Raw genomic sequence first — 144,179 nt, 5'->3', positions numbered from 1 at the left:
AAATATATTTTCCTACACTACTTCCTAACCCTACCACCTAACTGTACCATCCCTCCCCTAATTGTAGTAAGTATCTTCGCAGCAAAATCTGCTGAGCTGGGAAGGTTGTATCCCCCTATATATATGTGATATAGAGACACTATATATAATCCCTTAGTGGTGATATAGAGACGCTATATATAATCCCTTAGTGGTGATATAGAGACACTACATACAGTCCAGATACACACATAAACATACACACACTCATGCATGTTGACCCTGCATGTACACAGTATATACTGTACACATCATAGAAACACACACACACACATCCAACCTCTACACATTCAGATGTAAAACAACAGGAATACCATGACAAACGACACACACATGTTTGTGTGGGTAAGAGCAGGTGAGTACGACAGGTGTTCGGCAATGGGGTGGGGGGGGGGGGGGGGGGGAGTTGAGACGAATACCTGAGGGACAGATTATTGGCTACCGGTACTACACAACTGATTGGTTATCAGTCCTTGCCCACAACAGGTAACCCTCATTGACTCTTGTTTTAATCGACATCGGCATTTGAGGCATAGGACTAATTGTTCAGTTCTAGTTCAATATTGTATCTATTCCAATTCAAGCCATTAAGGGGGTTTCCTGTTGTTTGTGTTGGAGACTCCCTCTGATCTATAAATAACAGAAGTTTAATTTTGAAAATGGATTTCTCATTGTAACTCTGGCTTTTCAAACCAACAGAGACATTCTGGTTATAACTGAGTATTGGCTAAAGAAGTCTACATTTGAAGTCGGAAGTTTACATACACCTTAGCCAAATACATTTAAACTCAGTTTTTCACAATTCCTGACATTTAATCCTAATAAAAATTCCCTGTCTTAGGTCAGTTAGGATCACCACTTTATTTTAAGGATGTGAAATGTCAGAATAATAGCAGAGAATATGATTTATTTCAGCTTTTATTTCTTTCATCACATTCTCAGTGGGTCCGAAGTTTACATACACTCAATTAGTATTTGGTAGCATTGCCTTTAAATAGTTTAATTTCGGTCAAACGTTTTGGGAGCCTTCCACAAGCTTCCCACAATAAATTGGGTGAATTTTGGCCCATTCCTTCTGACAGAGCATTTCACAATCTTAAAATAAAGTGGTGATCCTAACTGTGTATGTAAACTTCCTACTTCAAATGTATATATTCTTATTCCTTCCCTTTACTTAGATTTGTGTGTATTAGGTAGTTGTTGTGGAATTGTTAAATTGTTAAATTACTTGTTAGATACTGTCGGAACTAGAAGCACAAACATTTCGCTACACTCGCAATAATATCTGCTAACCATGTGTATGTGACCAATAAAATGTGATTTGATTTTGTCAGAAATTACAGGAAAGAAATGTAGACTGACTGAGTCTATGTCTGATTGGCAGTCCTTCAGACATTTGAGAAATAGATGTCTATCTCTGATTAGAAAAGCAAAATCAACATATTTCTTGAATTGTGAATCGGAGCGTAATCCAGGCAACTTCTGGAAAATGTTCTAATCTTTGAAACAAAACTTCACCCACTCTGCAAGTTTTGACAGCCTCTTGTCCCTAGACTTTTAGTCACCTCAGAACAGACAATGATGCTCTAACAGACTCACATACTTTATTATTTTAATTTCAACCATTTGATGTCTATGATGTATTAAGTGTCTTTGCTAAAGATCGTTGTAAAGAAATCCACAGGGGTTGTTCACTTGATCCCTTCTTACTACAGCTCTCTGCCCCACTCATTGTTGAACTTTTAACCTGGATTTTTTTTACTTAACAATTGCTACTGGTGTTGTCCCTAAGATTTGGAAAGAGGCACATGCCCCCTACATAAGGAAGGAGATCCTTCCGACTCAGATAATTACCGCCCAATCTTCAAGTTTTCAGGCAAGGTATTACACCGAACAAAACATATAAATGCAACATGCAACAATTTCTACGATTTTTACTGAGTTACAGTTCGAATAAGGAAATCAGTCAATTGAAATAAAAATCATTTTCAGCTTTTGTGTACAGATCTTTGCGTCGTGAGGCAGTGCATTACTGAAACATGAGGTGATGGTGGTGGATGAACGGCCCTCAGGATCTCGTCAAACGGGATCTCTGTGCATTCAAATTGCCATCGATAAAATGCAGTTGTGTTTGTTGTCTGTAGCTTATGCCTGCTGCTCATAACCCCCCCGCTCAACCCACACAACGCCATACACTCTGTCTGCCATCTACCCGGTACAGTTGAAACCGGGATTAATCCATGAAGAGCACACTTCTCCAGCGTGCCAGTGGCCATCGAAGGTCAGCATTTGCCCACTGAAGTCGGTTAAGATGCCAAACTGCAGTCAGGTCAAGATCCTGGTGATGATGACGATGATGGCTGGTTTCAATCCCACAGGTGAAGAAGCTGGATGGGGAGGTCCTGGACTGGCGTGGTTACACGTGATCTGTGGTTGCGACGCCAGTTGGACATACTGCCAAATTCTCTAAAATGATATTGGAGGCGGCTTATGGTAGAGAACTGAACATTAAATTCTCAGCAACAGCTCTGGTGGACATTCTTGCAGTCAGCATGCCAGTTGCGCGCTCCCTCAAAACTTGAGACCTCTGTGGCATTGTGTTGTGTGACAAAACTATTTACTTACTTAAATAATATCTATGTATTAAATCCCATCATATTTATATAAATAATATCTATGTATCAAATCCCATCATATTTACATAAATAATATCTATGTATTAAATCCCATCATATTTACATAAATAATATATATGTATTAAATCCCATCATATTTACATAAATAATATCTATGTATTAAATCCCATCCTATTTATCTCTATGCAATTGCACTGACTGTTGACCAAGCTATGTTAAATGCTGCGATCTGATTTTGTTACGTTACAGAATGCCCTTGTTGACTTAAAACTTGTACTTAATGCGGGCAAAACGTAATATGTTTTTTTGGGGAGGGGGGGGGGGGTATTTTATTAGGATCCCCATTAGCTGTTGCAAAAGCAGCAGCTAGTCTTCCTGGGGTTCCACACAAAACATGAAACATAATACAGAATGACATAATACAGAACAATAATAATCAAGAACAACTCAAGAACAAAACTATATAATTTTTTTTTAAAGACACACGCAGCCTACATATCAATAAATACACATAAACTATCTAGTTCAAATAGGGGAGAGGCGTTGTGCCGTGAGGTGTTCCTTTATCTGCCTTTTTAAACCAGGTTTGCTGTTCATTTTAGCAATATGAGAAAGAAGGAAGTTCCATGCAATAAGGGCTCTATATAATACTGTATCTTTTCTTGAATTTGTTCTGGATTTGGAGACTGTGAAAAGACCCCTGGTGGCATGTCTGGTGGGATAAGTGTGTGTCAGAGCTGTGTGTAAATTGACTATGCAAACAATTTGGGATTTTCAACACATTCATGTTTCTTATAAAAATAAGAATTGATGTAGTCAGTCTCTCCTCAACTCTCAGCCAAGAGAGACTGGCAGCATAGTATTAATATCAGCCCTCTGATTACAATGAAGAGCAAGACGTGTCGCTCTGTCCTGGACCAGCTGCAGCTTAACTAGGTCTTTCCTTGCAGCACTCGACCACACGACTGGCTAATAATCAAGATAAGACAAAACTAGAGACTGCAGAACTTGCTTTTTGGAGTGTGGTGTCAAAAAAGCAGAGCATATCTTTATTACGGCCCAGACCTCTCCCCATCTTTGCAACCATTGTATCTATATGTTTTGGCTATGACAGTTTACAATGTAAGGTAACGCCAAGTAATTTAGTCTCCTCAACTTGTTCAACAGCCACACCGTTCATTACCAGATTCAGCTGAGGTCTAGAACTTAGGGAATGATTTGTACCAAATACAATGCTCTTAGTTTTAGAGATGTTCAGGACCAGTTTATTACTGGCCACTCATTCCAAAACTGACTGCAACTCTCTGTTAAGGGTTTCAGTGACTTCATTAGCTGTGGTTGCTGATGTGTATCTGGTTGAATCATCACCATACATGGACACACATGCTTTGTTTAATGCCAGTGGCAGGTCATTGGTGAAAAATAGAAAAGAGTAGAGGGCCTAGAGAACTGCCCTGCGGTACACCGCACGTTACATGTTTGACATTAGCGAAGCTTCCATTAAAGAAACCCCTTTGAGTTCCATTAGATAGATAGCTCTGAATCCACTATAAGACAGAGGTTGAAAAGCCATAACGCATATGTTCTCAACAACAGGTCATGGTCAATAATATCAAAGGCTGCACTAAATTCTAACAGTACAGCTCCCACAATCCTTCTTATTATCAATTTCTTTCAACCAATCATCAGTCATTAGTGTCAGTGCTGTACATGTTGAGTGCCCTTCTCTATAAGCGTGCTGAAAGTCTGTTCATTCGTTTACAGAGAAATGGGATTGTATTTGATCAAACAACAATTTTTCCAACAGTTTGCTAAGAGCTGGCAGCAAGCTGATAGGTCTGCTGTTAGAACCAGTAAAGGCCGCTTTACCACTCTTGGGTAACGGAATTACTCTGGGTCCCCTCCAGGCCTGGAAGCCAAACAGACTTCTATTGATCAAAGCAAATCAAAGCAAATCAAATTGTGTTTTTCACATGCGCCGAACACAACAGGTTTAGACCTTAAAGTGAAATGCTTACGTACAAGCCCTTAACACAAATAAGTGTACAGTACACACAGTACACAGTACGCACAGTACACATAGTATATAGTACACACAGTACACAATACACACAGTACACAGTATGCACAGTACACAGTATGCACAGTACACACAGTATACAGTACACACAGTACACAATACACACAGTACACAGTATGCACAGTACACAGTACGCACAGTACACACAGTATACAGTACACACAGTACACAATACACACAGTACACAGTACGCACAGTACACAGTATACACAGTACACAATACACACAGTACACAGTATGCACAGTACTCAGTACACACAGTACACAGTACACACAGTACACAGTACATAGTACACAGTATGCACAGAATACAGTACACAGTACACACAGTACACAGTATGCACAGTACACAGTACACAGTATGCACAGCACACAGCTCACAGTACACAGTACACACAGTACGCATAATACACAGTACACACAGTATACAGTACACACAGTATACAGTACACACAGTACGCACAGAACACAGTATACAGTACACACAGTACACAGTACGCACAGTACACACAGTACACAGTACGCACAGTACACAGTACACACAGTACACAGCACAGTACACACCGCACACAGTACACACAGTACACACAGTACACAGCACACAGAACACACAGTACACACAGTACAAAGTACACACAGCACACAGTACACACAGTACACAGTGCACAGTACACACACACACTGTCTGTCTGTCTGTCTGTCTGTCTGTCTGTCTGTCTGTCTGTCTGTCTGTCTGTCTGTCTGTCTGTCTGTCTGTCCGTCCGTCCGTCCGTCCGTCCGTCCGTCCGTCCGTCCGTCCGTCTGTCTGTCTGTCAGTGAGTCTGTCTGTCTGTCTGTCTGTCTGTCTGTCTGTCTGTCTGTCTGTCTGTCTGTCTGTCTGTCTGTCTGTCTGTCTGTCTGTCTGTCTGTCTGTCAGTGAGTCTATCTGTGTGCCTGCCTGTGTAGGAGTTTATTGACCGTGTGAAATCTCCATATTGCAGAACAGATTAACCCCTCAGGCTTTGCTCATAGTCATAGGAGGAGTGTGTGTGTGTGCTACTTACAGCCTGGAAAACACCTGCTGCTGAAAGAGACAGAGAACCAAGGGTTAACACTCACTAATCTAGCTGTGTGTGCAGGATGTGTGTGTGTGTGTGTGCGAGATATGTATTTGTGTGTGTGGGATGTGTGTGTGTGTCTGATTGCTAGTGATAATCATGACTCTCCAGATATTGTCTTTCTTTAAAATACAGAGACAATACTCAGAAAGAAAAAGAAAGAGAGAGAGAGAGAGAGAGAGAGAAAGAGAGAGGGAAAGAGATATATATATATTGTATATTATCTACCTCACTTGCTTTGGCAATGTTAACATATGTTTTCCATGTCAATAAAGCCCCTTAAATTGAATTGAGAGAGAAAGAGAAGAAAGAGAAGAAAGAGAAAGAGAGAGAGAGAGAGAGAAGAAAGAGAAGAAAGAGAAAGAGGGAGAGAGAGAGAGAGAGAGAGAGAGAGAGAGAGAGAGAGAGAGAGAGAGAGAGAGAGAGAGAGAGAGAGAGAGAGAGAGAGAGAGAGAGGAAAGAGAAAGAGAGAGAGAGAAAGAGAAGAAAGAGAAAGAGAGAGAGAGAGAAAGAGAAGAAAGAAAGAGAGAGAAGAGAGAGAGAGAGAGAAGAAAGGGAGAGAGAGAGAGAGAGAGAAGAGAGAGAGAGAGAGAGAAGAAAGAGAGAGAGAGAAGAGAGAGAGAGAGAGAGAGAGAGAGAGAGAGAGAGAGAGAGAGAGAATATTTAAGAATATTTCCCATTTAGCTTAGTTTTGTTTTGTCTTTCGTACCAGGTCATGTGCCTTCTCAGTCATGTTGACACTGGTCTACTACTGTTGCTTTAATGTATTGTTGTTCTGATTAATATTGTTGTTGTAGCTGTTATTAATGGTAATCCCATGTCCACTACTACTATTATTATTGCTGTTAGTCCCACCATTTATTTATATATAAATATATATATATTTTGTGTATATATATACATATATATTTTATTGAAATTTTTCGATATGTATACTTTGACAATGTAAGTAATAATAACTTGCCATGTCAATAAAGTCAATTGAATTGAATTGAAATTGAAAGAGAGAGACAGAGAGAGAGAGGAGAAAGAGAGAGAGAGAGAAAGAAAGAGAGAGAGAGAGAGAGAGAGAGAGAGAGAGAGAGAGAGAGAGAGAGAGAGAGAGAGAGAGAGAGAGAGGGAAAGAGAGAGAGAGAGAAAGAAAGAGAGAGAGGAGAGAGAGAGAGAGAGAGAAAGAAAGAGAGAGAGGAGAGAGAGAGAGAGAGAGAAGAGAGAGAGAGAGAGAGAGAAGAGAGAGAGAGCGAGAAGAGAAAATTATGTCTGTCCACCTGTAACAACAATTAACAAGGTTCAAAATATTTGAATATGAAAACACGTAAGTTCTCCCGACTGACATGGAAGTGGTTAGAGTCTTCAGAGACGTAAGGATCATTGGGAGTCTGAGTGCCGTGTCTACTGGTGTAGAAAGGGCTGTATAAAAATATTTTATTTAATTTTTATTGAGTGTCTCTCTCAATTCAATTCACTTTGCTTTATTGGCATGTCGTAACAATGTACATATTGCCAAAGCTTACTTTGGAGTTTTACAATATTAACATAATGAATAGTAATAATGATCAATAATGTCAACAGGACAACAGTCACAACCAGTGGTTAGAGCATTGGGCCAGTAACCAAAAGGTTGCTAGATTGAATCCCTGAGCTGACAAGGTAAAAATCTGTTGTTCTGCCCCCTGAACAAGGCAGTTAACCCACTGTTCCCCGGTAGGCCGTCATTGTAAATGATAATTTGTTCTTAACTGACTGGCCTAGTTAAATAAAAACAAATCAAGGGTCAAAATATCTCTCTCTCTCTCAATTCAAGGGGCTTTATTGGCATGGGGAAAATATGTTTACATTGCCAAAGCATGTGGGGTAAATAATAAATAAACAATAACAAATGAACAGTAAACATTACACTGACAGGAGTTTCCAAAACAATAAAGACATTTGAGAAACAGAATGAGCTTCAAGAAATTAGAAATTAAAACTAAAACTAAAACTATCCTCCTCGGGTTTGTGTCTCAAAACAGTTCACACTAAAACTATCCTCCTTGGGTTTGTGTCTCAAAACAGTTCACACTAAAACTATCCTCCTTGGGTTTGTGTCTCAAAACAGTTCACACTAAAACTATCCTCCTTGGGTTTGTGTCTCAAAACAGTTCACACTAAAACTATCCTCCTTGGGTTTGTGTCTCAAAACAGTTCACACTAAAACTATCCTCCTTGGGTTTGTGTCTCAAAACAGTTCACACTAAAACTATCCTCCTTGGGTTTGTGTCTCAAAACAGTTCACACTAAAACTATCCTCCTTGGGTTTGTGTCTCAAAACAGTTCACACTAAAACTATCCTCCTTGGGTTTGTGTCTCAAAACAGTTCACACTAAAACTATCCTCCTTGGGTTTGTGTCTCAAAACAGTTCACACTAAAACTATCCTCCTTGGGTTTGTGTCTCAAAACAGTTCACACTAAAACTATCCTCCTTGGGGTTTGTGTCTCAAAACAGTTCACACTAAAACTATCCTCCTTGGGTTTGTGTCTCAAAACAGTTCACACTAAAACTATCCTCCTTGGGGTTTGTTTCCTCCTTGGGTTTGTTTCCTCCTCGGGTTTGTTTCCTCCTTGGGGTTTGTTTCCTCCTTGGGTTTGTTTCCTCCTCGGGTTTGTTTCCTCCTCGGGTTTGTTTCCTCCTTGGGGTTTGTTTCCTCCTTGGGGTTTGTTTCCTCCTTTGGGTTTGTTTCCTCCTTGGGGTTTGTTTCCTCCTTGGGGTTTGTTTCCTCCTCGGGTTTGTTTCCTCCTTGGGGTTTGTTTCCTCCTTGGGGTTTGTTTCCTCCTTGGGGTTTGTTTCCTCCTCGGGTTTGTTTCCTCCTCGGGTTTGTTTCCTCCTTGGGGTTTGTTTCCTCCTTGGGGTTTGTTTCCTCCTCGGGTTTGTTTCCTCCTTGGGGTTTGTTTCCTCCTTGGGGTTTGTTTCCTCCTCGGGTTTGTTTCCTCCTCGGGTTTGTTTCCTCCTTGGGGTTTGTTTCCTCCTTGGGGTTTGTTTCCTCCTTGGGGTTTGTTTCCTCCTCGGGTTTGTTTCCTCCTTGGGGTTTGTTTCCTCCTTGTGTTTGTTTCCTCCTCGGGTTTGTTTCCTCCTCGGGGTTTGTTTCCTCCTCGGGGTTTGTTTCCTCCTCGGGTTTGTTTCCTCCTTGGGGTTTGTTTCCTCCTCGGGTTTGTTTCCTCCTTGGGGTTTGTTTCCTCCTTGGGGTTTGTTTCCTCCTTGGGGTTTGTTTCCTCCTCGGGTTTGTTTCCTCCTTGGGGTTTGTTTCCTCCTTGTGTTTGTTTCCTCCTCGTGTTTGTTTCCTCCTCGGGGTTTGTTTCCTCCTCGGGGTTTGTTTCCTCCTCGGGTTTGTTTCCTCCTTGGGGTTTGTTTCCTCCTCGGGTTTGTTTCCTCCTTGGGGTTTGTTTCCTCCTTGGGGTTTGTTTCCTCCTTGGGGTTTGTTTCCTCCTCGGGTTTGTTTCCTCCTTGGGGTTTGTTTCCTCCTTGGGGTTTGTTTCCTCCTCGGGTTTGTTTCCTCCTTGGGGTTTGTTTCCTCCTCGGGTTTGTTTCCTCCTTGGGGTTTGTTTCCTCCTTGGGGTTTGTTTCCTCCTTGGGGTTTGTTTCCTCCTCGGGTTTGTTTCCTCCTTGGGGTTTGTTTCCTCCTTGTGTTTGTTTCCTCCTCGGGTTTGTTTCCTCCTCGGGTTTGTTTCCTCCTTGGGGTTTGTTTCCTCCTTGGGGTTTGTTTCCTCCTTGGGGTTTGTTTCCTCCTCGGGTTTGTTTCCTCCTTGGGGTTTGTTTCCTCCTTGGGGTTTGTTTCCTCCTCGTGTTTGTTTCCTCCTCGGGTTTGTTTCCTCCTCGGGTTTGTTTCCTCCTCGGGGTTTGTTTCCTCCTCGGGGTTTGTTTCCTCCTCGGGTTTGTTTCCTCCTTGGGGTTTGTTTCCTCCTCGGGTTTGTTTCCACCTTGGGGTTTGTTTCCTCCTTGGGGTTTGTTTCCTCCTTGGGGTTTGTTTCCTCCTCGGGTTTGTTTCCTCCTTGGGGTTTGTTTCCTCCTTGTGTTTGTTTCCTCCTCGGGTTTGTTTCCTCCTCGGGTTTGTTTCCTCCTTGTGTTTGTTTCCTCCTCGGGTTTGTTTCCTCCTCGGGGTTTGTTTCCTCCTCGGGGTTTGTTTCCTCCTTGTGTTTGTTTCCTCCTCGGGTTTGTTTCCTCCTCGGGTTTGTTTCCTCCTTGGGGTTTGTTTCCTCCTTGGGGTTTGTTTCCTCCTTGGGGTTTGTTTCCTCCTCGGGTTTGTTTCCTCCTTGGGGTTTGTTTCCTCCTCGGGTTTGTTTCCTCCTTGGGGTTTGTTTCCTCCTTGGGGTTTGTTTCCTCCTTGGGGTTTGTTTCCTCCTCGTGTTTGTTTCCTCCTTGGGGTTTGTTTCCTCCTCGGGTTTGTTTCCTCCTTGGGGTTTGTTTCCTCCTCGGGTTTGTTTCCTCCTTGGGGTTTGTTTCCTCCTCGGGTTTGTTTCCTCCTCGGGTTTGTTTCCTCCTCGGGTTTGTTTCCTCCTCGGGTTTGTTTCCTCCTTGGGGTTTGTTTCCTCCTCGGGTTTGTTTCCTCCTCGGGTTTGTTTCTTCCTCGGGTTTGTTTCCTCCTCGGGTTTGTTTCCTCCTTGTGTTTGTGTCTCAAAACAGTCCTTTCTCTAAATGATGGAGGGAAGACAAGATGTTTCTGAGGAGGAGTGGGGTGACAGGGGGGAGGGGGGGTTGACAATCATTTAGGGGGCTTTGTTTGGTGTGTCAATATTTACAGTTTGTGTGTGTGTGTGTGTGTGTGTGTGTGTGTGTGTGTGTGTGTGTGTGTGTGTGTGTGTGTGTGTGTGTGTGTGTGTGTGTGTGTGTGTGTGTGTGTGTGTGTGTGTGTGTGTGTTCATGCTCTGATGAGTAGATTACGTACTACATAAACCTGATCTTCAGACTTTTCACCTAGAGCGAATCACAAATCAGCTTACTGTCACCCAAAAAAATCATGTCAGACTGTTTGTGTTTGAACTCTTAAAGAAAAGAGGCCCAGGGAACACATGGAGGAGGACTGACTAAAGCTTTGAGATCCGGGAGGTTTTATCATAAAAAACACCAAAAAGTCCCGCCCTGGATGGCGTCCAAGGCATCTACAGATGGGCCTACCGTTGGTCCATTCTCCTCATCAGCTTCACAGGTTGGAGTGGATCAATGGTAGCAGGTTGACACTACTAGCTAACGGTCTGTCTGTCTGTCTGTCTGTCTGTCTGTCTGTCTGTCTGTCTGTCTGTCTGTCTGTCTGTCTGTCTGTCTGTCTGTCTGTCTGTCTGTCAACCATGGCCAGTCTGCCGTCAGTCACCCTGCTAGCAATATAACACCATATAACAGTAAGTCGCTGTTGGCTGGGGTCTCTGCTTGTGCCATCAAATCCCTGCAACTTATCCAGAACGCTGCAGCCTACCTGGTTTCCAACCTTCCCATGTTCTCTCATATCACCCCGTTCCTCCAGACACTCTGCTGGTTTTCAACCTTCCCATTCTCTCACACCCGTTCCTCCAGACACTCTGCTGGTTTCCAACCTTCCCAAGTTCTCTCATATCACCCCGTTCCTCCAGACACTCCACTGGTTTCCAACCTTCCCAAGTTCTCTCATATGACCCCGTTCCTCCAGACACTCCGCTGGTTTCCAACCTTCCCAAGTTCTCTCATATCACCCCGTTCCTACAGACACTCCACTGGTTTCCAACCTTCCCAAGTTCTCTCATATCACCCCGTTCCTCCAGACACTCTGCTGGTTTCCAACCTTCCCAAGTTCTCTCATATCACCCCGTTCCTACAGACACTCCACTGGTTTCCAACCTTCCCAAGTTCTCTCATATCACCCCGTTCCTCCAGACACTCTGCTGGTTTCCAACCTTCCCAAGTTCTCTCATATGACCCCGTTCCTCCAGACACTCTGCTGGTTTCCAACCTTCCCAAGTTCTCTCATATCACCCCGTTCCTACAGACACTCCACTGGTTTCCAACCTTCCCAAGTTCTCTCATATGACCCCGTTCCTCCAGACACTCCGCTGGTTTCCAACCTTCCCAAGTTCTCTCATATCACCCCGTTCCTCCAGACACTCTGCTGGCTTCCAGTTGAAGCTCCACTACAAGACCGTGGTGTTAACCTACGGAACAGCCAGAGGAACTGTCCCTCCCTACCTTCAGCCTAGGATCAAACACTACACCCCAACCTGAGCTCTCTGTTCCTCCACCTCGGGTCTCTTGGTCCGTCCACCTCTAAAGTCCAAGCTCTTCTCTGTCCCAGCACCCCAACCTGAGCTCTCTGTTCCTCCACCTCTGGTCTCTTGGCCCGCCCACCTCTAAAGTCCAAGCTCTTCTCTGTCCTAGCACCCCAACCTGAGCTCTCTGTTCCTCCACCTCTGGTCTCTTGGCCCGCCCACCTCTAAAGTCCAAGCTCTTCTCTGTCCTAGCACCCCAACCTGAGCTCTCTGTTCCTCCACCTCTGGTCTCTTGGCCCGCCCACCTCTAAAGTCCAAGCTCTTCTCTGTCCTGGCACCCCAACCTGAGCTCTCTGTTCCTCCACCTCTGGTCTCTTGGCCCGCCCACCTCTAAAGTCCAAGCTCTTCTCTGTCCTGGCACCCCAACCTGAGCTCTCTGTTCCTCCACCTCGGGTCTCTTGGCCCGCCCACCTCTAAAGTCCAAGCTCTTCTCTGTCCTGGCACCCCAACCTGAGCTCTCTGTTCCTCCACCTCGGGTCTCTTGGCCCGCCCACCTCTAAAGTCCAAGCTCTTCTCTGTCCTGGCACCCCAACCTGTTCCCTCCACCTCTGGTCTCTTGGCCCGTCCTCCTCTACAGGAGGGCAGCGCCCGCTCAGCCCAGTCCAAACTCTTCTCTGTCCTGGCACCCCGATGGTGGAACCATCTTCACCCAGGAAGCTAGGACAGCAGAGTCCCTGCCCATCTACTGAAAACATCAGAAACCCTACAGTATCTTCAACATCATCATCCTCACCTCAACCACTCCCCCCCCACCACCACCAAAACAGGGAATAGGGTGGTTATGGGCCCTGGTCTAAAGTAGTGCACTAGGTAGGGAATAGGGTGCCGTATGACACATTCTTGGCCTACATTAACCCCAGACAGCACCATGGGCAGTGAGTGAAAAGGTGAACAATGACGTTGTCAGGTGATCAGAGGACCAGCCAATCAGAAAGGAGAGATCCCCCACTGTCTACAGGTCAGAAAGCCTTGTTTGACTTGCAAATGACTGATTATCCAGCTCTGGAGAACAGGGAGTGTTAATACAGCAACTCCTCTACCTCTCCTCTCCTTCCTTCTGTCTCTCTCTCTCTCTCTCTCTCTCTCTCTCTCTCTCTCTCCCTCCCTCCCCTCACCCCACTCTCTCTCTCTCTCCCCTCACTCTCTCTCTCCCTCTCCTTCTCCCCCTCTCTCTCCCTCTCACCCCCTCTCTCTCTCCCCTCTCTCTCTCCCACTCTCTCTCCACCCCCTCCCCCTCCTCCTCTTCTCCTCTCCTCTCCACCCCACCCTCTCCCCCTCCCCCTCCCCCTCCTCCACTTCTCCACCCCACCCCTCCTCCACTTCTCCTCTCCACCCCACCCTCTCCCCCTCCTCCACTTCTCTTCTCCACCCCACCCCCTCCCCCTCCTCCTCTTCTCCTCTCCACCCCCCCTCCTCCTCTTCTCTTCTCCTCTCCACCCTCTCTCCCTCCACCTCTCTTCTCTTCTCCACCCCACCCCCTCCTCCTCTTCTCCTCTCCACCCCCTCCTCCTCTTCTCCTCTCCACCCCACCCTCTCCCCCTCCTCCACTTCTCTTCTCCTCTCCACCCCTCCCCCTCCTCCTCTTTATCTGATCAGGGTATAACCCCAGAGTAATGATTCAACCACACTGTTCCTACTCTGACAGGTTCATCATAATGTTTGTAATGTAAACTAGAAATCCATTAAAGCCCTGACTCCCTCTACTCCATTAACACCTGATACCAGCTTCTATCTGTCTACAGGCAACAGGAGAAGATGGACCGATAGGACAGGGTCAGGCCCTGTTAGAGAGAGAGAGAGAGAGAGCGAGAGAGAGAGAGAGAGAGAGAGAGAGAGGGAGAGAGAGAGAGATTGGGGGAGAGAGAGGGACAGATATCATGTTGCTGTGCTCATGGAGAGAGACAATTTATTTGTATGTGTATTGTTGTAACCCCAGAGTAGTACTAGAATACCCCATTACATCCTACCAAAACAGAGTAGTACTGGAATACCCCCATTACATCCTACCAAAACAGAGTAATACTGGAATACCCCATTACATCCTACCAAAACAGAGTAGTACTGTAATACCCCCATTACATCCTACCACACACACACACACACACACACACACACACACACACACACACACACACACACACACACACACACACACACACACACACACACACACACACACACACACACACACACACACACACACACACACACACACACACACACAGATAATAGAGCTGACATATACTGCAGCGAATGGGTCTTCCCTGATCCCAATGCAACACTACCACCATCTAGTGGTCACTGTGTGTCATAGTTCAGTCCTTTACCTCAGTACTACCTCTGCGTTTAACCCAACCCCTCTGAATCAGAGAGGTGTGGGGGGGGCTGTCTTAATTGACGGCCACGTCATTGGCGGCCGGGGAGCAGTTGTTATTCGGGGTTAACTGCCTTGCTCAAGGGCAGAAGGGCAGATTTTTCCAACTTGTCGGCTCGGGAATTCGAATCAGCGACCTTTCAGTTACTGTTCCAACGCTAGGCTACCTATTCATAATCAAACTGACTCCCTGACAATGTTCATTTCTCCAAAACAAACTTTGATTATCTTTCAGGTGAAGTTGTATTACAGTCGAACCCATCAAGTGAGCGTGTAAATACAGTGAGACACAGTTACCATCCAAGTTGTTCAAGGGACTGATAGAATCCCGCAGAATACTTCCTCGCTAAAAACACGGAGAAAGAAGAGAGAGATGGAGAGAGAAGGAGAAGGAAGAAGTGAAATATATATCTGCAGTAATTTCCATTTGTTTTGGACCCACACACACAAACAGGATAGGGTTCCACAGCCACAGGCAGAACAGCAGAAGCTGGGTCAGCAGCACGACCAGGTGGACTGGATCCCAGGTGGACTGGGGATGGGGAACAGGTGGACTGGGGACAGGGAACAGGTGGACTGGGGACGGGGAACAGGTGGACTGGGGACCAGGTGGACTGGGGATGGGGACCAGGTGGACTGGGGACGGGGGGCCAGGTGGACTGGGGACCAGGTGGACTGGGGACCAGGACCAGGTGGACTGGGGACCAGGTGGACTGGGGACGGGGAACAGGTGGACTGGGGACCAGGTGGACTGGGGATGGGGGATGGGGACCAGGTGGACTGGGGACGGGGGCCAGGTGGACTGGGGACCAGGTGGACTGGGGACGGGGAACAGGTGGACTGGGGACCAGGTGGACTGGGGACGGGGAACAGGTGGACTGGGGACCAGGTGGACTGGGGACGGGGACCAGGTGGACTGGGGACGGGGACCAGGTGGACTGGGGACCAGGTGGACTGGGGACGGGGAACAGGTGGACTGGGGACCAGGTGGACTGGGGGGGAACAGGTGGACTGGGGACCAGGTGGACTGGGGACGGGGAACAGGTGGACTGGGGACCAGGTGGACTGGGGACCAGGTGGACTGGGGACGGGGACCAGGTGGACTGGGGACCAGGTGGACTGGGGACCCAGGTGGACTGGGGACGGGGACCAGGTGGACTGGGGACGGGGACCAGGTGGACTGGGGACCAGGTGGACTGGGGACGGGGACCAGGTGGACTAGGGACCAGGTGAACTGGGGACCAGGTGGACTGGGGACCAGGTGGACTGGGAGCCAGGTGGACTGGGACCAGGTGGACTGGAGACGGCCAGGTGGACTGGGGACGGCCAGGTGGACTGGGGACGGGGACCAGGTGGACTGGGGACGGGGACCGGGTGGACTGGGGACGGGGACCAGGTGGACTGGGGACCAGGTGAACTGGGGACCTGGTGGACTGGGGACGGGGACCAGGTGGACTGGGGACCAGGTGAACTGGGGACCAGGTGGACTGGGGACCAGGTGGACTGGGGGCCAGGTGGACTGGGGACGGCCAGGTGGACTGGGGACGGGGACCAGGTGGACTGGGGTCCAGGTGGACTGGGGACCAGGTGGACTGGAGAGGGCCAGGTGGACTGGGGACCAGGTGGACTGGGGACCAGGTGGACTGGGGACGACCAGGTGGACTGGGGGCCAGATGGACTGGGGACGACCAGGTGGACTGGGGACGACCAGGTGGACTGGGGACGGGGACCAGGTGGACTGGGGACGACCAGGTGGACTGGGGACGACCAGGTGGACTGGGGACCAGGTGGACTGGGGATGGGGACCAGGTGGACTGGGGACGGGGACCAGGTGGACTGGGGATGGGGACAGCCAGGACTCGTCTTGCAAGGTAGTCCTGATGCATGGTCCTAGGGCTCAGGTACTCCAGGAGGGGAGAGAGAGAGTTGGGAGAATTAGAGGGAGCATACTTACAGTAAGTTCACACAGAACACCAGATAAGACAGGAGAATTACACCAGATACGACAGACTGACCCAAGCCCCCCGGCACATGGAGACTGAGACATTGGTGGGTTGGGGGACACTGTGGCCCCGTTCGACGATACCCCTGGACAGGGCCAAACAGGCAGGATATAACCCCACCCACTTTGCCAAAGCACAGCCCCCACACCACTAGAGGGATACCTTCAACCACCAACTTACTACTCTGAGACAAGGCCGAGTATAGCCCACGAAGATCTCCCCCATGGCACGAGGGGGGCGCCAACCCGGACAGGAAGATCACGTCAGTGACTCAACCCACTCGAGTCGAGTATAGCGAAATCAGCCTGACACGACGTGATGTACCCCTTCTACGAACAGCATGGAAGTAGAAGGCCAGTGAGCCAGTGACTCAACCCCCTTAATAGGGTTAGAGGCAGAGAATCCCAGTGGAGAGAGGGGAACCGGCCAGACAGCAAGGGTGGTTCATCACTCCAGTGCCTTTCGGTTCACCTTCGCTCGCCTGGGCCAGACTACACTCAATCATAGGACCTACTGAGGAGATAAGTCTTCAGTAAAGACTTAAAATTCTAGGAACATGTTGCTGATGTAAAGGATGTAACGTTGTGAGTGCCACTTTCTACCTATTCGGCCTATACCTGGCACAAACTCTCAACCTAGAACTAGCATCTCTATTTTGTCCCAGTTTAAAAGTTAAACATTTGCCGCCATCCACTTGCTTATGTCTGAAACACAGGCTTCCAGGTGATTTTGGAGCTTCACCATGTTTCATTGGAAATGTACAGCTGTGTGTCATCCACATTGCAGTTCATTTGGGCTCAGTGGAAACGCATTCTCTTCGCCATCTGGCAGTCACACAGATTCATCTGGGTTTGGCGGATGCCAGGAGAACACTACCTGCCCCAATGCATAGAGCCAAGTGTAAAGTTTGGTGGAGGAGGAATTATCGCCTGGGGCTGTTTTCCATGGTTTGGGCTAGGCCCCTTAGTTCTTTCAGCGAAGGGAAATCTTCACGCTACAGCATACAATGACAATCTAGACGATTATGTGCTTCCACCAGCTCACAGTCGCCGTTCCAATTCATCCCAAATGTGTTCGATGGGGTTGAGGTCAGGACTCTGTATAGGCCGGTCAAGTTCTTCCACGCCAATCTAGACAAACCATTTCTGTATGAACCTCACTTGGCACATGGACAACAGAGCCTTCACACCCTTTGACTTTTTCCATATTTTGTTTTTACAGCCTGAATTTAAAATTGAATAAATTGAGTTTTTTTTTTATCACAGGCCTACACACAATATCGTATAATGTCAAGGTGAAATTATGTTTTTCATTTTTTTAAACAAATTAATTAAAATATCAACCTGAAATATCTTGAGTCAATAAGTATTCTACCCCTTTCTTATGGCAAGCCTAAATACGTCTGCTTAATAAGTCACATAATAAGTTGCATGGACTTTTTGAATGACTACCTCATCTCATTACCCCACACATAGAATTATCTGTAAGGTCTCTCAGTCGAGCAGTGAATTTCAAACACAGATTCAATCACAAAGACCAGGGAGGTTTTCCAATGCCTCGCAAAGAAGGGCACCTATTGGCAGATGGCTAAAAATACAAAAAGGCATACATTGAATATCCCTTTGAGCATGGTGAAGTTATTAATTACACATTGAATGGTGTATCAATACACCCAGTCACTACAAAGATACAGGCGTCCTTCCTAACTCAGTTGCCAGAGAGGAAGGAAACCGTTCATGGATTTCACTATCAGGCTAATGTTGTCTTTAAAACAGTTACAGAGTTTAATGGCTGTGATAGGAGAAAACTGAGGATGGATCAACAACATTGTAGTTACTCCACAATTCTAACCTAAATGACAAAGTGAAAGAAGGAAGCTTTTACAGTAAAGAAATATTCTAAAACAGGCATCCTACAAAAATTTGGCAAAGCCATTAACTTTGAGTCCTGAATACAAAGTATTATGTTTGGGGCAAATCCAATACAACACATTACTGAGTACTACTCTCCATATTTTTAAACATAGTGGAGGCTGCATCATGTTATGGCTGCCTCATGTTATGGGTATGCTTGTAATCGTTAAGGACTGGGGAGGTTTTCAGGACAAAAATGAAATGGAATGAAGCTAAGCACAGGCAAAATACTATCGGAAAACCTGGTTCAGTCTGCTTTCCACCAGACACTGGGAAAGGAATTCACCTTTCAGCCAGTGACATGTATTCATGGATGACAAGGGAAGCTTCCCCCAAAAATGTACCAATAAAAAAATATATATATAATATCGGCGCCCCTCTGTCTCTGTATGTGTAGGTCATCTATCTGATGCTGTTTGATCAAAAATAGTATGACATTGTTGCTGCCCATAGCATTGAATGCAAGGGTTTGGCCTCCCCTGATTAAAAAAAAATTAAAATAATAATAATAGCCAATCAGCGTTGAGCTAAACTGACTGAGGTCAAATGTGAATGGTCCTGGTGCTCTAAAAAAGTGTCAAGGGAAGCCAGTTTGGATTTGGCTTCACACCAGTATCATCACATAGTAAGCAAAACGTCACAAACAGAAAAAAAACTTGAATTGTTGCATCTCGTTGTGTTGTTTTCGTCCGGTGGCTAGCTAGCTAGCTACAATTGTCCCTTTTGGACATGTAGTTTTACTTAATTCTCCGGACTGGCCAATGATTATAAAGGCGATTCTGATCCAATCATTAATTCATACATTGTGTCCCTGACCTGAGAGGATATAGAAGTTCAATATGTAGCTAGATGTAGAAGGCTAATGTTAACTAGCTGGCTCATCCTTACCCATGAAAGGAAGTTAGGCTAGCGAGCAAGCATTTTAGTCAGATAGCCAACACACACACACACACAGACGAATCAGAACCATGGACAAGCCACATCATATTTAGCTTACGTTGATTGGACCACATTGTTTTGGGGTATCTTTTAGTTGTCACTGTATTAAACTAAGCAGAGGTGATTTGATGATGTTGAAATGGTGCTGAAATAGTGGAGGCAGCTCCTGTTTTCTTTGTGACTTGCGGTAACTCTGCATGGCTCTAAACCAATAGAGAATGTCAGAAACATGAACTTGCTTGACCATGCTGTAGGTCATGTAACTGTAACATGCAATATGTTATGTAGACTTCACTGGACAGATGTTGCACTCTGGTTTTATGATGAAACAAAAGTTGAATTTATTCAGCCACCGTGTCTTCTTATTGTCTCGGTCTTATGCCTATATATCACAGTGTCAAGACATATGAACTATCAGGTTATAGGGCAAACAACACAGTTATCTGTCGCGTCTCTTCACGCTCACTCTCTCCAGCACTCCACTGCGCCGGTCTACTAACCACCGGCCTTGGCAACAATCATTACACACGCCTGGTCATCCTCATTACACACGCCTGGTCATCCTCATTACACACACCTGGTCATCATCATTACACACATCTGGTCATCATCATTACACACACCTGGTCATCATCATTACACACACCTGGTCATCATCGTTACACAAACATGGTAATTATCATTATACACACATGGTCATCATCGTTACACACACCTGGTCATCATCATTACACACACCTGGTCATCATCATTACACACACCGTGTCATCGTTACACACACCTGGTCATCATCATAACACACACCTGGTCATCATTATTACACACACCTGGTCATCATCATTACACACACCTGTTCATCATCATTACACACACCTAGTCATCATCATTACACACACCTGGTCATCATCGTTACACAAACATGGTAATTATCATTACACACACCTGGTCCATCATCATTACACACACCTGGTCCATCATCATTACACACACCTGGTCATCATCATTACACACACCTGGTCATCATCATTACACACACCTGGTCCTCATCATTACACACACCTGGTCATCATCGTTACACAAACATGGTAATTATCACTACACAAACCTGATCATCATCATTACACACGCCTGATCATTATCATTACACACACCTGGTCATCATCGTTACACACACCTGGTCATCATCATTACACACACCTGGTCATCATCGTTACACAAACATGGTAATTATCATTACACACACCTGGTCATCATCATTACACACACCTGGTCATCATCATTACACACACCTGGTCATCATCATTACACACACCTTGTCATCGTTACACACACCTGGTCATCATCATAACACACACCTGGTCATCATCATTACACACACCTGGTCATCATCATTACACACACCTGTTCATCATCATTACACACACCTAGTCATCATCATTACACACACCTGGTCATCATCGTTACACAAACATGGTAATTATCATTACACACACCTGGTCATCATCGTTACACACACCTGGTCATCATCATTACACACACCTGGTTATCATCATTTTCCCACCAAACCCTTTCTGACTGGCTGTCCCTCAGGTGTTGTATCTACAGCTCTAGTGGACTCCATGGCCGCAGGGATTTCATCGACCAGGCCCTCGCCTCCTCCCTGAACATTACTTCCTTTTACGCAACCATTGGGGTATGAATACTTTCTGAAGGCACTGTGCATCGATGACGTTGTCCCCACAGTGACCGTACCTTCATATCCCAACCAGAAGCCATGGATTACAGGCAACATCCGCACTGAGATAAAAGCTAGAGCTGCCGCTTTCAAAGAGAGGGACACTAATCCAGACACTTTTAAGAAATACCGCAAAGAACCATCAAACATACACACGTACAAACATGGATTTTGTGTTGTAGATATGTGGTAGTAGAGTAGGGGCCTGAGGGCACACAGTTCAGATGTTGTAAAATATTTTGTGAATGTATTGTATTTTTTTTAAATGGATAACTGCCTTAATTTTGCTGGACCCCAGGGAGAGTAGCTGCTGCCTTGGCAGGAACTAATGGGGATCCATAATAAACCCCAGGAAGAGTAGCTGCTGCCTTGGCAGGAACTAATGGGGATCCAAAATAAACCCCAGGAAGAGTAGCTGCTGCCTTGGCAGGAACTAATGGGGATCCATAATAAACCCCAGGAAGAGTAGCTGCTGCCTTGGCAGGAACTAATGGGGATCCATAATAAACCCCAGGAAGAGTAGCTGCTGCCTTGGCAGGAATTAATGGGGATTCATAATAAACCCCAGGAAGAGTAGCTGCTGCCTTGGCAGGAACTAATGGGGATCCATAATAAACCCCAGGAAGAGTAGCTGCTGCCTTGGCAGGAACTAATGGGGATCCATAATAAACCCCAGGAAGAGTAGCTGCTGCCTTGGCAGGAACTAATGGGGATCCATAATAAACCCCAGGAAGAGTAGCTGCTGCCTTGGCAGGAACTAATGGGGATCCATAATAAACCCCAGGAAGAGTAGCTGCTGCCTTGGCAGGAACTAATGGGGATCCAAAATAAACCCCAGGAAGAGTAGCTGCTGCCTTGGCAGGAACTAATGGGGATCCATAATAAACCCCAGGAAGAGTAGCTGCTGCCTTGGCAGGAACTAATGGGGATCCATAATAAACCCCAGGAAGAGTAGCTGCTGCCTTGGCAGGAACTAATGGGGATCCATAATAAACCCCAGGAAGAGTAGCTGCTGCCTTGGCAGAAACTAATGGGGATTCATAATAAATACAAATACAGAGACCTATTACATTATTAAATACAGATTATAAACTTTACCATATGCTAATAGAGTTATTAAAATGGGCCTGAACCACCTTATTAATGAAACCCAAACTGGTTTAATGAAAGGTCGCCACATCATAATAATAATAATAATATAATATAATAAGATAATGACATATTTAGGGGTGATGCGCCACATCAGCTGTGACATTAGGTTCATTTTAGACTTGATTGATTATGCTGATTCAGTTGAATCTAAGGCTATTAATTAATTCCTCCACTTTTGTAAAGCATTTGATACAATACAACACAAGATCCTAATACAATCGTTGTAGTGTACGCCAGGGTTGTCCTATTTCAGCTTTCAACCCTGAATAAAAAAGGTCTTTCAATATTTGGAAATTAAATAAAGATATCTCAGTTAACAGACGATACAGCTCTGTTTCTAAAATACAAGGATCAAGTTGCTATTGGACTTAATATGATCAAATCATTGTCTTCTGTTTCTGGTCTGGAACTCAAATAAATTAGAAATATTGTCCATATGTAACTCAAATTACCAATCTATTGAGAATATTCCAGTGAACGATAATGACATATTTAGGGGGTGCACATGGTGAAAAACCATATTGTCCGTCAACGTATCAATTTCGCTCCGAGATGAAAGTAATCAAAAAACCATCTGTAATAACTGGCTCCAGTGTGACCTCTCTATTATTGGACGGGTTTTACTGTCTGTCACGTTTTGTCTGCCCTGCTCTATCCCTATCTGTAGGCGATCAAACCAGCAAGGATATCAACACTTTCCTAGACTTTACATGGAAAAATATACAACACAAACTTAAGAAGTCTGTAATATCAAACCAAAAGAGCTGATGGTGGGATAGAAGTACTAGATTTCATTGATATCAACAATACCTTTCAAATAAACTGGATAGAAAGATGTATAACTCTGAATTAATATGGTACTTCATTCCCTGTCACATTTTTAGGAAATTGTGTGGTATTCTCCAGCAAAAATTACCCATCAAACTGTCCCAATTTCAAGAACAAGCCCTTTTAGCCTAGAAACTATGTTATGTCCATAACTTCTCCCCCACACAAAACACTTCTGTGGAACAACAAAGATATTGTTGTTAAAAACAAGTCTTTGTTCTTCACTAAGTGGTTTGAAATAAATATTATGTTTGTGATTCATTTATTTGATAAAGAAGAAAATCTATTATTTTAGAGAAAGTTCTTAGAAACATAACTTCCCAATACATTATAAAGAATTTGATACTATATCCAAAACAATACCTTCAGGACTTACTAAATTAATGATGTTTGAGAACATGTCAAGATAGGTGCACAATTTGTTAGAAGGTTGCCCCCTGTTGGATAAGAAATGTAATAACACATTCATAAAATAACTTTTTAACTCCAACAAGATCCCCCCCTAGAGGGAAATTCCTCTGGAATGCATATATTACTGAAATTGAATGGAAGAAAGCTTGGTTGCTCACTCACAAATTTTGTATATCAAATAAAGTAAAAGAAATTCACTTTAAAATCTTGCACAAAATATACTTTAATAAATCAAATAAAAAGGTTACGACTGAAGCATTGTGCAGGTTCGTTTTGCATGTCCCGGTGCCACGGGTGACGGAGTAAATAATTTTAGACCATTCCATTGGTCCTTAAGATAAATCGCCACTCACCTGGGGTACCGGCACATGCAAAACGAACTCGCCTATTGCAGTATTCTAAAACACTGGTTCATCAAAACACATTTATCAGATGGCGGTAGACTGATAAACTAGTTAGCTAGTATGGACTCAATATTGACAAATATTAGATGTATAAACTGTATATTATGACTAAAGATGATAATCTTCTCTTACCACATGGTTAATTTAGAAATTTGACCAAAATGTAGCAAAGAAATGTTGAAATAACATTCTCCAGGCGAACTGAAACAGCAAAACGTGCCGTGATTGGACATTTCAATTGGAATAAAATTATTCGCCAATCAGAAGGGCTCACCATGCAACGTGACAGAAGCTGTTCGACCAATGAGGCTCCCCCTCCACAAAATTCGTATTTTTTTGTCTGCACGAGCCGGTTTATCCGTGGTAAGACGTTTCAAATCTGTCGATTTAGTTACCAACTTTTAACCGAATTTGTGATATTTGGTCAAAGATATATTGAGGTAAAAAGAAAAGTTGCAAACTAGCTTACCATACTTTAAAAAAAATAGCTGGATATAAGTGAAGTTTGTTTTCAGCCAAGTAAGTTAGAAGCTAGCTAACGAACTTGTTTTGCTAACATGTATAACGTTGGGTATATGTTCATGACATTAACTACTCAACTTATTCAGTAAATTTTTTACGTTGTTAGGTTGCTAAACTAGCAAACGTTAGCTAGCTGGGTAGCAACAAACCCTAGATAACGTTAGCCAGCTCGCTCGCTAGCTCTGCATACACAGTATCGTTAGTGAGGCAAGCAAGGCAGTGACAGAGTGTGTTGTGAGCATCATCAACGTGCCCTTTCAATAGATCTACGGTGCTTAATTATACATCTTGTCTCACTACACCTTTCTGTGTCACACTGCCTGCAGAGACTCGGTAGTTAGTTAAATAAGATGATGGATGCTCTGTCTGTGGTGACCCAACTCCGGGACCTGGCGTCGGAGCCCCAGAACCGGGAGGCAATAGTCCAGGACCAGGGCTGTCTCCCCGGCCTGGTTCTCTTCCTGGACCACCAGGACCCGCAAGTGCTGTTCGCCACCCTGCAGGTCTGTTTAACCTGCTACTGGCCCCAGCTATGAGAATCAAACAAGCAAGAACAGAACAGACAAAAACTGAGATCCCATAAATCACTATATGACTAATAGGTTACAGCTGCAGAATGAGCTGTATTTGTTTACGTTATAATATAGCTAGTTGGAAACTAGAATTTTTCCACAAGAAGAAACAAACAAAAACACAACAGAACACAAGGCAGTTCCTTCTAATATAATTGTCTCCTGCCATCCTTCCAAATCTTGTCTCGTTGAGCAAAGGAATCCTGGATGACTGAGGCTAAATCTAACCAGACAACCAACAATACACATTCAAAAACAATGCCAACACGACAGTGACACTCAACATCCACCTGGAACTTGTGAACAGGATGTAGTAGTGGCTCTTAATGATTTGTAATCTCTCCTGTCAGACTATGCGCTACCTGGCAGAGTGGCCCCTGAACATCACTACTATGAAGAATGAACTGGGTATGATGGTCAGCCTGGTGACCCTGATGGAGAGGTCAGTCCACTCTCTCAGGTCCCTGTTTAACTGTGTGTGTGTGTAAAAAACTGTCTACCTGTGGCTTTGGCATCACAATTGTGAATTGCAACAATGTGCATCAAACAACTGGGCAAATTAATGTTTTCAATTAATCCTACTCCTCTTGGTCCTGTCTCTTTTTGTATTAACTCTCTGGCACTGACTCTACACACATCCACTGGACTGTACACACTCACACATACTTACACTGACAGCACACACACATTACATGTGCGCACTACATACGCTGCTGCTATTGTCTTATCTATCCTGTTGCCGAGTAACTTTACTCCTACCTATATGTACATAGCTACCTCAATTACCTCGTACCCCTGCACATCAGCTCGGTACTGGTACTCCCTGTATATAGCCATGTTATTATCTGGTACTCCCTGTCTATAACCAAGTTTTTGCCTGGTACTTCCTGTATATAGCCATGTTATTACCTGGTACTCCCTGTATATAACCTGGTACTTCCTGTATATAACCATGTTATTACTGGTACTTTCTGTATATAGCCATGTTATTACCTGGTACTTCCTGTATATAACCATGTTATTACCTGGTACTTCCTGTATATAACCATGTTATTACCTGGTACTTCCTGTATATAGCCATGATATTTTTACTCGTTATTGTTATTCAGGAAGTGTATTTATTCCTTATTGTTATTACATTTTTTAATTTCTGCATTGTTGGAAAAGGACCTGTAAGTAAGCAAAATACAATTTGATAAGTATTTGATTTGTAGGAGTGGGTCATCTGACATCCTGGTCCTGTCTCTTGTAGGAGTGGTTTGTGTGATGACATCAATGTCCTGTCGCGGGAGGTGTATGGAATCCTGAGTGCCCCGCCCACCCCAGCCCCCCCCAGCCCAGAGAGAGAGAGGAGGAGAAACAAACCCCAGTTCTTCCTCAACGCCTCCAAAGGGAAGAACAAGTCTGTCACTCTGCACATCCAAGGCCTGGACAGCACTGTGAGTGTATATACAGTACCAGTCAAAAGTTTGGACGCACCTACTCATTCAAGGGTTTTTCTTTATTTTTTTACTATTTTCTACATTGTATAATAATAGTGAAGACATCAAAACTATGAAATAACACATATGGAATCATGTAGTAACCAAAACAAGTGTTAAATAAATCTAAATATGTTTTTGATTCTTCAAAGTAGTCACCCTTTGCCTTGATGACAGTCTACTCTATATATACATACATACAGTTGAAGTTGGAAGTTTACATGCACTTAGGTTGGAGTCATTAAAATTCGTTTTTCAACCACTCCACAAATTTCTTGTTAACAAACTATAGTTTTGGCAAGTCGGTTAGGACATCTACTTTGTGCATAAGGCTAATTGACATAATTTGAGTCAATTGGACGTGTACCTGTGGATGTATTTCAAGGCCTACTTTCAAACTCAGTGCCTCTTTGCTTGACATCATGGAAAAATGAAAAAAAATCAGCCAAGACCTCAGAAAATAAATTGTAGACCTCCACAAGTCTGGTTCATCATTGGGAGCAACGCCTGAAGGTACCACGTTCATCTGTACAAACAGTAGTACGCAAGTATAAACACCATGGGACCATGCAGCCATCATACTGCTCAGGAAGGAGACGTGTTCTGTCTCCTAGAGATGAATGTACTTTGGTGCGAAAAGTGCAAATCAATCCCAAAACAACAGCAAAGGACCTTGTGAAGATGCTGGTGGAAATAGGCACAAAAGTATCTATATCCACAGTAAAACGAGTCCTATATCGACATAACCTGAAAGGCCGCTCAGCAAGGAAGAAGCCACTGCTCCAAAACCACCATGAAAAAGCCAGACTACGGTTTGCAACTGCACATGGGGACAAAGATCGTACTTTTTGGAGAAATGTCCTCTGGTCTGATGAAACAAAAATCGAACTGTTTGGTTATAATGACCATCGTTATGTTTGGAGGAAAAAGGGGGAGGCTTGCAAGCTGATGAACACCATCCCAACCGTAAAGCACGGGGGTGGCAGCATCATGTTGTGTGGGTGCTTTGCTGCAGGAGGGACTGGTGCACTTCACAAAATAGATGGCGTCATGAGGAAGGACAATTATGTGGATATATTGAAGCAACATCTCAAGACATCAGTCAGGATGTTAAAGCTTGGTCGCAAATGGGTCTTCCAAGTGGACAATGACCCCAAGCATACTTCCAAAGTTGTGGCAAAATGGCTTAAGAACAACAAAGTCAAGGTATTGGAGTGCCCATCACAAAGCCCTGACCTCCATCCTATAGAACATCTGTGGGCAGAACTGAAAAAGCGTGTGCGAGCAAGGAGGCCTACAAACCTGACTCAGTTACACCAGCTCTGTCAGGAGGAATGGGCCAAAATTCACCCAACTTATTGTGGGAAGCTTGTGGAAGGCTAACAGAAATGTTTGACCCAAGTTAAACAATTTAAAGGCAATGCTACCAAATACTAATTGAGTGTATGTAAACTTCTGACCCACTGGGAATATGATGAAAGAAATAAAAGCTGAAATAAATCAATCTCTACTATTATTCTGACATTTCACATTCTTAAAATAAAGTGGTGATCCTAACTGACCTAAGAGAGGGAATACTTTACTCTGAGTAAATGTCAGGAATTGTGAAAAACTGAGTTTTAAATGTATTTGGCTAAGGTGTATGTAAACTTTCGACTTCAACTGTATATATATACACACAGCTCACTACATACATATCCTCAGAAGTCAGGCTTAAGTCAGGAAAGCCTGGGGGAAGGCATAAATATGCTAAAAAGGGGTCGAGTGGTGGAGTCTAAATAGAAACGAGTGAAGCGTTGCTACTTAACAAACCAATCAAATGTTTTGGGTGAGTGGAGCTTCAAACAGGTGGTGTTTCTGTAAACATTTCTGGTTTGTGTCGTTCCATGTCATTTGTCCATGTCATTCCATGCCACCATCTCAGATTTTCCTTTAAACCATTTTTGTAGTTAGAAACAGATCAGATTAGCATTCCTGCAACACTATTATTTGTTTTAAATATCATTTAAATTTGACAGATAGGAATAGAGCAGGGCAGACAAAACGTGAGAAATCAGGCTAATTGATTGCACCCAAATTGGCCATTTTAATTCATAGAATTCATATAAATATCCAATAAATATAGTACCTAACATCCGGTTTGGACCAAACTTGTTTCTAACAATGAGTAAGACCCGAGGAATAGAACGAAATGGTCCAAAGCCAACCACCCCACGGACCCCCCCTGCCAATCCCACCCCACGGACCCCCCCTACCCACCCCACGCCAATCCCACACCACGGACCCCCCCCTACCCACCCCACGCCAATCCCACACCACGGACCCTACCCACCCCACGCCAATCCCACCCCACGGACCCCCCCCTACCCACCCCACGCCAATCCCACCCCACGGACCCCCCCCTACCCACCCCACACCAATCCCACCCCACGGACCCCCCACCCCAATCCCACCCCACGGACCCCCCCCCCCTACCCACCCCACACCAGCTTGATGCACATCAGCCTCATTACTTTGTCGTCAAGAAGGAGCGATCTTGAGGCCATCTGTTTTGTAGAAAGAATCCCCTCTCGGAGGGCTTCCTGGAAACGGGGATCATCAACAGTCTTCCAGTTGTGCCTAGTCCAATAGAAACACACACCCAACACTAATGTCCAAGCATCTTGAGATTTATTAACCTATGAGGGAAATTTGCCTTTGACATCGACGGGTATTTCCATCAATTTAAAAAATCATTATTTTGCAGTGGACTTTTTTTTTTCTTCTCCCAGACAATTTGTCCGGCAACAATTTTATTCATTGGATTTTAATTTAGTTTATCGGCTAAAATCCGGCGTTTACCGGCTTAGGGAAACCCTGCTGTATACTAACTAACTGTGTGTTGTCCAGGCCCAGCGAAGTGTGTGTGAGGAGGCTCTACTGAAGGTGAAAGGAGTGATCAGCTTCACCTTCCAGATGGCTTCCAAGAGATGTACCGTTCGCATCCGCTCTGACCTGCCCACTGAAGTAACTCCGTCTGTCTGTCTCTCTGTCTGTCTCTCTGTCTCTCTCCATCTGTCTCTACACCTCTCCATCTGTCTCTCTCGCTCTCCGTCTCTCTCCATCCGTCTCTCTCCATCCGTCTCTCTCCATCCGTCTCTCTCCATCCGTCTCTCTCCATCTGTCTCTCTCCATCTGTCTCTCTCCATCTGTCTCTCTCCATCTGTCTCTCTCCATCTGTCTCTCCATCTGTCTCTCTCCACCTCTCCATCTCTCTCCATCTCTCTCCACCTCTCTCCATCTGTCTCTCTCGCTCTCCGTCTGTCTCTCCGTCTGTCTCTCCATCGGTCTCTCCCGCTCTCCATCGGTCTCTCCATCAGTCTCTCCATCGGTCTCTCCCGCTCTCCATCGGTCTCTCCCGCTCTCCATCGGTCTCTCTCCATCTGTCTCTCTCCATCTGTCTCTCTCCATCTGTCTCTCTCCGTCTGTCTCTCTCCATCGGTCTCTCTCCCTCTCCATCTGTCTCTCCCGCTCCATCTGTCTCTCCATCGGTCTCTCCCGCTCTCCATCTGTCTCTCCATCGGTCTCTCCCGCTCTCCATCTGTCTCTCCATCGGTCTCTCCCGCTCTCCATCTGTCTCTCCATCGGTCTCTCCCGCTCTCCATCTGTCTCTCCATCGGTCTCTCCATCGGTCTCTCCCGCTCCATCTGTCTCTCCATCGGTCTCTCCATCGGTCTCTCCCGCTCCATCTGTCTCTCCATCTGTCTCTCCCGCTCCATCTGTCTCTCCATCGGTCTCTCCATCGGTCTCTCCATCTGTCTCTCCATCGGTCTCTCCATCGGTCTCTCCATCGGTCTCTCCCGCTCCATCTGTCTCTCCATCTGTCTCTCCCGCTCCATCTGTCTCTCCATCGGTCTCTCCATCGGTCTCTCCCGCTCTCCATCTGTCTCTCCATCGGTCTCTCCCGCTCTCCATCTGTCTCTCCATCGGTCTCTCCATCGGTCTCTCCCGCTCCATCTGTCTCTCCATCGGTCTCTCCATCGGTCTCTCCCGCTCCATCTGTCTCTCCATCTGTCTCTCCATCTGTCTCTCCATCGGTCTCTCCATCGGTCTCTCCCGCTCTCCATCTGTCTCTCCATCGGTCTCTCCATCGGTCTCTCCATCGGTCTCTCCCGCTCCATCTGTCTCTCCATCTGTCTCTCCATCTGTCTCTCCCGCTCCATCTGTCTCTCCATCGGTCTCTCCATCGGTCTCTCCCGCTCTCCATCGGTCTCTCCATCGGTCTCTCCATCGGTCTCTCCCGCTCTCCATCTGTCTCTCCCACTCCATCTGTCTCTCCATCTGTCTCTCCGTCTGTCTCTCTAGCTCTCCCACTGTCTCTCTTACACACACACACACACACACACACACACACACACACACACACACACACACACACCTGCCTACAGAGCTAGACACACAGATTAGCCCATTGGTTAAAGTGTTGTAATTTAATAGTGTCCATCTCTCCCTGTAGAGTCTGGCGTCGGCCATCGCTGCTACCAAGGTGCTGTCAGCCCAACAGGTGGTGAGGAATGAAGTTGGGGAGGAGGTGAGACACTTGGCTCAGGAAAGAATGAAAGAACAATGGACTGATCTTTCATGTTAATTTATGTGTCCCTCTTCTCCCGTCCCCTTCTCTCCTTCCTCCCATCCCATTCTCTCCTCCCTTCTCTCCTCCCCCCTCCCTCCCCTTCTCTCCTCCCCCCTCCCTCCCCTTCTCTCCTCCCCCCTTCTCTCCCCCCCTTCTCTCCTCTCTCCCCTTCTCTCCTCTCCCCTCCCTCCCCTTCTCTCCCCCCCTTCTCTCCTCCCTCTCATCTCTCCTCCTCCCTCCCTCCCCTCCCCCTTCTCTCCTCCCCTCCCCCTTCTCTCCTCCTCTTCTCTCTTCCCTTCTCTCCTCCCCCCAGGTCCTCCTCCCCCTCAGTGTGTGTGGTGGTAATGTGAGGGAGGAGAACGTATCAATACCAGACTACCTCCCAGAGGACGAGAGTCCTGAGAGCGAGACGGACCGCGCCGTGTCCCGTACCGCAGCCAAGGACAACACCTCTGGCAGCTGGCTCAGCTCAGCAGCCACTTTCCTCACCAGATCCTTCTACTGGTGAAACTGGGGCCGTCAGGAGCCGGCATGGCTGTTCTCACAGGGGACCCCTGAACTGAGAACACAGCAGAACTGCACCCGTATGGCTTCATCCCCAATCTCAACACATCTCCTGTAGTGTACACTCTCCGTCATGGATTTAAAAGCATTGGATTGGTGTAAGCATTGGCTGTAGGTGTGCAATAGGGGACAGAGAGAAACAGTATCAATACCAGACTACCTCCCAGAGGACGAGAGTCCCGAGAGCGAGACGGACCGCGATACCTTCATAGAAAATGACTCAAGTAAAAGTCAGACAGTAAAATACTACTGGAGTAAAAGTCTAAAAGTATTTGGTTTTAAATATACTTAAGTTCCAAAAGTATGAATTATTTCAATTTCCTTAAATCAAGCAAATCAGACGGCACCATTTGCTGTTTACATGTTTTATTGACGGATAAACAGGGTCGAACTCCAACACTCAGACATCATTTACAAACAAAGCATTTGTGTTTAGTGAGTCCTCCAGATCAGAGACAGTAGGGATGACCAGGGATGTTCTCTGTTTAGTGAGTCCTCCAGATCAGAGGCAGTAGATGACCAGGGATGTTCTCTGTTTAGTGAGTCCTCCAGATCAGAGGCAGTAGGGATGACCAGGGATGTTCTCTGTTTAGTGAGTCCTCCAGATCAGAGGCAGTAGGGATGACCAGGGATGTTCTCTGTTTAGTGAGTCCTCCAGATCAGAGGCAGTAGGGATGACCAGGGATGTTCTCTGTTTAGTGAGTCCTCCAGATCAGAGGCTGTAGGGATGACCAGGGATGTTCTCTGTTTAGTGAGTCCTCCAGATCAGAGGCTGTAGGGATGACCAGGGATGTTCTCTGTTTAGTGAGTCCTCCAGATCAGAGGCAGTAGGGATGACCAGGGATGTTCTCTGTTTAGTGAGTCCTCCAGATCAGAGGCAGTAGGGATGACCAGGGATGTTCTCTGTTTAGTGAGTCCTCCAGATCAGAGGCAGTAGGGATGACCAGGGATGTTCTCTGTTTAGTGAGTCCTCCAGATCAGAGGCAGTAGGGATGACCAGGGATGTTCTCTGTTTAGTGAGTCCTCCAGATCAGAGGCAGTAGGGATGACCAGGGATGTTCTCTGTTTAGTGAGTCCTCCAGATCAGAGGCAGTAGGGATGACCAGGGATGTTCTCTGTTTAGTGAGTCCTCCAGATCAGAGGCAGTAGGGATGACCAGGGATGTTCTCTGTTTAGTGAGTCCTCCAGATCAGTGGCAGTAGGGATGACCAGAGATGTTCTCTGTTTAGTGAGTCCTCCAGATCAGAGGCAGTAGGGATGACCAGGGATGTTCTCTGTTTAGTGAGTCCTCCAGATCAGAGGCTGTAGGGATGACCAGGGATGTTCTCTGTTTAGTGAGTCCTCCAGATCAGAGGCAGTAGGGATGACCAGGGATGTTCTCTGTTTAGTGTGTGATTTGGACCATTTTTCTGTCCTGCTAAAGATTCAAAATGTAAAGAGTGCTTTTGGGTGTCAGGGAAAATGTATGGAGTAAAAAGTACATTATTTTCTTTAGGAATGTACAGTTGAAGTTGGAAGTTTGCATACATACACCTTAGCCATATACATTTAAAAACTCAGTTTTTCACAATTCCTGACATTTAATCCTAGTAAAAAATTCCCTGTCTTAGGTCAGTTAGGATCACCACTTTATTTTAAGAATGTGAAATGTCAGAATAATAGTAGAGAGAATGATTTATTTCAGCTTTTATTTCTTTCATCACATTCCCAGTGGGTCAGAAGTTTACATACACTCAATTAGTATTTGGTAGCATTGCCTTTAAATTGTTTAACTTGGCTCAAACGTTTCGGGTAGCCTTTCACAAGCTTCCCACAATAAGTTGGGTGAATTTTGGCCCATTCCTCCTGACAGAGCTGGGTTAACTGAGTCAGGTTTGTAGGCCTCCTTGCTCGCACACGCGTTTTCAGTTCTGCCCAAACATTTCTATAGGATTGAGGTCAGGGCTTTGTGACGGCCACTCCAATACCTTGACTTTGTTGTCCTTAAGCCATTTTGTCACAACTTTGGAAGTATGCTTGGGGTCATTGTCCATTTGGAAGACCCATTTGTGACCAAGCTTTAACTTCCTGACTGATGTCTTGAGATGTTGCTTCATATCCACAATTTTCTACCTCATGATGCCATCTATTTTGTGAAGTGCACCAGTCCCTCCTGCAGCAAAGCACCCCCACAACATGATGCTGCCACCCCTGGGCTTCACGGTTGGGATGGTGTTCTTCGGCTTGCAAGCCTCCCCCTTTTTCCTCCAAACATAACGATGGTCATTATGGCCAAACAGTTCTATTTTTGTTTCATCAGACCAGAGGACATTTCTCCAAAAAGTACAATCTTTGTCCCCATGTGCAGTTGCAAACCGTAGTCTGGCTTTTTTATGGCGGTTTTGAAGCAGTGGCTTCTTCCTTGCTGAGTGGCCTTTCAGGTTATGTCGATATAGGACTCGTTTTACTGTGGATACAGATACTTTTGTACCTGTTTCCTCCAGCATCGTCACAAGGTCCTTTGCTGTTCTGGGATGGATTTGCACTTTTCGCACCAAGGTACGTTAATCTCTAGGAGACAGAACACGTCTCCTTCCTGAGCGGTATGATGGCTGCCTGGTCCCATGGTGTTTACTTAGTCAACTTAGTGTATGTAAACTTCTGACCCACTGGAATTGTGATACAGTGAATTAATAAGTGAAATAATCTGTCTTTTTTTTTTTGAAAATGTACTTGTTTCATGCACAAAGATGTCCTAACAGACTTGCCAAAACTATAGTTTATTAACAAGAAATTTGTGGAGTGGTTGAAAAACGAGTTTTAATGACTCCAACCTAAGTGTATGTAAACTTCCGACTTCAACTGTAGTTAAGTAAAAGTTGACAAAAATATGAATAGTAAGGTACAGATACCCCAAAAAATGACTTAAGTAAAAAGAAAACTTTAAAATACTGCTTAAGTACTTTACACCACTGCCCCTGACTAGGGTGACCACATTTAAAATACCCAAATGAGGGATAATGGGATGATTTTGCGGGACATTGTAATCTACATTTAATACATTTTTGGACAGAGGCATCCTCCTTTTTTTTGGTAAATTTGTTGTGTTTGAATTTGTGGTTAAAATGCAGGACATGATTGGTTGTGGGACAAAGGGACAAAATGTGGGACTGTCCTGCCCAATCCGGGACATGTGGTCACCCTACAAACAAATCATGTCTTATGAAGGGTGCAATAGGCTACTGCTGTTGCTAGAGAAAGGTCTTATCTGCTGATTTATTTTGCAGCCCTGCTCACGGCTTTCAGCTAATACATTGGGATGAATGTACATATTATCCAACACTTCAATCTCCTCTATTTATCCATGTTCACTGTGTTTGCTGTCTGTCTCTACGCCTGTTGGAATATTTGATTATTGTTTATGTTCTGAGGGGTTTACCACAAAGCAGGATCGGTGAGTTAGCTTGCCTAAATAGTAAATATTCTGAAATAACTTGTTTATTATTTGGAAAGATAAGCTTGAAATGGAAATTGTCTTACTCAACAACCAAAAAACAAATATCTAAGTTTTAGGCTTGTTAATGACAAAAGCTGAAGAACATACGCACATGCAGGGGCTGGAGTTGTAGGTGAATTCACGACAAAGGAAAACGCTGTTGCTCCCAGGTGATCTATATAGATGTCTGATGAAACGTTACAACACCTGGGAGCGTGAGCCAAGTGTTTTCTTAATAAACCAGGACATCTAGTTATTGATCTTGTTTAATGGTCCACAGTACCCCTCAGATATTTTATGTCTTTTTTTATTTTTTTACTCGTTGCCCCCTGAGGTGACTAAAACGCTTGTAAAAACTGCCTTCAATATGTTTCCTAATTCTGAAATAAACGATCCCAAAAGAAAATAATTTCAACAAACCACAATCACCAAAATAACTCAAATGAAACATTGCATAAATTAAATACACAAGAACTCAAACTCAGTTCATAGAGAATATTAGAAACGTTTGACAACTTTGTCTAAATACGTTCCAAATGATGTCTCATTTATCTATGTCGCAGTGAAATGATGCTAGTAAAACAGTCACCACTAACACCTACACCACATGGGTCTACTACAAAGCAGGGTCAATGAGTTAGCCAGCTTGCTTGCCAAAATATTCTGAAATTACTTTTTAATAAAGATACATTTGAAATGGGCATGATACCCTGATGAAGGCCGTGTTTAGCTATTAAAACGTAATAAATTGTTGCGTCTTAGTGCAGCCAATCCAATAACATGATCGTTATGATCATTATCCAGGTTTTACCAGTAGGTGGCACTATATTTACATATACTGTAGTCTATCCACGGTGTAGCGTGACGTTGTCCCTAGACGCTGATCTGGGCTCAGTTTAGCATTTCCCCTCACTAATGGTTAAGGTTAGGATTTGGGGAAGCTGATCCTAGATCTGTACCTTTTTAGGCGAGTTGTATCAACACTTCTCTGAATCATCTCTAGGTTAACGTTTCACATGAAGTGAACCCGCTATAAGTGTTACACAGTATTACACCTATAGACCTTACACCTATTACACTGCATTTCACTTCACCTGAGCTGCGGACACTCTGAACTTGTGCCTTGTTAAATACTGTCGTTGGTAAAAGCAAAGGAATGCAAACACATCGTCCAGAAACCCTCATTTATCAGTATAATTAGCCTATTCTTTGGGGGGAAATGGAACAGGTGCATGAACGGCGATCAAAGATGTGATTTAAAACATAGAAGTGTGTGTGTTGTCCCCCACCTGTCCGCCAGGGACCGGTTTCCCCGTACCATTCCGTTCGCTCCGTCTCCAGGCTAATCTCTCAGTAGACGTCAGGAATGGCCGACCAGGACAGCAGCAACGCATCTCCAGAGACACAAGGTGAGCTCCCATCGACGGGAAACTTGACAACTTCTCTCCGCGTTTAATGTGTCAATTAACTTGGTGTATCCGTGGACCGTACGGAGGGGTTTTTTGAACCCCCCTATTCTCTTGTCGACGAGAATATGTGATTGGAAGTAGCGAGAGCCGTCGGGTCACGGGGACCGGATTAACTATCAACCCATAGATCACTGAACCCGCCGGTTATTATGCAACTGTGTTTGTTTCAAACGGAAAACTACTTTTTAACGACCTGTTTGGGTCGTTCTCCAGACTAATTCGGGCACTAGTCTAGATACACCTGTTGTCTGTGGATGTTACACCGCGCAGTTTGTAAATGCCTGCTGCCGTAAAACTCCCGGTGTTCCCCGCTGAGTTGATATGACAGGTGTAGCCGGTGGGAACAGCCCCGGACTCTAACCTGCATATATCGTTAATTTTTAATCTCTATTACACAGTATCCCTGTCATGTTCGGCACACTTCTGACACGAATTGTTACAAACTAGACAAGGACACTAATGTTGCGCCCAGGCTATCAAGTGGGTGGCTATAGATTACATAAAGGGATTATGGCTTTGTTGCGTTGTCGTGCCTTGCCTGGAAGCCCGACGTTGCATTATATTCTACGTCAAATAGAAATTAGCGTTTGAATAAGGAAACTTTCCTCTCACGACCTCTACTATGATATTTAAAATATATATATATAATTGTATTAAACAGTCTGGCTTGTAGAGGTCTGGAGAGGAAAGCGTCCTGACGCAAACGCTCATTTCTGCCCGAGTTAAAATCCAGGCAGTGTAGTGACCAAATCCAAGCACTGCCTGCTGATAGGATGAAGAGGTTTAGCCTACTGTGGAAGAGATTTGGTTTCGGTGTTAGGCTATGTGTTTGCATCATGGCCTAGAATCTAGTTTTTGGCCATTGGATGTATTATGATGTTCCCAGGAATAAGGAATATAGGCCCAGTATGGTGGTTCTATGGGGCCCAGGCCCAGTATGGTGGTTCTATGGGGCCCAGGCCCAGTATGGTGGTTCTATGGGGCCCATGCCCAGTATGGTGGTTCTATGGGGCCCAGGCCCAGTATGGTGGTTCTATGGGGCCCAGGCCCAGTATGGTGGTTCTATGGTGCCCAGGCCCAGTATGGTGGTTCTATGGGGCCCAGTATGGTGGTTCTATGGGGCCCATGCCCAGTATGGTGGTTCTATGGGGCCCAGGCCCAGTATGGTGGTTCTATGGGGCCCAGGCCCAGTATGGTGGTTCTATGGGGCCCAGGCCTACTAACCTATACCTCCCCAGCCCTAATCAATATCAAATCGGTCTCTGCGTCTGGGGATGAAATAGTATGACATTTTTGTACCCCATTTTGAGATGGAACTGATGATCGTTTCCATTCGTTTATGTCGAAGCCTTACATTACCCATAAGCACTTTGTGTTGCGCCGGATGTCATTTATTTCAATGGGTACGCCCACAACGGCGTGGATTCACAGCGCCCCCTTGAGGTTGAAAGCTCCGTTGTGAGACGGACGCTGCATACATTGACGTTTTCCAAACTTTGGGTCGCGTTCATACGGAGCCAGATAGCTGCCAAAAAAGTTGAACGTATGTATTGTTAGAATCGTATGGAAATCCATACGTAAATTGTTACGATTGTAAGAAAAGCCATGTATGAAACGTAACCATTTTAAAATTAGATCTGTAAACGTAGAAACCCTGTGACTATGAATTAACATTACACTTTCAATTCTTACTTTGTCTCCCTTTACTCAGTAGTTACATATCTTCTCTATACGCACACACTTGAAGGACATGAAGCGAACGTAGCTAGTCAAAGTTAACTAATCAATCACTCAACTCCAGCCCAGACATGAGTTGCTTTGCAGCTTCTGGTTTCATTTCCAAAATAAAAGTCTAGAGCTTGTTTTAGAATGGCATTTGATAATGACGTTATACCAGTAGATGGCGTAGTATAGGCTTGGGGCCAACAGCAAATGACTTGTGTGAGAATGATACTATAAAGACAAAGAAGAGCCTTGTCTAGAAGAACCGCCTGGAGCTGTAAAATAGAAAGTAAATATGATTTAGGCCAGGCCTATTCCACTATCTAAATATGCCATGCTGTTGTTTAATGGCCATCTGGTTGCGTAATACATTTTTTATAGCCGTGTGGGGCTACTGTGGTGATGTAACCTAATGCACCACACCTTTTCTCCAGTATTTGGGAGCATGGACTGTAGGTCTAACAGGCTGACTACACCGCTCGCGTCGCAAAATAAATTTAGAAATGTATATTATTCAATTATTGCACCCACAATGCTCACACGCGCCAACAAGCGTCTGCGTTGCCAAGGGCTAAAATAGAAGTCAGTTCTATTTGTGACGCAGATCGCGCTGCAAGTCCTGCCTCTCCCATCTCCTCATTGGTTTATAGAAGCAGGTACCCACGTGCCATCTCCTCATTGGTTATACCCACGTGGGTGACTGAAAGACGAACGAGGCCAGTGGGGGTAATGCACCTAATTTATGAAAGTTGCCAATCGCAATATACAGTGAGGGAAAAAAGTATTTGATCCCCTGCTGATTTTGTACGTTTGCCCACTGACAAAGAAATGATCAGTCTATAATTTTAATGGTAGGTTTATTTGAACAGTGAGAGACAGAATATCAACAAAAAAATCCAGAAAAACGCATGTCAAAAATGTTATGAATTGATTTGCATTTTAATGAGGGAAATAAGTATTTGACCCCTCTGCAAAACATGACTTAGTACTTGGTGGCAAAACCCTTGTTGGCAATCACAGAGGTCAGACGTTTCTTGTAGTTGGCCACCAGGTTTGCACACATCTCAGGAGGGATTTTGTCCCACTCCACTTTGCAGATCTTCTTCAAGTCATTAAGGTTTCGAGGCTGACGTTTGGCAACTCGAACCTTCAGCTCCCTCCACAGATTTTCTATGGGATTAAGGTCTGGAGACTGGCTAGGCCACTCCAGGACCTTAATGTGCTTCTTCTTGAGCCACTCCTTTGTTGCCTTGGCCGTGTGTTTTGGGTCATTGTCATGCTGGAATACCCATCCACGACCCATTTTCAATACCCTGGCTGAGGGAAGGAGGTTTTCACCCAAGATTTGACGGTACATGGCTCCGTCCATCGTCCCTTTGATGCGGTGAAGTTGTCCTGTCCCTTTAGCAGAAAAACACCCCCAAAGCATAATGTTTCCACCTCCATGTTTGACGGTGGGGATGGTTTCTTGGGGTCATAGGCAGCATTCCTCCTCCTCCAAACACGGCAAGTTGGGTTGATGCCAAAGAACTCCATTTTGGTCTCATCTGACCACAACACGTTCACCCAGTTGTCCTCTGAATCATTCAGATGTTCATTGGCAAACTTCAGACGGGCATGTATATGTGCTTTCTTGAGCAGGGGGACCTTGCGGGCGCTGCAGGATTTCAGTCCTTCACGGCATAGTGTGTTACCAATTGTTTTCTTGATGACTATGGTCCCAGCTGCCTTGAGATCATTGACAAGATCCTCCTGTGTAGTTCTGGGCTGATTCCTCACCGTTCTCATGATCATTGCAACTCCACGAGGTGAGATCTTGCATGGAGCCCCAGGCTGAGGGAGATTGACAGTTCTTTTGTGTTTCTTCCATTTGCGAATAATCACAGAAACTGTTGTCACCTTCTCACCAAGCTGCTTGGCGATGGTCTTGTAGCCCATTCCAGCCTTGTGTAGGTCTACAATCTTGTCCCTGACATCCTTGGAGAGCTCTTTGGTCTTGGCCATGGTGGAGAGTTTGGAATCTGATTGATTGATTGCTTCTGTGGACAGGTATCTTTTATACAGGTAAGAAACTGAGATTAGGAGCACTCCCTTTAAGAGTGTGCTCCTAATCTCCGTTCGTTACCTGTATGAAAGACACCTGGGAGCCAGAAATCTTTTTGATTGAGAAGGGGTCAAATACTTATTTCCCTCATTAAAATGCAAATCAATTTATAAAATTTTTGACATGCATTTTTCTGGATATTTTTGTTGTTATTCTGTCTCTCACTGTTCAAATAAACCTACCATTAAAATTATAGACTGATAATTTCTTTGTCAGTGGGCAAACGTACAAAATCAGCAGGGGATCAAATACTTTTTTCCCTCACTGTAAAGTCCAGAGAAGAAAAATGTTTATATCCCAGGACAAATTAGCTAGCAACAGCAAGCTAGCTAAATAGGACAAATTAGTTAGCAAGTGCAAGCTAAATTGCCATAAATGTTTAATGCTTTTTGACCTGTTCCCAAATTAATGTAATTGGTTCAGAGTTTGTTTTGATATTTTAACCTGCGTGTCGTGATCACGTTTGGTGTGGGGGGGCAAAATAAATGTATACACGATGGCGCACGCACGCAGCCGGTTTGGGTTCCGTGTTGTATTAGGCATTATGACTGTTGTATAGGCATTATGACTGTTGTATTAGGCATTATGACTGTTGTATTAGGCATTATGACTGTTGTATTAGGCATTATGACTGTTGTATTAGGCATTATGACTGTTGTATTAGGCATTATGACTGTTGTATTAGGCATTATGACTGTTGTACTAGGCATTATGACTGTTGTACTAGGCATTATGACTGTTGTATTAGGCATTATGACTGTTGTATTAGGCATTATGACTGTTGTATTAGGCATTATGACTGTTGTACTAGGCATTATGACTGTTGTATTTGTGAATTCCACTCTGTATGGAGGCTTGTTATAGCCATTTGCGTTGCACAACCCCATCACACAGATGCTATATCCATGTCAATAAATGAGACAAAACCAAATATTGATTAAGTCTTGGCTATAACATGTCCTGATCGAAATAGCCAAGGGGTCCCAAATGGTCAAGACTATCTATAGCCTATTCTTAGTGCCAGATCTGTTTCCCTATCAGCCACTGCATGTGCTTCTAAAACTTTTTGGTTTAAAATGTATTTAGAAGCCTGTGAGCTAGGGCCTCTCTTTTAAAGGGAGGCCTATAATAATAAAAATAATTATAATAATTATAAAACACATAGCGTTCTAAAATTATTCCGCAAGACACCAATACCCAAGTATTATTTGAATAGGCTTAAATTAAACATTGAATTATTAAAGTGACGGGCTAAAGATTTAGATAGTTTTGAATACACATTGATTTCAATAAACAAATGGATAAGACTGTTCTATTGTCTTTGATTTAGTTCCTATTGCAACTCAGACAAATTACTGACTGAATGAAGGATGAATTAAATGTTCAAATATGTTGGAATGATGAGTTGCACGCATTATGCATGCTCTGCACTTTACTTGGCTAGTAGGCATATAGTCCTACATCAGGGTATATGGTTATGATTCATAATCAACTACAATACACTACAGTTGAGGAGCAATGGGAAAGTCATTCTGCTTAGAAAGTAAATAAACTTGTAACTTCACTTTTGCGAAAATGGCCTTTAAATGTTTTGGTACCTACTGGAGAGCTCTTCTTTGTCTACACCCATTCAGCATCGTTCACACCCTCTTAAGCTTTAGCCCCACCCATCTCTTTAAGTGTTGATCCAAGCGTTCTGTCCTAACAGCAGTCAAGCACCCAAGCTAACTGGCTAACGTTGGCTAGCTTGCTAGCTACTTCCAGACACGCATGAGAACAGCTCATGCTGACAATTTTACTCTCCCTAGCAAAGCTGGTTAGGCTGTTTTTATATTATCCATAGCGTTGGTGACTGCAACTGTGCTGCTGGCAACAATTTAATAACGCTTTTTTGCCAATGTTCACTGACACCGGCCATATTCAACGGGTGTAGAGCGATCATGGAGTCTTTTGTTAAGACGTAGCTAGCTAGCTTGTATACTTTAACAGTACACTTTAACTTAAAATTAAAACAACTTTCTGACAAAATGAGAAACGTATAATTTCTGAATGTAGCTAGCTAGACTATCTTACGTTATAAAAGCGTTATAAAATACATGGATGGACGCTTCTCTCCCTCTGGCACGGATGCCACGGTTGCCCTTAGTTTGAAGATGTAATCCGGAGACAGGTGTTTTCTCCATCTCTTTAGCTATCAGACTCTAATTCCACTGATTTCAAAACTCAGTTCTCCAGAAAGTGGAGAGCAACACTTACGCAGCTCTACTAAGAGATATATATTTAAAAAAGCCACGTTAGACAGGATTACCTACACATACTGACCAGCTCATGTTATAGACAGGATTACCTACACATAATGACCAGCTCATATAGACAGAAGTGTGCTACATGGCAGACCAATCCGAACTCATCTCTCGGCATGTCCAGCCCACTCATTATCTCAGCCAATCATGGCTAGTGGGAAGGTTACTGACTTTTTCTGTGGCTAAACCTACTAGGCTCTTAATTTAACATTTCATTTGTATTTACAGATGGCATACAAGTTTGTTATTAAGGCACATGAAAGTTAACACGTTCCAGAAGACGTTTCTGCCTCCCCAAAACAGTTTGCGTTCAAATGGCTCTCCTGTGCAGTAGTGACATAAGCCTAGTTTCCTGAAATGAGTCATGTGCATGACCCGATTCATGTAAATCATGTCTAATTCGTTTGAATTCATATTAACCCCTCCTACAGAATGTGCTTTGGCAAGATTCATATAATATCTTGTGGTCATACATGATTCAGCAAACATCTATTATTATTATGATTCATTATTCCTGGTAGATACTACTGGTTATGATTCATTATTCCTGGTAGATACTACTGGTTATGATTCATTATTCCTGGTAGATATTACTGGTTATGAGTCATTATTCCTGGTAGATACTACTGGTTATGAGTCATTATTCCTGGTAGATACTACTGGTTATGATTCATTATTCCTGGTAGATACTACTGGTTATGATTCATTATTCCTGGTAGATACTACTGGTTATGAGTCATTATTCCTGGTAGATACTACTGGTTATGAGTCATTATTCCTGGTAGATACTACTGGTTATGAGTCATTATTCCTGGTAGATACTACTGGTTATGAGTCATTAGTCCTGGTAGATACTACTGGTTATGAGTCATTATTCCTGGTAGATACTACTGGTTATGAGTCATTAGTCCTGGTAGATACTACTAGTTATGAGTCATTAGTCCTGGTAGATACTACTAGTTATGAGTCATTATTCCTGGTAGATACTACTGGTTATGAGTCATTATTCCTGGTAGATACCACTGGTTATGATTCATTATTCCTGGTAGATACTACTGGTTATGAATCATTATTCCTGGTAGATACTACTGGTTATGAGTCATTATTCCTGGTAGATACTACTGGTTATGAGTCATTATTCCTGGTAGATACTACTGGTTATGAGTCATTATTCCTGGTAGATACTACTGGTTATGAGTCATTATTCCTGGTAGATACTACTGGTTATGAGTCATTAGTCCTGGTAGATACTACTAGTTATGAGTCATTATTCCTGGTAGATACTACTGGTTATGAGTCATTATTCCTGGTAGATACTACTGGTTATGAGTCATTATTCCTGGTAGATACTACTGGTTATGAGTCATTATTCCTGGTAGATACTACTGGTTATGATTCATTATTCCTGGTAGATACTACTAGTTATGAGTCATTATTCCTGGTAGATACTACTAGTTATGAGTCATTATTCCTGGTAGATACTACTGGTTATGAGTCATTATTCCTGGTAGATACTACTGGTTATGATTCATTATTCCTGGTAGATACTACTAGTTATGAGTCATTATTCCTGGTAGATACTACTAGTTATGAGTCATTATTCCTGGTAGATACTACTGGTTATGAGTCATTATTCCTGGTAGATACTACTGGTTATGATTCATTATTCCTGGTAGATACTACTGGTTATGATTCATTATTCCTGGTAGATACTACTAGTTATGAGTCATTATTCCTGGTAGATACTACTAGTTATGAGTCATTATTCCTGGTAGATACTACTGGTTATGAGTCATTATTCCTGGTAGATACCACTGGTTATGATTCATTATTCCTGGTAGATACTACTAGTTATGAGTCATTATTCCTGGTAGATACTACTGGTTATGAGTCATTATTCCTGGTAGATACCACTGGTTATGATTCATTATTCCTGGTAGATACTACTAGTTATGAGTCATTATTCCTGGTAGATACTACTGGTTATGAGTCATTATTCCTGGTAGATACTACTGGTTATGATTCATTATTCCTGGTAGATACTACTGGTTATGAGTCATTATTCCTGGTAGATACCACTGGTTATGATTCATTATTCCTGGTAGATACTACTAGTTATGAGTCATTATTCCTGGTAGATACTACTAGTTATGAGTCATTATTCCTGGTAGATACTACTGGTTATGAGTCATTATTCCTGGTAGATACTACTAGTTATGATTCATTATTCCTGGTAGATACTACTAGTTATGATTCATTATTCCTGGTAGATACTACTAGTTATGAGTCATTATTCCTGGTAGATACTACTGGTATTCCTGGTAGATACTACTGGTTATGAGTCATTATTCCTGGTAGATACTACTGGTTATGAGTCATTATTCCTGGTAGATACTACTAGTTATGATTCATTATTCCTGGTAGATACTACTGGTTATGAGTCATTATTCCTGGTAGATACTACTAGTTATGATTCATTATTCCTGGTAGATACTACTAGTTATGAGTCATTATTCCTGGTAGATACTACTAGTTATGATTCATTATTCCTGGTAGATACTACTAGTTATGATTCATTATTCCTGGTAGATACTACTGGTTATGAGTCATTATTCCTGGTAGATACTACTGGTTATGAGTCATTATTCCTGGTAGATACTACTGGTTATGAGTCATTATTCCTGGTAGATACTACTGGTTATGTTTCATTATTCCTGGTAGATACTACTGGTTATGATTGCAGACAGAGCCCAGAGAATGGGATGGTGCAATATGGAATGAGTCATATTTTTTGATAAGGTGCATGAATGGCGATGTCCACGTCACCCAGAGATATACCCATACTGTAGAGATACACCTAGCAGACTGAAACTTCACTGTTGTAGACATACTACAGCTAGTGCGATGTAGACTTTGGCTGGCAAACAAATCCATTACCTTAGTTACCTAAATGTGAAGGTAACTCAACTGAAGAGTAATAGAAAATGGAGACTTTTAACTTGAGAACGTGCAGGTCACCTCTTTCCTGTTTCCCTGACTTCTGTTTTTTTTATACTGTGTTTATGCTTGTTAGTGTTAGCACTCCTCACAGGCCATTTTGTGTACTTTTTTTTATTTTTTTGTTGGTGAGATGAAACTGGCAAAACTCTGAACGGTATTATTGTACGTCGGAATTGCAACAAGCCTAAAATGTTAGACCTTAATTGTAACACGTTTGTATGTTTACAGATTAAATTTCACATTTACGTTTAACGTATGGATTTTCTCACGATACGTACCTTCAACCTTTCTGCAGCTATCTGGCTCCATACGTTCAGTCTAGAGAGAGTCCATCAAAGAATAGGATGTTACCAAACCACGGAAAATGAAAATGTGGTGACAGTTTAATGTAAATGTTTATATTGGTCATGTTAAATAATACATTTGCTGTTAAGCTAATTATAATATGACTGTTGCCTCCCATTTTATGTTGGTAATGAATTATTAGGTGTCGGTAGCTAGCTACAGTGGCATTTTCAACCTAGCCTAGCTTTTAGCTAGCTGCAGTGGTATTTTCAACCTAACCTTAAGCTAGCTGCAGTGGCATTTTCAACCTAGCCTAGCTTTAAGCTAGCTGCAGTTGCATTTTCAACCTAGCCTAGCTTTAAGCTAGCTGCAGTGGCATCTTCAACCTAGCCTAGCTTTAAGCTAGCTGCAGTGGCATCTTCAACCTAGCCTAGCTTTAAGCTAGCTGCAGTGGCATTTTCAACCTAGCCTAGCTTTAAGCTAGCTGCAGTGGCATTTTCAACCTAGCCTAGCTTTAAGCTAGCTGCAGTGGCATTTTCAACCTAGCCTAGCTTTAAGCTAGCTGCAGTGGCATTTTCCACCTAGCCTAGCTTTAAGCTAGCTGCAGTGGCATCTTCAGCCTAGCTTTAAGTTAGCTGCAGTGGCATCTTCAACCTAGCTTTAAGCTAGCTGCAGTGGCATCTTCAACCTAGCCTAGCTTTAAGTTAGCTGCAGTGGCATCTTCAACCTAGCTTTAAGCTAGCTGCAGTGGCATTTTCAACCTAGCCTAGCTTTAAGCTAGCTGCAGTGGCATTTTCAACCTAGCCTAGTTTTAAGCTAGCTGCAGTGGCATCTTCAACCTAGCTTTAAGCTAGCTGCAGTGGCATTTTCAACCTAGCCTAGCTTTAAGCTAGCTGCAGTGGCATTTTCAACCTAGCCTAGTTTTAAGCTAGCTGCAGTGGCATCTTCAACCTAGCCTAGCTTTAAGCTAGCTGCAGTGGCATTTTCAACCTAGCCTAGCTTTAAGCTAGCTGCAGTGGCATCTTCAACCTAGCCTAGCTTTAAGCTAGCTAGCTGTTCTGCAGTAATTTGACCTGCTATAAAGTTAGAGAAACAAGTTGAGGGAAAAAGTATCTAAACAAAACATGTTTTATTATCACCTGAAACAATATATTTATCCTGTCTTGAACGAAAAGGTCATTCTGCGATCTCCCAAAATAAATCAGATCTCTGAAGAGAGACCGGCTCTCCTCTATCTTGCGTTACGAACCATTCAGTAGTGGGGCAACACTCCGTGAAGATGGCATACGATGTAATGAAATACCGTCACAATGTTTACGAGGCGTTAGATGCACGTCTCAGACAGCACTGGCCCGGTTTTAACGGAACTTGGTTGCCATAGAGATGCGGCATGTACTAAATGACACTGATTGGCCCAAGACGGGAGCTATGGTTAATGAACTGAAACGTCTGAGTTTACGCCAGAGAAGAAGAGGTGAAGCGAGAGGGATAACTGGGCCCTAAATATGTCTTCTCTAGCAGGTGGTGTTTCTTCTTTGGCAGATGGCATGGAGTACAGAGAGTGGATTAGCTAAAGGCTAACTGCCTTCCATTTTCTAGTCAATATAATGGATAATCTGTGGACACACACAATAACTGAAATCCTGTGTGACTAACAAATATCCCAAATGGCCCGGGGGTGTTGTAGTATCATTTGTGGGGATGACATGTTTACTGTTGCCTTGTTGGATTTTTAAATCACCCAATATTTTTCTGTGTATGAGCATGGTGTGTGTTGGCATTTAAGGAGGCATTCTGAATTATCCCAAGGGTTCTCAGCTATAGGTATCCTAGTGGTTAGAGTGCTGGGCCAGTAACTGAAAGGTGGCAAGGTAAAAATGTGTCGTTCTGCGCCTGAGCAAGGCAAGGTTATCCCACTGTTCCCCTGAGCAAGGTAGTTAACCCACTGTTCCCCTGAGCAAGGTAGTTAACCCACTGTTCCCCTGAGCAAGGTAGTTAACCCACTGTTCCCCTGAACAAGGCAGTTAACCCACTGTTCCCCGGGCACCGAAGACGTGCATGTCGATTATGGCAGCCTCTCTGATTCAGAGGGGTTAAATGTGGAAGACACATTTTCAGTTGAATGCATTCAGTTGTACAACTGACTAGGTGTCCCACTTTCCCCTATAAGCAGCGGCTTACCGGTGGGGACATGGAAACTACAATCCAGACGTCCCGTTTTAACGTTTAGAACCTTCAATAATCAACGCTTGCGAAGCGGTTTTCAAAACATATTGCATTTATTTCATATCAGTAATATCAGTTTCATGCAAATATTCTAAAATCTGCCTCAAAACAAAAGGAGCATTTTCCCCCCAGAGATGTTTCCTACTGTTGTGGATAAAGGACTATGGGTGATGACGTAGTGACCGTACAGGACTATGGGTGATGACGTAGTGACCGTACAGGACTATGGGTGATGACGTAGTGACCGTACAGGACTATGGGTGATGACGTAGTGACCGTACAGGACTATGGGTGATGACGTAGTGACCGTACAGGACTATGGGTGATGACGTAGTGACCGTACAGGACTATGGGTGATGACGTAGTGACCGTACAGGACTATGGGTGATGACGTAGTGACCGTACAGGACTATGGGTGATGACGTAGTGACCGTACAGGACTATGGGTGATGACGTAGTGACCGTACAGGACTATGGGTGATGACGTAGTGACCGTACAGGACTATGGGTGATGACGTAGTGACCGTACAGGACTATGGGTGATGACGTAGTGACCGTACAGGACTATGGGTGATGACGTAGTGACCGTACAGGACTATGGGTGATGACGTAGTGACCGTACAGGACTATGGGTGATGACGTAGTGACCGTACAGGACTATGGGATGGGTGATGACGTAGTGACCGTACAGGACTATGGGTGATGACGTAGTGACCGTACAGGACTATGGGTGATGACGTAGTGACCGTACAGGACTATGGGTGATGACGTAGTGACCGTACAGGACTATGGGTGATGACGTAGTGACCGTACAGGACTATGGGTGATGACGTAGTGACCGTACAGGACTATGGGTGATGACGTAGTGACCGTACAGGACTATGGGTGATGACGTAGTGACCGTACAGGACTATGGGTGATGACGTAGTGACCGTACAGGACTATGGGTGATGACGTAGTGACCGTACAGGACTATGGGTGATGACGTAGTGACCGTACAGGACTATGGGTGATGACGTAGTGACCGTACAGGACTATGGGTGATGACGTAGTGACCGTACAGGACTATGGGTGATGACGTAGTGACCGTACAGGACTATGGGTGATGACGTAGTGACCGTACAGGACTATGGGTGATGACGTAGTGACCGTACAGGACTATGGGTGATGACGTAGTGACCGTACAGGACTATGGGTGATGACGTAGTGACCGTACAGGACTATGGGTGATGACGTAGTGACCGTACAGGACTATGGGTGATGACGTAGTGACCGTACAGGACTATGGGTGATGACGTAGTGACCGTACAGGACTATGGGTGATGACGTAGTGACCGTACAGGACTATGGGTGATGACGTAGTGACCGTACAGGACTATGGGTGATGACGTAGTGACCGTAACCATATCTTCTGTGGTTAAATTCCCATTATACCCAATTCAAAATAATAGTTACCCATCAGTTGAAAATGTGACAGAAACATATTTCTGTCACAATACTCTGGTATGTGCTCTCTAGCCAACAGCTGGCAGATACAGTGTGGGGGTAGATTAGATTATTGTGGATCAGAGAGTGAGGTTATTATGGAACAAAGAGTGAGGTTATTATGGAACAAAGAGTGAGGTTATTATGGAACGAAGAGTGAGGTTATTATGGAACACAGAGTGAGGTTATTATGGAACGAAGAGTGAGGTTATTATGGAACGAAGAGTGAGGTTATTATGGAACACAGAGTGAGGTTATTATGGAACGAAGAGTGAGGTTATTATGGAACGAAGAGTGAGGTTATTATGGAACGAAGAGTGAGGTTATTGTGGAACGAAGAGTGAGGCTATTATGGAACACAGAGTGAGGTTATTATGGAACGAAGAGTGAGGTTATTATGGAACGAAGAGTGAGGTTATTATGGAACACAGAGTGAGGTTATTATGGAACGAAGAGTGAGGTTATTATGGAACGAAGAGTGAGGTTATTATGGAACACAGAGTGAGGTTATTATGGAACGAAGAGTGAGGTTATTATGGAACGAAGAGTGAGGTTATTATGGAACGAAGAGTGAGGTTATTGTGGAACGAAGAGTGAGGCTATTGTGGTACGAAGAGTGAGGTTATCATGGAACGAAGAGTGAGGTTATCATGGAACGAAGAGTGAGGTTATCATGGAACGAAGAGTGAGGTTATCATGGAACGAAGAGTGAGGTTATCATGGAACGAAGAGTGAGGTTATCATGGAACGAAGAGTGAGGTTATTATGGAACGAAGAGTGAGGTTATCATGGAACGAAGAGTGAGGTTATCATGGAACGAAGAGTGAGGTTATCATGGAACGAAGAGTGAGGTTATCATGGAACGAAGAGTGAGGTTATCATGGAACACAGAGTGAGGTTATCATGGAACACAGAGTGAGGTTATCATGGAACACAGAGTGAGGTTATCATGGAACACAGAGTGAGGTTATCATGGAACACAGAGTGAGGTTATCATGGAACACAGAGTGAGGTTATCATGGAACACAGAGTGAGGTTATCATGGAACACAGAGTGAGATTATTTTAACTTGTCAAACGGCAGCCAAGCATCGATGATCATGTCACCAGAATAAGACCCTTGATATTCATCACCGTGGACTTTCACCACCCTGTGAAGTTCATCATTAATTTATTTAATCTGTAGCCTAATAAAACTGAACGCTTTCCTGAGTCATAGTGGGAGGAACACATGTCATCACATGACTCCCAAGTTCACTTCATAGGATGGTTATTATATTAATATTTCCCTCATAAAGGTTTCCAGCGCCATTTCTCTCATTCATTTTACTGACACAAACAGATCCCACCTTGTCTAGCCTATACCCCAACCCCCCCCCCCCCTCCCCCCCACCTGATTTACCTGGAGCACCTATTGAGATGTGCCCTTCATGGTAATCAGGTGTTAAATCAGGTGCCACGTTGTTATTATGAAAATGATTTCTCACTTCTATGAAAGATACGTTCCATATGCTTCCAGAACCGCGTTAATGTTCAGAAAGAGCGCTGGGGCTCTTAACAAAGGTCCCTTGGCCAGAAGATCACTTCCTGAATAGAAGCTGTCTGTCGTCTGAATGAGCCTGGTGTGTGATCAGTGTTGACGTGTCCGTACAGGGTTACATTATTACTGCGTGGGGACAAAGATCAGATTGAACTGTGTGTGGGACTGGGGCCTTGTGGGTGAGGTGAGAGTTGAATGGGAGAGACACAGTAACAGGGGTGTGCACAGGACAGGTTTAGAAGCAGGGTTAAAACTCCTCTACAAAACAACCTGCTCTGCTCTGCTCTGCTCTATCCTATCCTGCTCTGCTCTGCTCTATCATATCCTGCTCTGCTCTATCATATCCTGCTCTGCTTTGCTCTATCCTGCTCTGCTCTATCCTATCCTGCTCTGCTCTATCCTGCTCTGCTCTGCTCTATCCTATCCTGCTCTGCTCTATCCTGCTCTGCTCTGCTCTATCCTATCCTGCTCTGCTCTATCCTGCTCTGCTCTATCCTATCCTGCTCTGCTCTATCCTATCCTGCTCTATCCTATCCTGCTCTGCTCTGCTCTATCCTATCCTGCTCTGCTCTATCCTATCCTGCTCTGCTCTATCCTATCCTGCTCTGCTCTGCTCTATCCTATCCTGCTCTGCTCTATCCTATCCTGCTCTGCTCTGTTCTATCCTGCTCTGCTCTATCTTGTTCTGCTCTATCTTGCTCTGTTCTGCTCTATCTTGCTCTGTTCTGCTCTATCTTGCTCTGTTCTGCTCTATCCTGCTCTGCTCTATCCTGCTCTGCTCTATCCTATCCTGCTCTGCTCTATCTTGCTCTGTTCTGCTCTGCTTTATCCTGTTCTGTTCTATCCTGCTCTGTTCTATCCTATCCTGCTCTGCTCTGTTTTATCCTATCCTGCTCTGCTCTGCTCTATCCTATCCTGCTCTATCCTATCCTGCTCTGCTCTATCTTATCCTGCTCTGCTCTATCCTATCCTGCTCTGCTCTGCTCTATCCTATCCTGCTCTGCTCTATCCTATCCTGCTCTGTTCTATCCTGCTCTGCTCTGCTCTATCCTGCTCTGCTCTATCCTATCCTGCTCTGCTCTATCCTATCCTGCTCTGCTCTATCCTATCCCGCTCTACTCTACCCCGCTCTACTCTACCCCGCTCTCTCTACTCTACCCCGCTCTGCTCTACTCTACCCCGCTCTGCTCTACTCTACCCCGCTCTGCTCTACTCTACCCCGCTCTGCTCTACTCTACCCCGCTCTGCTCTACTCTACCCCACTCTACTCTACCCCACTCTACCCCGCTCTACTCTATCCTGCTCTGCTCTACTCTACCCCGCTCTGCTCTACTCTACCCCGCTCCACTCTACCCCGCTCTACTCTTACTCTACCCCGCTCTACTCTTACTCTACCCCGCTCTACTCTACCCCGCTCTACTCTACCCCGCTCTGCTCTACCCCGCTCTGCTCTACTCTACCCCGCTCTACTCTGACTCTACCCCGCTCTGCTCTACCCCGCTCTACTCTACCCCGCTCTACTCTACCCCGCTCTGCTCCGCTCTACCCCGCTCCGCTCCACTCTACCCCGCTCCGCTCTACTCTACCCCGCTCCGCTCTACTCTACCCCGCTCTACTCTACTCTACCCCGCTCTACTCTACCCCGCTCTACTCTACCCCGCTCTACTCTACCCCGCTCCACTCTACTCTACCCCGCTCCGCTCTACTCTACCCCGCTCCGCTCTACTCTACCCCGCTCCGCTCTACTCTACCCCGCTCCGCTCTACTCTACCCCGCTCCGCTCTACTCTACCCCGGTCTACTCTACTCTACCCCGCTCTACTACTCTACCCCGCTCTACTCTACCCCGCTCCGCTCTACTCTACCCCGCTCTGCTCTACTCTACCCCGCTCTACTCTACCCCGCTCCACTCTACTCTACCCCGCTCTACTCTACCCCGCTCTACTCTACCCCGCTCTACTCTACTCTACCCCGCTCTACTCTACCCCGCTCTACTCTACCCCGCTCTACTCTACCCCGCTCCGCTCTACTCTACCCCGCTCCACTCTACTCTCCACTCTAATGATGCCTATCTATTCCTGATTTAACAGCAGGGTTGGTCCTGGTCAGTCCCTGGATGGGAGACCAGATGCTGCTGGAAGTGGTGTGGAAGGCCAGTAGGAGGCACTCTCTTTCCTCTGGTTAAAAAATAAATATCTGTGTGTGTGTATATATATATATATAGCAGGGTATATAAGCGGGGTATATATATATATATATATACTGCTCAAAAAAATAAAGGGAACACTAAAATAACACATCCTAGATCTGAATGAATGAAATATTCTTATTAAATACTTTTTTCTTTACATAGTTGAATGTGCTGACAACAAAATCACACACATTATCAATGGAAATCAAATTTATCAACCCATGGAGGTCTGGATTTGGAGTCACACTCAAAATTAAAGTGGAAAACCACACTACAGGCTGATCCAACTTTGATGTAATGTCCTTAAAACAAGTCAAAATGAGGCTCAGTAGTGTGTGTGGCCTCCACGTGCCTGTATGACCTCACTACAACGCCTGGGCATGCTCCTGATGAGGTGGCGGATGGTCTCCTGAGGGATCTCCTCCCAGACCTGGACTAAAGCATCCGCCAACTCCTGGACAGTCTGTGGTGCAACGTGGCGTTGGTGGATGGAGCGAGACATGATGTCCCAGATGTGCTCAATTGGATTCAGGTCTGGGGAACGGGCGGGCCAGTCCATAGCATCAATGCCTTCCTCTTGCAGGAACTGCTCACACACTCCAGCCACATGAGGTCTAGCATTGTCTTGCATTAGGAGGAACCCAGGGCCAGCATATGGTCTCACAAGGGGTCTGAGGATCTCATCTCGGTACCTAATGGCAGTCAGGCTACCTCTGGCGAGCACATGGAGGGCTGTGCGGCCCCCCAAAGAAATGCCACCCCACACCATGACTGACCCACCGCCAAACCGGTCATGCTGGAGGATGTTGCAGGCAGCAGAACGTTCTCCACGGCGTCTCCAGACTCTGTCACGTCTGTCACATGTGCTCAGTGTGAACCTGCCTTCATCTGTGAAGAGCACAGGGCGCCAGTGGCGAATTTGCCAATCTTCGTGTTCTCTGGCAAATGCCAAACGCCCTGCACGGTGTTGGGCTGTAAGCACAACGCCCACCTGTGGACGTCGGGCCCTCATACCACCCTCATGGAGTCTGTTGGAGGTCATGTGGCCTGCTGGAGGTCATTTTGCAGGGCTCTGGCAGTGCTCCTCCTGCTCCTCCTTGCACAAAGGCGGAGGTAGCGGTCCTGCTGCTGGGTTGTTGCCCTCCTACGGCCTCCTCCCCGTCTCCTGATGTACTGGCCTGTCTCCTGGTAGCGCCTCCATGCTCTGGACACTACGCTGACAGACACAGCAAACCTTCTTGCCACAGCTCACATTGATGTGCCATCCTGGAGGAGCTGCACTACCTGAGCCACTTGTGTGGGTTGTAGACTCCGTCTCATGCTACCACTAGAGTGAGAGCACCGCCAGCATTCAAAAGTGACCAAAACATCAGCCAGGAAGCATAGGAACTGAGAAGTGGTCTGTGGTCACCACCTGCAGAACCACTCCTTTATTGGGGGTGTCTTGCTAATTGCCTATAATTTCCACCTGTTGTCTATTCCATTTGCACAACAGCATGTGAAATTTATTGTCAATCAGTGTTGCTTCCTAAGTGGACAGTCTGATTTCACAGAAGTGTGATTGACTTGGAGTTACATTGTGTTGTTTAAGTGTTCCCTTTATTTTTTTGAGCAGTGTGTATGTATATATATATATATATCCCAGTGCAGTGATTGGGGACATTGCTCTGTGTAGGGTGCCGTCTTTCAGATTGGACATTAAACAGGTGTCCTGACTCTCTGTGGTCACTAAAGATCCCATGGTACTTATCGTAAGAGTAGTGGTGTCAACCCCGGTGTCCTGGCTAAATTCCCAATCTGTCCCTCATACCATCATGGTCACCTAGTCATCCCCAGCTTCCAATTGGCTCATTCATCTCTCCTCTGTAACAATTCCCCAGGTCCTTTTTGTAAAAGGTGAATGTGTTGTCAGTCAACTGACCTGGTGAAATGAGGCTTAAACTAAACAAAGACAACGGCCTTCTAGATTGTTCCGAAATCATTCCTGTACTTAGAGATGAGTCAAATTGGCATTCCTGAAACATTATTTTGTTGATAGCTTAATTTCTCAGACTTCAAATAGTCTATTTGATTGCACCCAAATTGGCCATTTAACATTTTTAGGATTCATGTAATAATATTAAATAAATATAGTACTCAACATCTGATTTGCACAAAAACCTCTTATCAATGATTGGTGAAACGTCACCCGCGGACCCCACGCCCACTCCAATGGCCAGTATCAGTTCTCTGTGTTTGAGTTGTATGACGCTGCGGCATGTTGTATTGTTTCTTCATATAATGTATTCTCTATTTCAATAAAATAAGGTTTCAGGAATGCTAATTCGTGTATATGGTACTAACTACAGAACCGATTTCAGAAACAATCTGAGATGGTGTTTGTCGAAATCCTCTTGTGCTTTTTGAGGAGTGAGATGCCAACTCTCTGTTCCTCTCTATCTCCCTCTGATGCAGTGGGGCCTCGAGAATTTGATGTAAAATCCCATAGCGAAAGCTAGCTAAATGCTAACGAGCGCATTGGGAACATTGTATACAGTCTGTGTCTTAACTACTTGCAGGACAGACATCCCAGCTCAAAGTTATACAAGTAACTAAAAAATTCTGCTCACAGTTTGCTGCACACACAAAATAAATATTTGATAAATGAGAGGTTTCTCTGCTGTTACCAAGAGAAGCTTGATTTTGAAAGAAGCTAACCACTTAGATAGATTAATGGCTACTAAATTAGCAAACCAAATTCAAAACAGCAGAGTATTTAGCACATTTTAGACAGGTAACTTAGCAAACTTTTAGTTGTCAAGTCCATACTAGATGGGCTAGCGTGTGCTGCACTACAGTGAGTAACACGATCTGCGTTTTATATAAAGCATTGCACAAGTTGACAGATATTTACTTAAAAAGTAGCTACAAATATTAAAATGTATTTAAAAAAACTTTAAATAAATAGTTTTAACGGTATTGAAAAAACCATCCAGTGGCATTTTCCAAATACCCTGGTATACCGTCCAAGTCTGCTCTCTTCCTTCGTTTCTCCCTCTCTCTCTCATATCGCCTTCCACTGCTGTCGCAGACTGCATCTCTCGCTCTCTCTCGCTCTCTCTCGCTCTCTCTCGCTCTCTCTCGCTCTCTCTCACTCTCTCTCGCTCTCTCTCGCTCTCTCTCGCTCTCTCTCTCTCTCTCGCTCTCTCTCGCTCTCTCTCGCTCTCTCGCTCTCTCTCGCTCTCTCTCGCTCTCTCTCGCTCTCTCTCGCTCTCTCTCTCTCTCTCTCTCTCTCTCTCTCCCTCTCTCTCTCTCTCTCGCTCTCTCTCATATCGCCTGCCACTGCTGTCGCAGACTGCCTCTTTCTCTCCCTCTCTTTCTTCTCTCTCTCTCTCTCTCTCTCTCTCTATCCTCCCTCTAACCACCTGACACACTCGGAGAAGAGCAGAGATGTGCCTCCGACAGCCAGAGGAGGTTAGCCTGTAGCTAGCTAGCATTGTCTGTTAGCCTTTAGCCTGTCAGGACTTCAGTTGTGGTGGGGGGGGGGACTTTATCTACACAACACCCCCACCTCCAGCAGCTAGCAGAGGGGTGTGGTTTCCAAGGCTTGGCCAGACTGGCTGCTGGGACAGAGGGATGCCAGGGGGCTGTCTAAGGGGACCAGTGCGCAAGGAAAAGCTGAGGAAGGGGGGCAGTCGGTCGGTCATCCCTGCCCTCTTCACCATCAATGAGGAAGAGGAAGGACAGAAAGGTAAAGGAGCACAGAGGAGGAAAAGAGGTATGTTTGGGGGGATAGAGGGGATGGCCGGGGGGTTCAGGGGTCACTGGGGGGTTCAGGGGTCACTGGGGGGTATCTACAGGAAAATAGACTGCTGTGTGTCAGGGTTTCTGACATTTGACAGGCAGCATTTTAAAATGACTGAAAAAGTACCAGACCCATATGCATTGGGTGCTTAACCTGACTAGGGCGTCCACCCCCGGCGACCTGACTAGGGCGTCCACCCCCGGCGACCTGACTAGGGCGTCCACCCCCGGCGACCTGACTAGGGCGTCCACCCCCGGCGACCTGACTAGGGCGTCCACCCCCGGCGACCTGACTAGGGCGTCCACCCCCGGCGACCTGACTAGGGCGTCCACCCCCGGCGACCTGACTAGGGCGTCCACCCCCGGCGACCTGACTAGGGCGTCCATCCCCGGCGACGGAGACCTGACTAGGGCGTCCATCCCCGGCGACGGAGACCTGACTAGGGCGTCCATCCCCGGCGACGGAGACCTGACTAGGGCGTCCATCCCCGGCGACGGAGACCTGACTAGGGCGTCCATCCCCGGCGACGGAGACCTGACTAGGGCGTCCATCCCCGGCGACGGAGACCTGACTAGGGCGTCCACCCCCGGCGACCTGACTAGGGCGTCCACCCCCGGCGACGGCGACCTGACTAGGGCGTCCACCCCCGGCGACGGCGACCTGACTAGGGCGTCCACCCCCGGCGACGGAGACCTGACTAGACCTCACTAGCCTGTGTCAATCTACTAACCCCAATATAATACATCTACCTTTCTACTATTGGTCAGCTTGTTGAGAAGGAAGTAGTCTGTTCCAAACAGACTCTGGGACAGTTGTGGGACGATAGATCCCAGATTCATACAACCACTAAGCCTAGGCTACATTAAAAAAAAACATAAGTCTGATGCAACAGATGAGAACATTTTAGCATAACATGTTAATACATTTTTCCTCACATTTTATAAAGCACAGCCGTGTCCACAAGGCAGTAGGGCAACGCGTCAATGTTTGTTCCATAATGCAATTAGCTTGGAAAATACTGTTGTCGATAGATCATTGTACATCGTCTGTTTCACTTGACAGAGATGAAAATGTCTGTTTAGAAATGTAGAATGAGTGCCTATTACAAAAGTTCCAGGGGGGGCTTTTAGACACATTGAATGCAATAAAGTTCAAATTTGGGGGGGGGGGCTCTAAATATTGCTCATTTAACCAATATCCTATTTGTTTAAAATGCAGCAGTACTGATAGATTCTGTCTGATTAGATTCTGTCTGATAGATGTTCGGCTCATACTAGGCTCTGTACCTGTATTCAGTGCCCTTGTGATAAATACACACGCCAATTTTAAATCCACTAAATTAAGCAAATTAACCTATTAGACATGACCGGTCAAATATATTTCCATCAATGAAGAAGATAAAAAGCATTGTATTGCAATGGGATTTTTTTCTTCTTCTGGAGAATTCTTCTTCTGGCAATTTTATTTGTTTGCTTTAGTTTTTTTGCCAAAAGACCGCTATTACCGGCTAACGACAAACCCGTGTGTGTGGGGTGGGTGACAGACTGCTATCTACGCAGTTTTATGTTAGTCGGCACTCTGCAGGTGACAACCCCTGTGACAAGCTGGAGATGTGTTCTCCAATAACTGGCACAGCTGAGTGTGAGATTCTGGTGTAATGCTGGAGAGATGACACCAGGGGGTGTCTGTGGTGTGATGCTGAAGAGATGACACCAGGGGGTGTCTGTGGTGTAATGCTGGGGAGATGACACCAGGGGGTGTCTGTGGTGTGATGCTGAAGAGATGACACCAGGGGGTGTCTGTGGTGTAATGCTGGGGAGATGACACCAGGGGGTGTCTGTGGTGTGATGCTGAAGAGATGACACCAGGGGGTGTCTGTGGTGTAATGCTGGGGAGATGACACCAGGGGGTGTCTGTGGTATACTGCTGGGGAGATGACACCAGGGGGTGTCTGTGGTGTAATGCTGGGGAGATGACACCAGGGGGTGTCTGTGGTATACTGCTGGGGAGATGACACCAGGGGGTGTCTGTGGTGTAATGCTGGAGAGATGACACCAGGGGGTGTGTGTGCCAGGCTGTGTCTGGGGCAGAGAAATGGGTACTGTGGAGAGAGAGGGGGAGATATTCAATCAGTCACCAGAGTCCCGTTAATTCAGTCAGTCTGTCACAACAACTTCGCCCTATCAACAGGCTAGTGATGATGACACTGGGACTTTGTTTAGTTTAGTGGTGGTAGTAGAGGTGACTATGTAGTATTGCAGTAGAACGTTGTGTGGCTGGTGTGTGTGTGGTCCCTGTTTGTTCTTGGGGAGTGACTGCTCACCTGTAACTGCCGTGTATGTGACTAGGCGTGTGCAGGAATCGGCTGACAAGGTGAGAATGGGCTGACAACAGGGCAGCAGGGGGGAGTGCCAGGGCAATCAATCAATCAAATGTATTTATAAAGCCCTTCTTACATCAGCCGATATCTCAAAGTGCTGTACAGAAACCCTGCCTAAATCCCCAAACAGCAAGCAATGCAGATGTAGAAACACGGTGGCTAGGAAAAACTCCCTAGAAAGGCCAGAACCTAGGAAGAAACCTAGAGAGGAACCAGGCTCTGAGGGGTGGCGAGTCCTCATCTGGCTGTGCCGGGTGGAGATTATAACAGAACATGGCCAAGATGTTTAAACGTTCATAGATGACCAGCAGGGTCAAATAATAATAATCACAGTGGTTGTCGAGGGTGCAGCAAGTCAGCACCTCAGGAGTAAATGTCAGTTGGCTTTTCATAGCCGATCATTAAGAGTATCTCTACCGCTCCTGCGGTCTCTAGAGAGTCGAAAACAGCAGGTCTGGGAAAAGGTAGCACGTCCTGTGAACAGGTCAGGTTTCCATAGCCGCAGGCAGAACAGTTGAAACTGGAGCAGCAGCACGGCCAGGTGGACTGGGGACAGCAAGGAGTCATCAGGCCAGGTAGTCCTGAGGCATGGTCCTAAGGCTCAGGTCCTCCGAGAGAGAAAGAAAGAGCATACTTAAATTCACACAGGACACCGGATAAGACAGGAGAAGTACTCCAGATATAACAGACTGACCCTAGCCCCCCGACACATAAACTACTGCAGCATAAATACTGGAGGCTGAGACAGGAGGGGTCAGGAGAAACTGTGGCCCCATCCGATGATGCCCCCGGACAGGGCCAAAGCAACCACCAACTTACCATCCTGAGACAAGGCCGAGTATAGCCCACAAAGATCTGTGTTATGGTGGTATATATGAGGTCTACTGTGTTTTGAGGTCTACCGTGTTATGGTGGTATATATGAGGTCTACTGTGTTATGGTGGTATATATGAGGTCTACTGTGTTATGGTGGTATATATGAGGTCTACTGTGTTATGGTGGTATATATGAGGTCTACTCTGTTATATGGTGGTATATATGAGGTCTACTCTGTTATATGGTGGTATATATGAGGTCTACTGTGTTATATGGTGGTATATATGAGGCCTACTGTGTTATGGTGGTATATATGAGGTCTACTGTGTTATGGTGGTATATATGAGGTCTACCGTGTTATGGTGGTATATATGAGGTCTACCGTGTTATGGTGGTATATATGAGACCTACTGTGTTATGGTGGTATATATGAGGTCTACTGTGTTATGGTGGTATATATGAGGTCTACTGTGTTATGGTGGTATATATGAGGTCTACTGTGTTATATGGTGCTATATATGAGGTCTACTGTGTTATGGTGGTATATATGAGGTCTACTGTGTTATGGTGGTATATATGAGGTCTACTGTGTTATGGTGGTATATATGAGGTCTACTGTGTTATATGGTGGTATATATGAGGTCTACTGTGTTATGGTGGTATATATGAGGTCTACTGTGTTATGGTGGTATATATGAGGTCTACTGTGTTATATGGTGGTATATATGAGGTCTACTGTGTTATGGTGGTATATATGAGGTCTACTGTGTTATGGTGGTATATATGAGGTCTACTGTGTTATATGGTGGTATATATGAGGTCTACTGTGTTATATGGTGGTATATATGAGGTCTACTGTGTTATATGGTGGTATATATGAGGGCTACTGTGTTATATGGTGGTATATATGAGGTCTACTGTGTTATGGTGGTATATATGAGGTCTACTCTGTTATATGGTGGTATATATGAGGTCTACTGTGTTATGGTGGTATATATGAGGTCTACTGTGTTATGGTGGTATATATGAGGTCTACTGTGTTATATGGTGGTATATATGAGGTCTACTGTGTTATATGGTGGTATATATGAGGCCTACTGTGTTATGGTGGTATATATGAGGTCTACTGTGTTATGGTGGTATATATGAGGTCTACTGTGTTATGGTGGTATATATGAGGTCTACTGTGTTATGGTGGTATATATGAGGTCTACTGTGTTATATGGTGGTATATATGAGGTCTACTGTGTTATATGGTGGTATATATGAGGTCTACTGTGTTATGGTGGTATATATGAGGTCTACTGTGTTATGGTGCTATATATGAGGTCTACTGTGTTATATGGTGGTATATATGAGGTCTACTGTGTTATGGTGCTATATATGAGGTCTACTGTGTTATGGTGGTATACAGTGGGGAGAACAAGTATTTGATACACTGCCGATTTTGCAGGTTTTCCTACTTACAAAGCATGTAGAGGTCTGTAATTTTTATCATAGGTACACTTCAACTGTGAGAGACGGAATCTAAAACAAAAATCCAGAAAATCACATTGTATGATTTTTAAGTAATTAATTTGCATTTTATTGCATGACATAAGTATTTGATACATCAGAAAAGCAGAACTTAATATTTGGTACAGAAACCTTTGTTTGCAATTACAGAGATCATACGTTTCCTGTAGTTCTTGACCAGGTTTGCACACACTGCAGCAGGGATTTTGGCCCACTCATCCATATAGACCTTCTCCAGATCCTTCAGGTTTCGGGGCTGTCGCTGGGCAATACGGACTTTCAGCTCCCTCCAAAGATTTTCTATTGGGTTCAGGTCTGGAGACTGGCTAGGCCACTCCAGGACCTTGAGATGCTTCTTATGGAGCCACTCCTTAGTTGCCCTGGCTGTGTGTTTCGGGTCGTTGTCATGCTGGAAGACCCAGCCACGACCCATCTTCAATGCTCTTACTGAGGGAAGGAGGTTGTTGGCCAAGATCTCGCGATACATGGCCCCATCCATCCTCCCCTCAATACGGTGCAGTCGTCCTGTCCCCTTTACAGAAAAGCATCCCCAAAGAATGATGTTTCCACCTCCATGCTTCACGGTTGGGATGGTGATCTTGGGGTTGTACTCATCCTTCTTCTTCCTCCAAACACGGCGAGTGGAGTTTAGACCAAAAAGCTCTATTTTTGTCTCAACAGACCACATGACCTTCTCCCATTCCTCCTCTGGATCATCCAGATGGTCATTGGCAAACTTCAGACGGGCCTGGACATGCGCTGGCTTGAGCAGGGGGACCTTGCATGGGCTGCAGGATTTTAATCCATGACGGCGTAGTGTGTTACTAATGGTTTTCTTTGAGACTGTGGTCCCAGCTCTCTTCAGGTCATTGACCAGGTCCTGCCGTGTAGTTCTGGCTGATCCCTCACCTTCCTCATGATCATTGATGCCCCACGAGGTGAGATCTTGCATGGAGCCCCAGACCGAGGGTGATTGACCATCATCTTGAACTTCTTCCATTTTCTAATAATTGCGCCAACAGTTGTTGCCTTCTCACCAAGCTGCTTGCCTATTGTCCTGTAGCCCATCCCAGCCTTGTGCAGGTCTACAATTTAACCCTGATATCCTTACACAGCTCTCTGGTCTTGGCCATTGTGGAGAGGTTGGAGTCTGTTTGATTGAGGTTGTGGACAGGTGTCTTTTATACAGGTAACGAGTTCAAACAGGTGCAGTTAATACAGGTAATGAGTGGAGAACAGGAGGGCTTCTTAAAGAAAAACTAACAGGTCTGTGAGAGCCGGAATTCTTACTGGTTGGTAGGTGATCAAATACTTATGTCATGCAATAAAATGCAAATTAATTACTTAAAAATCATACAATGTGATTTTCTGGATTTTTGTTTTAGATTCCGTCTCTCATAGTTGAAGTGTACCTATGATAAAAATTACAGACCTCTACATGCTTTGTAAGTAGGAAAACCTGCAAAATCGGCAGTGTATCAAATACTTGTTCTCCCCACTGTATATGAGGTCTACTGTGTTGTGGTGGTATATATGAGGTCTACTGTGTTATATGGTGGTATATATGAGGTCTACTGTGTTATATGGTGGTATATATGAGGTCTACTGTGTTATGGTGGTATATATGAGGTCTACTGTGTTATGGTGGTATATATGAGGTCTACTGTGTTATGGTGCTATATATGAGGTCTACTGTGTTATGGTGGTATATATGAGGTCTACTGTGTTATATGGTGGTATATATGAGGTCTACTGTGTTATGGTGGTTTATATGAGGTCTACTGTGTTATGGTGGTATATATGAGGTCTACTGTGTTATGAGGTCTACTGTGTTATGGTGCTATATATGAGGTCTACTGTGTTATATGGTGGTATATATGAGGTCTACTGTGTTATATGGTGGTATATATGAGGTCTACTGTGTTATGGTGGTATATATGAGGTCTACTGTGTTATGGTGGTATATATGAGGTCTACTGTGTTATGAGGTCTACTGTGTTATGGTGGTATATATGAGGTCTACTGTGTTATGGTGGTATATATGAGGTCTACTGTGTTATGGTGGTATATATGAGGTCTACTGTGTTATGGTGGTATATATGAGGTCTACTGTGTTATGGTGCTATATATGAGGTCTACTGTGTTATGGTGCTATATATGAGGTCTACTGTGTTATGGTGGTATATATGAGGTTTACTGTGTTATATGGTGGTATATATGAGGTCTACTGTGTTATATGGTGGTATATATGAGGTCTACTGTGTTATGGTGGTATATATGAGGTCTACTGTGTTATGGTGGTATATATGAGGTATACTGTGTTATGGTGCTATATATGAGGCCTACTGTGTTATATGGTGGTATATATGAGGTCTACTGTGTTATGGTGGTATATATGAGGTATACTGTGTTATGGTGCTATATATGAGGCCTACTGTGTTATATGGTGGTATATATGAGGTCTACTGTGTTATGGTGGTATATATGAGGTCTACTGTGTTATGGTGGTATATATGAGGTATACTGTGTTATGGTGCTATATATGAGGCCTACTGTGTTATATGGTGGTATATATGAGGTCTACCGTGTTATGGTGGTATATATGAGGTCTACTGTGTTATGAGGTCTACTGTGTTATGGTGGTATATATGAGGTCTACTGTGTTATGGTGGTATATATGAGGTCTACTGTGTTATGGTGCTATATATGAGGCCTACTGTGTTATATGGTGGTATATATGAGGTCTACTGTGTTATGGTGGTATATATGAGGTCTACCGTGTTATGGTGGTATATATGAGGCCTACTGTGTTTTGAGGTCTACCGTGTTATGGTGGTATATATGAGGTCTACTGTGTTATGGTGGTATATATGAGGTCTACTGTGTTATGGTGGTATATATGAGGTCTACTGTGTTATGGTGGTATATATGAGGTCTACTGTGTTATGGTGCTATATATGAGGTCTACTGTGTTATGGTGGTATATATGAGGTCTACTGTGTTATGGTGCTATATATGAGGTCTACTGTGTTATGGTGCTATATATGAGGTCTACTGTGTTATGAGGCCTACTGTGTTATGAGGCCTACTGTGTTTTGAGGCCTACTGTGTTTTGAGGCCTACTGTGTTTTGAGGCCTACTGTGTTTTGAGGCCTACTGTGTTTTGAGGCCTACTGTGTTTTGAGGCCTACTGTGTTATGGTGCTATATATGAGGTCTACTGTGCTATGGTGGTATATATGAGGCCTACTGTGTTATGAGGTCTACTGTGTTTTGAGGCCTACTGTGTTATGAGGCCTACTGTGTTATGGTGGTATATATGAGGTCTACTGTGTTATGGTGGTATATATGAGGTCTACTGTGTTATGGTGGTATATATGAGGCCTACTGTGTTATGGTGGTATATATGAGGTCTACTGTGTTATATGGTGGTATATATGAGGTCTACTGTGTTATGGTGGTATATATGAGGTCTACTGTGTTATGGTGGTATATATGAGGTCTACTGTGTTATGGTGGTATATATGAGGTCTACTGTGTTATGGTGCTATATATGAGGTCTACTGTGTTATGGTGGTATATATGAGGTCTACTGTGTTATGGTGCTATATATGAGACCTACTGTGTTATGGTGGTATATATGAGGTCTACTGTGTTATGGTGGTATATATGAGGCCTACTGTGTTATGGTGCTATATATGACATCTACTGTGTTATATGGTGGTATATATGAGGTCTACTGTGTTATGGTGCTATATATGAGGTCTACTGTGTTATGGTGGTATATATGAGGGCTACTGTGTTATGGTGGTATATATGAGGTCTACTGTGTTATATGGTGGTATATATGAGGTCTACTGTGTTATGGTGGTATATATGAGGTCTACTGTGTTATGGTGGTATATATGAGGTCTACTGTGTTATGGTGCTATATATGGGGTCTACTGTGTTATGGTGGTATATATGAGGTCTACTGTGTTATGGTGGTATATATGAGGCCTACTGTGTTATGGTGCTATATATGAGGCCTACTGTGTTATGGTGGTATATATGAGGTCTACTGTGTTATGGTGGTATATATGAGGTCTACTGTGTTATATGGTGGTATATATGAGGTCTACTGTGTTATGGTGGTATATATGAGGTCTACTGTGTTATGGTGGTATATATGAGGTCTACTGTGTTATGGTGGTATATATGAGGTCTACTGTGTTATGGTGGTATATATGAGGCCTACTGTGTTATGGTGCTATATATGAGGCCTACTGTGTTATGGTGGTATATATGAGGTCTACTGTGTTATGGTGGTATATATGAGGTCTACTGTGTTATATGGTGGTATATATGAGGTCTACTGTGTTATGGTGGTATATATGAGGTCTACTGTGTTATGGTGGTATATATGAGGTCTACTGTGTTATATGGTGGTATATATGAGGTCTACCGTGTTATGGTGGTATATATGAGGTCTACTGTGTTATGGTGGTATATATGAGGTCTACCGTGTTATGGTGGTATATATGAGTCCTACTGTGTTATGGTGGTATATATGAGGTCTACTGTGTTATGGTGGTATATATGAGGTCTACTGTGTTATGGTGCTATATATGAGGTCTACTGTGTTATGGTGCTATATATGAGGTCTACTGTGTTATGGTGGTATATATGAGGTCTACTGTGTTATATGGTGGTATATATGAGGTATACTGTGTTATATGGTGGTATATATGAGGTCTACTGTGTTATGGTGGTATATATGAGGTCTACTGTGTTATGGTGGTATATATGAGGTCTACTGTGTTATATGGTGGTATATATGAGGTCTACTGTGTTATGGTGGTATATATGAGGTCTACTGTGTTATATGGTGGTATATATGAGGTCTACTGTGTTATATGGTGGTATATATGAGGTCTACTGTGTTATATGGTGGTATATATGAGGTCTACTGTGTTATATGGTGGTATATATGAGGTCTACTGTGTTATATGGTGGTATATATGAGGTCTACTGTGTTATATGGTGGTATATATGAGGTCTACTGTGTTATATGGTGGTATATATGAGGTCTACTGTGTTATATGGTGGTATATATGAGGTCTACTGTGTTATGAGGCCTACTGTGTTATGGTGGTATATATGAGGTCTACTGTGTTATATGGTGGTATATATGAGGTCTACTGTGTTATGGTGGTATATATGAGGTCTACTGTGTTATGGTGGTATATATGAGGTCTACTGTGTTATGGTGGTATATATGAGGTCTACTGTGTTATGGTGGTATATATGAGGTCTACTGTGTTATGGTGGTATATATGAGGTCTACTGTGTTATATGGTGGTATATATGAGGTCTACTGTGTTATATGGTGGTATATATGAGGTCTACTGTGTTATGGTGGTATATATGAGGTCTACTGTGTTATGGTGGTATATATGAGGTCTACTGTGTTATGGTGGTATATATGAGGTCTACTGTGTTATGGTGGTATATATGAGGTCTACTGTGTTATGGTGGTATATATGAGGTCTACTGTGTTATGGTGCTATATATGAGGCCTACTGTGTTATGGTGGTATATATGAGGTCTACTGTGTTATGGTGGTATATATGAGGTCTACTGTGTTATGGTGGTATATATGAGGTCTACTGTGTTATATGGTGGTATATATGAGGTCTACTGTGTTATGGTGGTATATATGAGGTCTACTGTGTTATGGTGGTATATATGAGGTCTACTGTGTTATGGTGGTATATATGAGGTCTACTGTGTTATGGTGGTATATATGAGGTCTACTGTGTTATGGTGCTATATATGAGGTCGACTGTGTTATGGTGCTATATATGAGGTCTACTGTGTTATGGTGGTATATATGAGGTCTACTGTGTTATATGGTGGTATATATGAGGTCTACTGTGTTATGGTGGTTTATATGAGGTCTACTGTGTTATGGTGGTATATATGAGGTCTACTGTGTTATGAGGTCTACTGTGTTATGGTGCTATATATGAGGTCTACTGTGTTATATGGTGGTATATATGAGGTCTACTGTGTTATATGGTGGTATATATGAGGTCTACTGTGTTATGGTGGTATATATGAGGTCTACTGTGTTATGGTGGTATATATGAGGTCTACTGTGTTATGAGGTCTACTGTGTTATGGTGGTATATATGAGGTCTACTGTGTTATGGTGGTATATATGAGGTCTACTGTGTTATGGTGGTATATATGAGGTCTACTGTGTTATGGTGGTATATATGAGGTCTACTGTGTTATGGTGCTATATATGAGGTCTACTGTGTTATGGTGCTATATATGAGGTCTACTGTGTTATGGTGGTATATATGAGGTTTACTGTGTTATATGGTGGTATATATGAGGTCTACTGTGTTACATGGTGGTATATATGAGGTCTACCGTGTTATGGTGGTATATATGAGGTCTACTGTGTTATGGTGGTATATATGAGGTCTACTGTGTTATGGTGGTATATATGAGGTCTACTGTGTTATGGTGGTATATATGAGGTCTACTGTGTTATGGTGGTATATATGAGGTCTACTGTGTTATATGGTGGTATATATGAGGTCTACTGTGTTATGGTGGTATATATGAGGTCTACTGTGTTATATGGTGGTATATATGAGGTCTACTGTGTTATGGTGCTATATATGAGGTCTACTGTGTTATGGTGGTATATATGAGGTCTACTGTGTTATATGGTGGTATATATGAGGTCTACTGTGTTATATGGTGGTATATATGAGGTCTACTGTGTTATGGTGCTATATATGAGACCTACTGTGTTATGGTGGTATATATGAGGTCTACTGTGTTATGGTGGTATATATGAGGCCTACTGTGTTATGGTGCTATATATGACATCTACTGTGTTATATGGTGGTATATATGAGGTCTACTGTGTTATGGTGCTATATATGAGGTCTACTGTGTTATGGTGCTATATATGAGGTCTACTGTGTTATATGGTGGTATATATGAGGTCTACTGTGTTATGGTGGTATATATGAGGTCTACTGTGTTATGGTGGTATATATGAGGTCTACTGTGTTATGGTGGTATATATGAGGTCTACTGTGTTATGGTGCTATATATGAGGTCTACTGTGTTATATGGTGGTATATATGAGGTCTACTGTGTTATGGTGCTATATATGAGACCTACTGTGTTATGGTGGTATATATGAGGTCTACTGTGTTATGGTGGTATATATGAGGCCTACTGTGTTATGGTGCTATATATGACATCTACTGTGTTATATGGTGCTATATATGAGGTCTACTGTGTTATGGTGCTATATATGAGGTCTACTGTGTTATATGGTGGTATATATGAGGTCTACTGTGTTATATGGTGGTATATATGAGGTCTACTGTGTTATATGGTGGTATATATGAGGTCTACTGTGTTATGGTGGTATATATGAGGTCTACTGTGTTATGGTGGTATATATGAGGTCTACTGTGTTATGGTGGTATATATGAGGTCTACTGTGTTATGGTGGTATATATGAGGTCTACTGTGTTATGGTGCTATATATGAGGTCGACTGTGTTATATGGTGGTATATATGAGGTATACTGTGTTATATGGTGGTATATATGAGGTCTACTGTGTTATGGTGGTATATATGAGGTCTACTGTGTTATGGTGGTATATATGAGGTCTACTGTGTTATATGGTGGTATATATGAGGTCTACTGTGTTATGGTGGTATATATGAGGTCTACTGTGTTATATGGTGGTATATATGAGGTCTACTGTGTTATATGGTGGTATATATGAGGTCTACTGTGTTATGGTGGTATATATGAGGTCTACTGTGTTATATGGTGGTATATATGAGGTCTACTGTGTTATATGGTGGTATATATGAGGTCTACTGTGTTATATGGTGGTATATATGAGGTCTACTGTGTTATATGGTGGTATATATGAGGTCTACTGTGTTATATGGTGGTATATATGAGGTCTACTGTGTTATGGTGGTATATATGAGGTCTACTGTGTTATGGTGGTATATATGAGGTCTACTGTGTTATATGGTGGTATATATGAGGTCTACTGTGTTATGGTGGTATATATGAGGTCTACTGTGTTATGGTGGTATATATGAGGTCTACTGTGTTATGGTGGTATATATGAGGTCTACTGTGTTTATGGTGGTATATATGAGGTCTACTGTGTTATATGGTGGTATATATGAGGTCTACTGTGTTATATGGTGGTATATATGAGGTCTACTGTGTTATGGTGGTATATATGAGGTCTACTGTGTTATGGTGGTATATATGAGGTCTACTGTGTTATATGGTGGTATATATGAGGTCTACTGTGTTATGGTGGTATATATGAGGTCTACTGTGTTATGGTGGTATATATGAGGTCTACTGTGTTATGGTGGTATATATGAGGTCTACTGTGTTATGGTGGTATATATGAGGTCTACTGTGTTATGGTGGTATATATGAGGTCTACTGTGTTATGGTGGTATATATGAGGTCTACTGTGTTATATGGTGGTATATATGAGGTCTACTGTGTTATGGTGGTATATATGAGGTCTACTGTGTTATGGTGGTATATATGAGGTCTACTGTGTTATGGTGGTATCTATGAGGTCTACTGTGTTATGGTGGTATATATGAGGTCTACTGTGTTATGGTGCTATATATGAGGTCTACTGTGTTATGGTGCTATATATGAGGTCTACTGTGTTATGGTGGTATATATGAGGTCTACTGTGTTATATGGTGGTATATATGAGGTCTACTGTGTTATGGTGGTATATATGAGGTCTACTGTGTTATGGTGCTATATATGAGGTCTACTGTGTTATATGGTGCTATATATGAGGTCTACTGTGTTATGGTGGTATATATGAGGTCTACTGTGTTATGGTGGTATATATGAGGTCTACTGTGTTATGGTGCTATATATGAGGTCTACTGTGTTATGGTGGTATATATGAGGTCTACTGTGTTATGGTGGTATATATGAGGTCTACTGTGTTATGGTGGTATATATGAGGTCTACTGTGTTATGGTGCTATATATGAGGTCTACTGTGTTATGGTGGTATATATGAGGTCTACTGTGTTATATGGTGGTATATATGAGGTCTACTGTGTTATGGTGCTATATATGAGGTCTACTGTGTTATGGTGGTATATATGAGGTCTACTGTGTTATGGTGGTATATATGAGGTCTACCGTGTTATGGTGGTATATATGAGGTCTACTGTGTTATGGTGGTATATATGAGGTCTACTGTGTTATGGTGGTATATATGAGGTCTACTGTGTTATATGGTGGTATATATGAGGTCTACTGTGTTATGGTGGTATATATGAGGTCTACTGTGTTATGGTGGTATATATGAGGTCTACTGTGTTATATGGTGGTATATATGAGGTCTACTGTGTTATATGGTGGTATATATGAGGTCTACTGTGTTATGGTGGTATATATGAGGTCTACTGTGTTATGGTGCTATATATGAGGTCCTACTGTGTTATATGGTGGTATATATGAGGTCTACTGTGTTATGGTGGTATATATGAGGTCTACTGTGTTATGGTGGTATATATGAGGTCTACTGTGTTATATGGTGGTATATATGAGGTCTACTGTGTTATATGGTGGTATATATGAGGTCTACTGTGTTATGGTGGTATATATGAGGTCTACTGTGTTATGGTGGTATATATGAGGTCTACTGTGTTATATGGTGGTATATATGAGGTCTACTGTGTTATGGTGGTATATATGAGGTCTACTGTGTTATATGGTGGTATATATGAGGTCTACTGTGTTATATGGTGGTATATATGAGGTCTACTGTGTTATATGGTGGTATATATGAGGTCTACTGTGTTATATGGTGGTATATATGAGGCCTACTGTGTTATATGGTGGTATATATGAGGTCTACTGTGTTATATGGTGGTGATATATGAGGTCTACTGTGTTATATGGTGGTATATATGAGGTCTACTGTGTTATATGGTGGTATATATGAGGTCTACTGTGTTATGGTGGTATATATGAGGTCTACTGTGTTATGGTGGTATATATGAGGTCTACTGTGTTATATGGTGGTATATATGAGGTCTACTGTGTTATATGGTGGTATATATGAGGTCTACTGTGTTATGAGGCCTACTGTGTTATGGTGGTATATATGAGGTCTACTGTGTTATATGGTGGTATATATGAGGTCTACTGTGTTATGGTGGTATATATGAGGTCTACTGTGTTATGGTGGTATATATGAGGTCTACTGTGTTATGGTGGTATATATGAGGTCTACTGTGTTATATGGTGGTATATATGAGGTCTACTGTGTTATATGGTGGTATATATGAGGTCTACTGTGTTATGGTGCTATATATGAGGTCTACTGTGTTATGGTGCTATGTATGAGGTCTACTGTGTTATATGGTGCTATTTGTTGTAGTCCACGATCACCTACTTTGTCTTGCCTACGTTGAGGGAGAGGTTGTTGTCCTGGCACCACACTGCCAGGTCACTGACCACCTCCCTATGGCCTGATCACCGACAATCAATCAATCAATCAAGTTTATTTTATATAGCCCTTCATACATCAGCTAATATCTCGAAGTGCTGTTCAGAAACCCAGCCTAAAACCCCAAACAGCAAGCAATGCAGGTGTAGAAGCACGGTGGCTAGGATAAACTCCCTAGAAAGGCCGAAACCTAGGAAGAAACCTAGAGAGGAACCAGGCTCTGAGGGGTGGCCAGTCCTCTTCTGGGTGTGCCGGGTGGAGATTATAACAGAACATGGCCAAGATGTTCAAATGTTCATAAATGACCAGCATGGTCAAATAATAATAATCACAGTAGTTATCGAGGGTGCAGCAAGTCAGCACCTCAGGAGTAAATGTCAGTTGGCTTTTCATAGCCGACAATGAGGCTGACTAATTACCCTCGGGTCGTTAGCAAACTTAATGATGGTGTTGTGCGCTGCCACACAGGCGTGGGTGAACAGGTAGTACAGGAGGGGACAAAGCACGCACCCCTGAGGGGCCCCCGTGTTGAGGGTCAGGGTGGCGTGTGTGTTGTTACCTACCTTCACCACCTGGAGGCGGCCCGTCAGGAAGTCCAGGATCCAGTTGCAGAGTGAGTTGTTCAGAGCTTCGTGGGCACTATGGTTTTGAACGCTGAGCTGTAAATCAATGAACAGTATTCTCACATAGGTGTTCCTCTTGTCCAGGTGGGAAGGGCAGTGTGGAGTGCAATAGAGATTGCATCATCTGTGGATCTGTTGGGGCGGTATGCAAATTGAAGTGTGTCTAGGGTTTCTGGGATAATGGTGTTGATGTGAGCCATTACCAGCCTTTCAAAGCACTTCATGGCTACGGACGTGAGTGCTACGGGTCTGTAGTCATTTAGGCAGGTTACCTTAGTGTTTGTTCTTGGTCACAGGGACTATGGTGGTCTGCTTGAAACACGTAGGTATTATAGACTGTAGTACAGACTGGGTCAGGGAGAGGTTGAAAATGTTAGTGAAGGCAGTTGCCAGCTGGTCAGGTCATGCTCTGATTACACATCCTGGAAATCCGTCTGGCCTTGCGGCCTTGTGAATGTTTGATGGCTCGCCGGCGATCGTAGCGGGATTATGACGCTCCTGGTCCACGATGAGCAGTACAGCCACAGCTGCCGACTGTACTGGGTCCTCGATGAGTAAGAGTAGAGCAGAGCGGGGTAGAGTAGAGCGGGGTAGAGCTGGTTTCTGAATGTAAAACGAAGTCCAGGCGATCCGCTGTAGGAATATACAAATGTTGTACGGTTAATATGGGTCAGATCTTTTGACCTTTTGACCTGTTTGGACTAGAAGCAAAACCCTTTGACGTTATCAAATCTACACTTTTTTTTTGTCTGAAACAACGCGACAGCGAACCCTTATCATGACAACAATCATTATCTGGGAGATTTGTTTGTCACACAGTCGTCCCAAAATAAAACGCCTGGTCGTACAGCAACATATTTAGTCACATTTGCAACCAAATTGGTCGCACTTTAGAGCCCTGTGTGTAACCATACAATAAACAATATTTGTCTGTAAACCAAAAAGGGTTACGGTAGACTGGTATGTGTTTTGTTCTGCTCAGTCAATAACGGAGATGGACTGTTGTTAAAGATGTTTTGAGGCTTGTGGACAGTCTAGGGTCTACTGCTGTGTATAATCACCTACAGTTGTGCTGTTGCGTAGTCAAGCACTGCCAACACTGGAGTGAAGAAGTTAGAAGAGTCTACTAAAAGCCCCATCTCCTCCTCATGCCCAAAAAACTGAAAGGGTCTGAAACGTTTCAGGAGCATTTGTGTTGTAGACAGTTGAGTGTTTTGTTGATTTTGTTTTCTCAAGAGGGTCTTGTGCTTTTCTAAAAAACCTTTGGCTGTCCCGGCTCTTTTCAACATCAGATGATGCTGAGCTTGTACTTATTCCAGGCTGAAAGCTTTCATCCAATGGGTCCACAGGCTCTGCACTACTAAGGCTGGGGTCAAGGTCATCTTTCATCCAATGGATCCACAGGCTCTGCACTACTAAGGCTGGGGTCAAGGTCATCTTTCATCCAATGGATCCACAGGCTCTGCACTACTAAGGCTGGGGTCAAGGTCATCTTTCATCCAATGGGTCCACAGGCTCTGCACTACTAAGGCTGGGGTCAAGGTCATCTTTCATCCAATGGGTCCACAGGCTCTGCACTACTAAAGCTGGGGTTAAGGTCATCGTTCATCCAATGGATCCACAGGCTCTGCACTACTAAGGCTGGGGTCAAGGTCAGCTACAGGATGAGTCTGTAGGAAAAACAGTAGTCCGTGATTAACCAACATGTTACTACTGGAAATGATATCTACCACAACCCTTTACAGAACAAAGCTACAGTAACCTGTTGATAGCGTCAATTGGTAACTTGTTTTAGGGAAGAAAAAAAAAATCGGTACTTTTTTCAGACAGTTTCTGTTCCGATGTAAAATGCTATATTTTTTCCCTGACAACAATAAATGGTGATTGATTGATTGTGCTGCGCGGTGTTTTATGGTACGGTAGCCAGATGTTTGATTTCTACAAAATGTCTTGGTAAATCACAGTATTTAACTTCTCTGGGATATGTGGGACGCTAACGTCCCACATAAAGCAGAAATAGAGATAAAATTAATCAATAACCTTTGATCTTCATCAGATGACACTTATAGGACAACATGTTACACAATACATGTATGTTTTGTTCGGTAAAGTTCATATTTATATCCAAAAATCGGAGTTTCAGAGAAAATGCAGAGCGCCAAATTCAAATTAATTACTATAAAAATCTAACTTTCATTATATCACACATGAAAGATACCAAATTAAAGCTACACTGGTTGTGAATCCAGCCAACATGTCAGAATTCAAATAGGCTTTTCGAAAGCAAATTATACTATTATCTGAGGATAGCACCATAGTAAACAAAGAGAGAGAAGCATATGTCAACCCTGCAGGCGCGACACAAAACGCAGAAATAAAAATATAATTCATGCCTTACCTGTGACGAGCTTCTGTTGTTGGCACTCCAATATGTCCCATAAACATCACAAATTATCTTTTTGTTCGATTAATTCCGTCGATATATATCCAAAATGTCCATTTATTTGGCGCGTTTGATCCAGAAAAACACCGGTTCCAAATTGTGAAACGTGACTACAAAATATCTCAAAGGTTACCTGTAAACTTTGCCCAAAAATGTCAAACTACTTTTGTAATACAACTTTAGGTATTTTTTTACGTAAATAATCGATAAAATTGAAGACGGGATGATCTGTGCTCAATACAGGATTAAAACCAACTATAGCAAGCTTTTTTATTTATTTTATTTATTTAACCTTTATTTAACCAGGTAGGCAAATTGAGAACACGTTCTCATTTACAATTGCGACCTGGCCAAGATAAAGCAAAGCAGTTCGACACATACAACAACACATAGTTACACATGGAGTAAAACAAACATATAGTCAATAATACAGTGAAAAAAATAAGTCTATATACAATGTGAGCAAGTGAGGTGAGATAAGGGAGGTGAAGGCAAACAAATATATGTATAAATAAATAAAAATATAAAAGGCCATGGAGGCGAAGTGAGTACAACACAGCAAGTAAAATAAAAACAAAAAAATAAATAAAAAAAATAAATAAAAAATAAATAAAAATAAAACAATGGAATGGTTGGTTTGCAGTGGAAGAAAGTGCAAAGTAGAGACAGAAATAATGGGGTGCAAAGGAGCAAAATAAATTAATAAATAAATACAGTAGGTAAAGAGGTAGTTGTTTGGGCTAAATTGTAGATGGGTTATGTACAGGTGCAGTAATCTATGAGCTGCTCTGACAGCTGGTGCTTAAAGCTAGTGAGGGAGATAGGTGTTTCCAGTTTCAGAGATTTTTGTAGTTCGTTCCAGTCATTGGCAGCAGAGAACTGGAAGGAGAGGCGTCCAAAGGAAGAATTGGTTTTGGGGGTGACTAGAGAGATATACCTGCTGGAGCGCGTGCTACAGGTAGGTGCTGCTATGGTGACCAGCGAGCTGAGATAAGGGGGGACTTTACCTAGCAGGGTCTTGTAGATGACCTGGAACCAGTGGGTTTGGCGACGAGTATGAAGCGAGGGCCAGCCAACGAGAGTGTACAGGTCGCAGTGGTGGGTAGTATATGGGGCTTTGGTGACAAAACGGATGGCACTGTGATAGACTGCATCCAATTTATTGAGTAGGGTTTTGGAGGCTATTTTGTAAATGACATCACCGAAGTCGAGGATTGGTAGGATGGTCAGTTTTACAAGGGTATGTTTGGCAGCATGAGTAAAGGATGCTTTGTTGCGGAATAGGAAGCCAATTCTAGATTTGACTTTGGATTGGAGATGTTTGATGTGAGTCTGGAAGGAGAGTTTACAGTCTAACCAGACACCTAGGTATTTGTAGGTGTTCACATATTCTAAGTCAGAGCCGTCCAAAGTAGTGATGTTGGACAGGCGGGCAGGAGCAGGCAGTGATCGGTTGAAGAGCATGCATTTGGTTTTACTTGTATTTAAGAGCAGTTGGAGGCCACGGAAGGAGAGTTGTATGGCATTGAAGCTCGCCTGGAGGGTTGTTAACACAGTGTCAAAAGAAGGGCCAGAAGTATACAGAATAGTGTCGTCTGCGTAGAGGTGGATCAGAGAATCACCAGCAGCAAGAGCGACATCATTGATGTAAACAGAGAAGAGAGTCGGTCCAAGAATTGAACCCTGTGGCACCCCCATAGAGACTGCCAGAGGCCCGGACAACAGACCCTCCGATTTGACACACTGAACTCGATCAGAGAAGTAGTTGGTGAACCAGGCGAGGCAATCATTAGAGAAACCAAGGCTGTCGAGTCTGCCAATGAGGATGTGGTGATTGACAGAGTCAAAGGCCTTGGCCAGGTCAATGAATACGGCTGCACAGTATTACTGGTCTCGCGCCTCTAACAAACAGGACACTTCGAGTGACACTCATTCAAGATGGCCGTACTTCTTCATTACACAAAGAAATAACCTCAACCAATTTCTAAAGACTGTTGACATCCAGTGGAAGCGGTAGGAACTGCAAGAAGGTCCCTTAGAAATCTGGTTTCCCAATGAAACCTCATTGAAAAGAGTGACCTCAAAAAATGTTTTATCTGAATGGTTTGTCCTCGGGGTTTCGCTTGCGAAATAAGTTCTGTTATACCCACAGACATGATTCAAACAGTTTTAGAAACTTCAGAGTGTTTTCTATCCAAATATACTAACACTATGCATATCTTAGCTTCTGAGGATGAGTAGCTAGCAGTTGAATTTGGGTATGCTTTTCATCCAAACGTGAAAATGCTGCCCCCTATCCTAGAGAAGTTAACAAACTTTAAAGTAATTTTTTAGGATAGATTGGTCTGCACACAGGCAACTTGATTTTATTTGACAGTTCTGGTTGCCCTAGTGACGGACGTTAGTCCCGCTTCAGAAGCGGCATTCCTTTACATACAAGGAAAATGTCCTTTCATATCTCCAGAGAAGGTTTCGTGTCGGCATTTAAAAAAACAAACATGCCTTAGCTGATGTGCTTTCAAGGCACCACATTCCATTATGTCTGAGAAGGGTAATCGATACAGGCTACCGGTAGCCTACTGTCTTTCCATATTTAGCCTATGAGACAAAAACACTTCCACCCACTCAGCATCAAAGAGTAGGCTACCAAGACTGGCCCGATGATATCTCTGTATCACAGTGAATATGCTAGGCTATTCTACTCACAACCAACCGACAACTGAACACACACACACACACACCAGACCGACGACATCATTAGTCAAGAGAAAGAGCAGGCAGGGCAGCGTGAGAGAGAGGAAGGCAGAACCATATCTGATGTCTTGTTAATCCGCACCTTGTCTCGCCTCGCTAAGTAGCTTAAAGTTTCCCTCTCGCTCTCTGGTTTTATTTAAATTACACAAATTCCCACAGGCTTTTTGTATTTGTATTCCTTATGGATCCCCATTTAGTTCCTGCAACGGCAGCAGCTACTCTTCCTGGGGTTTATTATGGATCCCCATTAGTTCCTGTCAAGGCAGCAGCTACTCTTCCTGGGGTTTATTATGGATCCCCATTAGTTCCTGCCAAGGCAGCAGCTACTCTTCCTGGGGTTTATTATGGATCCCCATTAGTTCCTGTCAAGGCAGCAGCTACTCTTCCTGGGGTTTATTATGGATCCCCATTAGTTTCTGCCTAGGCAGCAGCTACTCTTCCTGGGGTTTATTATGGATCCCCATTAGTTTCTGCCAAGGCAGCAGCTACTCTTCCTGGGGTTTATTATGGATCCCCATTAGTTCCTGTCAAGGCAGCAGCTACTCTTCCTGGGGTTTATTATGGATCCCCATTAGTTCCTGTCAAGGCAGCAGCTACTCTTCCTGGGGTTTATTATGGATCCCCATTAGTTTCTGCCTAGGCAGCAGCTACTCTTCCTGGGGTTTATTATGGATCCCCATTAGTTCCTGTCAAGGCAGCAGCTACTCTTCCTGGGGTTTATTATGGATCCCCATTAGTTCCTGTCAAGGCAGCAGCTACTCTTCCTGGGGTTTATTATGGATCCCCATTAGTTCCTGCCAAGGCAGCAGCTACTCTTCCTGGGGTTTATTATGGATCCCCATTAGTTCCTGCCAAGGCAGCAGCTACTCTTCCTGGGGTTTATTATGGATCCCCATTAGTTCCTGCCAAGTCAGCAGCTACACTTCCTGGGGTTTATTATGGATCCCCATTAGTTCCTGCTAAGGCAGCAGCTACTCTTCCTGGGGTTTATTATGGATCCCCATTAGTTCCTGCCAAGGCAGCAGCTACTCTTCCTGGGGTTTATTATGGATCCCCATTAGTTCCTGCCAAGGCAGCAGCTACTCTTCCTGGGGTTTATTATGGATCCCCATTAGTTCCTGCCAAGGCAACAGCTACTCTTCCTGGGGTTTATTATGGATCCCCATTAGTTCCTGCCAAGGCAACAGCTACACTTCCTGGGGTTTATTATGGATCCCCATTAGTTCCTGCTAAGGCAGCAGCTACTCTTCCTGGGGTTTATTATGGATCCCCATTAGGTCCACCAAAATTTGCAAATAAATTCATAAAAAATCCTACAATGTGATTTTCTGGATTTTTTTTCCTCATTTTGTCTGTCATAGTTGAAGTGTACCTATGATGAAAATTACAGGCCTCTCTCATCTTTTTAAGTGGGAGAACTTGCACAATTGGTGGCTGACTAAATACTTTTTTGCCCCACTGTAATTGCAAAATGGTTTTCTAATGATCAATTAGCCTTTTAAAATGATCAACTTGGATTAGCTAACAGAACATGCCATTGGAACACAGGAGTGATGGTTGCTGATAATGGGCCTCTGTACACCTATGTAGATATTCCATTAAAAATCTGCCGTTTCCAGCTACAATACTCTTTTACTACATTAACAATGTCTACACTGTATTTCTGATCAATTTGATGTTATTTTAAGGTACCAAAAAATGCTTTTCTTTCAAAAACAAGAGATTTCTAAGTGACCCCAAACTTTTGAATGGTAGTGTAGGTTAGGCTGTTACTCCTCGCAGTTCCAGACAGGGCAGGTCACAGGGAAGATTGATTGGCTGCTCTGTGTGGGTGGGTGGCTGCTCTGTTTGGGTGGGTGGCTGCTCTGGGTGGGTGGGTGGCTGCTCTGGGTGGGTGGGTGGGTGGCTGCTCTGTGTGGGTGGGTGGCTGCTCTGTGTGGTTGGGTGGGTGGCTGCTCTGGGTGGTTGGGTGGGTGGCTGCTCTGGGTGGTTGGGTGGGTGGCTGCTCTGTTTGTTTGGGTGGGTGGCTGCTCTGTTTGGGTGGGTGGCTGCTCTGGGTGGGTGGGTGGCTGCTCTGTGTGGGTGGGTGGGTGGGTGGGTGGGTGGCTGCTCTGGGTGGGTGGGGGGTGTGGTTGGCTGCTCTGGGTGGGTGGCAGCTCTTTGTGTTGTCGTGACGTTAATGTCATGACTTATATTTATCAAATAATGACCTATGTTAAATTATTACCCAATTTTTATTTTATTTTTTATTTTTATTTTTATTAATCATGTAACAATTAACTCATTAGGAATTTGGGGGGGCACCACGGGAAAAGTTGTTTATTAACGAGCTGCCGTCTGCTGAATTAAACTCTAAAGCTATATAGAGATCTCTTACATCAATAAGTCACTTATCATTACCTCATCAGTCTCATTCTGAACATCACATCATCGTTGGATCCGCAAGAACCATTTCTGAATATTCAGTACTACACATTGATTGGATTATTTATTTATTTTTTAACAAGCTAAATGATAAGATAACATGGGATACACACACAGTATCGGCTATTGGTTAGATACTTAGTCCACTCGGGACTTGTTGTCGCCGTATCACCACAATATGACACTTGGAGAGGGGCGAGAGAGTCATTCATACATACATACTACGCTCACAATAACCCTAATATCTTAGGCTCCGAACTGCCGCTCTTTTGGGTAAGAAGTAATCCGTGTATTTACGTGTGTTGAAGCCTTCGTGGGCAGAGTTCCGCTTGGTGAGAAAGGGCCTGTTCCTCGGTGTAAGTCTCCGATTGTCCCCCAAGGTGTCACAATGTCCTTTCTCTTAGTAGTCTGTTAACTTGTACTCTTTCTGGGAGAGGGGTCTTCTGAGGACGTCTAATTACACAACGTGAAGTATGTAAACCTGATATACACAGTATGAAAACTCTTTAAGTTACAATGTTTTCCTTATAAGGTCTTCATGCAACTTTTAATGACATCGCAAAATATACATTTTCCATATTTCATCATTCATAAAACCCCCCTCTCCCCCCTCTCCCTGTCTGCGGGAGAGAGCGAGCCCCTCTCCCTGTCTGCGGGAGGGAGAAAGCCCCTCTCCCTGTCTGCGGGAGGGAGAGAGCCCCTCTCCCTGTCTGCGGGAGGGAGAGAGCCCCTCTCCCTGTCTGCGGGAGGGAGAGAGCCCCTCTCCCTGTCTGCGGGAGGGAGAGAGCCCCTCTCCCTGTCTGCGGGAGGGAGAGAGCCCCTCTCCCTGTCTGCGGGAGGGAGAGAGCCCCTCTCCCTGTCTGCGGGAGGGAGAGAGCCCCTCTCCCTGTCTGCGGGAGGGAGAGAGCCCCTCTCCCTGTCTGCGGGAGGGAGAGAGCCCCTCTCCCTGTCTGCGGGAGGGAGAGAGCCCCTCTCCCTGTCTGCGGGAGGGAGAGAGCGAACCCCTCTCCCTGTCTGCGGGAGGGAGAGAGCGAACCCCTCTCCCTGTCTGCGGGAGGGAGAGAGCGAACCCCTCTCCCTGTCTGCGGGAGGGAGAGAGCGAGCCCCTCTCCCTGTCTGCGGGAGGGAGAGAGCCCCACTACCTGTCTGCGGGAGGGAGAGAGCGAACCCCTCTCCCTGTCTGCGGGAGGGAGAGAGCGAACCCCTCTCCCTGTCTGCGGGAGGGAGAGAGCGAACCCCTCTCCCTGTCTGCGGGAGGGAGAGAGCGAACCCCTCTCCCTGTCTGCGGGAGGGAGAGAGCGAACCCCTCTCCCTGTCTGCGGGAGGGAGAGAGCGAACCCCTCTCCCTGTCTGCGGGAGGGAGAAAGCGAGCCCCTCTCCCTGTCTGCGGGAGGGAGAGAGCGAACTCCTCTCCCTGTCTGCGGGAGGGAGAGAGCGAACCCCTCTCCCTGTCTGCGGGAGGGAGCGAGCCCTGCAGTGCTGATTCACTGTAACCTGATCCTCTGGCTCCTCACAGGAGAGTCATGACAGTGGTTGTCATCATGGAGCACTCTACTAGCCAGTCAGCTGATCAACACTTCCCTCTGATACTGAACCAGTCAGCTGATCAATACTTCCCTCTGATACTCAACCAGTCAGCTGATCAATACTTCCCTCTGATACTCAACCAGTCAGCTGATCAATACTTCCCTCTGATACTCAACCAGTCAGCTGATCAATACTTCCCTCTGATAGTCAACCAGTCAGCTGATCAACACTTCCCTCTGATAGTCAACCAGTCAGCTGATCAATACTTCCCTCTGATAGTCAACCAGTCAGCTGATCAATACTTCCCTCTGATAGTTAACCAGTCAGCTGATCAATACTTCCCTCTGATAGTCAACCAGTCAGCTGATCAATACTTCCCTCTGATACTCAACCAGTCAGCTGATCAATACTTCCCTCTGATAGTCAACCAGTCAGCTGATCAATACTTCCCTCTGATAGTCAACCAGTCAGCTGATCAATACTTCCCTCTGATAGTCACCCAGTCAGCTGATCAATACTTCCCTCTGATACTCACCCAGTCAGCTGATCAATACTTCCCTCTGATACTCAACCAGTCAGCTGATCAATACTTCCCTCTGATACTCAACCAGTCAGCTGATCAACACTTCCCTCTGATAGTCAACCAGTCAGCTGATCAATACTTCCCTCTGATAGTCAACCAGTCAGCTGATCAATACTTCCCTCTGATAGTCAACCAGTCAGCTGATCAATACTTCCCTCTGATAGTTAACCAGTCAGCTGATCAATACTTCCCTCTGATAGTCAACCAGTCAGCTGATCAATACTTCCCTCTGATACTCAACCAGTCAGCTGATCAATACTTCCCTCTGATAGTCAACCAGTCAGCTGATCAATACTTCCCTCTGATAGTCAACCAGTCAGCTGATCAATACTTCCCTCTGATAGTCAACCAGTCAGCTGATCAATACTTCCCTCTGATAGTCACCCAGTCAGCTGATCAATACTTCCCTCTGATACTCACCCAGTCAGCTGATCAATACTTCCCTCTGATACTCAACCAGTCAGCTGATCAATACTTCCCTCTGATACTCAACCAGTCAGCTGATCAATACTTCCCTCTGATAGTCAACCAGTCAGCTGATCAATACTTCCCTCTGATAGTCAACCAGTCAGCTGACCGCTGTGTTTCTGTGTCTCCTCAGTCTCTGACTCTCAGACCAAAGCAGAGGAGAGGAGATGGTCTGGTCAGACCCAGTCTAGTCAGACCCAGTCCTCCACTCCAACCGTAACACTTTCACCTACTCCTAGCAACAATGCTGCTAACAAACCAGGTGACCTTTCACTCTCTCCTTTTCCATCCTCCTTTTATCACCTATGGCCTTCTTTCCTTATCTGTCTCTCTGTCTGTATCTATCTCTATCTGTTTCTCTGTGTGTGTGTGTGTCTATCTCTCTTTCTGTGTGTGTGTGTGTCTGTGTGTGTTTCTATCTCTCTGTGTGTGTGTCTGTGTGTGTGTCTGTGTGTTTCTATCTCTCTTTCTGTGTGTGTGTGTGTGTCTATCTCTCTGTCTGTGTGTGTGTGTGTCTGTGTGTCTATCTCTCTTTCTGTGTGTGTGTGTGTGTGTGTGTGTGTGTTTCTATCTCTCTGTCTGTGTGTGTGTGTGTGTGTGTGTGCGCGGTTGGAAACTTAGATCTGGAGTGTGTGTTAGTTGCGTTCTCTAAACGTTGCGTTTACGTTACAGAGCCGTTGGTCCTCAAGATCGACGAGCGACAGAGACTGGCCCGGGAGCGTCGAGAGGAGAGGGAGAAACAGACCGGTGTGTATACTGTTGGGGAGGGGGGGAGGGGAGGGAGACTATAAACACACCCATAGGCCTGGAGCAGCTGTCTGAATGGTCAGCTGTGGGTCATGTGACTAGGCTTTAGTCCTGAAAAATACAAAAGACAATCCCTCTCTGCTAGGCACACACGCACGCACAAAACATCCCGCTCACAGTCGTCGCCCCCCACACACAACCCCATGAGACCCCATTTAATGTCACCTGGGTACCATGGTAACAGGGGCAGTGAACCTTTTACCACAACGTACCACATTCCCCTTGTCATGTTGAGAGGAGAGGGAGAGGAGGAGGAGAGGGAGAGGAGGAGGAGAGGGAGAGGAGGAGGAGAGGGAGAGGAGGAGGAGAGGGAGAGGAGAGGAGGGGAGAGGGAGAGGGAGAGGAGGCGGAGAGGGAGAGAGAGAGGAGGAGGAGAGGAGAGAGGAGGAGAGGGAGAGAGAGAGGAGGAGAGGGAGAGAGAGAGGAGGAGGAGAGGGAGAGCGGGAGGAGGAGGAGAGGGAGAGCGGGAGGAGGAGGAGAGCGAGAGGAGGAGGAGAGCGAGAGGAGGAGGAGAGCGAGAGGAGGAGGAGAGCGAGAGGAGGAGGAGAGCGAGAGGAGGAGGAGAGCGAGAGAGAGGAGGAGAGCGAGAGAGGGAGAGCGAGAGAGGAGGAGAGGGAGAGAGGAGGAGGAGAGGGAGAGGAGGAGGAGGAGGAGGGAGAGAGGAGGAGGGAGAGAGGAGGAGGGAGAGGAGGAGGAGGGGGAGAGAGAGAGAGAGGAGGAGGAGGAGGAGGGAGAGGAGGAGGAGGAGGGAGAGGAGGAGGAGGGGGAGAGAGAGGGAGAGGAGGAGGAGAGGGAGAGGAGGAGGAGAGGGAGAGAGGAGGAGGAGAGGGAGAGAGGAGGAGGAGAGGGAGAGAGGAGGAGGAGAGGGAGAGAGGAGGAGGAGAGGGAGAGAGGAGGAGGAGAGGGAGAGAGGAGGAGGAGAGGAGGAGGAGGAGAGGGAGAGAGAGGGAGAGAGAGAGAGGGAGAGAGAGGAGAGAGAGAGGAGGAGAGGGAGAGAGGAGGAGAGAGACAGCGCAGACAGTGTGTTCAGATGAAATATAAAAACCGTAGGTTAATACCTGTCCTGAAGTCATCAGACTCTTGTCTACTACCTGACCCCCAACACCAAGCCTTACTGTGTCAGCTGCCAGGGAGGCTGCGTGGCAGGAGAGGGAGGAGAGGGCCAGACACTACTATGACAAACACCTGGAGGAGAGGAGGAGGAAGATGGAGGAACAGAGGATGAAGGAGGACAGGAGACGATCCGCTGTGGAGGAGAAGAGAAAACAGAACCTTGAGGAGGAGAAGGTGACACACTGTACACACTGTACACACTGTACACACTATACACACTGTACACACACTGTACACACACTCTACACACTGTACACACACTACACACTATACAGACTATACACACAAAACAGAACCTGGAGGAGGAGGTGACACACTACACACTGTACACACTATACACACATTGTACACAATATACACACTCTACACACTGTACACACTATACTCACTGTATACACACTATACACATTGTACACACACTGTACACATTGTACACACACTCTACACATTGTACACACACTCTACACATTGTACACACACTATACACACTACACACACTGTACACACTATACACACACTATACACACACTATACACACCCTGTACACACTATACTCACACTGTACACACTATACTCACACTGTACACACTATACACACTATACACACACTATACACACTATACACTCACCACACACACTATACACACTATACACACTATACACTCACCACACACACTATACACACTTTACACACTATACACACACTGTACACACGTTACATACACTGTACACACTATACACACACCACACACACACTATAAACACTTTACACACTATACACACACTATACACACTACACACACTATACACACACTATACACACACTATACACACACTATACACTCACCACACACACACTATACACTCACCACACACACACTATACACACTATACACACACTGTACATACTATACACACACTGTACACACTTTACATACACTGTACACACTATACACACTATACACACACTATACACACTACACACGCACTGTACACACACTGTACACACTACACACACTATACACACTGTACACACTTTACACACTACACACACTGTACACACTTTACACACACACACTATACACACTTTACACACTATACACACACTTTACACACTATACACACACTGTACATACTATACACACACTATACACACTACACACACACACTGTACACACTACACACACTATACACACTGTACACACTTTACACACTACACACACTGTACACACTATACACACACTGTACACACTTTACACACACTGTACACACTTTACACACTACACACACTGTACACACTATACACACACTATACACACACTGTACAGACTATACACACTTTACACACTATACACACTCTACACACACTATACACACACTGTACACACTATACACACTATACACACTATACACACTACACACACTATACACACTGTACACCATATACACACACTATACACACTATACACACTACACACACTGTACATACACTGTACACACTATACACACACCACACACACACACTATACACACACTTTACACACTATACACACACTTTACACACTGTACACACTATACACACACTTTACACACTGTACACACTATACACACTGTACACACACTGTACACACTATACACACACTGTGCACACTATACACACTATACACACACTGTGCACACTGTGCACACTATACACACTATACACACACTGTACACACTATACACACACTGTACACACTTTACACACACTGCACATACTATACACACACTACACACTACACACTATACACACTGTGTACACTATACACACTATACACACTACACACACTATACACACACTACACACTATACACACTATACACACTATACACACTACACACTATACACACACTATACACACACTATACACACACTATACATACACTTTACACACTATACACACTGCACACACTACACACACTATACACACACTATACACACTATACACACACTGTACATACTATAAACACCCTGTACACACTATACACACTACACACACTATACACACACTATACACACTATACACACTATATACTCACCACACACACACTATACACACACTGTACATACTATACACACACTGTACACACTTTACATACACTACACACACTGTACACACTACACACACTGTACACACTATACACACTTTACACACTATACACACACTTTACACACTATACACACACTGTACACACTATACACACTATACACACTGTACACACACTGTACACACTATACACACACTGTGCACACTATACACACTATACACACACTGTACACACTATACATACTATACACACACTGTACACACTTTACACACTACACACACTGCACATACTATACACACACTACACACTATACACACTGTGTACACTGTGTACACTATACACACTACACACACTATACACACACTACACACACTGTACACACACTATACACACTGTACACACACTGTACACACTACACACACTGTACACACTATACACACACTTTACACACTATACACACACTGTACACACTATACACACACTGTACAGACTATACACACTTTACACACCATACACACTATACACACTGCACATACTATACACACTATACACTCACCACACACACACTATACACACTATACACTCACCACACACACACTATACACACTATACACACACTGTACATACTATACACACACTGTACACACACTACACACACTACACACACTGTACACACTTTACACACTACACACACTGTACACACTTTACACACACACACTATACACACTTTACACACTATACACACACTTTACACACTATACACACACTGTACACACTATACACACACTGTACACACACTGTACACACTATGCACACACTGTGCACACTATACACACACTATACACACACTGTACACACTATACACACACTGTACACACTTTACACACACTGCACATACTATACACACACTGTACACACTTTACACACACTACACACTATACACACTGTGTATATAGCCCTTCGTACATCAGCTAATATCTCGAAGTGCTGTACAGAAACCCAGCCTAAAACCCCAAACAGCAAGCAATGCAGGTATACACACACTATACACACACTACACACTATACACACTGTACACACACTGTACACACTGTACACACACTGTACACACACTTTACACACACTATACACACTATACACACACTTTACACACACTATACACACTTTACACACCATACACACACTATACACACACTATATACACACTTTACACACCATACACACACTATACACACACTATATACACACTACACACACTTTACACACAAACTACACACACTGTACACACCCACTACACACTCATTATATACACACTGTACACACTGTACACACACACACTGCACACACACTACACACACTTTACACACAAACTACACACACTGTACACACCCACTATACACACGATACACACAATACACACACTGTACACACACTATACACACTGAATACACTATACACACACACTATACACACTGAATACACTACACACACACACTATACACACTTAATACACTACACACACTATACACACACTACACACACACACACTACACACACTCTACACTTTACACACCATACACACTATACACACTTTACACACCATACACACTATACACACTTTACACACTACACACACTGTACACACTGCACCCACTATACACACTACACACTATATACACACTATACACACACTATACACACACTGTACACACTATACACACACTATACACACACTGTACACACTTTACACACACTGTACACTATACACACACTATACACACACTGTACACACTTAATACACACTTAATACACTATACACACACTATACACACTTAATACTATACACACACTGTACACACTTAATACACACTGAATACGCTACATACACTGAATACACTGTGTAGTCTCAACGTCAACAGTGAAGAGGCGACTCCAGGATGTTGGCCTTCTAGAGTTACAAAGAAAAAGCCATATCTCAGACTGGCCAATAAAAAGAAAAGATTAAGATGGGAAAAGAACACAGACACTGGACAGAGGAACTCTGCCTAGAAGGCCAGCATCACGGAGTCGCCTCTTCACTGTTGACATTGAGACTGGTGTTTTGCGGGTACTATTTAATGAAGCTGCCAGTTGAAGACTTGTGAGGCATCTGTTTCTCAAACTAGACACTCTAATGTACTTGTCCTCTTGCTCTGTTGTGCACCGGGGCCTCCCACTCCTCTTTCTATTCTGGTTAGAGCCAGTTTGCGCTGTTCTGTGAAGGGAGTAGCACACAGTGTTGTACGAGATCTTCAGTTTCTTGGCAATTTCTCACATGGAACAGCCTTCATTTCTCAGAACAAGAATAGACTGATGAGGTTCAGAAGAAAGGTCTTTGTTTCTGGCCACTTTGAGCCTGTAATCGAACTCACAAATTCTGATGCTCCAGATACTCAACTAGTCTAAAGGCCAGTTTTATTGCTTCTTTAATCAGGACAACAGTTTTCAGCTGTGCTAACATAATTGTAAAAGGGTTTTCTAATGATCAATTAGCCTTTTGAAATGATAAACGTGGATTAGCTAACACAACGTGCCATTGGAACACAGGAGTGATGGTTGCTGATAATGGGCCTCAGTACACCTATGTAGATACTCACTAATAAATCTGCCGTTTCCAGCTACAATGGTCATTTACAACACTAACAATGTCTATACTGTATTTCTGATAAATTTGATGTCATTTTAATGGACCAAAAATGCGCTTTTCTTTCAAAAACAAGACATTCTAAGTGACCCCAAACTGTTGATCGGTAATGTAGGTATGGGTAAAGTGACAAAAAAAGGGGGGGGGGGGGTGCTCTCGATGGTGCAGCTGTAAAACCTTTTGAGGATCTGAGGACCCATGCCAAATCTTTTCAGTTTCCTGGGGGGAATAGGCGTTGTCGTGCCCTCTTCACGACTGTCCTGGTGTGTTTGGACCATGTTAGTTTGTTGTTGATGTGGACACCAAGGAACTTGAAGCTCTCAACCTGCTCCACTACAGCCCCGTCGATGAGAATGGGGGTGTTCTCAGTCCTCCTTTTCCTGTAGTCCATAATCATCTCCTTTGTCTTGATCACGTTGAGGGAGAGGTTGTTGTCCTGGCACCACACTGCCAGGTCTCTGCCCTCCTCCCTATAGGCTGCCTCATCGTTGAGGGAGAGGTTGTTGTCCTGGCACCACACGGCCAGGTCTCTGACCTCCTCCCTATAGCTGTCGGTGATCAGGCCTACCACTGTTGTTTCGTCAACAAAACGTAATGATGGTGTTGGAGTACACTGTACACATGGACGAACACACACTGTGTACACGTATACAAAAATACACACACTGTACACACCTGCTTGAGGTGGAAAAATGCTATGACGGTGTAGAATGCTGGTGGGAGTGGCCAGAGGCTAATAGAGAGAAGATCACTACTAGTCTACAGTAAACCTCACGCCACCTTCATCTCTGTTGGAGTTTCACTGTTCACCTTCATCTCTGTTGGAGTTTCACTGTTCACCTTCATCTCTGTTGGAGTTTCACTGTTCACCTTCATCTCTGTTGGAGTTTCACTGTTCACCTTCATCTCTGTTGGAGTTTCACTGTTCACCTTCATCTCTGTTTGAGTTTCACTGTTCACCTGTGTTGTGGCAGCTTCTACCTATATCTGGCTGTTTTATGTTGGTCAACACACACACACACACACACACACACACACACACACACACACACACACACACACACACACACACACACACACACCCATCCATCCATCCATCCATCCATCCATCGCTGGAATACCTGAATGTAGATTGTAGTAATGAGAACTCATTCACAAAGAGGGACACAATCTGAACGTGACCCACAGACTTCCTGTTGACGTTGTTGACATGGTTAACTGCGGTTGTTGTTGTTGTGTAGGCCCGTCATGAGGCGGTGATGCGTCGGACGGTGGAGAGAAGTCAGAGAGCCAAGCACACACCCAACCGCTGGTCCTGGGGAGGAGCCCTGCCTGGAAACACACCCACCACGCCCGGGGGTAAACACCCACCACACACACCCACCACACACACCCACCACACACCGGGGGTAAACATCCACCACACACACCCACCACACACCGGGGGGTAAACATCCATCACACCCCGGGTGGTAAACACCCACCACACCCCAGGGGGTAAACACCCACCACACCCCGGGGTGGAATACATACTGTATCTACATTCTTTCCATTGTTCACTTTCAAACTCCTTTAAGTCTCAGAACCAGGATTCTGCTTTGGTTTCAGTCTTTATCTTTCTGTTCCTGGAGAGTGAGCCTCTTTGTGTGTGTCTGTGTGTGTTTTTATTAAGTTGAGTCTATGCTGAATGTTCAGCCTTTTTGTTGGCTGGTGTTTATGCTGACTCATACCCTGCTCTCTCTCCCCACACTGTACACACACACACACTCTATCGCTCGCTGCCCTCCTCCCCACTTCCCCCTCTCACTACCTCTCCCTTCTCTCAATCCCCCTCCACCTCTCTCTCTCTCTCTGGTTGTTTTGTCCTGTTGCAGGTTTTGTCGAGTCGTCGTTCCTCTATCCCCTCGACCTAGCAGGGCTGGAGCACCATCTCCAAGGTGCATTCAGTGTCTACCGCAGATACGGCCTGAGCCACCAATGTGAATATATCACTCTTAGCTAGCGCTAGCCTGCTACCTAGCATTAGCCAGCTAGCATTAGCTTGGTAGCTAGTTGAACTGAATGTGAATATATCACTCTTAGCTACCGCTAGCCTGCTACCTAGCATTAGCCAGCTAGCATTAGCTTGGTAGCTAGTTGAACTGAATGTGAATATATCACTCTTAGCTAGCGCTAGCCTGCTACCTAGCATTAGCCAGCTAGCATTAGCTTGGTAGCTAGTTGAACTGAATGTGAATATATCACTCTTAGCTAGCGCTAGCCTGCTACCTAGCATTAGCCAGCTAGCATTAGCTTGGTAGCTGAGTTGAACTGAATGTGAATGTTTCCGCTCGATTAGCGTAAGCAAAATTAATAATAAATTAGCATTAGCATGTCGGTGTGTTATGCAAGTATGTATCACTATTTGTTAGCGCTAGAGAACATTAGCTAGTTCCCTCATCATTAGCATTAGCGCTAAACAGCAGTGTTGTAGTAATCACTAAACCTGACCTTGAGTCCGAATGGATTCCCAAGTCCGCTGATGGAGGAAGTCCCCTGATGGAGGAAGCCCCCCTGATGGAGGAAGCCCCCCCGATGGAGGAAGCCCCCTGATGGAGGAAGCCCCCTGATGGAGGAAGTCCCCCTGATGGAGGAAGCCCCCTGATGGAGGAAGCCCCCTGATGGAGGAAGCCCCCCTGATGGAGGAAGCCCCCCTGATGGAGGAAGTCCCCCTGATGGAGGAAGCCCCCTGATGGAGTCTGTGTGTGGCACGTCCTTCCCACTGCTAGAGAACAGAAACCTCGCTGCTCTGTGCTGCTAATATTCTGCTTGTCATAATGGCCTGTCCAGTCCAAATCACGAGAAGGCCGGTCCAAGTCCGGGTCACCAATGATTGGACTTCACCAATGAAGTCCACGTTGATTCACAAGTCATTACAACACTGCTAAACAATGTCGGATATCTGACTAATGCTAGCTACCATCACTAGGTATGAGTGCCCTTTCCTCTGAGATAGCTCCCAGATGCTAGCAGCGTAATGCTGTCAGTTCCAGCATGCTAACAGACCTGGTTTTGTCATAGAATAGAGCAGTAGCACCTCTAGAGAGCGTGTTGGCTGGAGAGAGCTCTCTAGCGCTCCCTTTGTTTTCTCGTTTTCACTTTCTCCCCCCTCTCTCTCCCCCCTCTCTCTATCAGCTCTCCCCCCTCTCTCTATCAGCTCTCTCACTCAGCTCTCCCCCTCTCTCACTCAGCTCTCCCCCTCTCTCACTCAGCTCTCCCCCCTCTCTCACTCAGCTCTCCCCCTCTCTCACTCAGCTCTCCCCCCTCTCTCACTCAGCTCTCCCCCCTCTCTCACTCAGCTCTCCCCCCTCTCTCACTCAGCTCTCCCCCCTCTCTCACTCAGCTCTCCCCCCTCTCTCACTCAGCTCTCCCCCCTCTCTCACTCAACTCTCCCCCCTCTTTCAGCTCTCTCTCAACTCTCCCCCCTCTCTCTATCAGCTCTTTCAGCTCTCCCCCCTCTCTCACTCAGCTCTCCCCCTCTCTCACTCAGCTCTCCCCCCTCTCTCACTCAGCTCTCCCCCCTCTCTCACTCGGCTCTCCCCCCTCTCTCACTCAGCTCTCCCCCCTCTCTCACTCAGCTCTCCCCCCTCTCTCACTCAACTCTCCCCCCTCTTTCAGCTCTCTCTCAACTCTCCCCCCTCTCTCTATCAGCTCTCTCAGCTCTCCCCCTCTCTCACTCAGCTCTCCCCCCTCTCTCACTCAGCTCTCCCCCCTCTCTCACTCAGCTCTCCCCCCTCTCTCACTCAGCTCTCCCCCCTCTCTCACTCAACTCTCCCCCCTCTTTCAGCTCTCTCTCAACTCTCCCCCCTCTCTCTATCAGCTCTCTCTCAGCTCTCCCCCCTCTATCAGCTCTCTCTCAGCTCTCCCCCCTCTCTCTATCAGCTCTCTCTCAGCTCTCCCCCCTCTATCAGCTCTCTCTCAGCTCTCCCCCTCTCTCTCTCAGCTCTCCCCCTCTCTCTCTCAGCTCTCCCCCCTCTCTCTCTCAGCTCTCCCCCCTCTCTCTCTCAGCTCTCCCCCCTCTCTCTATCAGCTCTCCCCCCTCTCTCACTCAGCTCTCCCCCCTCTCTCTATCAGCTCTCCCCCTCTCTCTCTCAGCTCTCCCCCCTCTCTCAGCTCTCTCTCAGCTCTCCCCCCTCTCTCTCAGCTCTCCCCCTCTCTATCAGCTCCCCCCCCTCTCTCAGCTCTCCCCCCTCCCTCTATCAGCTCTCCCCCTCTCTCTCTCAGCTCTCCCCCCTCTCTCTATCAGCTCTCTCTCAGCTCTGTTGTGTCAGTCTGTTATCTGATGTCTGTTCTGTCTGTGTATCTGTAGATGCTGACAGGCGGTCTGTGTCGACCATGAACCTTTCCAAACATGTAGCTGATCCAGTTATAACCAAGAGACTGTCCTACTCCTCTGCCACACTCTTACATTCTCCAGACAGAGGTAAACACACACACACACGTGTATATACACTAAACAAAAATATAAACGCAACATGTAAAGCGTTGCTCCCAAGTTTCATGATCTGAAAGAAAATATCCCAGAAATTGTACATATGCACAAAAAATGTGTTTACATCCCTGTTAGTGAGCATTTCTCCATGGCCAAGATAATCCATCCACCTGACAAGTGTGACATATCAAGAAGCTGATTAAACAGCATGGCCATTACACAGGTGCACCTTGTGCTGGGGACAATAAAAGGCCACTTTAAAATCTGCAGTTTTGTCACACAACACAATGCCACAGATATCTCTAGTTTTGAGGGAGCGTGCAACTGGCATGATGACTGCAGGAATGTCCACTAGAGTTGTTGCCAGAGAATTGAATGTTAATTTCTCTACCATAAGCCACCTACAACGTCATTTTAGGGAATTTGGAAGCTGGGGGGGGGGGGGGCGGGGGGGCTGAGGAGTATTTCTCATAGCTGAACCCCTGCCCAGTCATGTGAAATCCACAGATAAAGACCTAATTAATTTAATTAACTGATTTCCTTATATGAATTGTAACTCAGTATAATATTTGTAGTTGTTGTATGTTGCGTTTATATTTTTGGTACACGCACACAGATCATATTGTACAGGACAATGTATTAATATGCTATTGCTGTTATCTCTCTACAGTGTCTGTTTGATCTCTAAGTTCTCATTGTTTGGTTTGTAGAGTAAAGTTTACATTGGCTAACGTCGTGGTAAAAATTGTTGTGTAAATGTGCCGTAATCTGACTAAATGCAGCATGTTCACAGTGTGGTGTTGACGTGTAGGCTTCCTGTCGTGTTGTGGCATGATATTTGATACTCTAATTTCGTCTGTGTGGTGTAGTTTTTACGGTATATGATGTGTGGTGTGTTTTAATGTATATATGACAGAAAGTGTGGTGATTTGTCATTGCTCCTCTCAGTGTTACAGAAAAGGACCTCCTCTTCGCCCTTACTTAACAAATCACAGTCCAAACTCCGCCTACCAGGGGGAAAGACCGCCCACTACAAACCCCAAGGTGGTTCGGGGAATATAGGGAATTTTTACTCTGTAATCACCCCCACTCGCACCAATCAGATCACAGGCTGGAAACTGATCTCTTCAAATTACAATAGAACTTTATTGTCCATCTGGGAAAGACCGCCCACTACAAACCCCAAGGTGGTTCGGGGAATATAGGGAATTTTTACTCTGTAATCACCCCCACTCGCACCAATCAGTTCACAGGCTGGAAACTGATCTCTTCAAATTACAATAGAACTTTATTGTCCATCTGGGGATGGACAATTTTTCAAGAATTAAAAACATCCCACGTTAAAATCACTTATCCCAACACTCTTCTATAACATTCTACAAACACATGAGTTCTCAGTCATTATTGCGTTCAAGGTTTGTAATACAGACCACATTAAATGTTCTTGAAACGTTTTTAAATCTACTTTTTTGCTACTGTGTTTATATGAAAATAAATCTGTTGCATTTATTATCATTATCACACAAGATGGTCTAGGAGACAGACGATAATGTAGTTATTGGTGTTCCAGGAGACAGACGACAATGTAGTTATTGGTGGTCCAAGAGACAGACGACAATGTAGTTATTGGTGGTCTAGGAGACAGACGATAATGTAGTTATTGGTGGTCCAGGAGACAGACGATAATGTAGTTATAGGTGGTCTAGGAGACAGACGATAATGTAGTTCTAGGAGACAGACGATAATGTAGTTATTGGTGGTCCAGGAGACAGACGATAATGTAGTTCTAGGTGGTCTATGAGACAGACGATAATGTAGTTATAGGTGGTCTATGAGACAGACGATAATGTAGTTATAGGTGGTCTAGGAGACAGACGACAATGTAGTTATTGGTGGTCTAGGAGACAGACGGTAATGTAGTTCTAGGTGGTCTATGAGACAGACGATAATGTAGTTATAGGTGGTCTAGTAGACAGACGATAATGTAGTTATTGGTGGTCTAGGAGACAGACGATAATGTAGTTCTAGGTGGTCTATGAGACAGACGATAATGTAGTTATAGGTGGTCTAGGAGACAGACGATAATGTAGTTTTAGGAGACATACGGTCATGAGACAGGGCCTGGATCATCAGGGGAAGCAGGCCTATCCGGTTGAGACCGGGCCTGGATCATCAGGGGAAGCAGGCCTATCCGGTTGAGACCGGGCCTGGATCATCAGGGGAAGCAGGCCTATCCGGTTGAGACCGGGCCTGGATCATCAGGGGAAGCAGGCCTATCCGGTTGAGACCGGGCCTGGATCATCAGGGGAAGCAGGCCTATCCGGTTGAGACCGGGCCTGGATCATCAGGGGAAGCAGGCCTATCCGGTTGAGACCGGGCCTGGATCATCAGGGGAAGCAGGCCTATCCGGTTGAGACCGGGCCTGGATCATCAGGGGAAGCAGGCCTATCCGGTTGAGACCGGGCCTGGATCATCAGGGGAAGCAGGCCTATCCGGTTGAGACCGGGCCTGGATCATCAGGGGAAGCAGGCCTATCCGGTTGAGACCGGGCCTGGATCATCAGGGGAAGCAGGCCTATCCGGTTGAGACCGGGCCTGGATCATCAGGGGAAGCAGGCCTATCCGGTTGAGACCGGGCCTGGATCATCAGGGGAAGCAGGCCTATCCGGTTGAGACCGGGCCTGGATCATCAGGGGAAGCAGGCCTATCCGGTTGAGACCGGGCCTGGATCATCAGGGGAAGCAGGCCTATCCGGTTGAGACCGGGCCTGGATCATCAGGGGAAGCAGGCCTATCCGGTTGAGACCGGGCCTGGATCATCAGGGGAAGCAGGCCTATCCGGTTGAGACCGGGCCTGGATCATCAGGGGAAGCAGGCCTATCCGGTTGAGACCGGGCCTGGATCATCAGGGGAAGCAGGCCTATCCGGTTGAGACCGGGCCTGGATCATCAGGGGAAGCAGGCCTATCCGGTTGAGACCGGGCCTGGATCATCAGGGGAAGCAGGCCTATCCGGTTGAGACCGGGCCTGGATCATCAGGGGAAGCAGGCCTATCCGGTTGAGACCGGGCCTGGATCATCAGGGGAAGCAGGCCTATCCGGTTGAGACCGGGCCTGGATCATCAGGGGAAGCAGGCCTATCCGGTTGAGACCGGGCCTGGATCATCAGGGGAAGCAGGCCTATCCGGTTGAGACCGGGCCTGGATCATCAGGGGAAGCAGGCCTATCCGGTTGAGACCGGGCCTGGATCATCAGGGGAAGCAGGCCTATCCGGTTGAGACCGGGCCTGGATCATCAGGGGAAGCAGGCCTATCCGGTTGAGACCGGGCCTGGATCATCAGGGGAAGCAGGCCTATCCGGTTGAGACCGGGCCTGGATCATCAGGGGAAGCAGGCCTATCCGGTTGAGACCGGGCCTGGATCATCAGGGGAAGCAGGCCTATCCGGTTGAGACCGGGCCTGGATCATCAGGGGAAGCAGGCCTATCCGGTTGAGACCGGGCCTGGATCATCAGGGGAAGCAGGCCTATCCGGTTGAGACCGGGCCTGGATCATCAGGGGAAGCAGGCCTATCCGGTTGAGACCGGGCCTGGATCATCAGGGGAAGCAGGCCTATCCGGTTGAGACCGGGCCTGGATCATCAGGGGAAGCAGGCCTATCCGGTTGAGACCGGGCCTGGATCATCAGGGGAAGCAGGCCTATCCGGTTGAGACCGGGCCTGGATCATCAGGGGAAGCAGGCCTATCCGGTTGAGACCGGGCCTGGATCATCAGGGGAAGCAGGCCTATCCGGTTGAGACCGGGCCTGGATCATCAGGGGAAGCAGGCCTATCCGGTTGAGACCGGGCCTGGATCATCAGGGGAAGCAGGCCTATCCGGTTGAGACCGGGCCTGGATCATCAGGGGAAGCAGGCCTATCCGGTTGAGACCGGGCCTGGATCATCAGGGGAAGCAGGCCTATCCGGTTGAGACCGGGCCTGGATCATCAGGGAAGCAGGCCTATCCGGTTGAGACCGGGCCTGGATCATCAGGGGAAGCAGGCCTATCCGGTTGAGACCGGGCCTGGATCATCAGGGGAAGCAGGACTATGCAGTTGACAGGATAGTTTCCAGCCTGTGTGTATCTGTCCAGAGGTGTTTTGTCTGGGAAGCTTGTTCTGAATCCTGCATGTCACACTGTTATCCCTCTGTCCACTGATCCTGTCTGTCCCAGACGTGCCACTAAGATCCAGTCTGTCCCAGGCGAGCCACTAAGATCCAGTCTGTCCCAGACGCGCCGCTAAGGTCCAGTCTGTCCCAGGCGCGCCGCTAAGGTCCAGTCTGTCCCAGATGCGCCGCTAAGATCCAGTCTGTCCCAGACGCGCCGCTAAGATCCAGTCTGTCCCAGACGCGCCGCTAAGATCCAGTCTGTCCCAGGCGCGCCGCTAAGGTCCAGTCTGTCCCAGGCGCGCCGCTAAGGTCCAGTCTGTCCCAGGCGCGCCGCTAAGGTCCAGTCTGTCCCAGGCGCTCCGCTAAGGTCCAGTCTGTCCCAGGCGAGCCGCTAAGGTCCAGTCTGTCCCAGACTCGCCTCTAAGGTCCAGTCTGTCCCAGGCGCGCCGCTAAGGTCCAGTCTGTCCCAGGCGCGCCGCTAAGGTCCAGTCTGTCCCAGGCGCGCCGCTAAGGTCCAGTCTGTCCCAGGCGCGCCGCTAAGGTCCAGTCTGTCCCAGGCGCCGCTAAGGTCCAGTCTGTCCCAGGCGCCGCTAAGGTCCAGTCTGTCCCAGGCGCCGCTAAGGTCCAGTCTGTCCCAGGCGCCGCTAAGGTCCAGTCTGTCCCAGACGCCGCTAAGGTCCAGTCTGTCCCAGACGCCGCTAAGGTCCAGTCTGTCCCAGACGCCGCTAAGGTCCAGTCTGTCCCAGACGCCGCTAAGGTCCAGTCTGTCCCAGACGCCGCTAAGGTCCAGTCTGTCCCAGACGCCGCTAAGGTCCAGTCTGTCCCAGACGCCGCTAAGGTCCAGTCTGTCCCAGACGCCGCTAAGGTCCAGTCTGTCCCAGACGCCGCTAAGGTCCAGTCTGTCCCAGACGCCGCTAAGGTCCAGTCTGTCCCAGACGCCGCTAAGGTCCAGTCTGTCCCAGGCGCGCCGCTAAGGTCCAGTCTGTCCCAGGCGCGCCGCTAAGGTCCAGTCTGTCCCAGACGCCGCTAAGGTCCAGTCTGTCCCAGGCGCGCCGCTAAGGTCCAGTCTGTCCCAGACGCCGCTAAGGTCCAGTCTGTCCCAGGCGCGCCGCTAAGGTCCAGTCTGTCCCAGACGCGCCGCTAAGGTCCAGTCTGTCCCAGACGCGCCGCTAAGGTCCAGTCTGTCCCAGACGCGCCGCTAAGGTCCAGTCTGTCCCAGGCGCGCCGCTAAGGTCCAGTCTGTCCCAGACGCGCCGCTAAGGTCCAGTCTGTCCCAGACGCGCCGCTAAGGTCCAGTCTGTCCCAGACGCGCCGCTAAGGTCCAGTCTGTCCCAGACGCGCCGCTAAGGTCCAGTCTGTCCCAGGCGCGCCGCTAAGGTCCAGTCTGTCCCAGACTCGCGTCTATGAGCTTCAGCATGGCTCGGGGGCTTCACCGTTCACACACACCAGATCACTCACACCAGCTCTGTCTTTCAGTAAATCACGTATTGAGTAATTGGATAATGAATGAAAGGGACTCTGGGAAGTGGATCATATGCATGACCCTCCCCCATGATGTCTGCATCTCATTTGAAACCCATTAGGACACGGAGCCCTCTGTCACACTGGTTAAAGCACAGAACGGTTCACTTAATTCACCATGTTCTTTTGCATGTTTTCTCAGTTACTATGGCGATCTCCCCTTACTACATGTTACTATGGCGATCGCCCCTTACTGCATGTTACTATGGCAACCCCCACCTTACTGCATGTTTCTATGGTGATCTCCCTTACCACATGTTACTATGGCGATCTCCCCCTTATTGCATGTTACAATGGCGATCCCCCTTACTGCATGTCACTATGGCGATCCCCCCTTACTGCATGTTTCTATGGCGACACCCCCCCTTACCACATGTTACTATGGCGATCCCCCCTTACTGCATGTTTCTATGGCGATCCCCCCTTACTGCATGTTACTATGGCGACCTCCCCCCTTACTGCATGTTTCTATGGCAATCCCCCTTACTACATGTTACTATGGCGATCCCCCCTTACTGCATGTTTCTATGGCGATCCCCCTTACTGCATGTTACTATGGCAACCCCCACCTTACTGCATGTTTCTATGGCGATCCCCCCTTACTGCATGTTTCTATGGCAATCCCCCTTACTACATGTTACTATGGCGATCCCCCCTTACTGCATGTTACTATGGCAACCCCCACCTTACTGCATGTTTCTATGGCGATCCCCCTTACCACATGTTACTATGGCGATCTCCCCCTTATTGCATGTTACTATGGCGATCTCCTCCTTACTGCATGTTACTATGGCGATCTCTCCCTTACTGCATGTTACTATGGCGATCTCCCCTTACTGCATGTTACTATGGCGATCTCCCCTTACTGCATGTTTCTATGGCGACAACCCCCCCTTACCACATGTTACTATGGCAATCCCCCCTTACTGCATGTTACTATGGTGATCCCTCCCTTACTGCATGTTACTATGGCAACCCCCACCTTACTGCATTTTTCTATGGCAATCCCCCTTACTACATGTTACTATGGCGATCTCCCCTTTATTGCATGTTACAATGGCGATCCCCCCTTACTGCATGTTATTATGGCGATCCCCCTTACTGCATGTTACTATGGCGATCCCCCCCTTACTGCATGTTACTATGGCGATTCCCCCCCCCCCCCTTACTACATGTTACTATGGCGATCTCCCCTTTATTGCATGTTACAATGGCGATCCCCCCTTACTGCATGTTATTATGGCGATCCCCCTTACTGCATGTTACTATGGCGATCCCCCCCTTACTACATGTTACTATGGCGATCCCCCCCTTACTGCATGTTTCTATGGCGATCCCCCCTTACTGCATGTTACTATGGCGACCTCCCCCCTTACTGCATGTTTCTATGGCTATCTCACCTTACTGCATGTTACTATGGCGATCCCCCCCTTACTGCACACTCTGTCAGCAGCACACTGCTGTTGCATCTTAACTAACGATCTGTGTGTTCGTTCCAGGCATGCGTTGTATGCCGTTGACCCCGTGGGAGAACACAGTGGTCAATCGTCTGCTACAGCCCACACACTCCTACCTGGCACGCAGCCGCAGCGCCATGAGCCTGTCTGGGGACACAGGTAACACACCTGAACACACACCGACACTAAGCCTGTCTGGGGACACAGGTAACACACCTGAACACACACCGACACTAAGTATGTCCTGGGGACACAGGTAACACACCTGAACACACACCAACACTAACTATGTCCTGGGGACACAGGTAACACACCTGAACACACACCGACACTAACTATGTCCAGGGTACACAGGTAACACACCTGAACACACACCGACACTAACTATGTCCTGGAGACACAGGTAACACACCTGAACACACACCGACACTAACTATGTCCTGGAGACACAGGTAACACACCTGAACACACACCGACACTAACTATGTCCAGGGTACACAGGTAACACACCTGAACACACACCGACACTAACTATGTCCTGGGGACACAGGTAACACACCTGAACACACACCGACACTAAGTATGTCCTGGGGACACAGGTAACACACCTGAACACACACCGACACTAAGTATGTCCTGGGGACACAGGTAACACACCTGAACACACACCGACACTAAGTATGTCCTGGGGACACAGGTAACACACCTGAACACACACCGACACTAAGTATGTCCTGGGGACACAGGTAACACACCTGAACACACACCGACACTAAGTATGTCCTAGGGACACAGGTAACACACCTGAACACACACCGACACTAACTATGTCCTGGGGACACAGGTAACACACCTGAACACACACCGACACTAAGTATGTCCTAGGGACACAGGTAACACACCTGAACACACACACACACTAACTATATCTCACAAAAGTGATGGGTGCAGTGAGCTCTGATTTGATTATATCACTCACCTGTCTGATCTACCGATGGGTTTAGGTCCTGACCAGTGTTAACATTCTCCTTCTCTTATTCTCTCTCCCTCTGCTCCATGCCTCACCACCTCTCTCCCTCTGCTCCATGCCTCCCCACCTCTCTCCCTCTGCTCCATGCCTCACCACCTCTGCTCCATTCCTCCCCACCTCTCTCCCTCTGCTCCATGCCTCCCCACCTCTCTCCCTCTGCTCCATGCCTCCCCACCTCTCTCCCTCTGCTCCATGCCTCCCCACCTCTCTCCCTCTGCTCCATGCCTCACCACCTCTCTCTCACTGCTCCATGCCTCACCACCTCTCTCCCTCTGCTCCATGCCTCACCACCTCTCTCCCTCTGCTCCATGCCTCACCACCTCTCTCCCTCTGCTCCATGCCTCACCACCTCTCTCCCTCTGCTCCATGCCTCACCACCTCTCTCCCTCTGCTCCATGCCTCACCACCTCTCTCCCTCTGCTCCATGCCTCCCCACCTCTCTCCCTCTGCTCCATACCTCACCACCTCTGCTCCATTCCTCCCCACCTCTCTCCCTCTGCTCCATGCCTCACCACCTCTCTCCCTCTGCTCCATGCCTCCCCACCTCTCTCCCTCTGCTCCATGCCTCCCCACCTCTCTCCCTCTGCTCCATGCCTCACCACCTCTCTCCCTCTGCTCCATGCCTCCCCACCTCTCTCCCTCTGCTCCATGCCTCCCCACCTCTCTCCCTCTGCTCCATGCCTCACCACCTCTCTCCCTCTGCTCCATGCCTCACCACCTCTCTCCCTCTGCTCCATGCCTCCCCACCTCTCTCACTCTGCTCCATGCCTCACCACCTCTCTCCCTCTGCTCCATGCCTCACCACCTCTCTCCCTCTGCTCCATGCCTCACCACCTCTCTCCCTCTGCTCCATGCCTCACCACCTCTCTCCCTCTGCTCCATGCCTCCCCACCTCTCTCCCTCTGCTCCATGCCTCCCAACCTCTCTCCCTCTGCTCCATGCCTCCCCACCTCTCTCCCTCTGCTCCATGCCTCACCACCTCTCTCCCTCTGCTCCATGCCTCACCACCTCTCTCCCTCTGCTCCATGCCTCACCACCTCTCTCCCTCTGCTCCATGCCTCACCACCTCTCTCCCTCTGCTCCATGCCTCACCACCTCTCTCCCTCTGCTCCATGCCTCACCACCTCTCTCCCTCTGCTCCATGCCTCCCCACCTCTCTCTCACTGCTCCATGCCTCCCCACCTCTCTCTCACTGCTCCATGCCTCCCCACCTCTCTCTCACTGCTCCATGCCTCACCACCTCTCTCCCTCTGCTCCATGCCTCACCACCTCTCTCCCTCTGCTCCATGCCTCCCCACCTCTCTCCCTCTGCTCCATGCCTCACCACCTCTGCTACATTCCTCACCACCTCTCTCCCTCTGCTCCATGCCTCCCCCACCTCTCTCCCTCTGCTCCATGCCTCCCCACCTCTCTCCCTCTGCTCCATGCCTCCCCACCTCTCTCCCTCTGCTCCATGCCTCCCCACCTCTCTCCCTCTGCTCCATGCCTCACCACCTCTCTCCCTCTGCTCCATGCCTCCCCACCTCTCTCCCTCTGCTCCATGCCTCCCCACCTCTCTCCCTCTGCTCCATGCCTCCCCACCTCTCTCCCTCTGCTCCATGCCTCACCCACCCCTCTCCCTCTGCTCCATGCCTCACCACCTCTCTCCCTCTGCTCCATGCCTCACCACCTCTCTCCCTCTGCTCCATTCCTCCCCACCTCTCTCCCTCTGCTCCATGCCTCCCCACCTCTCTCCCTCTGCTCCGTGCCTCCCCACCTCTCTCCCTCTGCTCCGTGCCTCCCCACCTCTCTCCCTCTGCTCCGTGCCTCCCCACCTCTCTCCCTCTGCTCCGTGCCTCCCCACCTCTCTCCCTCTGCTCCGTGCCTCCCCACCTCTCTCCCTCTGCTCCGTGCCTCCCCACCTCTCTCCCTTTGCTCCATGCCTCACCCACCTCTCTCCCTCTGCTCCACCCGATCCATCGCTCCTTTAACCCATCCTGTCCATGACTAACCCCTGATTGGTGGTAACCGTGTGACAGGAGCCATGCCTGTATGTCCTCGCTCAATGTCCTGCCACCCCATGGGATCTATGTCCTTCAAGTCCATCCAGTCCCAGCCTCTGACCGTCTGCCGCAGTCAAGAGCCACGCCTCCCCAGGGACATGACCAACCGCAGGAGGACCACTGGTAACGCACCGGTAAGATATCACATGACATCATCAACCTGCACCGGTAACACATGACATCATCAACCTGCACCGGTAACACATGACATTACCAACCTGCACCGGTAACACATGACATCACCAACCTGCACCGGTAACACATGACATCACCAACCTGCACCGGTAACACATGACATCATCAACCTGCACCGGTAACCCACGACATCATCAACCCGCACCGGTAACACGTGACGACATCAACCCGTACCGGTAACACGTGACGTCATCAACCCGCACCGGTAGGAATTGATGCGTGCATCGGTGAAAAGCGGGTCAGTCAGACACAATAGACCAGTCAGACTGTGATGGATTATGACATTATTAAAGCTGCACTATGCAGAAATCACTCCACCGTTTCCTGGTTGCTAACATTCTAATAGTTCGCCTCATTTATGACAAAACAAGCGAGTATAGAGAATCATTCGACCATCTAAACCGCTGAGACATCTACTTTCCATAACCAAGCTGGTGTTCCCAACCAAAAACAAATCTTAGGAACGAGAAGCATAGAAATAACGTACATAGAACAGATATACCACTTCTTAGACTTGCTTTCATTGAGAATCACAGATCTATAACTCGTAGTTCTATGTGAATTTGGTCAGTCAGTTTGTACCCCCACACTGTACCATGTTAACATCAATACACTACAGTCAGTTTGTACCTCCACACTGTACCATGTTAGCATCAATACACTACAGTCAGTTTGTACCCCCACACTGTACCATGTTAGCATCAATACACTACAGTCAGTTTGTACCTCCACACTGTACCATGTTAGCATCAATACACTACAGTCAGTTTGTACCTCCACACTGTACCATGTTAGCATCAATACACTACAGTCAGTTTGTACCTCCACACTGTACCATGTTAGCATCAATACACTACAGTCAGTTTGTACCCCCACACTGTACCATGTTAGCATCAATACACTACAGTCAGTTTGTACCTCCACACTGTACCATGTTAGCATCAATACACTACAGTCAGTTTGTACCTCCACACTGTACCATGTTAGCATCAATACACTACAGTCAGTTTGTACCTCCACACTGTACCATGTTAGCATCAATACACTACAGTCAGTTTGTACCTCCACACTGTACCATGTTAGCATCAATACACTACAGTCAGTTTGTACCTCCACACTGTACCATGTTAGCATCAATACACTACAGTCAGTTTGTACCCCCACACTGTACCATGTTAGCATCAATACACTACAGTCAGTTTGTACCTCCACACTGTACCATGTTAGCATCAATACACTACAGTCAGTTTGTACCTCCACACTGTACCATGTTAGCATCAATACACTACAGTCAGTTTGTACCTCCACACTGTACCATGTTAGCATCAATACACTACAGTCAGTTTGTACCTCCACACTGTACCATGTTAGCATCAATACACTACAGTCAGTTTGTACCTCCACACTGTACCATGTTAGCATCAATACACTACAGTCAGTTTGTACCCCCACACTCTACCATGTTAGCATCAATACACTACAGTCAGTTTGTACCTCCACACTGTACCATGTTAGCATCAATACACTACAGTCAGTTTGTACCTCCACACTGTACCATGTTAGCATCAATACACTACAGTCAGTTTGTACCTCCACACTGTACCATGTTAGCATCAATACACTACAGTCAGTTTGTACCTCCACACTGTACCATGTTAGCATCAATACACTACAGTCAGTTTGTACCTCCACACTGTACCATGTTAGCATCAATACACTACAGTCAGTTTGTACCTCCACACTGTACCATGTTAGCATCAATACACTACAGTCAGTTTGTACCTCCACACTGTACCATATTAGCATCAATACACTACAGTCAGTTTGTACCTCCACACTGTACCATGTTAGCATCAATACACTACAGTCAGTTTGTACCTCCACACTGTACCATGTTAGCATCAATACACTACAGTCAGTTTGTACCTCCACACTGTACCATGTTAACATCAATACACTACAGTCAGTTTGTACCTCCACACTGTACCATGTTAGCATCAATACACTACAGTCAGTCAGTTTGGACCCCCTTCAGTCATGTGGTGTCAGAGGAAGAGGAGGCAGTCCCACATTAATTGAAGATCGTTTCATCTATCTGCTGTATCTGCCTGGATTCTGTCTGACAGCATTACTTATTTGTTTGTGTGTGTCTCTGTGTGTGTCTCTGTGTGTGTCTCTGTGTGTGTCTCTGTGTGTGTCTCTGTGTGTGTCTCTGTGTGTGTGTGTGTGTGTGTAAGGATAAGCAGAAGGACTTTGTCAGGAAGTCATGGAGCAACCTCTCCCTGCCTCTGACCACACCGCCTCTGACCACACCGCCTCTGACCACGCCTACTGCCAAGAGGTTCCGGTCACCAGGGAAACAGCAGAGTAGAGTGACAGCGCCCTCACCTGGCAGGTTGGTGGAATAGCAGCTCATAGAGATCCTAGAGTTGTACTATTTCTATACTATGACTGTGTATGTCATTCTATGGACTGTCTCCTGAACTACCTCATCTAGTGGAAGTAACTGTTAGAGCAATCTTAGTGGGTCAGAACCTAAGGCTCTGGTTGGGCCGGGCAGTTAGCCAAGTGGTTAGAGCGTTGGACTAGTAACCGGGAAGGTTGCTAGATCGAATCCCTGAGCTGACAAGGTAAAAATCTGTCGTTCTGCCCCTGAACAAGGCAGTTAACCCACCGTTCCCCGGTAGGCCGTCATTGTAAATAAGAATTTGTTCTTTAACTGACTTAGTTAAATATAAATAAAAGTAGTGCACTATATAGGGAATAGGGTTCCATAGGGCTCTGGTCTAAAGTAGTGCACTATATAGGGAATAGGGTTCCATAGGGCTCTGGTCTAAAGTAGTGCACTATATAGGGAATAGGGTTCCATAGGGCTCTGGTCTAAAGTAGTGCACTACATAGGGATTAGGGTGCTATTTCAGAACAACCAAACACTCTCTCCTCTCTTTCCCCTTTCTCCCTCCCCACACCCCTCCAGACCCCCCCAGAAGCTGTCCCTTCCTCCCTCTAACCTCTTCAGACCCCCCCAGAAGCTGTACCTTCCTCCCTCCAGACCCCCCCAGAAGCTGTCCCCTCGCCCCTCCACCCCCAAGCAGCTACGGTCTCCCAGTGGAGAGGACTTGGGGAACATCAGGCCCAGTAGGACAGTGCCAGAGAGCCTGTCTCTGATTGGACTACAGGCAGGAGGACCTGAGGGAGACCAGGGGACTATGACCCCCTCCCAGCCCCGCCCCCAGAGCCTGGGCCAACCCAAAGCCAGCCCCAGCACAGACACGGAAGACACACTGTCAGCAGTCAGTGGTGAGTGGAGGCTACACACACACACACACACACACACACACACACACACACACACACACACACACACACACACACCACACACCACACACCACACACCACACACCACACACCACACACCACACACACACACACACACACACACACACACACACACACACACACACACACACAATCAGCAGCTGTTCTGTTACTACTGATAGTGGACTCTGTTCTGTTACTACTGATAGTGGACTCTCGGCAGCTGTTCTGTTACTACTGATAGTGGACTCTCGGCAGCGGTTCTGTTACTACTGATAGTGGACTCTGTTCTGTTACTACTGATAGTGGACTCTCGGCAGCTGTTCTGTTACTACTGATAGTGGACTCTCGGCAGCTGTTCTGTTACTACTGATAGTGGACTCTGTTCTGTTACTACTGATAGTGGACTCTCGGCAGCTGTTCTGTTACTACTGATAGTGGACTCTCGGCAGCTGTTCTGTTACTACTGATAGTGGACTCTCAGCAGCGGTTCTGTTACTACTGATAGTGGACTCTGTTCTGTTACTACTGATAGTGGACTCTGTTCTGTTACTACTGATAGTGGACTCTCGGCAGCTGTTCTGTTACTACTGATAGTGGACTCTCGGCAGCTGTTCTGTTACTACTGATAGTGGACTCTGTTCTGTTACTACTGATAGTGGACTCTCAGCAGCTGTTCTGTTACTACTGATAGTGGACTCTGTTCTGTTACTACTGATAGTGGACTCTGTTCTGTTACTACTGATAGTGGACTCTCAGCAGCTGTTCTGTTACTACTGATAGTGGACTCTGTTCTGTTACTACTGATAGTGGACTCTCAGCAGCTGTTCTGTTACTACTGATAGTGGACTCTGTTCTGTTACTACTGATAGTGGACTCTGTTCTGTTACTACTGATAGTGGACTCTGTTCTGTTACTACTGATAGTGGACTCTCAGCAGCTGTTCTGTTACTACTGATAGTGGACTCTGTTCTGTTACTACTGATAGTGGACTCTCAGCAGCTGTTCTGTTACTACTGATTGTGGACTCTGTTCTGTTACTACTGATAGTGGACTCTCAGCAGCTGTTCTGTTACTACTGATAGTGGACTCTGTTCTGTTACTACTGATAGTGGACTCTGTTCTGTTACTACTGATAGTGGACTCTGTTCTGTTACTACTGATAGTGGACTCTGTTCTGTTACTACTGATAGTGGACTCTGTTCTGTTACTACTGATAGTGGACTCTGTTCTGTTACTACTGATAGTGGACTCTGTTCTGTTACTACTGATAGTGGACTCTGTTCTGTTACTACTGATAGTGGACTCTGTTCTGTTACTACTGATAGTGGACTCTGTTCTGTTACTACTGATAGTGGACTCTGTTCTGTTACTACTGATAGTGGACTCTCGGCAGCTGTTCTGTTACTACTGATAGTGGACTCTGTTCTGTTACTACTGATAGTGGACTCTGTTCTGTTACTACTGATAGTGGACTCTCAGCAGCTGTTCTGTTACTACTGATAGTGGACTCTGTTCTGTTACTACTGATAGTGGACTCTTGGCAGCTGTTCTGTTACTACTGATAGTGGACTCGCAGCAGCTGTTCTGTATATTCCACATCACTGCATTGTACAGCCACATGACGTGTGTGTGTGTGTGTGTGTGTGTGTGTGTGTGTGTGTGTGTGTGTGTGTAGAGAGTGTGGGCAGCTCCCCAGCCCATAAGCCCACTACAGGCACCACAGACCCAGAGGAGCCCACGCGGGTCCTGGCAGAGAAACGCAGACGAGCCCGGGAACAGAGGGAGAGAGGGGAGGAGAGGAGAGGTATACAGGAGGAGGCAGAGAGGTACAACTGTGTGTGTGTGTGTGTGTGTGTGTGTGTGTGTGTGTGTGTGTGTGTGTGTGTGTGTGTGTGTGTGTGTGTGTGTGTGTGTGTGTGTGTGTGTGTGTGTTCTGTATGTGCACTCTGTGTGTGTGTGTGTACTGTGTGTGTGTACTGTGTGTGTTCTGTATGTGCACTCTGTGTGTGTGTACTGTGTGTGTGTGCACTCTGTCTGTGTGTGTGTGTGTACTGTGTGTGTGTGTGTGTTCTGTATGTGCACTCTGTGTGTGTGTGTGTGTGTGTGTGTGTGTGTGTGTGTGTGTGTGTGTGTGTGTGTGTGTGTGTGTGTACTGTGTGTGTACTGTGTGTGTACTGTGTGTGTACTGTGTGTGTACTGTGTGTGTACTTACTCTGTGTGTGTCCAGGTGTGGTAAGGCTGAGGAGAGACAGAGGAGAGAGGAGGAGGAGGAGAGAAGGAGGAAGGAGGAGGAGGAGGAGAGAGCCCAGCAGGAGAGAGAGGAGGCAGAGAGACAGCAGAAACAGGTCAGACAGATGAACACTCTCTCTCACACGTTGTACTGACTGTGGAGGGGTCGTGCTGACTGGAGGGGTGACTGGAGGGGTCGTGCTGACTGGAGGGGTGACTGGAGGGGTCGTGCTGACTGGAGGGGTGACTGTGGAGGGGTGACTGTGGAGGGGTCGTGCTGACTGGAGGGGTGACTGGAGGGGTCGTGCTGACTGGAGGGGTCGTGCTGACTGTGGAGGGGTGACTGTGGAGGGGTCGTGCTGACTGTGGAGGGGTGACTGTGGAGGGGTCGTGGTGACTGTGGAGGGGTGACTGTGGAGGGGTGACTGTGGAGGGGTGACTGTGGAGGGGTCGTGCTGACTAGAGGGGTCGTGCTGACTGTAGAGGGGTCGTGCTGACTGTGGAGGGGTGACTGTGGAGGGGTCGTGGTGACTGTAGAGGGGTGACTGTGGAGGGGTGACTGTGGAGGGGTCGTGCTGACTGTGGAGGGGTCGTGCTGACTGTAGAGGGGTCGTGCTGACTGTAGAGGGGTCGTGCTGACTGTAGAGGGGTCGTGCTGACTGTGGAGGGGTGACTGTGGAGAGGTCATGCTGACTGTGGAGGGGTGACTGTGGAGGGGTCGTGCTGACTGTAGAGGGGTCGTGCTGACTGTGGAGGGGTCGTGCTGACTGTGGAGGGGTCGTGCTGACTGTGGAGGGGTCGTGCTGACTGTGGAGGGGTCGTGCTGACTGTGGAGGGGTCGTGCTGACTGTGGAGGGGTCGTTCTGACTGTGGAGGGGTCGTTCTGACTGTGGAGGGGTCGTTCTGACTGTGGAGGGGTCGTTCTGACTGTGGAGGGGTCGTTCTGACTGTGGAGGGGTCGTGCTGACTGTGGAGGGGTCGTGCTGACTGTGGGGGGGTCGTGCTGACTGTGGGGGGGTCGTGCTGACTGTGGAGGGGTCGTGCTGACTGTGGAGGGGTCGTGCTGACTGTGGAGGGGTCGTACTGACTGTGGAGGGGTCGTGCTGACTGTGGTGGGGTCGTGCTGACTGTGGAGGGGTCGTGCTGACTGTGGAGGGGTCGTGCTGACTGTGGAGGGGTCGTGCTGACTGTGGAGGGGTCGTGCTGACTGTGGAGGGGTCGTGCTGACTGGAGGGGTCGTGCTGACTCTGGGGGGGGTCGTGCTGACTGTGGAGGGGTCGTGCTGACTGTGGAGGGGTCGTGCTGACTGTGGAGGGGTCGTGCTGACTGTGGAGGGGTCGTGCTGACTGTGGAGGGGTCGTGCTGACTGTGGAGGGGTCGTGCTGACTGTGGAGGGGTCGTGCTGACTGTGGAGGGGTCGTGCTGACTGTGGAGGGGTCGTGCTGACTGTGGAGGGGTCGTGCTGACTGTGGAGGGGTCGTGCTGACTGTGGAGGGGTCGTGCTGACTGTGGAGGGGTTGGTGCTGACTGTGGAGGGGGTGGTGTTGACTGTGGAGGGGGTGGTGCTGACTGTGGAGGGGGTGGTGCTGACTGGAGGGGGTGGTGCTGACTGGAGGGGGTGGTGCTGACTGTGGAGGGGGTGGTGCTGACTGTGGAGGGGGTGGTGCTGACTGTGGAGGGGGTCGTGCTGACTGTGGAGGGGTCGTGCTGACTGTCTGTCTCTCTGTGTGTCTCAGAGAGAGGAGGAGGAATGCCGTCAGAGGGAGGTTGCAGACAGACTGAGGAAGGAGAGAGAGAAACATTTTCAGAAAGAAGAGGCTGACAGGTTGGAGAGGAAGAAGGTAACACACGTTACAGGATTTCCCGTCTTAACAAAATGCGACCGGAGATGGTGTTTCCGTTATATTGTGCCGCTGCTAAGTTGTTGTCACCATGGCGAAAAATAAAACGTCAAATGATACTCCTACCGAGGCACACTTTAGAGATGTTCGAGCTACGGTATCTACACCTTCATGATGCTATAGAGCTACGGTATCTACACCTTCATGATGCTATAGAGCTACGGTATCTACACCTTCATGATGCTATAGAGCTACGGTATCTACACCTTCATGATGCTATAGAGCTACGGTATCTACACCTTCATGATGCTATAGAGCTACGGTATCTACACCTTCATGATGCTATAGAGCTACGGTATCTACACCTTCATGATGCTATAGAGCTACGGTATCTACACCTTCATGATGCTATAGAGCTACGGTATCTACACCTTCATGATGCTAGAGAGCTACGGTATCTACACCTTCATGATGCTACAGAGCTACGGTATCTACACCTTCATGATGCTATAGAGCTACGGTATCTACACCTTCATGATGCTATAGAGCTACGGTATCTACACCTTCATGATGCTATAGAGCTACGGTATCTACACCTTCATGATGCTAGAGAGCTACGGTATCTACACCTCCATGATGCTATAGAGCTACGGTATCTACACCTTCATGATGCTATAGAGCTACGGTATCTACACCTTCATGATGCTATAGAGCTACGGTATCTACACCTTCATGATGCTATAGAGCTACGGTATCTACACCTTCATGATGCTATAGAGCTACGGTATCTACACCTTCATGATGCTAGAGAGCTACGGTATCTACACCTCCATGATGCTATAGAGCTACGGTATCTACACCTTCATGATGTTAGAGAGCTACGGTATCTACACCTTCATGATGCTACAGAGCTACGGTATCTACACCTTCATGATGCTATAGAGCTACGGTATCTACACCTTCATGATGCTATAGAGCTACGGTATCTACACCTTCATGATGCTACAGAGCTACGGTATCTACACCTTCATGATGCTACAGAGCTACGGTATCTACACCTTCATGATGCTAGAGAGCTACGGTATCTACACCTTCATGATGCTATAGAGCTACGGTATCTACACCTTCATGATGCTATAGAGCTACGGTATCTACACCTTCATGATGCTATAGAGCTACGGTATCTACACCTTCATGATGCTATAGAGCTACGGTATCTACACCTTCATGATGCTAGAGAGCTACGGTATCTACACCTCCATGATGCTATAGAGCTACGGTATCTACACCTTCATGATGTTAGAGAGCTACGGTATCTACACCTTCATGATGCTACAGAGCTACGGTATCTACACCTTCATGATGCTATAGAGCTACGGTATCTACACCTTCATGATGCTATAGAGCTACGGTATCTACACCTTCATGATGCTACAGAGCTACGGTATCTACACCTTCATGATGCTAGAGAGCTACGGTATCTACACCTTCATGATGCTACAGCTATAGAGCTACGGTATCTACACCTTCATGATGCTACAGCTACAGAGCTACGGTATCTACACCTTCATGATGCTAGAGAGCTACGGTATCTACACCTTCATGATGCTAGAGAGCTACGGTATCTACACCTTCATGATGCTATAGAGCTACGGTATCTACACCTTCATGATGCTATAGAGCTACGGTATCTACACCTTCATGATGCTAGAGAGCTACGGTATCTACACCTCCATGATGCTATAGAGCTACGGTATCTACACCTTCATGATGTTAGAGAGCTACGGTATCTACACCTTCATGATGCTACAGAGCTACGGTATCTACACCTTCATGATGCTATAGAGCTACGGTATCTACACCTTCATGATGCTATAGAGCTACGGTATCTACACCTTCATGATGCTACAGAGCTACGGTATCTACACCTTCATGATGCTAGAGAGCTACGGTATCTACACCTTCATGATGCTACAGCTATAGAGCTACGGTATCTACACCTTCATGATGCTATAGAGCTACGGTATCTACACCTTCATGATGCTATAGAGCTACGGTATCTACACCTTCATGATGCTATAGAGCTACGGTATCTACACCTTCATGATGCTACAGAGCTACGGTATCTACACCTTCATGATGCTATAGAGCTACGGTATCTACACCTTCATGATGCTACAGAGCTACGGTATCTACACCTTCATGATGCTATAGAGCTACGGTATCTACACCTTCATGATGCTATAGAGCTACGGTATCTACACCTTCATGATGCTATAGAGCTACGGTATCTACACCTTCATGATGCTATAGAGCTACGGTATCTACACCTTCATGATGCTATAGAGCTACGGTATCTACACCTTCATGATGCTATAGAGCTACGGTATCTACACCTTCATGATGCTATAGAGCTACGGTATCTACACCTTCATGATGCTATAGAGCTACGGTATCTACACCTTCATGATGCTACAGCTATAGAGCTACGGTATCTACACCTTCATGATGCCAGAGAGCTACGGTATCTACACCTTCATGATGCTATAGAGCTACGGTATCTACACCTTCATGATGCTACAGAGCTACGGTATCTACACCTTCATGATGCTATAGAGCTACGGTATCTACACCTTCATGATGCTATAGAGCTACGGTATCTACACCTTCATGATGCTATAGAGCTACGGTATCTACACCTTCATGATGCCAGAGAGCTACGGTATCTACACCTTCATGATGCTATAGAGCTACGGTATCTACACCTTCATGATGCTATAGAGCTATGGTATCTACACCTTCATGATGCTATAGAGCTACGGTATCTACACCTTCATGATGCTATAGAGCTACGGTATCTACACCTTCATGATGCTATAGAGCTACGGTATCTACACCTTCATGATGCTATAGAGCTACGGTATCTACACCTTCATGATGCTATAGAGCTACGGTATCTACACCTTCATGATGCTATAGAGCTACGGTATCTACACCTTCATGATGCTATAGAGCTACGGTATCTACACCTTCATGATGCTATAGAGCTACGGTATCTACACCTTCATGATGCTATAGAGCTACGGTATCTACACCTTCATGATGCTATAGAGCTACGGTATCTACACCTTCATGATGCTAGAGAGCTACGGTATCTACACCTTCATGATGCTAGAGAGCTACGGTATCTACACCTTCATGATGCTATAGAGCTACGGTATCTACACCTTCATGATGCTAGAGAGCTACGGTATCTACACCTTTATGATGCTATAGAGCTACGGTATCTACACCTTCATGATGCTATAGAGCTACGGTATCTACACCTTCATGATGCTATAGAGCTACGGTATCTACACCTTCATGATGCTATAGAGCTACGGTATCTACACCTTCATGATGCTATAGAGCTACGGTATCTACACCTTCATGATGCTACAGCTATAGAGCTACGGTATCTACACCTTCATGATGCTATAGAGCCAAGGTATCTACACCTTCATGATGCTATAGAGCTACGGTATCTACACCTTCATGATGCTAGAGAGCTACGGTATCTACACCTTCATGATGCTATAGAGCTACGGTATCTACACCTTCATGATGCTATAGAGCTACGGTATCTACACCTTCATGATGCTACAGAGCTACGGTATCTACACTATGATGCTATAGAGCTACGGTATCTACACCTTCATGATGCTATAGAGCTACGGTATCTACACCTTCATGATGCTACAGAGCTACGGTATCTACACCTTCATGATGCTATAGAGCTACGGTATCTACACCTTCATGATGCTACAGAGCTATGGTATCTACACCTTCATGATGCTATAGAGCTACGGTATCTACACCTTCATGATGCTATAGAGCTACGGTATCTACACCTTCATGATGCTATAGAGCTACGGTATCTACACCTTCATGATGCCAGAGAGCTACGGTATCTACACCTTCATGATGCTATAGAGCTACGGTATCTACACCTTCATGATGCTATAGAGCTACGGTATCTACACCTTCATGATGCTATAGAGCTACGGTATCTACACCTTCATGATGCTATAGAGCTACGGTATCTACACCTTCATGATGCTACAGAGCTACGGTATCTACACCTTCATGATGCTAGAGAGCTACGGTATCTACACCTTCATGATGCTACAGCTATAGAGCTACGGTATCTACACCTTCATGATGCTATAGAGCTACGGTATCTACACCTTCATGATGCTATAGAGCTACGGTATCTACACCTTCATGATGCTATAGAGCTACGGTATCTACACCTTCATGATGCTACAGAGCTACGGTATCTACACCTTCATGATGCTATAGAGCTACGGTATCTACACCTTCATGATGCTACAGAGCTACGGTATCTACACCTTCATGATGCTATAGAGCTACGGTATCTACACCTTCATGATGCTATAGAGCTACGGTATCTACACCTTCATGATGCTATAGAGCTACGGTATCTACACCTTCATGATGCTATAGAGCTACGGTATCTACACCTTCATGATGCTATAGAGCTACGGTATCTACACCTTCATGATGCTATAGAGCTACGGTATCTACACCTTCATGATGCTATAGAGCTACGGTATCTACACCTTCATGATGCTATAGAGCTACGGTATCTACACCTTCATGATGCTACAGCTATAGAGCTACGGTATCTACACCTTCATGATGCTATAGAGCTACGGTATCTACACCTTCATGATGCTATAGAGCTACGGTATCTACACCTTCATGATGCTACAGAGCTACGGTATCTACACCTTCATGATGCTATAGAGCTACGGTATCTACACCTTCATGATGCTATAGAGCTACGGTATCTACACCTTCATGATGCTATAGAGCTACGGTATCTACACCTTCATGATGCCAGAGAGCTACGGTATCTACACCTTCATGATGCTATAGAGCTACGGTATCTACACCTTCATGATGCTATAGAGCTATGGTATCTACACCTTCATGATGCTATAGAGCTACGGTATCTACACCTTCATGATGCTATAGAGCTACGGTATCTACACCTTCATGATGCTATAGAGCTACGGTATCTACACCTTCATGATGCTATAGAGCTACGGTATCTACACCTTCATGATGCTATAGAGCTACGGTATCTACACCTTCATGATGCTATAGAGCTACGGTATCTACACCTTCATGATGCTATAGAGCTACGGTATCTACACCTTCATGATGCTATAGAGCTACGGTATCTACACCTTCATGATGCTATAGAGCTACGGTATCTACACCTTCATGATGCTATAGAGCTACGGTATCTACACCTTCATGATGCTAGAGAGCTACGGTATCTACACCTTCATGATGCTATAGAGCTACGGTATCTACACCTTCATGATGCTATAGAGCTACGGTATCTACACCTTCATGATGCTAGAGAGCTACGGTATCTACACCTTTATGATGCTATAGAGCTACGGTATCTACACCTTCATGATGCTATAGAGCTACGGTATCTACACCTTCATGATGATATAGAGCTACGGTATCTACACCTTCATGATGCTATAGAGCTACGGTATCTACACCTTCATGATGCTATAGAGCTACGGTATCTACACCTTCATGATGCTACAGCTATAGAGCTACGGTATCTACACCTTCATGATGCTATAGAGCCAAGGTATCTACACCTTCATGATGCTATAGAGCTACGGTATCTACACCTTCATGATGCTAGAGAGCTACGGTATCTACACCTTCATGATGCTATAGAGCTACGGTATCTACACCTTCATGATGCTATAGAGCTACGGTATCTACACCTTCATGATGCTACAGAGCTACGGTATCTACACTATGATGCTATAGAGCTACGGTATCTACACCTTCATGATGCTATAGAGCTACGGTATCTACACCTTCATGATGCTACAGAGCTACGGTATCTACACCTTCATGATGCTATAGAGCTACGGTATCTACACCTTCATGATGCTACAGAGCTATGGTATCTACACCTTCATGATGCTATAGAGCTACGGTATCTACACCTTCATGATGCTATAGAGCTACGGTATCTACACCTTCATGATGCTATAGAGCTACGGTATCTACACCTTCATGATGCCAGAGAGCTACGGTATCTACACCTTCATGATGCTATAGAGCTACGGTATCTACACCTTCATGATGCTATAGAGCTACGGTATCTACACCTTCATGATGCTATAGAGCTACGGTATCTACACCTTCATGATGCTATAGAGCTACGGTATCTACACCTTCATGATGCTATAGAGCTACGGTATCTACACCTTCATGATGCTATAGAGCTACGGTATCTACACCTTCGTGATGCTATAGAGCTACGGTATCTACACCTTCGTGATGCTATAGAGCTACGGTATCTACACCTTCATGATGCTAGAGAGCTACGGTATCTACACCTTCATGATGCTATAGAGCTACGGTATCTACACCTTCATGATGCTATAGAGCTACGGTATCTACACCTTCATGATGCTAGAGAGCTACGGTATCTACACCTTCATGATGCTAGAGAGCTACGGTATCTACACCTTCATGATGCTATAGAGCTACGGTATCTACACCTTCATGATGCTATAGAGCTACGGTATCTACACCTTCATGATGCTAGAGAGCTACGGTATCTACACCTTTATGATGCTATAGAGCTACGGTATCTACACCTTCATGATGCTATAGAGCTACGGTATCTACACCTTCATGATGCTATAGAGCTACGGTATCTACACCTTCATGATGCTATAGAGCTACGGTATCTACACCTTCATGATGCTATAGAGCTACGGTATCTACACCTTCATGATGCTAGAGAGCTACGGTATCTACACCTTCATGATGCTATAGAGCTACGGTATCTACACCTTCATGATGCTATAGAGCTACGGTATCTACACCTTCATGATGCTATAGAGCTACGGTATCTACACCTTCATGATGCTATAGAGCTACGGTATCTACACCTTCATGATGCTATAGAGCTACGGTATCTACACCTTCATGATGCTATAGAGCTACGGTATCTACACCTTCATGATGCTACAGCTATAGAGCTACGGTATCTACACCTTCATGATGCTATAGAGCCAAGGTATCTACACCTTCATGATGCTATAGAGCTACGGTATCTACACCTTCATGATGCTAGAGAGCTACGGTATCTACACCTTCATGATGCTATAGAGCTACGGTATCTACACCTTCATGATGCTATAGAGCTACGGTATCTACAGCTTCATGATGCTACAGAGCTACGGTATCTACACTATGATGCTATAGAGCTACGGTATCTAAACCTTCATGATGCTATAGAGCTACGGTATCTACACCTTCATGATGCCATAGAGCTACGGTATCTACACCTTCATGATGCTATAGAGCTACGGTATCTACACCTTCATGATGCTATAGAGCTACGGTATCTACACCTTCATGATGCTATAGAGCTACGGTATCTACACCTTCATGATGCTATAGAGCTACGGTATCTACACCTTCATGATGCTATAGAGCTACGGTATCTACACCTTCATGATGCTATAGAGCTACGGTATCTACACCTTCATGATGCTATAGAGCTACGGTATCTACACCTTCATGATGCTATAGAGCTACGGTATCTACACCTTCATGATGCTATAGAGCTACGGTATCTACACCTTCATGATGCTAGAGAGCTACGGTATCTACACCTTCATGATGCTAGAGAGCTACGGTATCTACACCTTCATGATGCTATAGAGCTACGGTATCTACACCTTCATGATGCTATAGAGCTACGGTATCTACACCTTCATGATGCCATAGAGCTACGGTATCTACACCTTCATGATGCTATAGAGCTACGGTATCTACACCTTCATGATGCTATAGAGCTACGGTATCTACACCTTCATGATGCTATAGAGCTACGGTATCTACACCTTCATGATGCTATAGAGCTACGGTATCTACACCTTCATGATGCCAGAGAGCTACGGTATCTACACCTTCATGATGCTATAGAGCTACGGTATCTACACCTTCATAATGCCATAGAGCTACGGTATCTACACTTTCATGATGCTATAGAGCTACGGTATCTACACCTTCATGATGCTAGAGAGCTACGGTATCTACACCTTCATGATGCTAGAGTAACTACATGTCCTCCTCGCTGTGCTCGTCGTGTGCCGGTCTGAGTCGGCCGGTTGCCAGAGGAGAGACAGCAATGTGGCTTATTCAATTTGATAGACAACCGCAACACTAAGTACATCGCCCATTCAAAACAGCTTGTAGCTTGGCTAGTTAGCTCAATAGTTAATTATTTAGCCAGCTATTATTAGCGTGGATAAATGTCATGTCCTAAAGAAAATACTTCCAGTGGTTCTGGCGAATATTCACAAATGGCCGACACGCACTCATGAACGGGTGCGTTTTTAAACCATGTTTACTCCGTTTGTAAATCGCTTTTTTTTGATCGATCAATATTGTGATTTAAGAAATACATTTGGCAGCGTTTAAAAGCTGTCTTTCCGACAACCGTAGAGAGAGATTTTTATAGGAACATAATTGACACATGCCTCCCATGCAGCCAGAAGTACAGACATGTATGTAATACCTTGTTGACTGAATGGGGACACTGGTTTATACCAGGTTTTGGTTGCAGGGTCATGAAATAGGCTTCAGCATCTAATAGACCCCTTCCTGGAGCTGCCTCGGGTGTGTTTGAGCAGGGCTGGCTCAAAACCCTGCACACAGTAGCCTAGCTCTCCAGATGGAGGATTAACCACCATGTTTTATACAGGAACAGTGTTTTATACAGTAACAGTGTTTTATACAGTAACAGTGTTTTATACAGGAACAGTGTTTTATACAGGAACAGTGTTTTATACAGTAAGTGTTTTATACAGGAACAGTGTTTTATACAGTAACAGTGTTTTATACAGTAACAGTGTTTTATACAGGAACAGTGTTTTATACAGTAACAGTGTTTTATACAGGAACAGTGTTTTATACAGGAACAGTGTTTTATACAGGAACAGTGTTTTATACAGGAACAGTGTTTTAGTGATCTAGCTAATGGTTAGGCCATTGGGGTAGCATAAACCAATGCCGATGGGTAAACCCCTATGCTCCAGCCGTCTACAGCCTAGCCACTATGCTACATCAGGCTACATGAGAATGCTTCATGCTACAATAGCACAGCTGCCTCATAATATGAGCAATGTGGGCTATGAGCTATAGCCTTTGGTGAAAGAGCCACATGTGAAAAGATTACTTTTTGCCAACATGTTATTGGGCTCATTTCTGGTGGGGAGCATCAGCAGGGTGTGTGGCACGCACAGACCAACATTTTAAAAGGTCATTCTGAAGCCTGCAGGTACCCTGTGTTTACTTCCAAATGCAGGTACCCTGTGTTCACTTCCAAATGCAGGTACCCTGTGTTTACTTCCAAATGCAGGTACCCTGTGTTTACTTCCAAATGCAGGTACCCTGTGTTTACTTCCAAATGCAGGTACCCTGTGTTTACTTCCAAATGCAGGTACCCTGTGTTCACTTCCAAATGCAGATACCCTGTGTTCACTTCCAAATGCAGGTACCCTGTGTTTACTTCCAAATGCAGGTACCCTGTGTTTACTTCCAAATGCAGGTACCCTGTGTTCACTTCCAAATGCAGGTACCCTGTGTTCACTTCCAAATGCAGGTACCCTGTGTTCACTTCCAAATGCAGGTACCCTGTGTTCACTTCCAAATGCAGGTACCCTGTGTTTACGATTCCACCCAAAGCTGTTCATTATGATGTGTTGAGTGTCATTTCTCTCCTACCTCTCATCTCCCAGCGGCTGGAGGAGATCATGAAGAGGACACGGCGCTCAGACCCAGTGGAGAAGGTAGGAACCACTACTACTATATCACTGGATAGGATATGTGTTTTACAAGGATTCAAATGATCTTTCTCTCTCCTCTCTCTAGAAAACCACTCCTCAAAAGAACGTAGACGAATCAGGTAACTCCCTACATATCTGTTCTCTCAGTGGTCAATTCTTATAATGCCATAGTATAGGTTCAGTCCCATAGTCACTGTTCTTCTTATAATGAGTATCTCTGTGTGTTTGTGATTGGTTGCGTGTGTTTTTTCTCCAGCGTCGAACTGTGATTCTCCGGGCCCCTCAGTGAGCATGTCAGGGGCCGAGCACAGCGACCTCAACGGCCATGGAGCCTCCAATCCTAACACTGACCCCAGCCTCAACACTGACCCCAGCCTCAACACTGACCCCAGCCTCAACACTGACCCCAGCCTCAACACTGACCCCAGCCTCAACACTGACCCCAGCACAGCACTGCTGCCACCTGTTGACGAGAGGTAGGACTACAGAGAGAGGTGGGACATAATACACTGCAACTAGAACATCTAATAAAGGATATTCCTCTGTCTCTCTGTGTCTCTCTCTGTCTCTCTGTGTCTCTCTGTGTCTCTCTGTGTCTCTCTGTGTCTCTCTGTGTCTCTCTCTGTCTCTGTCTCTCTGTGTCTCTCTGTGTCTCTCTCTGTCTCTCTGTGTCTCTCTGTGTCTCTCTGTGTCTCTCTGTGTCTCTCTGTGTCTCTCTCTGTGTCTCTCTGTGTCTCTCTGTGTCTCTCTGTGTCTCTCTGTGTCTCTCTCTGTCTCTCTCTCTGTCTCTCTCTGTCTCTCTGTGTCTCTCTGTGTCTCTCTGTGTCTCTTTCTCTCTCTCGCTCTCTCGCTCTCTCTCTGCTCTCTCGCTCTCTCTCTCTCGCTCTCAGGGAGAACGGGTTGTTTGAGGAGGTGATTGTTCTTCCTGCTGACTCCAGACTTCCTCCTGGTGAAGAAGAGGAGGAGGAGAAGCATGTACCTGTCATTGTGTTCCAGGAGAACGGGATCGTAAAGCCGCTGAGTGAAGGAGTAGATGACCCTCCAACACAACACACAGCAGGTCTATAGAAATCATCATCTTCCTCTCTTCAGCGTGTATATCATATTCGCATTGCCATAAACATTTTACTCTTCACTATTTCCATCTACACTTTGTAGTGGAATTAGATTTTAAAACATCAGTTTAATACTGACGGTCTTCTCCTTGGCTTACAGATGTTGTCTGATGGCTGGAAAACAGGAGATGGTGAGAGAGAGATGAAGGTGTAGAAGGAGTGATAGTGGATGAAGAAGGAGAGGTAGAGCCATGGACAGGGCCTCCTGGTGTCCTGGTTTCTCCCCGTGTTACCACAGTAACAGTGTGTCACTCTTCCAGAACCGCCTTCCAAAGCTGCCCTCCTCCAAAGACTTCTCACAGCATCTTCTAGCCTGGAGAGAATCTGTTCCCAACTCAACGCTGCCCTCCTTCTCAAGACTTCTCACAGCATCTTCTGGCCTGGAGACAATCTGTTCCCAGCTCAACGCTGCCCTCCTTCTCAAGACTTCTCACAGCATCTTCTGGCCTGGAGAGAATCTGTTCCCAACTCAACGCTGCCCTCCTTCTCAAGACTTCTCACAGCATCTTCTGGCCTGGAGAGAATCTGTTCCCAACTCAACGCTGCCCTCCTTCTCAAGACTTCTCACAGCATCTTCTGGCCTGGAGACAATCTGTTCCCAGCTCAACGATGCCCTCCTCCAAAGACTTCTCACAGCATCTTCTGGCCTGGAGAGAATCTGTTCCCAACTCAACGCTGCCCTCCTTCTCAAGACTTCTCACAGCATCTTCTAGCCTGGAGAGAACCTGTTCCCAACTCAACGCTGCCCTACTTCTCAAGACTTCTCACAGCATCTTCTGGCCTGGAGACAATCTGTTCCCAGCTCAACGATGCCCTCCTCCAAAGACTTCTCACAGCATCTTCTGGCCTGGAGAGAATCTGTTCCCAACTCAACGCTGCCCTCCTTCTCAAGACTTCTCACAGCATCTTCTAGCCTGGAGAGAATCTGTTCCCAGCTCAACGCTGCCCTCCTTCTCAAGACTTCTCACAGCATCTTCTGGCCTGGAGAGAATCTGTTCCCAACTCAACGCTGCCCTCCTTCTCAAGACTTCTCACAGCATCTTCTAGCCTGGAGAGAACCTGTTCCCAACTCAACGCTGCCCTCCTTCTCAAGACTTCTCACAGCATCTTCTGGCCTGGAGAGAATCTGTTCCCAGCTCAACGATGCCCTCCTCCAAAGACTTCTCACAGCATCTTCTGGCCTGGAGAGAACCTGTTCCCAACTCAACGCTGCCCTCCTTCTCAAGACTTCGCACAGCATCTTCTAGCCTGGAGAGAACGCTGTTCTCCTCCTATTGAGTCTCACCTAAATGAATGTGTGGGTGGGTCCTAACATTGTGACTGTCATGGGGTAGGTGGGGGTGGATGGTGAGGAGGTAAACCTAGAGGTTTCTACAGGGGTGGAAGGTGAGGAGGTAAACCTAGAGGTTTCTACAGGGGTGGAAGGTGAGGAGGTAAACCTAGAGGTTTCTACAGGGGTGGAAGGTGAGGAGGTAAACCTAGAGGTTTCTACAGGGGTGGAAGGTGAGGAGGTAAACCTAGAGGTTTCTACAGGGGTGGATGGTGAGGAGGTAAACCTAGAGGTTTCTACAGGGGTGGAAGGTGAGGAGGTAAACCTAGAGGTTTCTACAGGGGTGGAAGGTGAGGAGGTAAACCTAGAGGTTTCTACAGGGGTGGAAGGTGAGGAGGTAAACCTAGAGGTTTCTACAGGGGTGGAAGGTAGGGAGGTAAACCTAGAGGTTTCTACAGGGGTGGAAGGTAGGGAGGTAAACCTAGAGGTTTCTACAGGGGTGGAAGGTGAGGAGGTAAACCTAGAGGTTTCTACAGGGGTGGAAGGTGAGGAGGTAAACCTAGAGGTTTCTACAGGGGTGGAAGGTGAGGAGGTAAACCTAGAGGTTTCTACAGGGGTGGAAGGTGAGGAGGTAAACCTAGAGGTTTCTACAGGGGTGGAAGGTGAGGAGGTAAACCTAGAGGTTTCTACAGGGGTGGAAGGTAAACCTAGAGGTTTCTACAGGCGTGGAAGGTAGGGAGGTAAACCTAGAGGTTTCTACAGGGGTGGAAGATGAGGAGGTAAACCTAGAGGTTTCTACAGGGGTGGAAGGTGAGGAGGTAAACCTAGAGGTTTCTACAGGGGTGGAAGATGAGGAGGTAAACCTAGAGGTTTCTACAGGGGTGGAAGGTAAACCTAGAGGTTTCTACAGGCGTGGAAGGTGAGGAGGTAAACCTAGAGGTTTCTACAGGGGTGGAAGGTAAACCTAGAGGTTTCTACAGGCGTGGAAGGTGAGGAGGTAAACCTAGAGGTTTCTACAGGGGTGGAAGGTGAGGAGGTAAACCTAGAGGTTTCTACAGGGGTGGAAGGTGAGGAGGTAAACCTAGAGGTTTCTACAGGGGTGGAAGGTGAGGAGGTAAACCTAGAGGTTTCTACAGGGGTGGAAGGTGAGGAGGTAAACCTAGAGGTTTCTACAGGGGTGGAAGGTGAGGAGGTAAACCTAGAGGTTTCTACAGGGGTGGAAGGTAGGGAGGTAAACCTAGAGGTTTCTACAGGGGTGGAAGGTGAGGAGGTAAACCTAGAGGTTTCTACAGGGGTGGAAGGTGAGGAGGTAAACCTAGAGGTTTCTACAGGGGTGGAAGGTGAGGAGGTAAACCTAGAGGTTTCTACAGGGGTGGAAGGTGAGGAGGTAAACCTAGAGGTTTCTACAGGGGTGGAAGGTGAGGAGGTAAACCTAGAGGTTTCTACAGGGGTGGAAGGTAAACCTAGAGGTTTCTACAGGCGTGGAAGGTAGGGAGGTAAACCTAGAGGTTTCTACAGGGGTGGAAGATGAGGAGGTAAACCTAGAGGTTTCTACAGGGGTGGAAGGTGAGGAGGTAAACCTAGAGGTTTCTACAGGGGTGGAAGATGAGGAGGTAAACCTAGAGGTTTCTACAGGGGTGGAAGGTAAACCTAGAGGTTTCTACAGGCGTGGAAGGTGAGGAGGTAAACCTAGAGGTTTCTACAGGGGTGGAAGGTAAACCTAGAGGTTTCTACAGGCGTGGAAGGTGAGGAGGTAAACCTAGAGGTTTCTACAGGGGTGGAAGATGAGGAGGTAAACCTAGAGGTTTCTACAGGGGTGGAAGGTGAGGAGGTAAACCTAGAGGTTTCTACAGGGGTGGAAGGTGAGGAGGTAAACCTAGAGGTTTCTACAGGGGTGGAAGGTGAGGAGGTAAACCTAGAGGTTTCTACAGGGGTGGAAGGTGAGGAGGTAAACCTAGAGGTTTCTACAGGGGTGGAAGGTGAGGAGGTAAACCTAGAGGTTTCTACAGGGGTGGAAGGTGAGGAGGTAAACCTAGAGGTTTCTACAGGGGTGGAAGGTGAGGAGGTAAACCTAGAGGTTTCTACAGGGGTGGAAGGTGAGGAGGTAAACCTAGAGGTTTCTACAGGGGTGGAAGGTGAGGAGGTAAACCTAGAGGTTTCTACAGGGGTGGAAGGTGAGGAGGTAAACCTAGAGGTTTCTACAGGGGTGGAAGGTGAGGAGGTAAACCTAGAGGTTTCTACAGGGGTGGAAGGTGAGGAGGTAAACCTAGAGGTTTCTACAGGGGTGGAAGGTGAGGAGGTAAACCTAGAGGTTTCTACAGGGGTGGAAGGTGAGGAGGTAAACCTAGAGGTTTCTACAGGGGTGGAAGATGAGGAGGTAAACCTAGAGGTTTCTACAGGGGTGGAAGGTGAGGAGGTAAACCTAGAGGTTTCTACAGGGGTGGAAGATGAGGAGGTAAACCTAGAGGTTTCTACAGGGGTGGAAGGTGAGGAGGTAAACCTAGAGGTTTCTACAGGGGTGGAAGGTGAGGAGGTAAACCTAGAGGTTTCTACAGGGGTGGAAGGTAAACCTAGAGGTTTCTACAGGCGTGGAAGGTAGGGAGGTAAACCTAGAGGTTTCTACAGGGGTGGAAGATGAGGAGGTAAACCTAGAGGTTTCTACAGGGGTGGAAGGTGAGGAGGTAAACCTAGAGGTTTCTACAGGGGTGGAAGATGAGGAGGTAAACCTAGAGGTTTCTACAGGGGTGGAAGGTAAACCTAGAGGTTTCTACAGGCGTGGAAGGTGAGGAGGTAAACCTAGAGGTTTCTACAGGGGTGGAAGGTAAACCTAGAGGTTTCTACAGGCGTGGAAGGTGAGGAGGTAAACCTAGAGGTTTCTACAGGGGTGGAAGATGAGGAGGTAAACCTAGAGGTTTCTACAGGGGTGGAAGGTGAGGAGGTAAACCTAGAGGTTTCTACAGGGGTGGAAGATGAGGAGGTAAACCTAGAGGTTTCTACAGGGGTGGAAGGTGAGGAGGTAAACCTAGAGGTTTCTACAGGGGTGGAAGGTGAGGAGGTAAACCTAGAGGTTTCTACAGGGGTGGAAGGTGAGGAGATAAACCTAGAGGTTTCTACAGGGGTGGAAGGTAGGGAGGTAAACCTAGAGGTTTCTACAGGGGTGGAAGGTGAGGAGGTAAACCTAGAGGTTTCTACAGGGGTGGAAGGTGAGGAGGTAAACCTAGAGGTTTCTACAGGGGTGGAAGGTGAGGAGGTAAACCTAGAGGTTTCTACAGGGGTGGAAGGTGAGGAGGTAAACCTAGAGGTTTCTACAGGGGTGGAAGGTGAGGAGGTAAACCTAGAGGTTTCTACAGGGGTGGAAGATGAGGAGGTAAACCTAGAGGTTTCTACAGGGGTGGAAGGTGAGGAGGTAAACCTAGAGGTTTCTACAGGGGTGGAAGGTGAGGAGGTAAACCTAGAGGTTTCTACAGGGGTGGAAGGTGAGGAGGTAAACCTAGAGGTTTCTACAGGGGTGGAAGGTGAGGAGGTAAATTTGATACTTATTGCTGTAAAGAATAGTGTACACTACTGATTCATGTTTAGTTTGATACTTATTGCTGTAAAGAATAGTGTACACTACTGATTCATGTTTAGTTTCATACTTATTACTGTAAAGAATAGTGTACACTAATGATTCATGTTTTAGTTTCATACTTATTGCTGTTAAGAATAGTGTACACTAATGATTCATGTTTTAGTTTCATACTTATTGCTGTAAAGAATAGTGTACACTAATGATTCATGTTTTAGGTTCATACTTATTGCTGTAAAGAATAGTGTACACTAATGATTCATGTTTTAGTTTCATACTTATTACTGTAAAGAATAGTGTACACTAATGATTCATGTTTTAGTTTCATACTTATTACTGTAAAGAATAGTGTACACTAATGATTCATGTTTTAGTTTCATACTTATTGCTGTAAAGAATAGTGTACACTAATGATTCATGTTTTAGTTTCATACTTATTGCTGTTAAGAATAGTGTACACTAATGATTCATGTTTTAGTTTCATACTTATTGCTGTTAAGAATAGTGTTCACTAATGATTCATGTTTTAGTTTCATACTTATTGCTGTAAAGAATAGTGTTCACTACTGATTCATGTTTAGTTTCATACTTATTACTGTAAAGAATAGTGTACACTAATGATTCATGTTTTAGTTTCATACTTATTGCTGTTAAGAATAGTGTACACTACTGATTCATGTTTAGTTTCATACTTATTGCTGTAAAGAATAGTGTACACTAATGATTCATGTTTTAGGTTCATACTTATTGCTGTTAAGAATAGTGTTCACTACTGATTCATGTTTAGTTTCATACTTATTGCTGTAAAGAATAGTGTACACTAATGATTCATGTTTTAGGTTCATACTTATTGCTGTAAAGAATAGTGTACACTACTGATTCATGTTTAGTTTCATACTTATTGCTGTAAAGATGAAATGTGATTTTTCTCACTCTTGTGTTTCTTCTGTAGAGCTTAAAAACATTTCCTTTCTGTTTTTGCTATTGTTTCTATGACGATCAGATTGAGTGATTAATTGATTGACCCCCGAACCCAAAGATCCCACCAATGTCACATCGTGTCAGTGATTTGATTGGCTCCTCTCTCAAAGCTGCACTTTGTTGACATCCCCTTCAGCCAGTCAGCAGGAAGGGGTGGGTACCTCCTGTAACAGACATCTTCCTCTCCTCTAGATGTCTCTGTAGTGAAGGAAGGGGTGGGTACCTCCTGTAACAGACATCTTCCTCTCCTCTAGATGTCTCTGTAGTGAAGGAAGGGGTGGGTACCTCCTGTAACAGACATCTTCCTCTCCTCTAGATGACTCTGTAGTGAAGGAAGGGGTGGGTACCTCCTGTAACAGACATCTTCCTCTCCTCTAGATGACTCTGTAGTGAAGGAAGGGGTGGGTACCTCCTGTAACAGACATCTTCCCCTCCTCTAGATGACTGTAGTGAAGGAAGGGGTGGGTACCTCCTGTAACAGACATCTTCCTCTCCTCTAGATGACTCTGTAGTGAAGGAAGGGGTGGGTACCTCCTGTAACAGACATCTTCCCCTCCTCTAGATGACTCTGTAGTGAAGGAAGGGGTGGGTACCTCCTGTAACAGACATCTCCCTCTCCTCTAGATGACTCTGTAGTGAAGGAAGGGGTGGGTACCTCCTGTAACAGACATCTTCCCCTCCTCTAGATGACTCTGTAGTGAAGGAAGGGGTGGGTACCTCCTGTAACAGACATCTTCTCCTCCTCTAGATGACTCTGTAGTGAAGGAAGGGGTGGGTACCTCCTGTAACAGACATCTTCCCCTCCTCTAGATGACTGTAGTGAAGGAAGGGGTGGGTACCTCCTGTAACAGACATCTTCCTCTCCTCTAGATGACTCTGTAGTGAAGGAAGGGGTGGGTACCTCCTGTAACAGACATCTTCTCCTCCTCTAGATGTCTCTGTAGTGAAGGAAGGGGTGGGTACCTCCTGTAACAGACATCTCCCTCTCCTCTAGATGACTCTGTAGTGAAGGAAGGGGTGGGTACCTCCTGTAACAGACATCTCCCCCTCTAGATGTCTCTGTAGTGAAGGAAGGGGTGGGTACCTCCTGTAACAGACATCTTCCCCTCCTCTAGATGACCCTGTAGTGAAGGAAGGGGTGGGTACCTCCTGTAACAGACATCTCCCTCTCCTCTAGATGTCTGTAGTGAAGGAAGGGGTGGGTACCTCCTGTAACAGACATCTTCCTCTCCTCTAGATGTCTCTGTAGTGAAGGAAGGGGTGGGTACCTCCTGTAACAGACATCTCCCCCTCTAGATGTCTCTGTAGTGAAGGAAGAGCTGGTTGTTGTTTCAGCCTCACAGCCAACAGATTGAACAGTATTGAATATTGAACTATCATTGACCCCTGACATTTCTATGAATTCTAAAAGAACCTTATCCGATAGATTTGAATCGTCTTATGATCACTATCAAGGGTTTATTACATGAAGAAGTTGATGCTGCTGCTATTTATGACGTTCCTTTGCCTTATCAGATCACACAGAGAAAGAGGGCAGTTCAGAGACTGTCAGAGAGTCTACACCATAGAGAGATACATTCAAAGATGTTCCGGTGGATTCTATGGTAAACACACCGTAAACTAATTACAAGCAGAACAGATATGCATTCCCGACATGTCAGTAGTGTTTGAGGGAATTAGTTTGAGCAAGGCGAGGCACAGAATCACTCATCTTGATCAAATAATAGTTGGAAATAACTTGAATACACAGTTATTTGATATGCAAGGAGATGTATAAATCAGTAATGCTGTGAAGTCTGACTGCAACGTAGTTGATCTCAAAGACCGTAAGCACAGTCAACACATAGTAAACTAATTTCAAAGACCGTAAACACAGTCAACACAGAGGAAACTCATTCCAAAGACCGTAAACACCGTCAACACATTGTAAACTCATTCCAAAGACCGTAAACACCGTCAACACATTGTAAACTCATTCCAAAGACCGTAAACACAGTCAACACATTGTAAACTCATTCCAAAGACCGTAAACACAGTCAACACATTGTAAACTCATTCCAAAGACCGTAAACACAGTCTTCAAATAGTAAACTCAGTCCAAAGACTGTAAACACAGTCAACTAATAGTAAACTAATTCCCATATGCTGCTGCTCTTCAGCGCTCGGTTTTCTTAGCTTAGCACTAATGGTTCCATGTTCTGTTAGAACCCTCTGAACTGTTAGCTTAGCACTAATGGTTCCATGTTCTGTTAGAACCCTCTGAACTGTTAGCTTAGCACTGATGGTTCCATGTTCTGTTAGAACCCTCTGAACTGTTAGCTTAGCACTAATGGTTCCATGTTCTGTTAGAACCCTCTGAACTGTTAGCTTAGCACTAATGGTTCCATGTTCTGTTAGAACCCTCTGAACTGTTAGCTTAGCACTAATGGTTCCATGTTCTGTTAGAACCCTCTGAACTGTTAGCTTAGCACTAATGGTTCCATGTTTTGTTAGAACCCTCTGAACTGTTATCTTAGCACTGATGGTTCCATGTTCAGTTAGAACCCTCTGAACTGTCACAGAACCATAAAACGTAGATATGGTATGATCTTAGATCGTCTGTGACTAGATGACTAGATAGCCTGGGCCATGCTGTCCTATCCTGGGCAGTCATGACACGGTTGGGACTTTATTGACCTTTTCTGTTCTATGATCTTTTTAAAAGCACGTAGGCATTACTACTACGTGGCCCAAATGGCACCCTAGCCACTACATAGTGCACATTTTGGGATGCGGTCTACATCTCTTTAAATAAATGAAGGTTTGAAGGGGGTAACTACATGAAGAACATATAAATATTATATTATGTATATATTTTACTGAGACTGACCACAAATAAACGGTCCCTCCTTGAGACGGAGAGGGCTGAAAACAGAGTGGGTTCTATACCAGGACTCTTATTGGTTCTGAACCATAGGGTGGGTTCTATAATAGAACTCTAATGGTTCTGAACCATAGGGTGGGTTCTATAATAGAACTCTAATGGTTCTGAACCATAGGGTGGGTTCTATAATAGAACTCTAATGGTTCTGAACCATAGGGTGGGTTCTATAATAGAACTCTAATGGTTCTGAACCATAGGGTGGGTTCTATAATAGAACTCTAATGATTCTGAACCATAGGGTGGGTTCTATAATAGAACTCTAATGGTTCTGAACCATAGGGTTGGTTCTATAATAGAACTCTAATGATGGTTATGAACCATAGTGTGGGTTCTATAATAGAACTCTAATGGTTCTGAACCATAGAGTGGGTTCTATAATAGAACTCTAATGGTTCTGAACCATAGGGTGGGTTCTATAATATAACTTCAATGGTTCTGAACCATAGTGTGGGTCCTGTAACAGAACTCTGGTGGTTCTAGGGTTCTTCTGACTCTGTGCTCCTGTCTGGCTTCATAGTAACGGCTTGTCAGAGCCTCTGTCAAGTCGTTTCCCAACTGTTCCGTCTGTATAGCATGTCAATAAAACACATTTTGTCTGGAGGATGACTTTCTGAGTGTTTTTCATATTGTTAATACACGTCTGACCAGCAGTGGGCAGACTATACCACAGCCTGCAACAGCCCAATCCATCATGTTACAGCCCAATCTACCGTGTTACAGCCTCGTCTACCGGTACAATCTGGAAGTGGATGAAATAAATGGATACATTTGCTTTTGTGTGTGTGTGTGTGGTTATATAACCTGGGTGGTGAGAAGCAGCACAGACCTCTTGATTTGGGCCGGAGCTCCTCAGTGTGATCCTCTTTATAGAAGTTGTGGTATTAATGATGGGTGAAGTGTCCCTCTGAGGCACTCTGGGAGAGGATAAGGTGTCCCTCTGATGCACTCTGGGAGAGAATAAGGTGTCCCTCTGATGCACTCTGGGAGAGAATAAGGTGTCCCTCTGAGGCATTCTGGGAGAGGATAAGGACTTGAGAGAGACAATGGGTCTAAGTCGGACCTACAGGCAGACGGGGATGTTCCAAATGGACCCAACTGTATATCCTGCATGCACTATATAGGGAGGAGGGTGCCATGTAGTGCACTATATAGGGAGGAGGGTGCCATGTAGTGCACTATATAGGGTGCCATGTAGTGCACTATATAGGGAATAGGGTGCCATGTAGTGCACTATATAGGGAAAAGGGTGCCATGTAGTGCACTATTAAGGAGTAGGGTGTCATTTGGAACACAAAAGGCCTAAATTAGACCACTTTAAATGAACCACAGCTTTTAGACGATTCACTAGTCAGACGTCATTCTGCTACTGAACGGTGGGTAAGTACAGGCTGAGTGCCAGGGCCTGGTTGCATACAACACCTTACGTTCATTCTCCCCTCATCTTTTAATTTAATGTTTCCTTAACTTTAGTCAGTTGTGCAAAACATGTTTAATTAGCATTTCCCCCTTAAATAACGACGTAGGCCTCGAGACGTAGGCCTCGGGACGTAGGCCTCGGGACGTAGGCCTCGGGACGTAGGCCTCGGGACGTAGGCCTCGGGACGTAGGCCTCGGGACGTAGGCTTCGGGACGTATGCCTCGGGACGTAGGCCTCGGGATCTCACGTGTGAATTTGTTGTAAGTAACGTGAAGTATCTATAGGCATTACGAAGGCTTCGTTAAGCTTTCCAAGTTGTTTATTTACAATGCAGGTTTTCGTTCCATTCCAGCACTAATTGGTATATCCCTATACATCATTGGTAGGTCATCACCGCATCTCATCACAGTGAGAAAAGGATTTGTTTAAAGCAGAGCTGCCGGAAAACGTTGGCAAGAATGTCCACCAGAGCTGTTGCTAGAGAATTACATTTTTATTTTCTCTACCATAAGCCGCCTCCAATGTCATTTTTCAGAATTTGGCAGTACGTTCAACCGGCCTCACAACCGCAGACCACATGTATCCACGCCAGCCCAGGACCTCCACATCGGGCTTCTATACCTGCGAGATCGTCTGACACCAGCCACACGGACAGCTGATGAAACTGAGGACTGTTTCTGTCTGTAATAACGCCCTTTTGTGAAGAAAAACTCCTTCTGATTGGCTGGGCCTGGTTCCCCAGTGGGTGGGCCCTACCCTGTCATGACAAATCCATAGTTAAGCACCTAATGAATTAATTTCTTAGTAACTTAATAAAATCGTTGAAATTGTTGCATGTTGCGTTTTTATATTTTTGTTCAGCATACTAACATTAGCTTTAGTAGCTTCGCTAGATAGCTAGCTAGGTTGATGCAGCCAGCAGCTAACGTTATTCATTTAGACTCACTGAATATATGTGTTTGATTAAGAAGATGAAACGATCTGCAAGGCCACAGCCGAGATACTGATGTTCCTGAAATGGTTAGTCGGCCATTTTGTTAGTCCAGTAATGTTGGCATATCATTTTACTTCCATTGCTTGTGATTATTCACAAATGTTTTGGTGATTTCTGGTATATTATCAAAATAAATCAGTCAAGGCATGTTTTTTGGACTCATTCAGCAGTTTTTACTATTGGAAATGAATGTTGAAAGTTACATTTATATTCCTAAGTAGAGAGAATGGAGCTGGAGTGAATTGCGACCGTTTTACGGCCTCCTGGTCGACCGTTTTACGGCCTCCTGGCCGACCGTTTTACGGGCTCCTGGTCGACCGTTTTACGGGCTCCTGGTCGACCGTTTTACGGGCTCCTGGTCGACCGTTTTACGGGCTCCTGGTCGACCGTTCACTAAAAGAGCTTCTGGACATCAGAACAGCCTAACCTGTCTCTGATTTGGATGAAAACTTCTACTTCAATGAGTCTGTGGACCAGGCCCACATCCCTGACACTCGAAGGAGGAGGAGACGGATGGTGCTATAGAGGCCGGCATGTGGGAATACCTGAAGAGACTACTTCGGAGAGTGGATAAATCGCCTTTACCCTCCGTTCTATTGGCAGACGTGCAATCACTGGAGAATAAACTGGATGAGCTCTGTTTGAGACTATCCCATTAACGTGATCTGACGAACTCTAATGTAAATATATATCTAGCTGTTTAGATCGACAGGACAAGAACGGTTGCGTCGGAGCAGCTCAGGGGAGGGGGTGTGTGTCTCTTTAACAAGAACGGTTGCGTCGGAGCAGCTCAGGGGAGGGGGGTGTGTCTCTTTAACAAGAACTGGTTCTCTTGGTGTATTTGACAAAATCAAATCTTATAACTAAAAAGTTATTTTCAAAACATGAACAAACTTTTAAAAGTATTATTTCAAGCTGTGTGCTTTCTGCTCCCCCAAGAGAACTAAAGGTGTGTTTAGAATAATTTTTGTTGTATTAATGCTATTTAATCTCTCCTCAGACTAATATTATTCTGTTTGTCCTGTGGGTACCTTTGCCACTGTTCCACCCCTTGTGTATTGCGCTATCATGGTGTATTTTATAATATCAAGCTCGTTCTGGTTCCTCTAATATTAAGGAAGTCTCAAGGTTCTGCTCGCCTGAGGTAGAATACCTCATGATAAGCTGTAGACCACACTATTACTGAAGAACTGGGACATTTGTCAGGAATTGTGTACAGATCCTTGCGACATGGGGCCGTGCATTATCATGCTGAAACATGAGGTGACGGTGGCGGATAAAATGGCACGACACTGGGCCTCAGGATCAGTTCAGAAACCAGAAATGGTTTTACCTGAAATAATACCAACAGCAGTAATTAGACCACAGAAATACATATTTGCATATTTTGGCTTATGGCCACTTTTATGACCAACAGCTCACATTATGGGGACAGAGATGCTAAGAGAGCATGATGCCATAAGAGCAGATTTGACATAAATAACTACCCCCCCTCCTTGTTTTAGTCTTATCACATCTGAAAATGTTGTAGTCCGCAATGGCAACGTCCTTATCCATAATGAAATGATTCAGCCAGGTCTCTGAGATAACTAGAATGTCTAGTGTCATAAAGGCTAATTTACAAAATAAACCCTGAACACAATGACTTGTGTGGTAGTGTAGTCAGTAGTCGTGTGGTTGTGGTCAGTAGATGTGGTCAGGATTTATGGTCTGTTGTGTGTTTCAGTAGTTGTGTGGTCAGTAGTTGAGTCAAATCGAATCTAATTGTATTTGTCACATGCACCGAATACAACGGGTGTAGACCTTACAAAGAAATGCTTACAAGCCCTTAACCAACAATGCAGTTTTAAGAAAATAGAGTTAAGAATACTTCTTGCCGCACGGATCCCTTTTACGGGATCATTTTCGTAAACAACCGCTGACTTGGCAGCGCGCCAAACTCAAAAATAATACTACAAATATTTATAATCATGGAATCACAAGTGAAATATACCAAAACACAGTTTAGCTTTTTGTTAATCCACCTATCGTGTCAGATTTTGAAAATATGCTTTACAGCAAAAGCAATCCAAGCGTTTGTGAGTGATTCAATCACTGCTAGAAAAGCTAGCCTTAAATTAGCTTGGTCACGAAAGTCAGAAAAGCAATCAAATTAATCGCTTACCTTTGATAATCTTCGGATGTTTGTACTCACGAGACTCCCAGTTACACAATAAATGTTATTTTTGTTCGATAAAGATTAGTTTTATAACGAAAAATCGCCATTTGGTTTGCGCGTTATGTTCAGAAAATCACAAGCTCATTCTGGTACTGAAGGGCAGACGAAAATTCCAAAAAGTATCCGTAATGTTCGTAGAAACATGTCAAAGGTTTTTTATAATCCATCCTCAGGTTGTTTTTAACATACATAATTGATCATATTTCAACCAGACGGTAAACTGTTCAATTCTACAGAGATAGAAAATGTCGAGCCACATCTCTCCTGCGCAGGAACCAATCAAAGGACACCTGGTCATCCACTGACGCATTTTGATAAATCTCGCTCATTTTTCAAAATAAAAGCCTGAAACTATTTCTAAAGCCTGGTCACAGCCTGAGGAAGCCATTGGAAAAGAAATTTGGTTGATACGCCTTTAAATGGAGGAGGGGCAAGCAATGGAACAAGGATAAAAAAAAAAAAGAGCACTTCCGGGTTGGAGTTCCTCAGGTTATCGCCTGCAAAATCAGTTCTGTTATACTCACAGACAATATTTTGACCGTTTTGGAAACTTTAGAGCTTTATCTATCCTAATCTGTCAATTATATGCATATTCTAGCATCTGGGCCTGAGAAATAGTCCGTTTACCTTGGGAACGTTTTTTTCCCAAATATAAAAATTCTGCCCCCTAGCTTCAAGAGTTAAGAAAATAGTTACTTTTTATTTAATTTTCTACTTTATTTAGTAACACAATTAAATAACAATAACGAGGCTATGTACAGGAGGTACCAGTACCGAGTCAATGTGCGGGTTAGTTAAGGTAAGTTGTACATGAACTTGGCTGTACGCTCTCTGTAGCGCCTTTTGTCGGATGCCGAGCAGTTGATATACCAGGCGTTAATGCAACCGGTCAGGATGCTCTCGATGGTGCAGCTGTAGAACTTTTTGAGGATCTGGGGACCCATGCCAAATCTTTTCAGACTCCTGAGTGGGAAAAGGTTTTGTCGTGTCCTCTTCATGACTGTCTTGGTGTGTTTCTCTTCACGATTTTCTTGGTGTTTTAGGACCATGATAGTTTGTTGGGGATGTGGACGGACTTGAAATTCTCGACCTGCTCCACTTCAGTCCCAGCGTTGTTAATGGGGGCCTGTTCAACCCCCCTTTTCCTATAGTCCACGATCAGCTTCTTTGTCTTGCTGAGGGAGAGGTTGTTGGCCTGGCACCACACTGCCAGGTCTCTGACCTCCTCTCTATAGGCTGTCTCATCATTGTCGGTGATCAGGCCTACCACTGTTGTGTCATCAGCAAACTTAATGATGGTGCTGGAGTAGTGCTTGGCCATGCAGTCGTGGGTGAACAGGGAGTACGGGAGGGGACTAAGCACGCACCCCTGAGGGGCTCCAGTGTTGAGGATCAGCGTGGCAGATGTATTGTTGCCCTTACCACCTGGGGTCGGCCCGTCAGGAAGTCCAGGATCCAGTTGCAAAGGGAGGCGTTTAGTCCCAGGGTCCTTAGCTTAGTGATGCGCTCTGTGGGCACTATGGTGTTGAACGCTGAGCTGTAGTCAATGAACAGCATTCTCACATAGGTGTTCCTTTTGTCCAGGTGGGAAAGGGCAGTGTAGAGTGCGATTTAGATTGTGTCATCGGAGTGGTATGCAAATTGGAGTGGGTCTAGTGTTGATTTGAGTCATGACCAGCCTTTCAAAGCACTTCATGGCTACTGACGTGAGTGCTATGGGGCGGTAGTCTTTTAGGAAGGTTACCTTCACTTTCTTGGGCACAGTAGTTGTGGTCTGTAGTTGTGTGGTTGTGGTCAGTACTTGTGTGGTTGTGGTCTGTGGTTGTGGTCAGTAGTTGTGTGGTTGTGGTCAGTCGTTGTGTGGTTGTGGTCTGTGGTTGTGGTCAGTAGTTGTGTGGTTGTGGTCAGTCGTTGTGTGGTTGTGGTCAGTCGTTGTGTGGTTGTGGTCAGTACTTGTGTGGTTGTGGTCAGTAGTTGTGTGGCCAGTAGTTGTGCGGTCAGTAGTTGTGTGGTTGTGGTCAGTAGTTGTGTGGTTGTGGTCAGTACTTGTGTGGTTGTGGTCAGTAGTTGTGTGGCCAGTAGTTGTGCGGTCAGTACTTGTGTGGCTGTGGTCAGTACTTCTGTGGTTGTGGTCAGTAGTTGCGTGGCCAGTAGTTGTGTGGTCAATAGTTGTGTGGTTGTGGTCAGTAGTTGTGTGGTCAGTAGTTGTGTGGTCAGTAGTCGTGGTCAGTAGTTGTGTGGTCAGTAGTTGTGTGGTTGTGGTCAGTAGTTGTGTGGCCAGTAGTTGTGTGGTTGTGGTCAGTAGTTGTGTGGTTGTGGTCAGTAGTTGTGTGGTTGTGGTCAGTAGTTGTGTGGTTGTGGTCAGTAGTTGTGTGGCCAGTAGTTGTGTGGTTGTGGTCAGTAGTTGTGTGGTCAGTAGTTGTGTGGTTGTGGTCAGTAGTTGTGTGGTCAGTAGTTGTGTGGTCAGTAGTTGTGTGGTTGTGGTCAGTAGTTGTGCGGTCAGTAGTTGTGTGGTTGTGGTCAGTAGTTGTGTGGTCAGTAGTCATGGTCAGTAGTTGTGTGGTAGTTGTGTGGTCAGTAGTTGTGTGGTTGTGGTCAGTAGTTATGTGGTCAGTACTTGTGTGGTTGTGGTCAGTAGTTGTGTGGTTGCGGTCAGTAGTTGCGTGGCCAGTAGTTGTGCGGTCAGTAGTTGTGTGGTTGTGGTCAGTAGTTGTGTGGTCAGTAGTTGTGTGGTCAGTAGTTGTGTGGTTGTGGTCAGTAGTTGTGTGGTCAGTAGTTGTGTGGTTGTATGGTCAGTAGTTGTGTGGTCAGTAGTTGTGTGGTTGTGGTCAGTAGTTGTGTGGCCAGTAGTTGTGTGGTTGTGGTCAGTAGTCGTGGTCAGTAGTTGTGTGGTTGTGGTCAGTAGTTGTGTGGTCAGTAGTTGTGTGGTTGTGGTCAGTAGTTGTGTGGTTGTGGTCAGTAGTTGTGTGGTCAATAGTTGTGTGGTTGTGGTCAGTAGTTGTGTGGTCAGTAGTTGTGTGGGTTGTGGTCAGTGGTTGTGGTCAGTAGTTGTGTGGTTGTGGTCAGTAGTTGTGTGGTCAATAGTTGTGTGGTTGTGGTCAATAGTTGTGTCGTTGTGGTCAGTAGTTGTGTGGTTGTGGTCAGTAGTTGTGTGGTCAGTAGTTATGGTCAGTAGTTGTGTGGTAAGTAGTTGTGTGGTTGTGGTCAGTAGTTGTGTGGTCAGTAGGTGTGTGGTCAGTAGTTGTGTGGTTGTGGTCAGTAGTTGTGTGGTCAGTAGGTGTGTGGTCAGTAGTTGTGTGGTTGTGGTCAGTAGTTGTGTGGTCAGTAGTTGTGTGGTTGTGGTCAGTAGTTGTGTGGTCAGTAGGTGTGTGGTCAGTAGTTGTGTGGTTGTGGTCAGTAGTTGTGTGGTTGTGGTCAGTAGTTGTGTGGTCAGTAGTTGTGTGGTTGTGGTCAGTAGTTGTGTGGTTGTGGTCAGTAGTTGTGTGGTTGTGGTCAGTAGTTGTGTGGTCAGTAGTTGTGTGGTCAGTAGGTGTGTGGTCAGTAGTTGTGTGGTCAGTAGTTGTGTGGTCAGTAGTTGTGTGGTCAGTAGTTGTGTGGTCAGTAGTTGTGTGGTTGTGGTCAGTAGTTGTGTGGTTGTGGTCAGTAGTTGTGTGGTTGTGGTCAGTAGTTGTGTGGTCAATAGTTGTGTGGTTGTGGTCAGTAGTTGTGTGGTCAGTAGTTGTGTGGTCAGTAGTTGTGTGGTTGTGGTCAGTAGTTGTGTGGTCAGTAGTTGTGTGGTCAATAGTTGTGTGGTTGTGGTCAGTAGTTGTGTGGTCAGTAGTCATGGTCAGTAGTTGTGTGGTAAGTAGTTGTGTGGTTGTGGTCAGTAGTTGTGTGGTCAGTAGGTGTGTGGTCAGTAGTTGTGTGGTTGTGGTCAGTAGTTGTGTGGTTGTGGTCAGTAGTTGTGTGGTCAGTAGTTGTGTGGTTGTGGTCAGTAGTTGTGTGGTTGTGGTCAGTAGTTGTGTGGTCAGTAGTTGTGTGGTCAGTAGGTGTGTGGTCAGTAGTTGTGTGGTTGTGGTCAGTAGTTGTGTGGTTGTGGTCAGTAGTTGTGTGGTTGTGGTCAGTAGTTGTGTGGTTGTGGTCAGTAGTTGTGTGGTCAGTAGTTGTGTGGTCAGTAGGTGTGTGGTCAGTAGTTGTGTGGTCAGTAGTTGTGTGGTTGTGGTCAGTAGTTGTGTGGCTGTGGTCAGTAGTTGTGTGGTCAGTAGTTGTGTGGTTGTGGTCAGTAGTTGTGTGGTTGTGGTCAGTAGTTGTGTGGTCAGTCGTTGTGTGGTTGTGGTCAGTAGTTGTGTGGTCAGTAGTTGTGTGGTCAGTAGTTGTGTGGGAAGAGAAATATAATTTGGGAAGAGGAATATCATGGAGTATCTAGTGATAACAGCTCAGTAAAAGTATTTCTGTGGTAGTTGAACTATGTAGATTAGGTTTGAATGTAGATCAACTGATAGCTAGCTAGTTCTATCTCATAAATAAACCCTTTAGGCTAATAGTCATCACTGAAATGAAATTTCCTGAAGAAAATCTTGCTAGCTTGTTTTTAAATCATGTATGTCGTGACTTTACTTTCATTAATCTGATGACTGTTATTTAATTGAATCAACTAACGATGTTTAATTGTTACGCAATTTAAATGATGTAACAATTACCTCATTAGGAATTTGGGGCACCACGAGAGCGGTTGTTCCATCTCCCGAATTAAATTCTAAACGTCCTTACCTATCACCTCTACAGTATTTGATCAGTATTTGTAATTTATTTCTCTCATTAAAATGCAAATCAATTTATATAATTTTTTACATGCGTTTTTCTGGATTTTTTTGTTGTTATTCTGTCTCTCACTGTTCAAATAAACCTATCATTAAAATTATAGACGGATCATTTCTTTGTCAGTGGGCAAACGTACAAAATCAGCAGGGGATCAAATACTTTTTTCCCTCACTGTATAAACAGTCAACATATTAATCATATCATCATTCTGAACAGTCATAACCTTCTTGGATCTGTAAAAAAAAAACAGCCTTACTCATGATTCAGTACTACACAAATTGGAGGACAGCGCCCAGCACACAAATGCATAACAAATCATTTTCAACCAGTGAGTTGCGACACAAAAGTCAGAAATAGCGATATAATATATCCAATACCTTCGAAGATCTTCTTCTGTTGGCACTCCGTAAAGGTCCCAGTTACATTACAAATGGTCCTTTTGACTGACTGGTTATAGTTGTGGTAGTGACTGGTTATAGTAGTGGTAGTGACTACAGTAGTAGTGGTAGTGACTGGTTATAGTAGTGGTAGTGACTGGTTATAGTAGTGGTAGTGACTACAGTAGTAGTGGTAGTGACTGGTTATAGTAGTGGTAGTGTCTACAGTAGTAATGGTAGTGACTGGTTATAGTAGTGGTAGTGACTGGTTATAGTTATAGTAGTGGTAGTGTCTACAGTAGTAGTAGTAGTGACTGGTTATAGTTATAGTAGTGGTATTGACTACAGTAGTAGTGGTAGTGACTGGTTATAGTAGTGGTAGTGTCTACAGTAGTAATGGTAGTGACTGGTTATAGTAGTGGTAGTGACTGGTTATAGTTATAGTAGTGGTAGTGTCTACAGTAGTAATGGTAGTGACTGGTTATAGTTATAGTAGTGGTATTGACTACAGTAGTAGTGGTAGTGACTGGTTATAGTAGTGGTAGTGTCTACAGTAGTAATGGTAGTGACTGGTTATAGTAGGGGTAGTGTCCACAGTAGTAATGGTAGTGACTGGTTATAGTTATAGTAGTGGTAGTGTCTACAGTAGTAATGGTAGTGACTGGTTATAGTTATAGTAGTGGTAGTGTCTACAGTAGTAGTAGTAGTGACTGGTTATAGTAGTGGTAGTGTCTACAGTAGTAGTGGTAATGACTGGTTATAGTAGTGGTAGTGACTGGTTATAGTTATAGTAGTGGTAGTGACTGGTTATAGTAGTGGTAGTGTCTACAGTAGTAATGGTAGTGCCTGGTTATAGTAGTGGTAGTGACTACAGTAGTAGTGGTAGTGACTGGTTATAGTAGTGGTAGTGACTGGTTATAGTAGTGGTAGTGACTGGTTATAGTAGTGGTAGTGACTGGTTATAGTAGTGGTAGTGTCTACAGTAGTAATGGTAGTGACTGGTTATATTTATAGTAGTGGTAGTGACTGGTTATAGTAGTGGTAGTGTCTGGTTATAGTAGTGGTAGTGTCTACAGTAGTAGTGGTTGTGACTGGTTATAGTAGTGGTAGTGACTGGTTATAGTAGTGGTAGTGTCTACAGTAGTAATGGTAGTGACTGGTTATAGTAGTGTTAGTGACTGGTTATAGTAGTGGTAGTGACTGGTTATAGTAGTGGTAGTGACTGGTTATAGTAGTGGTAGTGTCTACAGTAGTAATGGTAGTGACTGGTTATAGTAGTGGTAGTGACTGGTTATAGTAGTGGTAGTGACTGGTTATAGTTATAGTAGTGGTAGTGTCTACAGTAGTAATGGTAGTGACTGGTTATAGTAGTGGTAGTGGTAGTGTCTACAGTAGTAATGGTAGTGACTGGTTATAGTAGTGGTAGTGACTGGTTATAGTAGTGGTAGTGTCTACAGTAGTAGTGGTAGTGACTGGTTATAGTAGTGGTAGTGTCTACAGTAGTAATGGTAGTGACTGGTTATAGTAGGGGTAGTGTCCACAGTAGTAATGGTAGTGACTGGTTATAGTTATAGTAGTGGTAGTGTCTGGTTATAGTAGTGGTAGTGACTGGTTATAGTAGTAGTAGTGTCTGGTTCTAGTAGTGGTAGTGACTGGTTATAGTAGTGGTAGTGACTGGTTATAGTTATAGTAATGGTAGTGACTGTTTATAGTTATAGTAGTGGTAGTGACTAGTAATGGTTATAGTAGTGGTAGTGACTGGATATAGTAGTGGTAGTGACTACAGTAGTAGTGGTAGTGACTGGTTATAGTAGTGATAGTGACTGGTTATAGTAGTGATAGTGACTGGTTATAGTAGTGGTAGTGTCTGGTTATAGTAGTGTCTGGTTATAGTAGTGGTATTGACTACAGTAGTAATGGTAGTGACTGGTTATAGTAGTGGTAGTGACTGGTTATAGTAGTGGTAGTGACTGGTTATAGTAGTGGTAGTGACTGGTTATAGTTATAGTAGTGGTAGTGACTGGTTATAGTAGTGGTAGTGACTGGTTATAGTAGTGGTAGTTCCTTCACCATGTACAGTAGACTTTTACCTGACCAGGTCGTTAGAGTAGGAAAAACTCCAGAATCCAGAAAATATGTACGATTTTTGAACCTGTGGTGCCACCTTCTTTAAAGAGCAGGGTTTATAGCGATATAATATATCCAATACCTTTGAAGATCTTCTTCTGTTGGCACGCCGTAAAGGTCCCAGTTACATTACAAATGGTCCTTTTGACTGACTGGTTATAGTTGTGGTAGTGACTACAGTAGTAGTGGTAGTGACTGGTTATAGTAGTGGTAGTGACTGGTTATAGTAGTGGTAGTGACTGGT

General features: G+C 45.6%; 2 protein-coding genes across 5 annotated transcripts; both read left to right on the top strand.

Annotated features, from left to right (window-relative positions):
• The first annotated feature begins 24,181 nt into the window (after positions 1-24,181).
• armc1l (armadillo repeat containing 1, like) lies at positions 24,182-32,479 on the top strand. Of its 3 annotated transcripts, none has more exons than XM_071369307.1 (7): positions 24,182-24,242; positions 24,728-24,904; positions 25,324-25,415; positions 26,226-26,412; positions 29,344-29,460; positions 30,950-31,024; positions 31,380-32,479. In XM_071369307.1, the coding sequence occupies exons 2-7, from the start codon at positions 24,752-24,754 to the stop codon at positions 31,572-31,574; spliced, it is 819 nt and encodes a 272-aa protein (XP_071225408.1). In that variant the 5' UTR covers positions 24,182-24,242; positions 24,728-24,751; the 3' UTR covers positions 31,575-32,479. The 3 variants fall into 3 exon arrangements, with proteins under 3 accessions (XP_071225408.1, XP_071225409.1, XP_071225407.1); XM_071369308.1 differs by having other exon boundaries at positions 24,229-24,319; XM_071369306.1 differs by having other exon boundaries at positions 24,238-24,904.
• A 3,708-nt stretch (positions 32,480-36,187) lies between these two features.
• map7b (microtubule-associated protein 7b) lies at positions 36,188-125,597 on the top strand. Of its 2 annotated transcripts, none has more exons than XM_071369305.1 (18): positions 36,188-36,514; positions 83,427-83,555; positions 83,966-84,040; positions 85,224-85,387; positions 91,225-91,342; positions 94,332-94,445; positions 101,616-101,732; positions 104,622-104,779; positions 107,078-107,235; positions 107,818-108,140; positions 109,837-109,987; positions 110,389-110,506; positions 112,127-112,231; positions 122,098-122,148; positions 122,231-122,264; positions 122,402-122,621; positions 123,036-123,205; positions 123,361-125,597. In XM_071369305.1, the coding sequence occupies exons 1-18, from the start codon at positions 36,472-36,474 to the stop codon at positions 123,369-123,371; spliced, it is 2,259 nt and encodes a 752-aa protein (XP_071225406.1). In that variant the 5' UTR covers positions 36,188-36,471; the 3' UTR covers positions 123,372-125,597. The 2 variants fall into 2 exon arrangements, with proteins under 2 accessions (XP_071225406.1, XP_071225405.1); XM_071369304.1 differs by lacking the exon at positions 36,188-36,514 and adding an exon at positions 56,732-57,185.
• The last annotated feature ends 18,582 nt before the right edge of the window (positions 125,598-144,179 follow it).

This window comes from Salvelinus alpinus, chromosome 27 (assembly GCF_045679555.1).
Source record: "Salvelinus alpinus chromosome 27, SLU_Salpinus.1, whole genome shotgun sequence".
Classification (NCBI taxonomy): Eukaryota; Metazoa; Chordata; class Actinopteri; order Salmoniformes; family Salmonidae; genus Salvelinus; species Salvelinus alpinus.
This window is presented reverse-complemented; position numbering and strand designations above follow the sequence as displayed.

Coding starts and splice junctions, on each gene's coding strand:
- armc1l (XM_071369307.1), top strand. CDS start 24,752: ATGATGGATGCTCTGTCTGTGGTGACCCAACTCCGGGACCTGGCGTCG. Junction 25,416..26,225: donor CTGGTGACCCTGATGGAGAG/GTCAGTCCACTC, acceptor TGTCTCTTGTAG/GAGTGGTTTGTGTGATGACA. Junction 31,025..31,379: donor GGAATGAAGTTGGGGAGGAG/GTGAGACACTTG, acceptor TCCTCCCCCCAG/GTCCTCCTCCCCCTCAGTGT.
- map7b (XM_071369304.1), top strand. CDS start 57,044: ATGCCAGGGGGCTGTCTAAGGGGACCAGTGCGCAAGGAAAAGCTGAGG. Junction 101,733..104,621: donor GAGCCTGTCTGGGGACACAG/GTAACACACCTG, acceptor ACCGTGTGACAG/GAGCCATGCCTGTATGTCCT. Junction 110,507..112,126: donor CAGAGAGACAGCAGAAACAG/GTCAGACAGATG, acceptor TGTGTGTCTCAG/AGAGAGGAGGAGGAATGCCG.